The sequence below is a fragment of the Dipodomys spectabilis genome, unplaced genomic scaffold (genome assembly GCF_019054845.1).
Source record: "Dipodomys spectabilis isolate Male_0828 unplaced genomic scaffold, ASM1905484v1 ptg000079l, whole genome shotgun sequence".
Classification (NCBI taxonomy): Eukaryota; Metazoa; Chordata; class Mammalia; order Rodentia; family Heteromyidae; genus Dipodomys; species Dipodomys spectabilis.
The window spans coordinates 1,886,372-2,029,719 of NW_024870756.1; the positions used below are offsets into that span (position 1 = coordinate 1,886,372).

At 41.8% G+C, this 143,348-nt stretch overlaps 4 protein-coding genes and 1 non-coding gene across 20 annotated transcripts in view; 1 reads left to right on the forward strand and 4 right to left on the reverse strand.

Moving 5' to 3' along the window:
* Positions 1–5,290: 5,290 nt before the first annotated feature.
* On the reverse strand, positions 5,291–45,157 carry CUNH2orf42 (chromosome unknown C2orf42 homolog). Of its 3 annotated transcripts, XM_042683091.1 has the most exons (10): positions 45,073–45,153; positions 34,214–34,477; positions 30,725–31,558; positions 27,632–27,742; positions 26,200–26,304; positions 23,125–23,229; positions 19,550–19,657; positions 15,569–15,669; positions 12,858–13,020; positions 5,291–5,961 (listed from the first exon to the last, which is right to left on the reverse strand). In XM_042683091.1, the coding sequence occupies exons 3-10, from the start codon at positions 31,545–31,547 to the stop codon at positions 5,753–5,755; spliced, it is 1,725 nt and encodes a 574-aa protein (XP_042539025.1). In that variant the 5' UTR covers positions 31,548–31,558; positions 34,214–34,477; positions 45,073–45,153; the 3' UTR covers positions 5,291–5,752. The 3 variants fall into 3 exon arrangements, with proteins under 3 accessions (XP_042539025.1, XP_042539026.1, XP_042539027.1); XM_042683092.1 differs by lacking the exon at positions 34,214–34,477 and having other exon boundaries at positions 45,134–45,157; XM_042683093.1 differs by lacking the exon at positions 34,214–34,477 and having other exon boundaries at positions 45,073–45,092.
* Positions 45,158–50,024: 4,867 nt separating this feature from the next.
* Positions 50,025–93,974, reverse strand: Tia1 (TIA1 cytotoxic granule associated RNA binding protein). 14 transcript variants are annotated; one of them, XM_042683078.1, is made up of 13 exons: positions 93,696–93,959; positions 79,404–79,500; positions 74,033–74,131; positions 71,955–72,009; positions 71,753–71,785; positions 70,400–70,487; positions 66,106–66,181; positions 65,013–65,121; positions 64,519–64,614; positions 64,313–64,397; positions 62,956–63,079; positions 61,923–62,065; positions 50,025–52,158 (listed from the first exon to the last, which is right to left on the reverse strand). In XM_042683078.1, exons 1-13 carry the CDS (start codon positions 93,719–93,721, stop codon positions 52,032–52,034), a joined length of 1,158 nt encoding a protein of 385 aa, XP_042539012.1. In that variant the 5' UTR covers positions 93,722–93,959; the 3' UTR covers positions 50,025–52,031. The 14 variants fall into 14 exon arrangements, 11 of the variants coding, with proteins under 11 accessions (XP_042539012.1, XP_042539011.1, XP_042539014.1 ...); XM_042683077.1 differs by having other exon boundaries at positions 61,923–62,068; XR_006147886.1 differs by lacking the exon at positions 50,025–52,158 and adding an exon at positions 62,707–62,815 and having other exon boundaries at positions 61,984–62,068; positions 93,696–93,960.
* A 304-nt stretch (positions 93,975–94,278) lies between these two features.
* Trnag-ccc lies at positions 94,279–94,349 on the reverse strand. The gene has a single exon. It is a non-coding gene; the product is annotated as a tRNA-Gly (tRNA).
* A 13,077-nt stretch (positions 94,350–107,426) lies between these two features.
* Positions 107,427–116,361, forward strand: Pcyox1 (prenylcysteine oxidase 1). Its single transcript, XM_042683097.1, has 6 exons — positions 107,427–107,573; positions 108,523–108,729; positions 109,526–109,700; positions 114,380–114,591; positions 114,914–115,066; positions 115,472–116,361. Exons 1-6 carry the CDS (start codon positions 107,462–107,464, stop codon positions 116,128–116,130), a joined length of 1,518 nt encoding a protein of 505 aa, XP_042539031.1. The 5' UTR covers positions 107,427–107,461; the 3' UTR covers positions 116,131–116,361.
* Positions 116,362–138,053: 21,692 nt separating this feature from the next.
* Snrpg (small nuclear ribonucleoprotein polypeptide G) overlaps positions 138,054–143,348 on the reverse strand; it is a 12,407-nt gene continuing 7,112 nt past the window's right edge. Inside the window, exon 4 of the mRNA XM_042683103.1 lies at positions 138,054–138,237. Coding sequence (XP_042539037.1) covers positions 138,187–138,237 — 51 coding nt within the window. The 3' untranslated portion in view covers positions 138,054–138,186. The remainder of the gene's footprint in view (positions 138,238–143,348) is intronic.

Consider the following 143,348-nt stretch of genomic DNA (forward strand, 5'->3'; position numbering starts at 1 on the left):
ATTCCTCAGCACCACATGCACAGAAAAAGCTGGAAGTGGTTGCTGTGGCTCAAGTGGTAGAGTGCTTGCGTTAAGTAAAAGAAACACAATGCCGAGGTCCTGAGTTCAAGCCCTAGCACTGGCAAAAAAGAAAAAAAAAAGTCCTCAGAGAGGTGAGGATTGGTGCAATTCTCATTCTTTGTTTACATCATCCACATGCAGAATTGGTCCCGAGTGTTAAATAATCTACCATAACTCTTACATGAACTGGGGATGCTCCAGGGAGCAGCCAGGTCTCTAAAAGAAGGCCATGGTTTGACTGGACACGATGTTGTAAAAAAAAAAAAAATTAGTGTACATGAAAACAGAGCTAAGAGGGTTTTACTAATAAGGTAAACAAAAACAGTAAAATAGTACAGTATTCAGGCATGGTGTAGATGCATCTGATGACAGCAATGAATGTTCTAAAATCATAGGTGTTATGGTAAGACTGTAGGTTGGTCTTTGATGCTAATTTCTGCTGCAGTGAGTGCTCCCTCGGTTCTGATAGTGGGAATCACATTTGTTGCCATGTTGTCTTTTCACTTGGGACCAATAATTTCAAAGGTGCCAGTCCTGGGTCTTGAACACAGGGCCTGGGAACTATCTCTGAGCTTCTTTTGCTCAAGGCTAGCACTCTACCACTTGAGCTACAGTGCCACTTTCAGCTTTTTCTGTTTATGTGGTACTGAGAAATCAAACCCAGGGCTTCATGCATGCTAGGCAGGCACTCTACCACTAAACCACATTCCCATCCCTGAGCTATTTTTCTTTGTAAACACTTTTCAGTGGCTAGTAGAGTCATCCCCCTCCTGACTCCAGCCCTATGATGTGCCTCTAAGATATGGCTGTTCAGTTCCCAAGCTGACAAAGTCAGAGAGACCTCTACTTTTCTTTCCTTTGAATGTTGGTGTGTGTGTGTGTGTGTGTGTGTGTGTGTGTGTGTGTGCGTGTGCGTGTGTGTGTGTGTGTGTGTGTCCTGGGCCCTGTCCCTGAACTTTTCTACTACATCTCCACTTTCAGATTTTGGTGGTTAATTGGGGATAGTTTATTACAGGCATGAGCCACCAGCAGTGAGCAAACTATTCTTTTTTTGATGGTTGTGGGGCTTGAACTCTGGGCCCGGGCACTGTCTCTCAGCTCTTCAGCTCAAGGCAAGCGCTCTATACCACTTGAGCCACAGCACCACTTCCGCTTTTCTGGTGGTTTATTGGAGACAGGAGTCTCAGAGTCTTTCCTGCCTGGGCTGGCTTTGAACTGCAGTCCTCAGATCTCAGCCTCCTGAGTAGCTAGGATTACAGGCGTGAGCCACCAGCACACAGCATCTTTAATAAAGCATTAGGCTTTGAATCCCTGGCTCCTGTTTCGAGTGCCTTCTTTCCCCTGATTAATCCTGCCTCAGAACAGGGTCACACCTGTAATCCTAGCTACTCAGGAAGCTGAGATCTGAAGATGATGGTTCAAAGCCAGCCCAGGCAGGGAAGTCCCTGAAACATTTTTTTTTTGCCGGTCACAAGCCCGGAACTCTGAGCCTGGGCGCTGTCCCTCAGCTCTTCAGCTCAAGGTTAGTGCTCTACCACTTGACTCACAGCACCACTTTCAGCCTTTTCTGCTTATGTGGTACTGAGGAATGGAACCAAGGGCCTCATGCATGCAAGGCAACACTCTACTCCCGAGCCTCATTCCCAGTCCTGTGAGACTTTTTTTTTTTAATGTGGTGCTGGGGAATCCAACCCCGGGCCTCATGCATGCAAGGCAAGCCAAGCGCTCTACCACTGAGCCACATTCCCAGCCCCCCTGTGAGACTCTTATCTCCAAATAACCACCAGAAAATGAAAGTGGCGCTATGGCTCAAGTGGTAGAGTGCTGAAGAGCACAGGGACAACAGAGTTCAAGCTCCATGACCAACAACAAAAAATAAAATAAAAAGATAAGGAAAAGTAGCGCATAGAATTACACTGCCTTGGGCTGGGAAGGTGGCTCAGTGGTAAAGTACTTGCTTTGCATGCATGAGGCCCTGGGTTCCATTCCTCAGCACTACATAAGCAGAAAAAGCTGGAAGTGGCGCTGTACCTCAAGTGGTAGAGCACTAGCCTTGAGCTGAAGAGCGGAGGGACAGTGCCCAGGCCCAGAGTTCAGGCCCCACAACTGACAAAAAAATAAAAATAAAAAAATTACACTGCCTTGTAATGTCTTTTTTTTTTTTTTTGGTCGGTCTTGGGGCTTGAACTCTGGGCTTGGCCGCTGTCCCTGAGCTCTTCAGCTCAAGGTGTGAGCTTTACCACTTGAGCCACAGCTCCACTTCCAGTTTTCTAGTGGTTTATTAGAGATAAGAGTCTCATGGACTTTCCTGCTTGGGCTGGCTTTGAACCGTGATCCTCAGATCTCAGCCTCCTGAGTAGCTAGGATTGCAGGCGTGAGCCACTGGTGCCCGGCCTCCTTGTAACATCTTAAGTGCCCTCACTATGCCCTCGCCACAAGTCGCTGTCTGTCGCCCACCCCTACCCCTGGCTCCTCCCCATTAGTAGCAGTGAAAAGTGGAAAAATGGTTATAGACCAGATCAGGCACGGACCTGCTACTCAAAGCATAGTCTGCAGACTGCAGACTGGTAATTCATGCATCATCTGGAAATTTGATGAAACACACACTGTTGGACATCACCTTCAGACTTCTTAATCATCACATGCATTTAGTTTTGTGTTTGTGTGAGTGCTGGGCATGAACTCAGGGCCTGGGTGCTGTCCATGAGCTTTTTGCTCAAGGTTAGCACTCTTAACACTTGAGCCACAGCTCTACTTCCAGCTTTTTGGTGGTTAATTGGAGAAAAGAATCTCACAAACTTTCCTACCCAGTCTGGCTTTGAAGTATAATCCTCAGATCTCAGCCTCTCAGTAACTAGGATTACAGGCATGAGCCACTGGCACCAAGCATACGGATTTCTTTTTACCTTTTTCCTTCTGTCCCACCATGCAGACCCTTGTGAGTCCCAACACACAAGTTTTTTGTTTTTTTTTATCGGTTGTGGGGCTTGAACCCAGGGCTGTCCCTCAGCTCTTCAGCTCAAGGTTAGTGCTCTACCACTTGAGCCATAACACCACTTCCAGTTTTTTGGTGGTTAATTGGAAATGAGTTCATAGACTTTCCTGCCCAGGCTGGCTTTGAACCAAGATCCACCTATCTAAGTCTCCTGAGTAGCTAGGATTATAGGCATGAGCCACCAGGGCTGGCTCCAACACACAAGTTTTGACCAGTCAAAAACTAAAAAGTTGGGGCTGGGAAGTTAGCTCAGTGGTAGAGTGCTTGCCTTGCATGCATGAGGCCCTGGATATGATTCCTCAGCACCACATAAGCAGAAAAAGCTGGAAGTGGCTTTGTGGCTCAAGTGGTAGAGCACTAGCCTTGAGCTGAAGCTGAGGGACATTGCCTAGGCCCAGAGTTCAAGCCCAGGACAGGCAAAAAAAAAAGAAAAACAAAATAAAAAAAACAAAAACAAAACTAAAAAGTTGATGGGCATCGGTGGCTCATGCCTATAATCTACTCAGAAGGCTGAGATCTGAGGATTGTGGTCCAAAGCCAGCCCGGGCATGAAAGTCCTTGAGACTCTTATTTCCAATAAATCAATCAGAAAACCAGAAGTGGCACTGTGGCTCAAGTGGTAGAGCGCTAGCCTTGAGCTGAAGAGCTGAGGGACAGCACCCAGGTCCCAGAGTTCAAGCTCCACAACTGACCAAATAAAGACAAAAAACAAAAGCCAGCCTGAGCAGGAAAGTCTGTGAAACTTTTTTTTTTTTTTGGGTCCGGTCATGGGGCCTGAACTCTGGGCCTGGGCGCTGTCCCTCAGCTCTTCAGCTCAAGGCTAGTGCTCTACCACTTGAGCCACAGCGCCACTTCCGGCTTTTTTCTTATGTGGTGCTGAGGAATCGAACCCAGGGCCTCAGGCATGCAAGGCAAGCACTCTACCACTGAGCCACCTTCCCAGCCCCAAGTCCGTGAAACTCTTATCTCCAATAAACCACCAGAAAACTGGAAGCGGCGCTGTAGCTCAAGTGGTAGAGCGCTCGCCTTGAGCTTGAAGAGCGGAGGGACAGAACTCAGGCCGAGTTCAAGCCCCAGGACCGACAAAAAAAAAAAAAAAAAGCCAGCAGAAAACCAGAAGTGGCCCTGTGGCTCAAGTGGTAGAGTCCTAGCCTTAGGCTGAAGAGCTGAGGGACAAGTCCAGAGTTCAAGTCCCATGACCAAACGACAACAAACCAACAAGCAAAAAAACAAAACACTAAAAAGTTAAAAGTTCAGGGGCTGGGAGGGTGGCTCAGAGGTAGAGAGCTTGCCTTGCATGCCTGAGGCCCTGGGTTCAATTCCTCAGTACCACATAAGCAAAAAGAAAAAAGCCGGAAGTGGTGCTGTGGCTCAAGTGGTAGAGCGCTAGCCTTGAGCTGAAGAGCTGAGGGACAGCGTCCAGGCCTAGAGTTCAGGCCCCATGACTGGACCCAAAACAAAAACAAAAACAAAAACAAAAAGTTAAAGTTCACAAATAAAAAAAATTTAAATTCCTGGTTGGGGCAAAAGAAAAAAATATTGCAGTACATGCATGAAGCAGCTCAGTTGATTTGAGATGTTGTCAATCAGTCCCATGCTTCTAGTTGTGTTTAACTGGTTGTGTGATATTTCCCTGCCCTTAATTTTATCAAAATATGCCTTCCAAAAAGCAAAAAGTTAATGTGCCTAATCAAAGTGATAAAGTAAAAATTTTAGAGGTTTTAAATGGTTGCCATGTCTTTAGTGGCATATGTATGTGTGTTTATGTGTTTCAGTTGTGGGCCTGGGTACTGTTCCTGAGCTCTTCAGCTCAAGGTGAGTGCTCTACCACTTGAGCCACAGCACCACTTCTGGTTTTCTGGTTGTTCATTGGAGATAAGTGTCTCACAAACTTTCCTGATGGGGAGGGGAGAGGGAGCTGGCTTGGAACTGTGATACTCAGCCTCCTGAGTAGCTAGGATTACAGATGTGAGCCACTGGCACCCAGCTGATGTGTGGTTTTTGAGATAAATCAAACAAACATCCATAGAACAGCACTGAACTGATTCCTGAGTGTTTGTGGATCTCTTCAACAGCAGTATCTTTGGCACTATGTATCCGAGAATACTGAGGTCTACCATGATCCCTGGACATACTCAGACCTGGTTTAAAAAAAATTTTTTTTTTAACTTCCTTATCAGATTCTCTCCAATGTTTTATAATTTTACAATCAGGCCAACATGAGATATCACTTGCAAATTCGTGACACTGTGCTTTATTTGAGAATAGAATAAAAAGCATGGCTGGAACTTTGTCAGGAGGTTCTTTACATTCTGCCCTAACCCCAGGGTATTATTACTTTCTAATCCTGTTGGCATAAGGCTAGTGCTGCTAACTTCTTGGAGAATTAGAAAAAGGCTGAAATACATCTCTAAAATGAGTCCACAAGGAAGGAAAATGAGTGGGCTTTTTGTTGTTGTTCCTTTAAAAATTCTAGTAGCCAGAAATATTTTCCAATTCATCATGAAGATGGTGAACAGCAGCACCAAGGCTATTTAGAAGTTTTTCTTCCACACAACCCACTTGAATGCTCTGAGAAAGTGGATCTTAGCTAAGAGCAGTTCACTAAGGAACAGGGCCATCTAAGTGCTTAACGAGTATTTAAAGTGGTTAAGGGATGAGGATGTGCAAATACAGCAGCAGAAGGTTTGTTTTGCCTCAAGGGAAAGTGATAGTGGTCAGAGGGGCCAGTTCCAAGGGGTGTTCCAGAGAGGGCCTCTGGTCCTGATAATCTGCCACATGCCCATTCCGGTGATGACCATACTCAAACTTGATCCGAAGCTCACCAATCTTGGATTGGGGAAGAATATCTGGGATCCATTCAATGATGAAAGGTGTTGGCTCCTTTTGATCTGGAGAAGTATTACCTCAAAGAGATGAAAACAGAACACTTATTAACATACTTTACCTGACTTTAATGGCACCCCTAACGGCAAGAAGGGTCAATTAGACCATCTCCCAGACTTTCACAATCTGAGTAGAGTTTACATATTCAGTGGTGAGATTACATGACCATTATTCAATATATACTGGGTAAAAAAATGAACTATGCAACTTATGGGCAGGGATGGGAGGGGGAAAATGAAGGAAAGCAAAGAAGGGGATGACATTGTCCAAGGAACATTTTATTCATTACCTGACTTAAGAAATTTTAAGCTCTTTGTACACTCCTTAATAATAACAATGAAAAGTGCAAAAACCCTCAATAAGCAGAAAAAAATAAAAGATCACATATCATTATGAAGTTCAATTTTTTTTTTTTTTTTTGTCGGTTGTAAGACTTGAACTCTGGGCCTGGGTGCTGTCCCGCAGCTCTTCAGCTCAAGGCGAGTGCTCAACCACTTGAGCTATAGCGCCACTTCTGGTTTTCTAGTGGTTTATTGGAGGATAGGAGTCTCACGGTCTTTCCTGCCTGAGCTGGCTTTGAACCACGATCCTCAGATTTCAGCCTCCTGAGTAGCTAGGATTATAGGTGTGAGCCACCGGCGCTCCACTCAAAAAAATTTTTATAGCCAGGTGCTGGTGGTTCACACCTGTAATCAATCCTAGCTACTCAGGAAGCTGAGATCTGAGGATCATGATTTGAGGCCAGTCCAAGCAAGAAAGTCTGTAGGACTCTTATCTGCAATTAGCCATCAAAAAAGAATAAGTAACAAGGTTGTTTTTTTAACCTTTTGGGTTGTTGTTGTGTTTTGTTTCTTTGCTGGTTTTTGAGACAGGCCTCCCTATATGTTCCTGGCAGGCCTCAAAGAACACATAGCTCAGGCTGGCCTTGAACTTAAAAATCCTCCTGCCACAGCCTCCCAAATGCTGAGATTACAGGTATATACCATCACATCTGGCTAAAATAAAGGCACTGTGTAGGTCTGTAACTTTCCACTTAACATTTTCTGATTGCATTTAACCTAGAGTAACTGAAACCGCACAAAGCAAAACAAAGGTAAGACAAAGTCCTGGGGCTCTTTCTCTCTCTTTTTGGCCTGGGTAAGAACGATAAAATAGCTCCTCTACAGGTGAATTAAAAAAAAATTTTTTTTAATTTTTAATTTTTGTTGGTCATGAGGCTTGAACGCAGGGCCTGGGCGCTGTCCTGAGCTCTTTCATTCAAGGCAAGCACTCTGCCACGTTAAGCCACAGCAGCACTTTTCTGGTAGTTAATTGGAGATTTAAGAGTTTCAAAGACTTTCTGGCCCAGATGGCTTTGAACTGCAATCCAGCACCCAGTTTAGTAAATTTTTTTTTTTGCCAGTCCTGGAGCTTCAACTCAGGGCCTGGGCACTGTCCCTGAGCTTCTTTTGCTCAAGGCTAGCATTCTACCACTTGAGCCACAGCACCACTTCCAGCTTTTTCTGCTTATGTGGTACTGAGGAATCGAACCCAGGGTCTCATTCATGCTACCACTGAGCCACCTTCTCAGCCCCTCTATTTTGTTTTTTAAGATAGGGTCTCAATAAAGCTATGTAGCCTAGGCTTTCTTTCAACCTCCTTTGTATCTAAACCTAGCCTTGAACTCATGATCCTCCTGCCTCTGCCTCCCAACTGTTGGAATTATAGAACATAGATGTGTACCATCACAGCTGGAATAAATTATATAAACATTAGTTTGAGGTTTTTTTGTGTGTGTTGATTTTTTTTTGCGGGGGGGGGAGGGTCGGTCATGGGGCTTGAACTCTGGGCCTGGCGCTGTCCCTGAGTTCTTCAGCTCAAGGTGAGTGCTCAACCACTTGAGCCACAGTGCCACTTTTGTTTTTTTGGTGGGTTTTTTTTGGGTGCTGTCCCTGGGCCTTTTTTTGCCCAAGGCAAGCGCTATACCACTACAACCACATTTCCACTTCTGCCTTTTTTGGTAGTTAAATGGGGATAAGAGGGCTGGGAAGATGGCTCAGTGGTAGAGTCTCACAGACTTTCCTGTCTGGACTGTCTCTGAACCATGAGCCTCAGATCAACCTCTTGAGTAGCTAGGATTCTAGGCATGAGCCACCAGTGCCCAGCTGCATGTACATTTTTTAGGCTCTGTTTTTACCAAACTATTCTCTAAAAACAAAAACAATGCTGGGTGCTGGTGGCTTACGCCTGTAAACCTAGCTACTCAGGAGGCTGAGATCTGAGGATCCCAGTTCAAGGCCAGCCCAGGCAAGTCTGTGGGACTCTTATATCACCAGAAAACCAGTAGTGCTGTGGCTCAAGTGGTAGAGCACTTGTCTTGAACTGAAGAGCTCAAGGATAGTGCCCAGGCCCAGAATTCAAGTCCCACAACCAACCAAAAAAAAAAGTAAATGCAGCATGGAACACATTGCAAGTACTTGGGAAAACTTGTGGACTGAATCCAATATATTTCCGATTCCAGTGGCTTCTGGTCCTCCTCCAAAGATAATGACAGTTTATATTAAATTAGCCAAAACAATGTGCATAACCAGCCAGGCACTGGTGACTCATGCTGTCAATCCTAGGGCTAGATCTGAGGATTGTGGTTTAAAGCCTGCTGGGACAGGAAAGTCTATCCGACTCTTATCTCCAATTAACCAGTAAAAACCTAGAAGTGGGCTGGGAATGTGGCCTAGTGGTAAAGTTCTTGCCTAGCAGGCATGAAGCCCTGGGTTCGATTCCTCAGTACCATATACACAGAAAAACCAGAAGTAGTGCTGTGGTTCAAGTGGTAGAGTGTTAGCCTTGAGCAAAAGGAGCTCAGGGACAATGCTCAGGCCCTGAGTTCAAGCCCCAGGCAAAAAACCAAAAAACAAAAAAACTTTACTTGCCGGGCGCTGGTGGCTCACGCCTGTAATCCTAGCTACTCAGGAGGCTGAGATCTGAGGATCGCGGTTCAAAGCCAGCCCGGGCAGGAGAGACCGTGAGACTCCTATCTCCAATAAACCACCAGAAAACCGGAAGTGGCGCTGTAGCTCAAGTGGTAGAGGGCTCGCCTTGAGCTGAGGGACAGCACCCAGGCCCAGAGTTCAAGCCCCACGACCGACAAAAACAAAAAAACAAAAAAACCTAGAAGTGGAGCAGTAGTGCAAATGGTAGAACCTCCAGCCTTGAGCAGAAAAAGCTAAAGCTAAGGGACAATACCCAGGCCTTGAGTTCAAGGCCCAGTACTAGTACAAAAAGGGAGGAAGAGGAGGAGGAGGAGGAAGAAGAGGAAGAGGAGGAGAAAGAAAGAAAGAAAGAAAGAAACAAAGAAAGAAAGAAAGAAAGAAACAAAGAAAGAAACAAAGAAAGAAAGAAAGAAAGAAAGAAAGAAAAGGAAGGAAGGAAGGAAGAAGCCGGGCGCCGGTAGCTCACGCCTGTAATCCTAGCTACTCAGAAGGCTGAGATCTGAGGATCACGGTTCAAAGCCAGCCCGGGCAAGAAAGTCTGTGAGACTCTTATCTCCAATAAACCTCTAGAAAACCAGAAGTGGCGCTGTGGCTCAAGCGGTAGAGCCCTCGCCTTGAGCTGAATCACAGGGACAGTGCCCAAGCCCAGAGTTCAGGCCCACGACAGACAAAAAGAAAGAAAGAAAGGAAGGAAGGAAGGAAGGAAGGAAGGAAGGAAGGAAGGAAGGCAGGCAGGCAGGCAGGCAGGCCCAGTACTATTACAAAAAGGGAGGAGGAAGAGGAGGAGGAGGAAGAGGAAGAAGAAAGAAAGAAAGAAAGAGGAAGGAAGGAAGGAAAGAAGGAAGAAAGGAAGGAAGGAAAAGAAAAGAGGGAAAAGCAAGACGGCTGCAGAAATTACCCCACTTACATGACCTACAGAAAGTAGATGAACTCACAGAAGTAGGATGATGGATGCCAGGCCTTTGGGGAGGCAAGTGAGGAATGTTACTGTTTATTGCAGTTGAAGATGAGAACATGCTAGAGAAATGACTATGTAAATGTATTACTAGAGAACTGTACACTTAAAAATACTTAAAATTGGTCTGGGATGATAGCTCAGTGGTAAAGCACTTGCCTTGCATGCCAGAGGCCCTGAGTTCGATTCCTCAGCACCACATAAGAAAAAAGAAAAAAGCCGGAAGTGGCACTGTGGCTCAAGTGGTAGTGGTAGCCTTGAGCTGAAGAGCTGAGGGACAGCGCCCAGGTCCAGAGTTCAGGCCCCACAACTGGACCCAAAAAAACAAAAAAAAAACACCTTAAAATTTAGCTGGACACCAGTGGCTCATGACAGTAATCCTAGCTGAGATCTGAAGATTGTGGTCTGAAGCCAACACAGGCAGGGAAGTGTGAGAGACTCTTATCCTCATTTATTTATTTTTATTTTTTTTGTCAGTCATGGGGCTTGAACTCTGGGCCTGGGAGCTGTCCCTCAGCATTTCAGCTCAAGGCTAGCACTCTACCTCTTGAGCCACAGTGCCCCTTCTAGCTTTTTCTGTTTATGTGGTACTAAGGAATTGAACCCAGGGCTTCATGCATTCTAGGGAAGCACTCTCCCAGTAAGCCATATTTCCAGCCCTGATGTTTATTTTATAACAATCCAATTTTTTTTTTTTTGTCGGTCCTGGGGCTTGAACTCTGGGTCTGGGCGCTGTCCCTCAGCTCTTCAGCTCAAGGTGAGCACTCTACTACTTGAGCTACAGCGCCACTTCCGGTTTTCTGGTGGTTTATTGGAGATAGGAGTCTCACAGTCTCTCCTGCCCAGGCTGGCTTTGAACCGCGATCCTCAGATCTCAGCCTCCTGAGTAGCTAGGATTACAGGCGTGAGCTACCAGCGCCCGGCAACAATCCAAATGTTTAAAAAAATACTGTAACCCCTCTGTACATCACCTTTATAATAACAATAAAAATGTTTAAAAATAACATTGAAATATAATGACACTGAATATATTTTTGCAATAATCTAGAGATACATATTTAAAATAATCATTTAAGGATAAGATATCTAGGTTTTTCCTTTAATCTGGCAGGGAGAACTGGAGAAAGGTATGCATAAAACAAGTCTGATCAAAGTTAATATACTTGGGCTGGGAAGGTGGCTCAGTGGTAGAGCGCTTGCCTTGCATGCCTGAGGCCCTGGGTTCGATCCGCCAGCACCACATAAGCAAAAAGAAAAAAATATCCGGAAGTGGCGCTATGGCTCAAGTGGTAGAGCGCTACCCTTGAGCTGAAGAGCTGAGGGACAGCACCCAGGCCCAGAGTTCAGGCCCCACGACCGGACCCAAAAAAAAAAACAAAGTTAATATACTTAATGTTTAGTTCAATACTTTTGTGAAGTAGGGCTTTTATGGGGAGATTAGGTCAGAAAAACCTCTGTACTCTTGAGTAGCTTAATGAATGGAATAATAAACTTGGGAATGGATTAATTATGTATTAAAAATAGCATAGAAGCTGGATACAGAAAGTAGTAAGTTAAAAAAACAGCTGTGATATGATACCATGTCTTGGATAGAATTTTAACAGTGATGTTGTCTGTAGAGTGATGGATTACAGGTGGTTTTTGTCTTTTATGCTCTATAATGAAATAAATGATTTCTCTACAGTGAATATATATTAGATCTGTAATGTTACTTGGAAAGCCCTAGCTTAAATGAAACAAAACATGTTATATAGAATCCCTTTACAAAATGAATGAATTTTTGTGTGCTGAGTGCCAGCGGCTTAAGTGTGTAATTCTAGCAACTCAGAAGGTTGGGATTTGAGGCTTGAGGTTCAATACCAGCCTTTTTTGACCTTGGTAAAATAAGTGTTTTATTCCCTAAAGGGGTATTTCTCCTGAAAAAATTTTTGTATATTTTTTTATTGTAAAAATACTGTACAGAGGGCTGGGAAGGTGGCTCAGTGGTAGAGTGCTTGCCTTGCATTCCTGAGGCCCTGGGTTCGATTCCTCAGCACCACATAAGCAGAAAGGAAAAAGCCGGAAGTGGCGCTGTGGCTCAAATGGTAGAGCGCTAGCCTTGAGCTGAAGAGCTGAGGGACAGTGTCCAGGCCCAGAGTTCAGGCCCCATGACCGGACCCCCCCCCAAAAAAAAAAAAACAACAAAAAATACTGTACAGAGGGGTTACAGTTACATGAGCAAGGTAATGAGTATATTTCTTTTTTTTTTTTTGGATCCGGTCGTGGGGCCTGAACTCTGGGCCTGGGTGATGTCCCTCACCTCTTCAGCTCAAGGCTAATGCTCTACCACTTGAGCCACAGTGCCACTTTTGGCTTTTTTGCTTATGTGGTGCTGAGGAATTGAACCCAGGGCCTCATACATGCAAGGCAAGCGCTCTACCACTAAGCCACCTTCCCAGCCCAATGAGTACATTTGTTATCAAGCATTGTTGCCTCCTCCTTTGTTTTTCCTCTACGGTTCCTTCCCTTCCACCTCCTTGAGACTCTTATCTCCAATTAACCACCAAAAAGCCAGAATTGGAGCCATGGCTCAATGGTTGAGAGGTAGCCTTGAGCAGTTTAAGCCCCAGGACTGGCACACATACACACACAAAAAAGAGTAATTTGTTTAAAAAAAAAATTCAAGTCAAGATCCGAAACCTCAGAAAATGTAATGATATGGCCCTCAAAGGAAGATGGGCTGTTAAAATTTACTTGCCCAGCGAGGTACAGGGGGCTCATGCCTGTAATCCTAGTTACTTAAGAGGCTGAGAGCTGAGGATCCTGGTTCAAAGCCAACCTGGGCAAAAAAGTTCCCATGAAACTTTTATCTCTAATTAACCCTCAAAAATTGGAAGTGGCGCCCTGGTTCAACTGGTAGAGTACTAGCTTTGAGCACAAAAAGGCTCTAAGACAGCACTCAAGCCCTGAGTTCAAGCCCACAACGAACAAAAACAACAAAGAATTTACTTACCCACTTTGAGAAAAGTTTTTAGTTCCAAGGGTCTAAGCACTGGTTGCTTTTCTATGCGACCGTAGGTTTCTGCTATGCTTTCTACTTCCACTTTAGGGCATCTAAACAGCTCGTACGTTCCGTCTCGGTTCTGAATAAAGCTACGTGTGATTTCCAAGGGCATCTGGACACAAAGACAAAAAGGTGAGACAGGGAAAACTTTCAAAAAGCAAATGCTTGGATACTAAAAGATCTTTTTTTTTTGGGGGGGGAGGGGTCCGGTCGTGGGGTCTGAACTCTGGGCCTGGGTGATGTCCCTCACCTCTTCAGCTCAAGGCTAATGCTCTACCACTTGAGCCACAGCGCCACTTCTGGCTTTTTTTTTCTTTTTGCTTATGTGGTGCTGAGGAATTGAACCCAGGGCCTCAGGCATGCAAGGCAAGCGCTCTACCACTGAACCACCTTCCCAGCTCTTTTTTTTTTTTTTTTTGTCAGTCGTGGGGCTTGAACTCTGGGCCTGGGCTCTGTCCCTCAGCTTTTCAGCTCAAGGCGAGTGCTCTACCACTTGAGCTACAGCGCCACTTCCAGTTTTCTGGTGGTTTATTGGAGATAGGAGTCTCACGGTCTCTCCTGCCCGGGCTGGCTTTGAACCGCGATCCTCAGATCTCAGCCTCCTGAGTAGCTAGGATTACAGGCGTGAGCCACCAGCGCCCGGCACCTTCCCAGCTCTTAAAAGAGCTTTTATTATTCTTTCTTTCTTGTTTTCTTAAGTGCACTCAAACTAATTAAAATTTTCTTTGTATTTTCAAGTAAATCCAAATTTACCATCAACAAATCCAAATCACCATTTTTTCCTTTCCTCATTTATGGATTTCCTTAATTTGAACCTATCCAACCCAATTTTATTCCTTCCCCTACTGCACTACTGGCAGCATTCTTCTAGTACTCAGCTCCACCTACAGTTCTCCCATCTTGTGTATGTAAGTGATGAAGTTTTCAGAGCCTATTTTCTCACTTGCAAAACCCAAGTAATAGCAGTGGATGACTGGGAGGATGAATATGTCCATGTAAGTGAATACTTCCAATAGCAGAAGCTCTAATGAGCACTGTATCACTGGCTCCCTGCCTCAGTTGCCCTTGCCCTGGTTAATTGAAGAGTGTATGTCTCAGAGATTTGTATGCCCAGGCTGGCTTTGAACTTCCATTCTCAGAACTCACCTTCCTGAGTAGCTACAATTGTAGGTGTGAACCACCCACGCTTGACTACCTTTTTTTTCCCCCAGACCTGGAGCTTGAACTCAAGGCCTCGGCACTGTCCCTGTGCTTCTTTTGCTCAAGGCTAGCACTCTACCACTTGAGCCACAGCAACACTTCCTGCTTTTTCTGCTTATGTGGTACTGAGGAATTGAACCTAGGCAAGCACTCTACTAGTGAGCCACATTCCCCCTAATTCTTTTTTTTTTTTGTCAGTCATGGGGCTTGAACTCTGGGCCTGGATGCTGTTCCTCAGCTATTCAGCTCAAGGCGAGTGGTTTACCACTTGAGCCACAGTACCACTTCTGGTTTTCTGGTGGTTTATTGGAGGTAAGAGTCTCATGAACTTTTCTGCCTGGGCTGGCTTTGAACCGTGATCCTCAGATCTCAGCCTCCTGAGTAGCTAGGATTACAGGCATGAGCCACTGGTACCTGGCTTTAGTAACTCAAAAAATTTTTATTGTTATTATAAAGGGATGTAAAGGTGGTACAGTTACATAACTTAGCTAAAGAATACTTTTCTTGGGCTGAGAATATAGCTTAGTGGTAGAGTGCTTGCCTAACATGCACAAAGCCCTGGGTTCTATTCCTCAGTACCACATATACAGAAAAAGCCAGAAGTGGAGCTGTGGCTCAAGTGGTAAAACTGCTAGCCTTGAGCACAGAGAGATTCAGGCCCTGAGTTCAAGCCCCAGGACTGGCCAAAAAAGGGAATACTTTTCTTTTTAGATCATGTTACCCATTCCCTTGCCCTTTTTTTCTCTTTTTATGTACTCTTTTTTTTTTTTTCTTTTTCTTTTTTGCCAGTCCTGGGGTTTGAACTCAGGGCCTGGGAGCTGTCCCTAAGTCTTTCTATGCTTAAGGCTAGTGCTCTACCACTTGAGCCACAGCACCACTTCTGGCTTTTTCTATTCTATTCAAGTGGTACTGAGGAATCGAATCCAGGGCTTCATGCATGCAAAACAAGCTCTCTACCACTAAGCCACCTTCTTAGCCCCTTTTTTTTTCTTTTTTAATGTCAATACTGGGCTTGAACCCAGGGTCTGGGCACTATCCCTTAGCTTTTTCTTTTCAAGATGGCACTCTACAACTTAAGTCATAGCTCCACTTCCAACATTTGTGGCTTAAATGGAGATAAGAGTCTTACAGACTTTCCTGCCTTGGTTGGCTTTAAACTGTGATCCCCAGATCTTAACCTCTTGAGTAGCTAGTATTACAGATGTGAGCCACTGGCACCTGGCTTCAGTAACTTTCTTGCTTGGGTTGGCCTTCAAGCCAAACCCTTCTGATCTCAGACTCCCATGTATCCATCATTATAGGCAAGAATCATAACACCTGGTAATGATCACTTCTGAATAATCTCTTAGCATGGAAAAAGAGAAACTTTCACTGACAACTGGAACTCAGGGATCTGTAAACTTACTCCTCATACCTGCATCCCTCTTTGTGCTCCCACTATTGTAGAAATAAACTCTTACCTCTGGAGTATCTAAGATTTGTTTAACTTGCAGGATATTTGTGATGTGCCAGGTATACTTGGAAAAGGTTCCCAGGGGCAAGGCATCTTTCCGAACAAAAGCTTAATATAAAAAAGGAACAAAATTAGACTACCAAATAATAACATTTTTTATTGTATTTCTTTCTTTCTTTCTTTCCCTCCCTCCCTCCCTCCCCCCCCTCTTTCTTTCTTTTCTTTCTTTCCCTCCCTCCCCCCCCCCCCCCTCTCTTTCTTTCTTTCTTTTTGGGTCCGGTCGTAGGGCCTGAACTCTGGGCCTGGGCGCTGTCCCTCAGCTCTTCAGCTCAAGACTAGCTCTCTACCACTTGAGCCACAGCGCTACTTCCGGCTTTTTTTTTCTTTCTGCTTATGTGGTGCTGAGGAATTGAACCCAGGGCCTCATGCATGCAAGGCAAATGCTTTACCACTGAGCTACCTTCCCAGCCCTTAATTTCTTTCTTTAATGCAATATTTTCCTTATATTTCATTTGTGTGTATATGTGTGTCCCAGTCCTAGGACTTGAATTCAGGGCCTAGGCACTGTTTCTGAGCATTTTATGCTCAAGGTTAGTGCTCTACCACTTAACTCACAGCTCCACTTTCAGCCTCTTGGTCTCATGGACTTTCCAGACTGGGCTGTCTTAGAACTTTATTTTCAGATCTCAACCCTTTGAATAGCTAGGATTACAAGCATGAGCAAATAGCTCTTGTCTTTTTTTTTTTTGCCAGTCTTGGGCCTTGTACTCAGGGCCTGGGCACTGTCCCTGAGCTTCTTTTGATCCATGCTAGTGCTCTACCACTTGAGACACAGCACCACTTCCGGCCTTTTCTGTGTATTTGGTACTGAGGAATTGAACACAGGGCTTCATGTACTCTACCACTAAGCCATATTCCTAGCCCCTAGCTCTTGTCTTTATGTCACTTTTAAAAAGAATTTTTTAGGGGCAAATATATAAATAACATGGTTCAACCAATATGTGATAAGCCAAACAATATGAATTTCTGCTATATGAAATTTTTTTTTTGGTTGGTCATGGGGCTTGAACTCTGGGCCTGAGCACTATCCCCGCACTCTTCAGCTCAAGGTGAGTGCTCTACTGCTTGAGCCACAGTGCCACTTCCAGTTTTCTAGTGGTTTATTGGAGATAAGAGTCTCACAGACTTTCCTGCCCGGCTGGCTTTGAACCGCGATCCTCAGATCTCAACCTGCTGAGTAGCTAGGATTACAGGCGTGAGCCACCAGTGCCCGGCTTTGCTATATGAAATTTTTGAGGCTTCTTAGAGATGTTGTCTTTAGGATTTTGTCTGTATGGTTTTTTGTTTATTTATTTTTCGGTTCTGGGGATCAAACCTAGGATCTTATGCCTGCTACTGCTATGCACAGGACTCCATTATAAGAGATTTTTTTGTTGTTGTTGTTGATCGTGGATCTTGAACTCTAGGCCTGGGCACTGTCCCTCAGCTCTTCAGTTCAAGGCTAATGCTCTATCACTTGAGCCATAGTGCCACTTTCAGTTTTCTCAGTGGTTTTATTGGAGATAATAGTCTCAAGGACTTTCCTGCCTGAGCTGGCTTTGAACTATGATCCTCAGATCTTAGGCTCCTGAGTAGTTAGGATTATAGGCATGAGCCACCAGCGTCTGGCAAAACAGACTCTTACAACTGTAGAATTAACAGATCAAATCACAGTCCTTAAAATATTACACGGAGTTTAAGATTTGTAATGTGATTGCTAATCCATTGTTTGCATGCAGTATTATAAAGCTATTCCACCAAAGGTCCTACAAAAATAGCCAAGTGATTAATGTTTAAACTGGAAGAGATAACATTGCTTCAAAAGGTATGCTATGGAGACAGTTTTGTTTTGTTTTGGTGCTGGTCCTGGGACTTGAACTCAGAGCCTAGTGCTGTCCCTGAGCTTTTTTGTTTAAGGCTAAAGTTTTACCATGTGAGCCAAAGCTCCACTTCCAGATTTTTTTGTTTTTGTTTTTTTTTGTTTTGGTGGTTAATTGGAGATAAGAATCTCACAGAAGCTGGGCACTGATGGTTCAAGTCTGTAATCCTAGCTACTCAGGAGGCTGAGATCTGAGGATAACGGTTCAAAGCCAGCCCGGGCAGGAACATCTGTGATACTCTTGTCTCTAATTCACCACCAGAAAACCGGAAGTGGCGCTGTAGCTCAAGTGGTTGAGTGCTAGCCTTGAGCTGAAGAGCTGAGAGATAATGCCCAGGCCCAGAGTTCAAGTCCCACCATGGCTGACAAAAAAAAAAAAAAAAAAATCTCATAGACTTTCTTGCCTAGGCTGGCTTCAAACCACAATCCTCAGATCTCAGCCTTCTGGGTGGTTAGGATTATAGATATGAACTTACAATGCCCAGCCAAAGACAAAGGTTTTCGTAGTCTAAAACAATGATTTACAGCTTGCGTTATTGAGAAACAGCTAATCCTCAAAGAGTCACTATTATGAGAAATAACAATTTATTGAAGAAATAGCTTTGGTTTCTAGTTGTAATTATCCTAGGCTATTTGCCTCTGAACAATCCTCTCCTTCCTTCTCCCACCCCACTTTTAATGTTTTTGCTCTTCTGGGGCTTGAATTCAGAGCATGGGTTCTATCCCTGAGCCTCTCTGTTCTTAAGACTAGTGCTCTACCACTTGAGCCACAACACAACTTCCAGTTTGTTCTGAGTGGTTTATTGGGGATAAGAGTCTCATGGACTTTTTTGCCTGGGCTCGTTTTGAACTGCAATCCTCAGATATTAGCCTCCTGAGTAGCCAGGATTACATGTGTGAGCCACTGGTGCCTGGCTTGAATTGTTTTATTAAGGGAGAGGAGGATAAGAAAGCATGACAAAGAGAGAAGACTGATTGGAAAGTATTGCAGGGGCTGAGAAGTTGGCTCAGTGGTAGAGCTCTTGCCTTGCATGCATGAGGCTCTGGGTTTGATTCCTCAGCACCACATAAGCAGAAAAAAAAAAAATCCGGAAGTGGTGCTATGGCTCAAGTGGTAGCGTGCTAGCCTTGAGCTGAAGAGCTGAGGGACAGCGCCCTGGCCTAGAGTTCAAGCCCCACAACTTACCAAAAAAAAAAAAAAAGCATGAAAATGTCACAATGAAATCCCCCTGTATAGCTAATTATACTATTTTAAAAAATCTTCCTAAATAAAAATCTTCCTTTTCCCAAAACTTGGGAATCATTAGAAAAAAGGTTAAACACACACACACACACACACACACACACACACACACACACACACACACACACACACACACACACACACACACACACACACACACACACACACACACACTATAATATAGGTCCAAGATGCTGACTCAGTAAGTATTGGGGCCTGTAAAACTTTTGCGGAAATTTGTTCATACTTAGAAATATCAGACTTTTTGGTGGCCACCTGCATTGCTTGTCATTGTTCTTCTTTAACCAAATGTATATTAAAATTTTTTTCCCATTCATTCTTGCTGAAATAAGGAAGAATGGACCTTCTAAAAATATAGTCACTGCTGGGCGCTGGTGGCTCATGCTTGTAATCCTAGCTACTCAGGAGACTGAGATCAGAGGATCGAGGTTCAAAGCCAGCCTGGGCAAGAAAGTCCGTGAGATTCTTATCTCCGATAAAGCACTAGAAAACCAGAAGTGGCGCTGTGGCTCAAGCAGTAAAGCGCTGGCCTTGAGCTGAAGAGTACAGGGACAGTGCCCACGCCCAAGCCCAGAGTTCAAGCTCCATGACCTACAAAAAAAAATAAAAAATAAAAAAAAATATATATAGTCATTGTTCTAAGAACTAATTACTGAAATCACACTCCAACTAATCCCAACTAATCACAGTCCAAGCATGTGACTAAAATAGAAATCCTTAACCTGAGAGTCCTACACAGATCATTTTTTCCTAATAATTCACTAGGATCAAAATGTGTGTTGCTATTCCTGAAGGAAGTCTCATACCAGTGGTGGAATTGGGGAGCCGCTTTTTTGCATTGCCTATTGATATTCTCTGTTGCAGGGCATCAAAAAAAGACTGAGGAATGTGGAACACCAGTGGCTCTGGTTTGCCTGCGGAAGAAAAAATAAAGTTATTTTAGAGAAACTTCACTGATGTTTAGAGAAAAGTAAAAAGAAAAGGAGACTGTCATTGGTAGATCAAGCCTATAAAATCCTAGCTATTCAGGCTAAGATCCTGAGGATTGTAGTCCAAAGCCAGTCCAGACAGAAAAGTTTAACAGGATAGACTCCATTCCCAAAACAAACAATATAAAGCAGGGATGAGCTGGACGCCAGTGGCTCATGTCACTTAGCAATAATCAAACTATTAAGGAAAACTTTTTTTTTTTTTTGGTGCCAACACTGGATGGGGTTTGAACTCAGGGCCTGGGCACTGTCCCTTAGTTTTTGCTTAGGACAGTGCTTTGTCAAGGCTGGCACTCAACTACTTGGGTAACAGCTCTACTTCTAGCTTTTTTTGGTAGTTAACTGGAGAGAAAAATCTCATGGACTAGCCAGGAATTGGTGGCTCACGCCTGTAATCCTAGCTACTCAGGAGGCTGAGATCTGAGGATCACAGTTCAAGGTCAGCCTGGGCAGGAAACTCCATGAGACTCATCTCCAACAATCCACTCAGAAAACCAGAAGTGACAATGTGACTCAAGTGGTAGAGTGGCTTTGAGCTGAAGAGCTGAGGGACAGCGCCCAGGCCGGGAGTTTAAGCCCCATGACTGACCCCGCCCCCCTCCAAAAAAAAAATCTCATGGACTTTCCTGCCTGGGCTGGCTTTAAACCTCAATTCTGAAATGTCAGCACTTAATAAAGCCAATCAAGGCCCTCAATTTAAGCCATTGGCAAGTATCTGATAAATATCTGGTTAAATAATCTACTGTATGTGAGGGGGAAAATCCACACAAAACAATGTTAAAGAACACACACACATGCACATACACATATATACATGTGCGTGCCACAAAAGAAGGCTATTTTCCAAGAGACTAAGAGACTCCTGTCTCTTGGAACAGAGGTCCAAGTGGGGTAGTAAGCCAGTGTGTTTGCACAATGGTAGAGACAGTCTTTTGGAAAGATTATCAGACCTATTTTGTGTGGCTAGAGCTTAGAACTAGAAACAATAGGAAATATTACAAGCCAACATCTTTCCTCAGACAATGAAGACTTCCCCAAAGCTGAAACTGTTCAGCAATGTTAAGAGCTGCCTCAAAAAGCACTGAGCTCCTCCTAACTGAATAGAGCCCAACAAACCAGCATTAAGGAGGCTTCTTTTCTTGTTTGTTTTTATTTTGGGTTATCTATCTTTCTACCTTCCTTCCTTCCTCCCTCCCTTCCTTCCTCCCTCCCTCCCTCCCTCCCTCCCTCCCTTCCTTCCTTCCTTCCTTCTTCCCTCCCCTCCACCAGTTACTGGGGTTTGAACTGAGGGCTTCACCTTGGATTGGCTTTATTGTTCAAGGCTGGCACTCTACCACTTGACATGTCTCTAACCAGGCTTTTTGCTGGTTAATTGGAGATGGAGTCTAGCAGACTTTTCTGTCTGGGATTGATTCAAATCATTATCCTCCAGATCTGACATGCAGTATGGATGCTTTTTTTTTTTTTTGTCGGTCGTGGGGCTTGAACTCTGGGCCTGGGCGCTGTCCCTCAGCTCTTCAGCTCAAGGCGAGCGCTCTACCACTTGAACTACAGCGCCACTTCCGGTTTTCTGGTGGTTTATTGGAGATAGGAGTCTCACAGTCTCTCCTGCCCGGGCTGGCTTTGAACCGTGATCCTCAATCTCAGCCTCCTGAGTAGCTAGGATTACAGGCGTGAGCTACCAGCGCCCGGCAATAAGGATGCTTTTAAGCAATGGGCAAGGACCAGTTGAGACCTCAACAAATCACACCCAAATCTAGCCTATGTTCACCTATTCTTCTCAGCATGTCCTTGTCATTTGATATAATTATCTTAGTCTCACATTAAGTTTAGGCATTCTATAAGCTTTTCTCCTTGTTTTGATTTTATTTTTGTTAGAATCATCTTCTATAATTTGGTGTCTTTTTTTTTTTTTTTTTAACCAAACAGACAAATGCAAAAACACAGATAAACAAACTACACTTTTATTTTTCTGAGACAGGGTCATAATAACCTGGCCTGGGTTGGACTCAAATTTGTTGAATCTCCTGCCTCTGACTCCCAAATGACTTACACACTGACTTACTTAATATGTGTGGTGCTCTCTTCTATCTCTAAATTCATTTTGTTGGTCCCGCACTTTCCTTGATTAAATGAATGATTAAGTTGCAATTATTCTTTTCTTACAACTTTGATTTCTACTATGAGGTGTCCTCCCCCCTCCTTCCCGCTCCTTTTTTTTTTTTTTTGGTCGGTCGTGGGGCTTGAACTCTGGGCCTGGGTGCTGTCCTTTAGCTTTTCAGCTCAAGGCTAGCGCTCTACCACTTGAGCCACAGCACCACTTCCTGTTTTCTGAGCGGTTTATTGGAGGCCTGAGCCACCAGTGCTCAGCTACCTTTTCCTTTTTCTTAGAGAAGGTCTTGCTATATGGCTTAGGCTGGCCTTAAACTCATGGTCCTCTTGAATCAGCCTCTGAAGTGCTACGATTACAGACATGTGTTACCACACCCAGTTTGATTTCTACATTCTTCTGGCCAAGTACTCTCTGGAATGAGGTTCATTTACTTCTCCAATCAAAACAGTAGAACTGCGGGCACCCCGGTGGCTCACATCCATAATCCTAGCTACTCATGATTATGAGATCTGAGGATCGTGGTTCAAAGTCAACCTGGGCAGGAAAGTCTGTGAGACTCTTATCTCCAATAAACCACTAGAAAACCAGAAGTGGCGCTGTGGCTCAAGCGGTAGAACACTGGCCTTGAGCTGAAGAGATCAGGGACAGCGTCCAAGCCCAGAGTTCAAGCCCCACGACCAACATAACAAGAACAAAAACAAAAACAAACAAAAAAAAAAACAGTATAACTGGCTGGGCACCGGTAGCTCATGTTTATAATCCTAGCTATTCAGGAGGCTGATTTTTAGGATTGTGGTTGAAGCCAGCCCAGACAGGAAAGTCTGTGGAGACTCTTACCTCCACTTAGCCAACAAAAAGCCAGAAGTGGGGCTGGGAAGGTGGCTTAGTGGTAGAGTGCTTGCCTTGCATGCATGAGGCCCTGGGTTCCATTCCTCAGCACCACATAAGCAAAAAGAAAAAAGCCAGAAGTGGCGCTGTGGCTCAAGTGGTAGAGCGCTAGCCTTGAGCTGAAGAGCTGAGGGACAGCGCCCAGGCCCAGAGTTCAGGCCCCACAACCGGACCCCCCCCCCCCAAAAAAAAAAAAAAAAGCCAGAAGTGAAGATGTGGCTCAAGTAGTAGAGCACCAGCTTTGAGCAAGACAGTGAAGGGACAGGGCCCAGGCTCCCAGTTCAAGCCTCAGGACCAGCACACACACACACACACACACACAAAAAGCAAAACACAATTACTTTAATTTCTCTTACTTCAGGAATAGCCCAATTGGGTGATCTATACTTACCATCAAACTGATAGTGCATGGTTTGATGGATACGTTCTGTTACACTGGCCAACCAGTCTTGGAAGGATAAGGTTACCTGTGCCTCATCCAACAACTGACCACAAACTAGAAAAAGAAAAAACTGTTAGTAACTTTAATTTTCTTTTATAATAAATAATTGAAGTTTGAAAAAAGTTAGTGTTTGTACAGAAAATAAGAGACCAAAAAAGTGAAATCCAAAGAAACTGGATAAACTAAATGAAAAGTTAATACAAAATCACTGTACATATTTATTTATGTGTGATAATTCAATATAGTTTTTTTTTTTGTCAGTCGTGGGGCTTGAACTCTGGGCCTGGGCACCGTCCCTGAACTCTTCAGCTCAAGGCTAGCACTCTACCACTTGAGCCACAAGGCCACTTCTGGTTTTCTGGTGGTTTATTGAGGATAAGAGTCTCACAGACTTTCCTGCCCAGGCTGGCTTTGAACCATGATCCTCAGATCTCAGCCTCCTGAGTAGCTAGGATTACAGGCATGAGCCACCAAGTGCCTGGCTTAAACGTTATTATTATTTTTTAAATATTAGTAATGGGACTTGCACTCAGGGCCTAGGCACTGTCTCTTAGCTTTTTCTGCTCAAGGCCAATGCTCTACCACTAGAGCCACAGCTCCAGTTCTGGCTTTTTTGTGATTACTTGGAGATGAAGAATCTCAAAACTTTTCTGCTTCAGATGGCTTTGAGCCATAATGCTCAGATCTCAGCCTTCTGAGTAGTTAGGATTACAGGTGTAAGCCACTGGTGCTCAGCTTAAGACTTTTTTTAAAAATGCTTATCCTGGGGTTTCAACTCAGGGGCTGGATACCTTTTTTTTTTCTCTCTAGGCTAGCACTCTACCACTTGAGTCACAGCTCTATTTCCAGCTTTTTGGTAGTTCTTTCTTTCTTTCTTTCCTTCTTTCTCCCTTTCCCTCTTTCTTTCTTTCGAAAAGAATCTAGGGCTGGGAAGGTGGCTCAGTGGTAGAGCGCTTGCCTTGCATGCCTGAGGCCCTGGGTTCGATTCCCCAGCACACATAAGCAAAAAGAAAAAAGCCGGAAGTGGCGCTATGGCTCAAGTGGTAGAGCGCTCGCCTTGAGCTGAAGAGCTGAGGGACATCGCCCAGGCCCAGAGTTCAGGCCCCACGACCGGACCCAAAAAAAAAAAAAAGAAAAGAATCTAATAGACTTTCCTGCACAGGGTGGCTTTTGGACCAGGATTCTCAGATCTCAGCCTCCTGAGCAGCTAGGATTATAGGTATGAGCCACCAATGCCTGGCTTTTTTTTTTTTTTTTTTGCCAGTCCTGGAGCTTAAACTCAGGGCCTGAGCACTGTCCCTGAGCTTCTTTTTACTCAAGGCTAGCACTCTAGCACTTCAGGTACAGTGCCACATTCAGCTTTTTCTGTTTATGTGGTGCTGAGCAATCGAACCCAGGGCTTCATGCATGCTAGGCAAGTACCCTACCATTAAGCCACATTCCCAGCTTCCCCATCCACCCCCCCTTTCTTTTTTTTAAAGAATATAAGGTGCTGGTAGTTCATGCCGCATGCTGATTCCTAGCTGCTTGGGAAACTGAAAGTGGGAGGATTTAAATTCAAAGCCAACTTGGGCTATAAAGCTCAAATAACCCCTTTTGAAAAAGAACTGGGAGTAGTGGTACACGCTTGTTATTCTAGGTACATAGGAAAGCTAAATTATGCAGTTCATACTCAGAAACATGCCTAGGCAAGAATCAAAATTCTGTACCAAATTAACCAGCAAGCTGGGTACCAGTTGCTTATTCCTGTAATCCTTGCTACTCAAGAGGCTGAGATTTGAGGACTGAGGTTCACAGCAAGCCTGGGAAGATAATAATAAGAGATGTTTTGTTGTTGTTGTTGTTGGTGGTGGTCATGAGGCTTGAACTCTGGGCCTGGGTGCTATCCCTGAGCTCTTCAGCTTAAAGATAGCACTCTACCACTTGAGCCACAGTGCCACTTCTGGTTTTCTGGTGGTTTATTGGAGATAGGAGTCTCATGGACTTTCCTGCCTGGGCTGGCTTTGAATTGCGATCCTCAGATCTCAGCTTCTTGAGTAGCTAGGATTAGGAGGTGTGAGCCATGGGTGCCAAGCTCTTTTTGTTTTTATAAGATCCTGGGGCTTAAACTCAGAGCTTGGGCATTGATTCCTAGATTTTTTTTGCTCAAGGCTCTACCGCTGAAGCTACACTGCCACCTGCTTTTTTGGTGTTAACTGGTGGGTCTTTTTTGTGTGTGTGAGTGTGTGTGCATGCGTGTGTGTGTGTGTGTGTGTGTGTGTGTGTGTGTGTGTTTAATTGAAAATCTCATGGACTTTCTTGCCCTGGCTGGCTTCTAACCAAAATCTCAGCTTCCTGAGTAAGTAGGATGAATAGCTGGTGAGATACCAGCACCAGACAAGATATAGTCTTATTGCAATTAACTGGAAAAAAACAGAAGTGGAGGTGTGACTCAAGTGGTAAAGCACCAGCATTGATTTAAAAAGTTAAGGAAGTATGGGAAGCTCAGAGTTCAAGCCTCAGTAGCAATGGGCACACACACATACACACATACCACCTGAAACCCAAAATCAAACAAAAACCCCCTTCACCAAGTAGTAACATTTTATAAAATGACAGTACAATATTCAATCAGGAAAATGAAATGGACAGAATCCAGTGACCTGATTCATATCTCACCAGTTTCTACATGCACATGTGTAGTATGTGTGCATATGCCCTATGCAACTTGTCACATGTAGATTGTGTGACCAATATAGTCAAAACACAAAAGCATTCTATCACACAACTCTTTTCTATTAATCCCTAGCAACCAATAATCTGTTCTCTGTCTCCATAATTATAGATGGTATTTTATTTTGACCATGATTTGAAAATTGGTGAGATGGGAGACTCAGCTCATATAAATCTATATGCTGCTAATGTTTATACTGATGTTTAGCACTCTTTGGGAGACAATATGCAATTATTCCTTTTGCTTACTGCTTCTGACTTTTTCAGGAACATTTTCTACTGCTGTATACTATTCTACAGAGGGAGACTTACCCTGCCTTTTTAATGAAGAAGCAACAACAGGCTTTTTTAGGCCACTCTTCCTTAGACTGCTGCTCACTGCATCTTGAGGAATTAGTGACCTATTCATTTGTGCACCTAAATCACAGATTATTAAAGTGATTAAAAATGTTTGTGGAATATATAAACTGATTTGACATTTAATTCTAAAGAGTCTGAAACAAGCTGAGTAAGATGGCTCAACCCTGTAATCTCAGTTATATGGGAGGAACAGATGGGGGATTGTGGTTCGAAGCCAACCTGGGCAAAAGGAAGTTGTAGAGATTCCATCTGAACCAATGGCCAAGTGGGGTGGCACACATCTGTTATCCCAGCTATGGGGGAAGTACACTGGCTGGACAAAGTGACCTGTTCCTTAGCCCTAGTCACACAGGGAGGCACAAGTAGGAGGATCACAACCCTCCAGCCTGGACATAAGTCCCTACCTTGAAAATAACCACTGTAAAAAGGGGTTCAAGTGGTAAAGCACTTGCCCAGCAAGCACTAATCCCCGAATTCAATTTCCATTATTTAAAAAAAAAAAAAAAGGCTTGGAAGAGTCTAAAACACAGTGTTTGCTAATTTCTAGGTTAGCATCACACTTCTAAGAGGAAATAAACATTATCTTTTATACATAAAATGTTAACTTTTTATGCTGTTTATAGAATATTAATGGTGAAAATAGAAATGAAAGGAAGAAAAGAATTCACCCATTGTTCTTACCTGTCAGAATAATAATTAACTCTCTGATGAGCCATCTTCCTAGCTTGTTTTGCTGCCCCCTTTTTTTTAATCAGCTGTGGGGATTGAACTCAGGGCCTAAGCACTGTCCCTGAGCTCTTTTGCTCAAGGCTAGCACTCTACAACTTTGAGCCACAGCACCACTTCTAGTTTTTGAGTGGTTAATTGGAGAGTCTCACAGGGTCTTTTATGTGTGGGCTGGCTTTGAACTGCCATCCCCAAATCTCAGTCTCCTGAGTAACTAGGATTACAGGCATGAGTCACCAGTGCTGGATGCTTTTTTTATTTTAGTAGCTATAATTATACTAAGGTTGCCAGATTAGAAAGAAAAAGAATAAAAAAATTCTTTTGAATGTAGATAATTTTTTAGGCTAAGCATATTTCAAATATTACATTGGAAATATTATACTAAATGATTAGTTATTTAAAATTCAAGGTCTATTGAGCATTCTATGCTTCATAAGACTTCCTAAGTGACCTAAACATTTCTCTCCAAGAAGGGTTGGGGGAGTAGGTCAGTGGCAGACTGCTTGGCTAGTATGCACAAGGTCTTGAGTTCAATCCCTAGCACTGGAAACTTAAAATGAGCAAAGATTACACATAATTGCTGGGGTTCAGTGAAAGACAGAGCTTAGTAGAATAATGTAAAGAGACAATATCACCAAACAATAAAACAGGCTCTCACCAGTCACTTCATCCTTCTTCCTCTTCTTTGGCTTAGAGGCAGCAGCCTCACATGCTGATACAGTTGATTCTGAATGGCAACCTAATTGGGGCACAATAGTCTCTTTAAGACCTAAAAAGAAAAGGTTTCTAAATTACTAACTGTTCAAGAGTAACGATGGGCCTCAATCTAGAGAAAATATTAATTTATAAGAAATCAAAATCCTCAAAACAAAGAATGCAGTCTTTGCTTTAAAATAAATTTCTTGAAAGAACTGTGAAAAACATGTGTTTTTGCTTATAGTTTATTAAATTGGTAAAGAGGCTCTACCAGGCTGGGGCTATCACTCAGTGATAGAGTGCTTGCCTAGAATGAGGCCCTAGGTTTGACTCTCTATCACAGGAAAAACAAACCATCAAAAAAAACCAACTAGCCAGGAGCTGGTGACTCATGCCTGTAATCTTAGATACTCAGGAGGCTGAGATCTGAGGATCTTGGTTCAAAGCCAGACCAGGCAGAAAAGTTAATGAATTCTTTTTTTTTTTCTTGTCGGTCGTGAGGCTTGAACTCTGGGCCTGGGCGCTGTCCCTCAGCTCTTCAGCTCAAGGTGAGCGCTCTACCACTTGAACTACAGCGCCACTTCCAGTTTTCTGGTGGTTTGTTGGAGATAGGAGTCTCACGGTCTCTCCTGCCCGGGCTGGCTTTGAACCGCGATCCTCAGATCTCAGCCTCCTGAGTAGCTAGGATTACAGGCGTGAGCCACCAGCGCCCGGCCCAAGTTAATGAATTCTTATCTCCAATAATCTACCAAAAAGCCAGAAATGGAGCTGTGGTTCAAGTGGTAGAGTTCTAACCCTGAGCCAAACAAGCTCAAGGACAGTGCCCAGGCACTGAGTTCAAACTCCACTAGCACGTATGCACGCACACGTGCACACACACACACACACACACACACACACACACACACACACACAACAAAGTTGGGAGCTACTACCAGCTAAAAATTAAGATAAATTAGATGCTGGTGGCTCATGCCTGTAATCCCACCTACTAAGATGAAGATGGAATTCAGTCAGCCTGGGCAGGAAAATCTGACTTAAATCTTAATTAAACCAGAAAAAAGCCAGAAGAAAGTGGCTAGGAGAAAATGAGAGAAGGGGTGACATTATCCAAACAGAAATGTACTTATTACCTGACTTAAATAACAACTGCCACCACTTTGTACATCATCATCTTAACAATTGAAAATAAGCCAGAAGTGGATCTTAAGCTCAAGTTGTAGAGTACCAGCCTTCAGTGCAAAAGTTAAGCGAGCTTATAAGGCCCTGAATTCAAAACCTACTATTGGCATGGCACCCAACTAAAAAGATCATTAGGGCTGAGAATGTAGCTTAGTGGTAGAGTGCTTGCCAAGCACGCATGAGGCCCTGGTTAGTTTCCTCAGTACCACATAAACAGAAAAAGCTGGAAGTGGCACTGTGGTTCACGTTGGCAGAGCTCCAGCCTTGAGCAAAGAAGCTCAAGGACAGTGCCCAGGCTCTTAGTTCAAGCCCCAGGCCTGGCAAAAAACAAAAACAAAACAAAACAAAAAGATCACTAAGTTGGGCACTGGTAGCTGATGCATGTAACTGAGGCAATTGAGAGGCTAAGATCCAGCACCACTATTAGGGAGGTGGAGGCAGGATTACAAGTTCAAGGCCACCTTATCTCAAATGCAGAATAAAAACAAAAGGAATGGAGCACTGGGTGGCTTACACCTATAATCCTAGCTATTCATAGGAAGCTGAGATCTGAGGATTGAGGTTTGAAACCAGACTGGGAAGGCAAAGTCCATGAGAGTCTCATCACCAATTAACCATCAGAATTGGAGCTGTGGAGCTGGGTGCCAGTGGCTCATGCCTGTAACCTAGCTACTCAGGAGGCTGAGATCTGAGGATCTTGGTTCAAAGTCAGCCCGGGCAGGAAAGTCCGTGAGACTCTTATCTCCAGTAAAATCACTAGAAAACCGGAAGTGGTGCTATGGCTCAAGTGGTAGAGTGCTTGCCTTGAGCTGAAGAGTGCACGGACAGCGGACAGTGCCCAAGCCCAGAGGTCAAGCCCCACAACTGGCCAAAAAAAGAATTGGAGCTGTGGTTCAAGTAGCAGAACATAAGACCTGAGTGAAAAAGCTCTGGGACAGCAAACACCCAGGCCCTGAGTTCAAGCCCCAGGATGCACACATGCACACATACACACAAAAGGCTGAGTCCACAGGTCAAGTGGTAGAACCCTCAACCAAGCATGAGGCCCAAGCAACTACTGCTGCTTGGGAAAAATGTATTTTATTTTATTTATTTTTTGTCGGTCGTGGGGGCTGAACTCTGGGCCTGGGCACTGTCCCTCAGCTCTTCAGCTCAAGGCTAGCGCTCTACCACTTGAGCCACAGAGCCACTTCTGGTTTTTTCTGCTTCTGTGGTGCTGAGGAATTGAACCCAGGGCCTCATGCATGCGAGGTAAGCACTCTACCACTGAGCCACCTTCTCAGCCCCCCAAAATGTTTTTTATTTGAATTAAATAGCAATTGTGAAGCCAGGTACAGGTGGATCATGCATGTAATCCTAGCTACTCAGGAAGCTGAGATCTGAGGATTGTGGTTCAAAGCCAGCCTAGGCAGGAAAGTCCACGAGACTCTTATCTCCAATAAATCACTCAGAAAACTGGAAGTGGCACTGTGGCTCAAGTGGTAGAGCACTCGCCTTGAGCTAAAGAGTTGAGGACAGCACCCAGGCCCAGAGTTCAAGCTCACAACTGACCAAAAAATTATGTCCGATGTTGCTAGAACAATGTATAGTACATCAGTGGAATACTTTGTCATTTATTTATTTTTTGGTGTGGTCGTGGGGCCTGAACTCTGGGCCTGGGCGAGTCCCTCAGCTCTTTAGCTCAAGGCTAGCACTCTACCATTTGAGCCACAGCGCCACTTCCAGGTTTTTTTAAATTCTGCTTATGTGGTGCTGAGGAATCGAACCCAGGGCCTCATGCATACAAGGCAAGCACTCTACCACTGAGCCACCTTCCCAGCCCCACTTTGTCATTTTAGAATAACATAGTAGTGGTGTCAATTATACCACTTACCACTAGAATCAAAATTTAGGAAGTCTGAGAATTCCTGAGCCAATGTCTCATCACTGGCAAAGGCACAGATGCAGGCAAAGAAATGAATGCATCTCTGGGCTGCCTCATCCTTAGAGGCACTTGACTTGTGTGATTTCAGAGTCTGGCAAGAGCAGAAGAAGCGGCGCTCTGGCAAACTTCTGGCACTGATTTTCTGCACAAAAGATGTATGCAAATATCCCAAGCTATGCTTCTGGCTTGCCTTGCATTTTACTACCAAGATGTTCTTAGTAATCCTCTGTACCAGGGGACCTGTGGGTTCTGTGGCCAACTGCCAGATGGTCTGTTTGGTTTCTGGAGAGGCCTGCATAGCGTTGAGGACTGAACTCTTCAGGGTCAGAGGGGTGGCCTCTGCCTGGCAGTTCACTGCCAGCTTGATGTGCTGGCACTGGTTTTCCACAACACCCTGAGTGGCAGCTTTTAAACATGAGGGGACATAACACCGTCCAGAGCTCAGCTGAGTGATGATTGTCCCATCCACTGTTTGGATTGTTGTCTCTGAAACACCTAGCTCCACAAAACATCGGTAATCAGGGCCTCGGTCCCTTTGCCGCACAGAGTAGACCTGCAGATCAGAGCCTGTGATGATTTTGACAGCTTCCACACTTGGCTGCTTTCGTGCACCATAGCGAAATATAGTTCCACATGTCTTGTTCTTACAGCTCAGGCCTCGGGTCCCATTGTATGTTCCACATCGGGGACACTTTCTGATTCCCCTCAATGTGGCCTTCCCCAAGTCAGATAAGAAAGCTGGGACTTTAGTTCTCACAGAGTTTGGTTCCATTTTTCACAGGCCTAGAAAGACAAGGTCATTGGCATGAGTAAACATTCACATATACAAAAAGCAAAAACTTCTCATGGTATTTACAAAGCAAAATGAAAGAGGCAAATCATACCACAAAGCAATATAAATCATTGAATACAATAAAATGGAAGAAATTTTGCTCTTCATATCGTGTGTGTGTGTGTGTGTGTGTGCGCGCGTGTGTGTGTTGGTCCTGGGGCTTGAACTCAGTATCTAGGCACACTCACAGAGCGTTTGTGCTTAAGTCTATTGCTCTACCACTTTGAGCCACAGCATCATTTCCAGTTTTTTTGTAGTTTAGTTAAGTGGAGATAAGAGTCTCACAGCCGGGCACTGGTGGCTCATGCCTGTAATCCTAGCTACTCAGGAGGCTGAGATCTGAGGATCACAGTTCAAAGCCAGCCCGGGCAGGAGAGACCAGACCGTGAGACTTCTATCTCCAATAAACCACCACAAAACCGGAAGTGGCACTGAAGCTCAAGTGGTAGAGCGCTCGCTTTGAGCTGAAGAGCTGAGGGACAGCGCCCAGGCCCAGAGTTCAAGCCCCACGACCGACAAAAAAAAAAAAAAAAAAAAAAAGTCTCACAGACTTTTCTGCCTGGGCTGGCTCTGAACTGCAATCTTCAGATTTCAGCCTTCTGAATAGTTAGGGTTACAGGCATCAGTCACCTCTGTACATTAAAAAAAAAAATACTATTTTAGGAATCAAAGTACTTCCAAGTATTTCTCTATACTCAATCTGTTCTATATAATGATCAAAGTTACTTAATCAAATATATATATTTTTATTATTTTATTTTATTTTATTTTTTGCTGGTCATGGAGCTTGAACTCTGGGCCTGGGCTCTGTTCTGAGCTCTTCAGCTCACAGCTAGTGCTCTACCACTTGAGCCATAGCACCCACTTCCAGCTTTTTCTGTGTACGTGGTGTTGAGAAATCGAACTCAGGGCCTCATGCATGCAAGGCCCTGAGCCACCTTCCCAGATCTATATTTTTATTTTTTGCCAGTCCTGAGGCTTGAACTCTGGGCCTGGGGCATGGTCCTTGAGCTCCTTTTGCTCATGGCTAACTCTACCACTTGAGCCACAGTACCACTTCTAGCTTTTTCTGTGATTAATTGGAGCTAAGAGTCTCACAGACTTTCCTGACCAGGCTGGTTTGGAACTCTGTGATCCTCAGATCCCAGCCTCCTAAGTAGCTAGGATTACAGGCATGAGCCACTGGCACCTGGTGAATCTTTTGTTTTGTTTTGTTTTTGGAAAGTTTTTGTAAGGATTTTAGTATAACAAGGTTAAAGTAGGGAGAAATATGAAAAAGAGAAACCTTATCTGCTCCTCATGCAAGAATGGGAGTTAAAGCTTCAAAGTGGTCAGCCAGGCCTAATTACTCAGAAAGCTGAGATCTGAGAGTCATGGTTCAAAGCTAGCCTGGGCAGGAAAGTCCATGAGACTCATCTCCAAGTAACCACCAAAAAGCTGAAATGTTGTTTGGGTTAAGTGGCAGAAGGCCAGCCTTGAGCAAAAAAGCCAAATGAGGGCTAGGGAATGTGGCTTAGTGGTAGGGTACTTGCCTAGCATGCATGAAGCCCTGGGTTCGATTCCTCAGCACCACATAACAGAGAAAGCTGGAAGTAGTGCTGTGGCTCTAGTGGTAGAGTGCTAACCTTGGGCAAAAGAATCTCAAGGGCAGTGCTCAGGCTCTGAGTTCAAGCACCAGGCCTCCCACCCCCCCCCCCCCCGAAAAAAAAAAAAGCCAAATGAGAGCTTGAGGCTATGAGTTCAAGTACCATTACCATCACAAAAAACAAAGGAGTTAGAATGTTGTTTTTTTTCTTTTTTGGTCGGTCATGGGACCTGAACTCTGGGCCTGGGCACTGTCTCTCAGCTCTTCAGCTCAAGGCTAGTGCTCTACCACTTAAGCCACAGCGCTACTTCCAGCTTTTTCTGCTTATGTGGTTCTGAGGAATCGAACCCATGGCCTCATGCAATGCAAGGCAAACACTCTACCACTGAGCCACCTTCCCAGCCCAGAATGGTGGTTTTTATATGCAGTTTTTATACTTTCTGAACTGGGGGAATATATGAGGTCATGTCATCTAGAAACTCCTAATCCTCAGACAATGGTTTTGGGTAGGTAAGATGTATGAGGCCACCCAAAACACAATTTTCAGGACTTCCTTTTTGTTGTTGTTGTTGTTGGTCGCGGGGCTTGAACTCTGGGCCTGGGCGCTGTCCCTGTGCTCTTCAGCTCAAGGCTAGCGCTCTACCACTTGAACTACAGCTCACTTCCAGTTTTCTGGTGGTTAATTGGAGATAAGAGTCTCACGGTCTCTCCTGCCCAGTCTGGCTTTGAACCGAGATCCTCAGATCTCAGCTTCCTGAGTAGCTAGGATTACAGGTGTGAGCCACCAGCGCCCAGCTAGGACTTCCTTCATCCAGACATTCCTTTCCTTCTTTCAGTCTCTACCTACTCATAAAGAGTTCTCAGATTTTTACCATTTCAAAAAAAGTAGATTTAGAAAGCGCCTATGTCTCTAATCGTACATGTTAACAAGATACACAGATATCTTAATTTCATTAAAGACTGATGAGGAGGGAAGGTGGGTTCTTTTCCTTTCACCATTTCCCACAAAACCCAGATCCTACCTGTACCAGCTGCCAGGGCATCTGGAGAACAGTATAACCTGAATTTGTAAGACCTAAATATGACGATCAGAAAGGATAGGTAAAGGCATGATCACTTGCAGAGTAAATGGTATTACTTAGCCCAAAGGCTTCAGAAGATTGAACTCTATGGTGTAACAATGTAGACATTCTGTCTCCTCCTTCTTGACCAGCCAATGGCAAAGCTCCTGACCAATGTTCCACAATCTAGGATTCCCACTCCCCTAAATGGAGATCTTGGCAGTCTATAAGTAAATAAGAAAATAATATTAAAGTTATATATAGATGGGATGATTCTTTCTGAGTAATCAGATAGAACAGGGCCTGGGATACACCATACATAGTATATATGAGGTCCTGAGTTCAAGTCCTCAGCACCAAACAAAAACAACAACCACAAACCAACAAAAAACAAAACTCCACAGACTAACACATAAAATCTTATTCATTTTTTTTTTTTGGGGGGGGGGTCCGGTCATGGGGCTGGGCGCTGTCCCTCAGCACTTCAGCTCAAGGCTAGCGCTCTACCACTTGAGCCACAGCGCCACTTCCTGCTTTTTTCTTTTTGCTTATGTGATGCTGAGGAATTGAACCCAGGGCTTCATGCATGCAAGACAAGCGCTCTACCACTAAGCCACCTTCCCAGCCCCAAAATCTTACTCTTTAAGGCTTAAATTGCAAACCTTCAGATCTCAGCCTCCTGGTATTTAGTATTACAGGTGTGAGCCACTGGCTCCCAGCTATTTGTTTTTGAGTCAAGGTGTTGCTATGTAGTTCAGGCTGACCTTGAACTCATGATTTTTCTGCCTCAGCCTTCTAAGTGCTATGATTACAGGCGTGCACCCTCACATACATGTCAGTTTATAAACATACAAATGTAGGTTTCTGTTTTCATCAAATGGAGTTACATTGCATACATCATTCAGTTTGCTTTTTCCTCTTACTATTTAATACTACATTTCTATGTAAGCATATACAGCCTGAATCCATCCTTTTATGGCTGTTGAGTACTTTGTAGAGTTACTATTACAGTTTAGCCAGCTCCAGCAATATTTTTGTAGGGTTTTTCTTTTTGGCCTTGAACACAGGCCCTGGATGCTGTCCATGGGGTATTTTCTCTCAAGACTGGTGCACTACTGCTTGAGCCACAGTTCTATTTCTGGCTTTTTGCTGGTTAACTGGAGATAGTCTCAGGCTTTTCCTGCCCTGGCTTGTCTTTGAACCAGATCTAAGCCTCCTGAGTAGTTAGGATTACAGCATGAGTCACAGATGACTAGCTGGAATTCAAATAATTTTTAATTAATTAACCAAAGTATCTTAAGATTACGTAACATAACAAGAAATTTGTGGGCAAAGATGATCATTTAATATATAATCGTTACCAATCTTGTCTCACTTCCTAGAAGAATAAACTCAAGACAGATAAAACACAAGCTCAAAACAAGTTATTTTTCCTTTTTCTTTTTTTTGCTGGTCCAGGGGTTTGAACTCTGGGCCTGTGTATAGTCCCTGGGCTTTTGTGCACAAAACTAGCACTATACTACTAAAGTCACAACTCCACTTCCAGCTTTTTGTGGCTAACTGGAGATAAGTTTCATGATTTTTCTTGCCCAGGCTGGCTTGGAATTGCAATCCTCAGATCTCAGCCTCCTGAACAGTTAGGTGTTAACTGGCTTCATTTTTTTTTTCTTTTGCGGGGGGTTGGCGGGGGGGGGGGGGGGGCAGTCTGGTCAAGGGCCTGAACTCTGGGCCTGGGCGCTGTCCCTCAGCTCTTCAGCTCAAGGCTAGAGCTCTACTACTTGTGCCACAGCACCACTTCCAGCTTTTTTCTGCTTGTGGTGCTGGGGAATCGAACCCAGGGCCTCATGCATGCAAGGCAAGCGCTCTACCACTGAGCCACCTTCCCAGCCCCTCTTTGTTTTTTTTTTGTTTGTTTGTTTTTGTGAAAATACTGTACAGAGGTGTTACAATTACATGGGCAAGATAATGAGTACATTTCTTTTTTTTTTTTTTTTTTTGGGTCCGGTCGTGAGGCTTGAACTCTGGGCCTGGGTGCTGTCCCTCAGCTCTTCAGCTCAAGGCTAGCGCTCTACCACTTGAGCCACAGCACCTCTTCCGGCTTTTTTCTTATGTGGTGCTGAGGAATCGAACCCAGGGCCTCAGGCATGCAAGGCAAGTGCTCTACCACTGAGCCAACTTCCCAGCCCAATGAGTACATTTCTTATCAAGTATTGTAGCCTCCTCCTTTGTTTCCCCTTCCCATCCATTCCTATCCTCCCTCCTTTCACCCCCCCACCCCCTTCATTTGTTTTTAAGATAGAGTCTCACTATATTGCCAAGGCTGACCTTGAACTCCTGGGTGTAAGTGATTCTTTTCTGTCTCCCAAGTAGCTTGAACAACAGGCATATACCACCAAGCCAATGTCAAGTGGCAGAGGTCCTGCCTAACAAGGTGGTAGCCTGAGTTCTAACCCCAGTAGCAAAAAATATGTGTGTAGGACTGGGAATGTGGCTCAGTGGTAGAGTGCTTGCCTAGCATGCATGAAGCCCTGGGTTTAATTCCTTAGTACTGCATAAACAGAAAAAGCCGGAAGTGGCATTGTGGTTCAAGTGGTAGAATGCTAGCTTTGAGCAAAAGAAGCTTAGGGACAGTGCTCAGGCCTTGAGTTCAAGCCTCAGGACTGACAAAAAAAAAAAAAAAAGTGTGCATAGCTATCTGTATTTATATATTCTCAGAATGAGGATGGCCTAAATGATGTGAAACCCAAGTATATAAAATACTAAATCTTGCTGGGCACTAGTGGCTCACGCCTGTAATCCTAGTTACTCAGGAGGCTGAGATCTGAGGATTATGGTTCAGAGCCAGTCCGGGCAGGAAATGAGACTGATCTCCAATTAACCATCAGAAAACTGGAAGTGGTGCTGTGGCTCAAATGGTAGAGCGCTCACCTTGAGCTAAAGAGCTGAGCAACAGAGCCCAGGCCCAGAGTTCAAGTCCCATCACTGACAAAATAAACAAATAAAATAAAATAAATAAATAAATAAAAATACTAAATCTTCCCAGGAAATGGCCAGTGTTCTGTACTGTCTTTTTAGCAATTTTATGAGGCATTCTTTGCACACTATAAAATTTACGCATTTTAAGTGTTTGATTCACTAGTATTTATTAAATTGACATAATTGGGCACCCATCATTATAATCCAGTTTTAGCATGCTTCCATCACCCAAAAAAGAAATCATTTGTCATTTGTAGTCATTCACCATTCCCAGCCTTAGACCCAGGCAATCACTACTGTGCTTTCAGTCTCTACAGATTATCTTTTCTGGACATTTCATATAAATGGATGACTTTTTTTCCCTGAACATGTTTTCAAGGCTCTGCAATATTGCAGCATGCACTAGTTTCCTTTTTCTTTTCCTTTAGAGGCAGAGTTTCATTACATAGCCCAGAATGACGATGAACTCCTGCTATAGCCCAGACTGGCCCTAAGTTCCCAATTCTCCTATCTTAGCCCAATGTTGGGATTATACTTCTTTTAGGTATATGAAAAAATCATATTATGTTCAGTCTCCAGTCAATAAATATTGTATTGTCTATTACAAACAGTGCTGCTCAGAATATTAATGTCCAGGTATCTCCATGGACAGATGTCGCCATTTCTCTTGGACACACACACACACACACACACACACGGAACTGTTGGATGCTAGTGTTTAACTTAATTTTTGTACATTTTTTTATTGTAAAAATGCTGTACAGAAGGGTTACAGTTACATGAATAAGGTAATGAGTACATTTCCTATTGAGTGTTGTTGCCTCCTCCTTTAACTTTTTTTTTTTTTGGGGGGGGGGTCTGGTCATGGGGCCTGAACTCTGGGCCTGGGCGCTGTCCCTCAGCTCTTCAGCTCAAGGCTAGCACTCTACCACTTGAGCCACAGCGCCACCTCCAGCTTTTTTCTTTTTGCTTATGTGGTGCTGAGGAATCGAACCCAGGGCCTCAGGCATGCAAGGCAAGCACTCTACCACTGAGCCATCTTCCCAGCCACTCCTTTAACTTATTTTTAATTGTCACATAAAATATTACTGGGATGGGCTATCTGCCAGTGCCTCAAACTATAATTCTAGCTCCATAGGACTTAACTAGCAAAGAGAAGCTATCAATAGGCTCAGAGTTCAAGTCCCAGTAATGACATGAAAAAAAAAATTTACATATATATGTTTGTGGGGCTTGAAGTCTGGGCCTGGCACTGTCCTTCAGCTCTTCAGCTCAAGGCAATGTTCTACCACTTGAGCCATAGCACCACTTCTGGTTTTCTGGTATTTAATTGGACATAAGAGACACATGGACTTTCCTGCCTGGACTGGCTTTGAACCATGATCCTCAGATCTCAACCTCCTGAGTAGCTAGGATTACAGGTATGAGCCACCAGCACTGGGCATGCATATATATATATATATATATATATGTATATATATATATATATGTATGTATGTATGTATATTTTTGGTCGGTTGTGGGCTTGAACTCTGGGCTTGGGCGCTATCCCTCAGCTCTTCAGCTCAAGGCGAGCGCTCTACCACTTGAGCCACAGCACCACTTCTGGTTTTCTAGTGGTTTATTGGAGATAAGTTTCTCATGGACTTCCCTTGCCCGGGCTGGCTTTGAACCGTGATCCTTAGATCTCAGCCTCCTGAGTAGCTAGGATTACAGGAGTGAGCCACCAGTGCCCAGCTTATAAATATATTTAACACAGTGTGAATGAAACTCAATGGTACAGTACCTTCATAAATGTATGAAGTCCTGGGTTCAATCCCCAGCACCACACACAAGTTTACATAACTGGGTGTAGATGGCTCGTGCCTGTAATCTTTGCAACTCAGAAGGCTGAGATCTGAAGAATGCTGTTCCTAATCAGCCTGGGCAAACAAATCTGTGAGTCTCTTATCTCCAATTAGCCAGCAAAAAGTTGAAGTAGAGCTGTGGCTCAAGTGGTAGAGAATCAGCCTTGGGTGAAAAAGCCAAGCAAGAGCAAGAAGCTTCTGTTCAAGCTTCAGTTCCAGCACACAAAAAAAGTTCATATACATATATATACATATATGGCAACAATGTGATGTTTCAATACATGTAAATATTGTTTTATGTTCAAGTTGGGGTAAAAATATCTCTTCTATATCCTTCTTAGTTTAAGCAACTGCTAAACTATTTCCAAAAGTGGCTGTGTATTTTATATTCCCACCAGCAATGTAAGTGGGTTTCTACTTCTCTATTTCTTAGCCTCCATCACTAGCCATTTGGGTAAAGTGGGCATATACTCATTGTGCTTATATTTGTAAATCTCTAATAAGTAATTTTTTTGGCTGGTTCTGCTTGAACTCAAGGCCTAGGTGCCATCTTTGAGCTTATTTACTCAAGCATAGCGCTCTACCACTTGGGCTACAGCATCACTTCTGGCTTTTTCTGAGTAGTTTTTTTTTTTTTTTTTTGAGATAATGTCTCCAAGGCTTTTCTGGCTGAGCTGGCTTCAAACTGTAATTCTCAGATCTCAGCCTCCTGGGTAGCTAGAATTACAGGCTAGAGCCACCAGTTCCTGGCAAATAATGATGTATTTTTATTTATTTATCTTTGGTGTGTGTAACTAGGGCTTGAACTCTGGACCAGGACACTGTCCTTTAACTCTTTTGCTCAATGCTGGTGCTCTATAACATGAATAATGCCTCCATTTCTGGCTTTTTGGTGGTTAACTAGAGATAAGAATGTCACATGGACTTGGGGTTAAAGACATGGCTCAGGTGGTAGGGCCCCTGACAATGAGCATCAAGTGTAAGATACCAAGGCCAACCTCTGGTTTCTCACCACAAAAAAAAAAAAAAAAAGGCCAGAAAACATATGGACTTTCCTGCCCAGGTTGGCTTTGAAGTTTGATTCTCAGACCTCAGCCTTCTAAGAAGCTAGGATTAAAGGATTAGAGCTAGGATTAAAGCCACTGATGCTTGGTGTAAATAATAATATTGAGCATTTCTCATCTTAATTTAGCCATTTAAAATTATTATATGAAAAAAGCCACATATGATTCCATTGAAATGAACTATCCAGAATGGGAATACATGTAGAAGTAGATTAAGAAGTTGCCAGGACTGGATAGAAGAGTTGACAGTTGACTGCTGTCTGGTATGAGGTTTCTTTTTGGGGTGGTAAAAGCTTGTATAATTTCATGGATATATTAAAACCTCTAATCTATATCAATTTTTAAAAAGGTAAACTTTATGCTAAATGAATAGTATTTGTTTTTAGTGTTTTCCTTTCTTTCTTTCTTTCTTTTTTTTTTTTAATTTTTTTTTGGGGGGGGTCCAGTCGTGGGGCCTGAACTCTGGGCCTGGGCGCTGTCCCTCAGCTCTTCAGCTCAAGGCTAGCGCTCTACCACTTGAGCCACAGCGCCACTTCCGGTTTTTTCTTTTTGCTTATGTGGTGCTGAGGAATCGAACCCACGGCCTCAGGCATGCAAGGCAAGCGCTCCACCACTGAGCCACCTTCCCAGCCCTCTTTCTTTCTTTCTTTTTTTTTTGTGGTCATGGGGCTTGAACTCGACCTGGGCAAGATTTATATATTGCAACTCTAGGCTGAGATCTGAAGAATGCTGCTCCTAGTCAGCCTTTGCAGGTAAATCTGTGAGCCTCTAATCTCCAGTTACCTGGCAAAAAGCTGAAGTAGAGCTATGGTTCAAGTGGTAGAGAGCTAGCCTTGGGTAAAAAAGCCAACCAAGAGAAAGAAGGCTTTTTACTTTTGCTCAAGGTTAGTGCTCTAGACTTTGAGACACAGAACCATTTCTGGTTTTCTGGTAGTTAATTGGAGATGAGTCACACGGAGACTCTAGCTTGGAACTGTAATCTTCAGATCTTCCTGAGGAGCTAGGATTACAGATGTAAACCACACCTGGCTGATGTGTGGTTTTTGAAATAAATCAAGCATCCATAGAACAGCACTGAACTGATTCTTGAGTGTTTGTGGGTCTCTTCAATGGCAGTCTCTTTGGAACCATATATTGGAGGATATTAAGGTCTACCGTGATCCCTGGACACATTCAGTGTATTTAAGACAGGGTTTTGTTATGTAGTTTAATCAGTGAACAGTATTTCAATAAAGCTGTTACTATTCTCAAATGCAAAAGGACTGATTTCGTTTCTTTTTTGTCAGTCCTGGGGCTTGAACTCAGATCTTGGACACTGTCCCTGAGCTTCTTTTGCTCAAGGCTAGCACTTTACCATTTGAGTCACAGCTCAAGCCTTTTCTGTTTATGTGATATTGAGGAACTGAACCTAGCGCTTCATGCATGCTGGGTAAGCACTCTACAACTAAGCCACATTCCCAGCCTCAAAAGGACTAATTTCTTGCGTGAGGTGGAGCTGCCAGTGTCTGGAAATGAAGCTGTGGAACTTTAGCTTTGAGCAAAAAAAAGCCCAGGAATAGCACCCAGGTCCTGAATTCAAGCTCCAGGACCAGCACACAAAAGAAAAAAGAAAAATATTGCACTACAATTAAGGGGAAAGGACATAAAAAGATTGCAATAAGGGCTGGAGTTGCATATTACTTGCTAGGACATGAAAGGTCTAAACTTGATCTCCGACAACACACACACTGTCAACACACAAAGGCCATTAAAAAAAAGAATTTAAATGTGTGAAAAGATACTCAACCATACTGTAACAACAGTATTTTCTTTTCTGGGGGGTCTGGTCGAGGGCCTGAACACTGGGCCTGGGTGCTGTCCCTTAGCTCTTCAGATCAAGGCTAGTGCTCTAACACTTGAGCCATAGCGTCACTTCCAGTTTTTTTTTTTTCTGCTTATGTGGTGCTGAGGAATCGAACCCAGGGCCTCATGCATGCAAGGCAAGTGCTCTACCACTGAGCCACCTTCCCAGTCCCAACAACAGTATTTTCTGTTGTTGGTCATGGGGCTTGAACTCCAGGCTTGGGTGCTTGCTGTCCCTAAGCTTTTCTGCTCAATACTAGTATTCTATCACTTTAAGCCACAGCTCCACTTCCAGTTTTCTGGTGGTTAACTCGAGATAAGAGTCTCATGGAGTGGCTGGGAAGGTGCCTCAGTGGTAGAGCGCTTGCCTTGCATGCCTGAGGCCCTGGGTTCGATTCCCCAGCACCACATAAGCAAAAAGAAAAAAGCCAGAAGTGGCGCTATGGCTCAAGTAGTAGAGCGCTAGCCTTGAGCTGAAGAGCTGAGGGACAGCGCCCAGGCCCAGAGTTCAAGCCCCACGACTGGACCCCCCCCCCCCCCAAAAAAAAAATACAAATAGAGTCTCATGGATTTTCCTGCCTGGGCTGGCTTTGAACTGTGATTCTCAGAGCCACCAGCACCGGCTCAGTATTTTTTTTTTTTAAGTGTCAGGAGCAGGGGTGCAACTTAGGCATAGAGAACTTACTAGTATGCTCAAAGGTCTGGTTTTGATCTCCAGCATTGAAAACACAAGATTAACACTTGTGCAAAGTGACAGAAAAAAGATGAATTATCACTGAAGTAATGAGGATGTATAAAGAAATGATCTCCATTATTGGTGTGAGTAAAAACTGCAAAACCCTTGAAAGGAACATAAATTAAATGGAATACACATACTTTGCCACAGCAATTCCATGAGCCATATGGAATTTAGGTTCCCTAAGATTTTATGAACTATACTGGCACATGTACAAAAAGTCCATAAAGGAGCTGAATGCCAGTGCCTCGTGCCTATAATACTATCTATTCGGGATATTTCTGAAGCCAGCTTGGGCAAGAAAGTCTGAGACTCTTATCTTTGATCAAATACTAAAAAGTTGGAAATGGAGCTGTGGCTCAAGAAGCAGAGCATGGGGCTGGGAAGGTGGCTCAGTGGTAGAGTGCTTGCCTTGCATGCGTAAGGCCCTCGGTTCCATTCCTCAGCAGCACATAAGTAGAAAAAAACCGGAAGTGGCGTTATGGCTCAAGTGGTAGAGCACTAGCCTTGAGCTGAAGAGCTGAGGGGCAGCGCCCAGGCCTCATGACCAACAACAAAAAGAAAAGCAGAGCATTAGCTTCCAGTACAAAAGCTCAAGGAGAGTACCTAGGCCCTGATTTAAAGCTCCAGGACCAACACACACGCGCACACGCACACACACACACACACACACACACACACACTCTCTCTCTCTCTCTCTCTCTCTCTCTCTCTCTCTCTCTCTCTCTCTCTCCATAAAGGGACACTCACTGCAAGATTACCAGCAATTAGCTGGGTGGCTCACACCCGTAATCCTAGCTAGCTACTCAGGAGGCTGAAGTCTGAGGATCACAGTTTGAAGCCAGTCCAGACAGTAAAGTCTCTGAGACTCTTATCTCTAATTAACCACTCAAAAACTGGAAGTGGAGGGCTGGGAAGGTGGCTCAGTGGTAGAGTGCTTGCCTTGCATGCATGAGGCCCTAGGTTCATTTCCTCGGCACCACATAAGTAGAAAAAGCTGTAAGTGGCGCTGTGGCTTAAGTGGTAGAGTGTTAGCCTTGAGCTGAAGAGCTGAGGGACAGCGCCCAGGCCCAGAGCTCAGGCCCCATGACTGGCAAAAAAACCCAAACAAACAAAAAACAAAACAAAAAAACTGGAAGTGGAGTTGTGGCTCAAACTCATAGAGCCCTAGCCTTGAGCAGAAAAACTCTCAGACTGTACCCTGAGTTCAAGCCCCACAAGGGGACCAAACAAACAAACAAACAAAAAAGGCGGACTGATAGGTAACAAGTGTCAAGGTATATTATGGAGTGACAAAAAGTGTAGTGCTTTGTGTATAATATGCTACCCAGTTTTGAAAGATGTGTCTATTGCCTCAGAAGTGACTTGGGACTTGGGAAAACAAGAGGGTGGGAAGCATATTTACTTTTCACTGTTTTGTACTGCTTGCATTTCAACACATGTACTAGTAAGTTATTATACACTTTCTTTTCAAGATATGGCAGGGTCTCACTAGGTAGCCCAGGCTGGCTTCAAACTCTTGGTCTTCCCACTTTCAGTCTCCAGTGCTGGGATTACAAGCATATTTACCACACCAACATTGATTACAGATTCTATATTACATTTAACGCAACTTGTAAACAGGACAAGAAAAAAAAAAAAAAAGCCCAGGACTCGAAATCCAAAAAGCCTCCTGCTAGTAGTTGCCTCTCACCAAGTTTACAACTAATGATGGTTTTCTCCTAAAGAGAGGACGGGGGAGCAGAGGGGGGGGGGGGGGGGCCAACAACGCCCTTCTAAGCTTCCTTGAAGCAGTGTTTTCTTCCAGGCACTACTGACTGTATCGTAGGTAGTTTGGTGGATGTTTAATGCTTTGGAAATACACTTTGGTGAAGATAAGAATGAGTACCATGCATTTTAAGCACAGGCGTGCTTGTTAAGAAAGGTTCTTGGCAGTTATGTACTGCTCCCACAATCTTGCTTAAATACAATTTTTCTAGTTCATTTAGAGATGAAACTATGGCTCAGACTCGACGAGTGTCCGCCACAGGCCGCAAGAGTTTGGAATCTAATGGATTCCTGTCAAACCACAAGTTAGATCCCAATCTGACCACGCGCAGAGTCAGCGCGGAGGGGGAAAGGCACGCGTGGGACCCCCCTCCGCGTTCCCTCCCGCCGGCTTCCGGGACACGCATCCTTGCAACCTTCTTCCCAGCATCCTCCCCGCGCGACCGCTCACTTCCGGTGCCAAGCAGGCCCGAGAATTGCCACTCCAGCACCCAGCATTTGGTACGCACTTTCCGCCTTGACCCCCCCTCCCCTGCCCTACACCCCGCTTCCACACCACCCAGGCCTCTCTTATCACGATCCCTTACCTGCCCTGCGGTCCCCCCCTCCCCCGCGGGCCGAGGGCCCGTCGCTGACGACCGCCCTCACCTCTTCTCTCTTCGCCTGCCGCGGCCTTTTACAAACCGGGCCAAACTACTCTCTGTAACGATGGTCCTCATTGGTTAGAGCCGCTCACGCGCGGCAAGTGCCCGCCCACCTGACCTCGCATGATTTGATGGGAGTTGTAGTTTTCTCCTGGCCTGAGGAGGAGTGGGGCGGGGGAAGTGTGGGCACTGAGAATTTCGGGTGGAATCCAGGGGTAGAAGTTTTGGGGACACGGCTAGTGCTAAACTCAAGGCTCTACTTTTATGGGGCCAAAATGCTTCTTGTTTTCCTTATAGTAGGCACTTGACGAAGCCTCTCGGCAGGTCCTACCTTCAGGCTGAAGAATGATGTGAAAATCCCATGAGATTTTCTACCTTAACAGATGTCAATTGCGGTTTGGTTTTCGAAAGTCCTATCCACCAATGTTCCTTCTAGCTTTCACTTGAAGGTTCCCCCGCTTCCTTTTTGTTTTTTGTCGGTCATGGGGCTTGAACTCGGCCTGGGTGCTGTCCCTGTGCTCTTCAACTCAAGGCTAGTGCTCTACCACTTGATCCTTAGCGCCACTTCCGATTTTCTAGTGGTTTATTGAAGTCTCATGCAGTTTCCTGCCCGGGCTGGCTTTGAACTGCCAGCCTCCTGAGTAGCGAGGATTATAGGTGTGAGCCACCGGCGCCCGGCCCCCACTTCCTTAACTATACTTTCTTTGCTTTCTTTTGGCCGGTCCTGGGGCTTGAACTCAGAGCCTGGACTCGTCCCTGAACCTCTGTGCTCAAGGCTAGCTAGCGCCCCACCACTTGAGCCACATCTCCACTTCCAGGTTTTGGGGTTAATTTATTTACTTAAGTGGTTTATTTAAGTCTTACAGACTTCCCTGCCCCGGCTAGCTCTGAACCTCGATCCTCAGACCTCAGCCTCGAGTAGCTGAATTGCAGGTGTGTGTGTCACCAGCACACGGGTCCTTAAATAGGCTTCCTATATATCCTATCTGGCTCCTTGGAAGCACACAGAATAAACCTAATGTTCTAGCAGGATACTGTTGGCTCACGCCTGTAATCCTAGCTACTCAGGAGATATGAGGAGCCAGCCTAGGCAGAAAAGTCCGTGAGACTCTTATCTTCAAAATAATGATTACACAATTATCAAGATCAGCACTTTTGTGTATCTAATAAATTGTGTAGGCTTGGTTTTTGTCACTAATTTACCTTCTACTTAAAGTAGAAAAGGTAGTATTAGTGAAAAGTTAAAATTCCAAGTAGGACTTAAGGTATAAAGAAAAAACTTGATCCCATATATTCAGTGCTAGCCCTGAATACAAAAGCTCAGGGACTGTGCCCAAGCCCTGAGTTCAAGCCCAAGGATGGCAGGCCCTCACCTCACCTCCCAAAAAGCACTTAATGTAGATATCAGCTTCCTAGTATGGTTAGGATTTTAACTTATACACCCCCTTTAGTCAATAGAATACATCTTTTTTTTTTTTTAATGGCATCTCATTTCAAATTTTTTTTTTAGTGAAAATACTGTACAGAGGGGTTACAATTACATGGGCAAGATAATGAGTACATTTCTTATCAAGCATTGTAGCCTCCTCCTCAATGTTTTATCTTTTCTAATTATCTTCCATAGCTCTGTAAAAAGTTCCATTACCAAACTATATAGTTCATCCTCTCAGATAACCAGGATAGTTCTGGCCACCAATCTAGATTGGCTGCCAATGGATTTCACAACCCACATCTCAGAATTTATGTATGTATGTATACATGTATGTAGTGCTGGGGAAAGAACCCAAAGCTTTGTAAATGCTAGGCAAGTGTTTCACTTGAGTTACATCCTCAGCTATACTTACTTTTCTTTTTCTTTTGGTCCAGTGGTGGGTCCTGAACTCTGGGTCTGGGAACTGTCCCTCAGCTCTTCAGCTCAAGGCTAGTGCTCTACCACTTGAGCCACAGCTCCTCTTCTGGCTTTTTTTCTTTTTTCTTATGTGGTGCTGAGGAATCGAACCCAGGGCTTCATGTATGCAAGGCAAGCGCTCTACCACTGAGCCATCTTCCCAGCCCTACTTACTTTTCTTAAGACCAGATCTTACTTTGTTGCCCAGACCAGTCTTGAACCCTTGGCTTCAAGGAACCTTCCCAGATCAGCTTTCTAGCCAGCTGGCACCACAAGGCACCCACCACCAGACTGTTTATAGATTTTTTCCCCCCTTCTAATCTTAGGGAATGAACCCATGTCACACATCACAAATATTCTGTCATTCAGCTACATCCCTATCCTTAAATTGCTGTTTTTGTTTGTTTTCTAGCATGGGGCTTGACCTGGGCGCTGTCCCTTAGCTATTCAGCTCAAGGCAAGCACTCTACCACTTAAGCCACAGCGCCACTTCCAGTTTTCTGGTGGTTTATTGGAGATAAGAGTTTCATGGACTTAGCTGCCCGAGCTGGCTTTGAACCATGATCCTCAGATCTTAGCCTCCTTAGTAGCTGGGATTACAGGGCGTGAGCCACCAGCACCTGGCCTTGAATTTCTGGGTTTTTTTTTTTTTTTTGTCTGGTCATGGGGCCTGAACTCTGGGCCTGGGCACTGTCCCTCAGCTCTTCAGCTCAAAGTTAGCGCTCTACCACTTGAGCCCCAGAGCCACTTCCGGCTTTTTTCTTATGTGGTGCTGAGGAATCAAACCCAGGGCCTCTTAACATGCAAGGCAAGCACTCTACCACTGAGCCACCTTCCCAGCCCCATGAATTACTGTTTTTATGGTGTATATCCAGTAGCTTTCTGAATCTGAAACGTAACTTTGTTGTTTATCTCAAAGTGCCCAAGACAATATAATTGGACATATAATTCACCCAAACCTTAGAAAGCAGTATGGTTTCCAACATTGCTGCACTGCTGAGAATCTAACACTAGTATTATTTACAATCCTTTTGCCACTTAACAACTTTTAGGATTTGCTGTGTCTGGTGAAAACATCATGGTGGTATGGGTATTTATTATTGTGTTAATTCAATACTGCCCCTTTAATAATCTCAAAACATATTTTATCAGGGAAACTTTTTCTTGTCAGTAGGGGCTTGAACTCAGGGCCTGGACACTGTCCCTGAGCTTCTTTTGCTCAAAGCTAGCACTCTACCACGTGAACCACAGTGCCACTCCTGGCTTTTTCTGTTTGTGGTACTGAGGAATTGAACCCAGGGCTTCATGCATACTAGGCAAACACTCTACTACTAAACCACCTTCCCAGCCCCTCCCCTCCATTTTTTACTTTTAAAATAAAAGGCAGGCAGGGCACTGGTGGCTTGCCTGTAAATCCTAGCTACTCAAGAGGCTGAGATCTGAGGATTGAAGTTTGAATCCACCTGGGCAGAAAAGTCCCTGTGAGACTCTTATCTCCATTTAACCACTCAAAAGTGACTGGAAATGACATTGTGGCTCAAGTGGTAGAGTGCTAGCCTTGATGAGCACAGAGGCCCAGGGCCAGAGCTCAGGTTCTGAGTTCAAGCCCCATGACTGACAAAATAAAACTAAAAGTAATAGCCCCTATAAGGAAATAATGGTTTTTAGAAATCATCACTCATTTAAAAGGTTTTTTTTTTTTTATTTCCTACAAACACATTTTGTTTTCCTAGTTGAACTGTAACTTCAGGAACATCCTACAATATTTAGTAAATATAACTACTCCCTTTGTAAATGAAATCTGTCCTTTAAACATGGAACAGAATTCCAACACACATATAAAAGATGAGCAAACACAGGTTAAAACAGAATGAAAACTCGAATGAGTCTCAGAGATTTTTAACAGGGAGTTATCAACAAGGAAAATGGAAACCTTGGTTTTATAATTAGTTCAATCTGTAGAATACAGATTCTTTGTGGTATTAAACCAAACCCAATGCAAACCACAGAGTCTGGAATAAGATTAAAAAATATTTACAAATATCTGACTGAGTATATACAATATGGCTTGGCCAAAAACAAAATTCTCACACACAATAATCACTGCAAGAAATCCCACAGGTTATAGAAAACATAAAGGAACTTTAATATCCCAACAGTCAGGGTAAAGAATACTGGATTAATGACCCATTAAGAGTGAGTGAATCACTTCAGGTTCTGTACAGTACCAGAGTAAAATCTGAATGCATATTGCAGAGAATGAAATCATTTTAGAAACGTTAATTTTCTTACCTGATACTAATACCAGTGCAGTATTTTTTTGGATTGAAAAATTATTAAATGATTTAACACTAAGATTTAAACCAAAGTTAGCATTGTTCCTGAAACGTGAAGCTGTTCAGCAGTAACCTTTTCACTATGAAAACTGGCACTACTTTCTTCTCAAAGAGAAGTTAATGTACATTTTAAGACTTGTGCAATAACACAATGTACTGGCTAACAAAAAAATTATATTTCTTGAAATTTGAAGTAGAGCTGTGGCTCAAGTGGTAGAGCACCAGCCTTCAGCCATAAAGCTCAGGGCCAGAGCCAAGGCCCTGAGTTCAAGTCCCAGGACCTGTATTAAAAAAAAAAATTATGGGCTGGGAATGTGGCTTAGTGGTAAGAGTACTTGCCTTGCATGCATGAAGCCCTGGGTTTTATTCCTCAGTACCACATAAACAGAAAAAGCCGAAGTGGTGCTATGGCTCAAGTGGTAAAACACTAACCGTAAGCACAAAAGCTCAGGGATTGCGCTCAGGTCCAGAGAAAATTACATTACTTGAAATAGCGAAAATGAAAGGAAAACTATACTTTCATTCAGATTTAATTACTATTATGCCCAAATAAATTGCCCTGCAGTCATGAGTTACACAGGAAATAAAATTGGTTTTTAATAAGAGAAAATGAGTCCTTAAAATAGAAATATAAGCCAAAATAAAAGTTGCTTCCTGATTTATTTTTCAGCATTTAAGCTGTGTATGGTTATATGCCCTGATCTGTAGAAGTTATCAAGGAAATAACATTTCCAAAGTTTCTAAATATTTAAAAATTTTACTCATCTTTCATAAAGCAAATTTTAATGTATCAATACTTAAAAATACACAGTGACTTAGGAAACATCAGTATGACTGCATAGAATTGAGCTCCAGAGAATTATACGCTTAGCGCTGTCTTTCCTGGGCTTTGGGTACTGGGATATATTGGCTTTAGAGACCAGCTTAGAGTCATCTGCTCCAACCAGGAAGACATAGACCAGGAAACTCTCAGACCTTTTTTTTCTGTTTCTAAGTAAAATGCTAGGAGCTCTCTAACCAGCCATTAAAATTCATATACAAGGGATCTTTCCTCTCTGAGTCAAGGAGGAGAGAAAGGTGAAAGAGGTTTATGACCTTTTCTGAAAACAAAACAAACTAAAACTCCCACAATTCTTCTAAGAGACTCTGAAATGTACTAGAAATTTTAAAACGAGAACAATGCCATCAAAGATTCAACTTCTTAATGCTTGGAGCCACTCCAAAATAATAAAGTTGGAAACTCCAAGATAGGTAACAAAAGAATCAAAATAATGATTGCACTGAAGATTCGCTTCTTTGAAGACTATTTAAGGAGGTAGGATTTTAAGGTTTGGTGTTTTTTGTTGTTGTTTTGTTGTTGTTGTTGTTTTATCTTTTGGCCTCTGAACATTAAAAAAAAAAAAAAAACTTTGCCTGGCTGGTCCTTTAAGCTGATTTTGGAGTTCATAATGAATTCCAAGCCTGACATACGAATATTTTAGTTTCACAGCTATCGTTTGTACACATTAAAATTAAGTTGATTTACTCTTAAGTAAATCTAACTAGAAAACAGAAAATTAATATACTCCTTTACATATGACTTCGTGTCTCAAAATTCTTGAAAAACAAGAGCAAATGACTTTGTATTCAAAGACTATCAAAGTATGTATTTGATATTCACATGCATACAACTTAAAACCTTCTAAATCTCATGTCAACTCTGAATGATGCCTTTAAGAAGAAAATGACATACAAAGTTTGCTAACTGTGCAAAAATATTAACTTGCTAAAACATTTTACATTAAGGAAATAATACATGTAAATGTAAAAGATGACACATGAAATTGACATGGCATAAGAACATCACATTTCAGAGATTTTCCTTAGTAACAAGCTTTTGTTCTTATAGTTCCTGGTACACACAAAGTTTGTTATAGAAGAAAAGTCCTTTAAACATATCTGACAGGGAACTCTTGAGGCACCTTCTCATATAAAACACAAAATGAATTACAATTATCAATCCATCTGAGAAAAGTTTCAATCTAAGTGAGCATCATTCCTTTCCATTTGTATATTTTACAGAACTTTAGTAAGGCAGGACAAATTTGTGAAAAAAAGTAGAATATAAAAATGATGTAAACTAATAATTTATATTTTAAAAAAACCCCTAAGGGATAATAAAGAAGACAGAATAGCTCAAACAATGCCTTTTTTTTTAACCTAAAAGAGAATTGTGCACAAGCTGAAGATTACGAAGAACTTCTAGACTTTGCACAGGTTTGGTTTTTCTCTTTTTCTTTTCTTTTTAAAAATCTTTATATTATGTTTTAAATCATACCAGGAATGCAAACTAGAACTGCACACTACTTTAGTGGAAAAAAAGTTTAAAATTGTGCAATTTTCTGCCTCTTAATTTTTAAAAAGTGGCAGCAATCCCTGCATTTCTACTTGAAACAAGGATCTGAGAAACTTTATCAAAAAAGTTAATGAAGGCAAAAATTGGCAGACATCCAGCATCTTGTTTCTTTTTTAAACAGTGTGGATGATAAGTATTTTCATGATTAAAAAATGAATTTTAAAATAAATACATTGTATCTGACATTTGCACTGACTGATTTGATAAATCTTTAAGTAAACAACTGGCTTTACTATACTTTCTGTAGCCTCAAGCCACTGGCTTTAGATTCTGGAGTCCTTTTTCACTGGGTTTCATACCCTGCCACTCGGTACCCAGCAGGCTGACTAGGCAACATGCTGCCATTTTGCCCTTGAGGTGGCTGCACTCCGTAATTTGGTCCCATCCAAGGTGCGGAAGATGGTGTCTGACTAGTAGGAGAATAGGAAAAAAGCAGAGAAATAACCGGTTAAAACAATGTTATGCCGAGAACAAATAACAAATACATGGGAGAGAGAAATATTCTTTTTCTTAGACCCAAATATGAAAATACCTGTTACATCAGAAAAAGCAAGGGCAAAAGTAAAAGTTCTTGCTTTCAAAAGCAGGCATCACCTACATTTAATTTGAGCAGCTTAATTTCCTAAGAAATTATAGCTAAGAAAATAGCCTTAATCTATAAGTATTTATTTAACTCAGAAAAACCCATCCTCCATTTCAGAAAGGCAAACTCTATCATTTGATATATGACTTAACCAAAAAAAAAAAAAAAAGGAGGGAGGGTAGGAGGGGTGGAGAGTAATTCAAATGGTAGAGTGCATGCTGAACAAACATAAGGCAACCACTTAAAACCTCAGGTTAAGGGCTGGGAAGGTGGCTCAGTGGTGGAGTGCTTGTCTTGCATGCATGAGGCCTTGGGTTCGATTCCTCAGCACCACATAAGAAGAAAAAGCTAGAAGTGGCGCTGTGGCTCAAGTGGTAGAGTGCTAGCCTTGAGCTGAAGAGCTCAGGGACAGTGCCCAGGCCCAGAGTTCAGGCTCCACGACTGACAAAAAAAACCTCAGGTTAAAAAAAAATAAGGAGGTGGGACCAAGATGGCGACGGGGCAGTAGGGAAATGCCACAGCTCTCTCCAACCAAAAAGAGAGTTCGAGTTCCAACGTTTAATCTCCCCAAGAGACCGACAACAACAAAAAGACGAACACTCAGAGAAAAACCAGAGGTGGAAAATAACAAAAAAAGAAAGAGAGGAAAAGAAGAAATTCAGAACAGAGAAGAGCGAAGACCCCTCCCCCCGGCCAGCCGGCCCGGCGGGGGCTGCCGGAGCCACAGAGACACAGGGGGCTGCTTGCAGATCACCAGGTACCGGATTGCAGAACAGCGGATCGCCAGGAACAGAGAAACCTACCAGCCGGGAGTCTCCACGAGGATCCCACCCCCACCCCTCACTCTCCACCGGAGCGGAGAGGCTCCATCCCGCCAAAGCCGCCCGGCACCAGCAGCGCGACAAAGGGACCTATCGGCAGACCACCCGCCCAATCGCGATCGCAACTACCCGGCGGGGGGCCACCCAACCCAGCCCGCAACCACCCCAACTGAACTCGGATTGCAACAACAACTGACGACCTACAGGGTGAGTACCCAACAGGGGACAGTGAATCCATCAAGGGAGACCAGAGCTGGAGGGAATCCCCAGACCCTGACCTAGACTCTCTACCCCAACACCCGGACCACAGGACCCACTAAAACTGGGAACTGTTCGAGAGCTCCACCAGCTGGTGGAGCACACTCTGCTGGCCAGGCCAGAGCAAGAGCGCCCCTGGAAGGGAGCTTAAATGCCCAAGCCAGGAACAGCGCCCCTGGGTCAAGACTACCAACAGTAGAAGAAATTTGAACTGTGTCCTCCAGGCTGCATAACCTAGGTGGTATACACATTAGCACAGGCCTAACGAGCGCGCTCCAGGCTGGGGCCGGAACCAGGCCCGGGGACCGGCGCCTGAACAAAGCAAAAAGGGTCAGAAGTGGGGCTGTGGCTCAAATGGTAGGGTGCCAGCCTTGAGCTGAAGAGCTGAGGGACAGCACCCAAACCTAGAGTTCAAGCCCACAACCAGCCCAAAACAAACAAAAACACATCAGGAGCCCATAGCAGACTCCAGTATTTGGGAGAGTGCATCCAGAGCATCTGATCTTCCCAAGAGCACCCACAGGAGCAAACACAAGCAGTCTAGGCTGCTCAACCCTTCCAAAGGCGGGAATTGCTACAGCAGAGAGCTGAGAATCCTAAGTAAGTCAGAATAGCAGCTGGAAATAGGCTCCCAACAGAATCCAGATCAGGCACAGACTCTCTCTACCAATACAGAATCAGCAACCAAGCAAAGACAGACACACCAAAACAAGATTGAAGAGCAGTCTCCTGAACCCCCATGCGAAAATCACAGAGAAAAATCACAAGGTTTACCACTACCCAGGACAGCAAGCTCACCTCAAAAGCCAGCAGCCACGCAGGGGAGAGCCCCAGTGGGAGCAAAGCAGGAATGGAAGACAAAAACTACATCCAAGGGTTGCTGGAGGCAATGACTCAAGAAATAAAGTGAGAAATGGATCAGAAATTGAAAGAGCACAAGGATGAACTATCAAAAGATATACAGGATATCAAACAAAAGTTGGATGCAAAAATAGAAGCTGCACAAACCTCAGTAAGAAGTGAGATAAACGCCAAATTAGAGGTAATGCATACTGATCTCACCTCATTGAGAGGTGAGATCAGTACTCTGAGAACCAACATTGAATCCATAAAGGGATCCATTTCCACCATGCAAACCACAATAGAAGCCACGGTCAACAGAGTGAATGAAATGGAAGGTAGAGTGTCAGATACAGAAGACAGAATACACCAACTGGACCAAAAAGTGACAGATATGGAAAAATCACTCAAATTAAACCAAAGGGAAATTCAAGAGCAAGCAGATAATGCTAAAAAATTTAACCTTCGCATAATCGGAGTGGACGAAGGTGAGGAATTCCAGAGCAAGGGAATGCAACACCTATTTAACAAGATAGTCAATGAAAATTTTCCCCACCTCAAAAACGACCATCTTAACTACATCACAAAAGCTTATCGAACACCCAACAAGCAAGATCCCAGGAGAAACACTTCTAGGCACATTATAGTAAAAATGATGGATCTGAATAATAAGGAAACAATCCTGCATGCAGCAAAAATGAAGAAGGAGCTATACTACAACGGGAAAAAAATTAGAATCACTGCAGATCTCTCCACACAAACAATGAATGCAAGAAAAGCCTGGGAAAGCACCATACGAGCCCTGAGAGCCAATAACTGCCAACCCAGACTGATATACCCAGCAAAGCTAGCATTCACATTCGATGGAGAACTGAAAACTTTTAATAGCAAAGAAAAACTAAATGAATACATAAACAGTAAGCCAGCATTACAAAGAATTCTAAGAGGGGGGACACAACCTGAAGAAAGCAACCAGGAACTGGGACCTGCCCCAAACAGGCATTACTCAAAGTCTAACTGAGCAAGCACAGGAGGAAAGGAAAGAAGAAAAACTTAGGAAAACGGAATGGCAGGGACAACAATGCATCTCTCTATACTTTCTCTTAATATAAATGGGCTGAATTCGCCAATTAAAAGAAAACGAACTGAGGACTGGATCAGAAAACAAGACCCATCCATCTGTTGCCTTCAGGAGACCCACCTCTCAGCCAAACATACAAACAAACTCAGAGTGAAGGGGTGGAAAAGGATCTACCAATCAAATTCCCCCAATAAGAAAGCAGGTGTAGCTATCCTGATATCTGACAAAATAAACTTTTCATTAAAATCAGTACAGAAAGACAAGGACGGACACTACATATTAATAAAGGGAACAATCCAAGAGGAGGATATAACCATCATCAACTTATATGCCCCAAATATCGGTGCACCCAGATATGTTAAACAAATGCTCTCAAACTTACAGAATAAAATAGATCCCAATACGATAATACTAGGAGACTTTAACACGCCACTCTCACCAAAGGACAGGTCTACCAACCAGAGGATTGGCAAAGAAGCTACCGAATTAAGTGAGGCCATACTTCAAGCGGAATTAACTGACATCTACCGAGTATTTCACCCTAAAACAACACAGTACACATTCTTCTCAGCAGCTCATGGAACTTTCTCCAAAATAGACCATATCATAGTTCATGCAAGGAACTTAAGCAAATACAAAGGGATCGACATAATCCCCTGTATCCTATCTGACCACAGTGGAATCAAGCTAGCTCTCAATAACAAAGCATACCGCAGAAATTTCTCTAATACATGGAAATTGAACAGCACACTCCTTAACAAGGCCTGGGTAACAGAAGAGATCAGAGAAGAAATAAAGCATTTCCTACAACTCAATGAAAATGAAAACACCTCACAAAGAAACTTGTGGGACACAGCAAAAGCAGTCCTGAGGGGCAAATTTATTGCCCTCAGTGCCCACATCAAGAGAATGGAGACAGACCAAGTAAATAATCTCATGTTGCAACTAAAACAGCTAGAAAAACAAGAAAAAATGGGACCTAAAGCTACTAGACGAAGCCAGATAACCAAATTAAGAGCAGAGATTAACCAATTAGAAAATCAGAAAACCATAACCAAAATAAACCAAACAAAAAGCTGGTTCTTTGAAAAAATAAACAAAATTGATGGCCCGTTGGCAAGATTAATTAAAAAAAGAAGAGAGGAAACCCATATTAATAGGATTAGGGATGCCACGGGAAACATCACAACACGTACCCAAGATATCCAAACAATTCTAACAGACTACTTTCAAAAGCTATACTCTCTAAAGGAAGAAAATCTGGCGGAAATGGATGCATTTTTAGAGAAATACAAGTTACCCAAACTGAGCAAAGAAGAAGTTAGCCAATTAAATAAGCCAGTATCCTATAATGAGATACAGGAAGCTATCAAAAGTCTTCCAACAAAAAAAAGCCCAGGACCAGATGGATTCACAGCAGAATTCTATAAGACCTTTAAAGAAGAACTAATACCCATACACCTCAAGCTCTTCAGAGAAACAGAGAAGGAGGGAGCTATCCCAAACTCATTCTACGAAGCCAATATCACACTCATCCCCAAACCAGGCAAAGACCCAACCAAAAAGGAGAATTACAGGCCAATCTCCTTGATGAACACAGATGCAAAGATCCTTAACAAGATTCTAGCTAACAGAATCCAGAAACACATAAAAAAAAATAATACACTATGATCAGGTAGGCTTCATCCCAGAGACACAGGGATGGTTTAACATACGTAAGTCAATAAATGTAATCCAGCATATCAACAGAGCCAAGGTCAAGAATCACATGATTATCGCCACAGATGCAGAAAAGGCCTTTGATAAAATTCAACATTCATTCATGCTAAAAGCTCTGGAGAAAATAGGAATAGAAGGAACATTTCTAAAAACAATAAAAGCCATTTATGGCAGACCAATAGCCAATATTATACTTAATGGGGAAAAGCTACAATCAATCCTCCTAAAAACAGGAACAAGGCAAGGATGTCCACTGTCTCCACTCCTCCTCAACATAGTCCTAGAACCCTTAGCCAGGGCAATAAGGCAAGAAAAAGACATTAAAGGGATCCGCATAGGGAAAGAAGAAGTGAAACTATCCCTTTTTGCAGACGACATGATACTATACCTCCACGATCCCAAAAACTCCATCCCCAAACTTTTAGAAATCATAAGTCACTTCGGCAAAATAGCAGGATACAAAATAAACCCACAAAAATCAGTTGCCTTCCTATACACTGATAACGCACAGGAAGAGAGGGAAATAAAGGGAGCAACCCCATTCACAATAACCTCCCAAAAAATAAAATATTTAGGAATTAACCTAACCAAAGATGTAAAAGAACTATTTAATGAGAACTATAAAAAGTTAAAGAAAGAAATTGCAGAAGACACTAGGAAATGGAAAGACCTCCCATGCTCCTGGATAGGCCGACTTAATATAGTAAAGATGGTGATACTTCCAAAACTAATATACAAATTCAATGCAATTCCTATTAAAATCCCAATGACGTACATCACTGAAATACAGAAAACAGTCCAAAAATTTATATGGAACAACAAAAGACCTAGAATAGCCAAAACAATTCTAGGGGATAAAGACAATATGGGAGGGCTATCCATGCCGAACTTCAAACTCTACTACAGAGCTATAATCACAAAGACAGCATGGTACTGGCACAAAAACAGACCCGAAGACCAATGGAACAGAATAGAAGATCCAGATATAAATCCACAGGCCTACAGCCAGCTGATATTCGATAAAGGAGCCAAAGACATACAATGGAAGAAACATAGCCTCTTCAACCGCTGGTGCTGGGAAAACTGGGCAGCCACATGCAGAAAACTAAAAGTGGACCCCAGCCTATCACCATGCACCAACATCAACTCAAAATGGATTAAAGACCTTAACATTAAACCTGAATCTCTGAAACTACTACAGGACAGAGTAGGAGAGACACTTGAACTAATAGGCACAGGAAGGAACTTCCTGAACAGAGTCCCAGGGTCACAACGAGTTGGAGAGAGACTCGACAAATGGGACTACCTTAAAATAAAAAGCTTCTGCACAGCTAAATCTATCGCAACTAAGCTAGAAAGACAACCAACTAATTGGGAAAAAATATTTACCAGCAATATATCAGACAAGGGGTTAACATCCTGTATATACAGGGAACTCAAGAAACTAATCCCTCCCAAACCTAACAAACCAATTACTAAATGGGCAAGGGAACTAAAGAGGGACTTCTCAAATGAAGAAATAAAAATGGCAAAGAAACACATGAGGAAATGTTCATCATCCCTGGTGGTGAAGGAAATGCAAATAAAGACAACCCTGAGATACCACCTTACCCCAGTCAGAATGTCCCACATCCACAAATCAGCCAACAACAAATGCTGGAGGGGATGTGGAGAAAGAGGAACCCTATTACACTGCTGGTGGGAATGTACACTTATACAACCACTTTGGAAAGCAGTCTGGAGGGTCCTTAGAAAGCTAAAGATTGACCTCCCTTACGACCCAGTCATACCACTTCTAGGCATCTACCCTGAACAACAGGAACCAATATACAAGGACACGTGCACCTCCATGTTTATTGCAGCACTGTTCGCAATAGCTAGGATATGGAAACAACCTAGGTGCCCCACCACAGATGAATGGATCCAAAAATTGTGGTATCTATACACAATGGAATATTATGCAGCCATTAGAAATGACAAAATAATGGCATTTGCAGGGAAATGGATGGAGCTAGAAGGAATCATGTTGAGCGAGGTAAGCCAAGAACGAAGAGACAAACGGTACATGGTCTCCCTGATAAGTGGATGCTAAATCCAAAAGGTTAGGTGATACGACAAAACTAACAGGACTTAAGAAACAAAGAACTCCCGCTCATCTGGTTGAACCACTACTAAATATCCCCATGCTGCTGATCACAAATATGGTATATAACATGTGAACACTGTTATATATTACAGACTGTGGTAGACAATTTGCTCCAGAGAAGTTAGAATGAACTTGTGACTTTGAAATTATGTAATCACAATCAAAAAAAAAAAAAAAAAAAAGAACCTCGGGGAAGGGAGGGGATGGTAGGGGGAAAACAATGGAGGGGGTAACAATGTTCAAGAGGAAGTGTACTCATAACCTCACTCATGTAACTGTAATCCTCTGTATAGTAGCTTTACAATAAAAAAAAATAAAATAAAAAACAAAAACAAACAAAAAAAAAAGACTAGAGCTCTACCACAGCTTTTTCTGAGTAGTTTATTAAAGATAAAAGTCTTATGGAGTTTTCTGAATGGGATGGCTCTGAACTCCTGAGTAGCTAAGATTACAAGCCTGAGCCACCAGTGTCTGGCCCATTAAGCTTTTTGAATGAGAGATGTCTCTTTTCTTTCACTTGAAAAATTAGTGGGTACTTCAGAGTTATTATCTGTCCTATTTTAAAAACAAGGAGTACAAAAAGTATGACTTTTGTACTTGTTTTTAGTGTAGTCTGGTGTACAGTTAAGAAAAAAAAAATAAGAACTACGGTTTAAATTATTAAAAAGGGGTTGGGAAAGTGGCACTGTGGCTCAAGTGGTAGAGCACTAGCCCTGAGTGAAAAAGCGCAGGGACAGCACCCAGGCCCTGAGTTCAAGCCCTATGACTACCAACAACAACCAAAAAGTTAACTTATTACTGAATATTACCAAAATTTGTATGAACAATTGTAACTCAGAGCAAAATTTTAGTTTTTATTTTTTAAACATAAAGCTAGTTAAGAAGTGCTATTCCTTATGGAAAATGTCATCTCTTTTTTTTTTTGCTTTCCCCTAGTTTCTATTTCAGAAAGGTAAACGCTATCATTTGATATATGACTTAACCAAAAAGCAAGAACTTTTCCCCTTTCCATATAATGTATACTGAATACCATGACTGCATTTGTTCACCTTTCCTCTCTCCTTTTTTTTTTTTTTTTTGGTCCGGTTGTGGGGCCTGAATTCTGGGCCTGGGCATTGTCCCTCAGCACTTCAGCTCAAGGCTAGTGCTATACCACTTGAGTCACAGCGCCACTTCCAGGTTTTTTCTTTTTGCTTATGTGGTGCTGGGAATCGAACCCAGGGCCTCAGGCATGCAAGGCAAGCGTTCTACCACTGAGCCAACTTCCCAGCCCCCGTTCTCCATTTTTGCATCTCCCCTTTGTACCCCTAAAACAAAAACAAAAACAAAACAAAACAAAAAACAGCCGGGTGCCAGTGGGTGCCAGTAGCTTACGACTGTAATCCTAGCTACTAAAGAGGCTGAGATGGGGCTGGGAAGGTGGCTCAGTGGTAGAGCGCTTGCCCTGCATGCCTGAGGCCGTGGGTTCGATTCCTCAGCACCACATAAGCAAAAAGAAAAAAGCCGGAAGTGGCGCTGTGGCTCAAGTGGTAGAGTGCTAGCCTTGAGCTGAAGAGCTGAGGGACAGCGCCCAGGCCCAGAGTTCAGGCCCCACCACCGGACCCAAAAAAAAAAAAAAAGAGGCTGAGATCTGAGGATCATAGTTCAACTCCACCCAGGCAGGAAAGTCCATGAGATTCTTATCTCTAATAAACTACCAGAAAACTGGAAGTGGCACTGTGGCTAGAGCGCTAGTCTTGAGCTGAAGAGCTGGGACAGCACCCAGATCCAGAGTTCAAGCCCCATAACTGACGAAAGAAAGAAAGAGGGAGGGAGGGAAGGAGGGAAGGAAAGAAGGAAGAAGGGAAGGAAGGAAGGAAACCCCAAACACCCCCCAAAAACAAAGACCCCTAGTACCACCACTAAAAAACAAAACAAAACAACTTGTTTCCATTTCCTGGAATTCATTTTGATAAACAGCATTTTATATTTTTATTTTTGTTTTGGGAGAGTCTGATCTTAAGCCTAGGCACTGTCCCTGAGCTATTTTACTCCAGGATAGTGCTCTACCACTTTGAGCCATGGTACCACTTCCAGTTTTCTGGTGATTAACTGGAGCTAAGAATCTCACAAACTTTCCTGCATAGGCTGGCTTTGAACAGTGATCCTCTGATTTCAGCCTTCCGAGTAGCTAGAATTATAGGTCTGAGCCACTGGCACTTAGTGATAAGTAGCATTTATCACTAATGTTTGGAGCAATCAGCTGCACTGGACATAGATTAAAATTGAACTAAGCAACTCAAAGACTGTGATTCGAGGGAAGGAATGAGAGAGAAAGAGGAACAGCTTACACTAAGTAAAAGGAAAGAAATGTAAATATCACTGATGTGGAAGAAATAGGTGTAATGTCACAAACTTTATAGACCATGATAATGACAATTTGCTTTGTGAAGGTTAAAATGTGTTTGTGATTTTAAGTACCACTATTCCACAATACTGTGAAACATGTGAAATTTATACAATCATCTAATCTCAGTTAAAAAAAAAAATGTGGAGCAGTTATGCCTTTGGGTTCTTCACAAGGTAAAATTTTAAAGAGAAATATATAAAAGTATAAATTAAAAATCATTCTAAAGTCCTTTAAAGGTTATAATTATGTATTACAGTCATAATTATACCATATTACCTGTCCATTATTTAAATTTTCTTTTTGATATTTTCTACAGGAAAAGTTTGATTGTACTTACTTAAAGCCTTGCTGGTTCCATGCCTGGCCATACATTCCATATGCAGGTACTTGCCAACCATTAGGCATGTACTGGCCAATCTGTTGTGCATTTCCATACCATTGGCCCCACTGGCCATAAGGTTGTGGATATCCAATTTGATTCTGCTATTAAGTAAAATTATAACAGATAACTTAGTATTAGTTGAAGTTACCTGTATATCCCCTTATTCCTAATATACCACCCTTGGGCAAGACACAAGAGGTCATCATGACAATTAGTATATACTTAAAAAAAAGAAGAAGAAATTATAGGGGTAGATTTGTGGCTCAGTGGCAGAGAATTTGCCTAGAATGTTAAAGAGCCTTGATTAAATTCTCAGTGCCATGCAAAAAAAAGAAGAAAAAAAGAAAGCTAATTGCTTAAACTCTACAAAATGCTCTAAATGGCATAGTTTTTATAAGGCAGCATGTGATGCTCTAATAATAAATAATAAACTAACTATAATGTTTTAAGCGTTTGGTAAATTATCCACATGATTACTTCCTTTAGATTGGGAAAATAAAAAAGTTACTTATTCCTACATTAAGCTTACTTAAGAATTCTATGTTTAGGATTTTTGTCCTCCCACCTCTATGCTCCATTTACAACTTCCTCATAGAAGTGATTGAGGGATCAAGGTTGAACCACTTCAAGTTGACTAGATAAACAAAAACAGCAAATCTGGAAGAAAATGCTAAGGTCCTAAATACACTTATAGCTTTGTGAATAAATATCTACTAAGTATTAAAAAAAGATTTAATACCCTGTTAGGTTTGTCGGAGTATTTTAAAATCCACTGTGTGAGCATGAGTCAATTGAGGCGGTTACACTCATCATGTCACCACTGCAATCCATGAAACACCACTCTGGAACTATAATACACGTAGGAAGAGCCCTTATATACTATGAATTGAGCTTGAAACTTATTAACAAGGATTATCAACAATCTTAACTTTTAAATTAACTAAAAGCTAGCCTAGCAATTACTTCCCATAGTCAAGGACCCTCTCACCTGTTGCACAGGATTAATCATATCAAGAGTCTCTTTGCCCCAATAGCATTTCACAACATGACCTTCAATGGTAGTACCATTAACAGAAACAATTGCATGTGCTGCACTTTCATGGGAATTGAACCTATTGAAAACAATATTAAGAATCACCAATATAAATTATTTTAAATGTTTATGAGTAAAACCTATTTTTTTTAAATTAAGCTAAAAGCTGGGTGTCAGTGATTCACATCTATAATCTTAGCTACTAAGGCGGCTGAATCTGAGGATTACAGTTCAAAGTTAGCCAAGGCAGGAGAGTCAGAGAGACTTTTATTTCTTTCATTCTTTCTTTTTTTCTTTTGGGTCTGGTCATGGGGCCTGAACTCTGGGCCTGGGTGCTGTCCCTCAACTCTTCAGCTCAAGGCTAGCACTCTACCACTTGAGCCACAGCACCACTTCTAGCTTTTTTTTTCTGCTTATGTGGTGCCGAGGAATCGAACCCAGGCCCAGGACCTCATGCATGCAAGGCAAGAGCTCTACCACTGAGCCACCTTCCCAGCCCGAGACTTTTATTTCTAACCACCAAAAATCTGGAAGTGGAGCTGTGACTCAAGTGGTAAAGTGGAAGCCTTGAGCACAAAAGCTCAAGGACAGCACTCAGGCTCTGAGTTCAAGGCCCAGGATTGGCATTTAAAAAAAAAAAAAAAAATCAAGATGAATAAACTCAATAACCATTTGGAGAAAAGAGAGCCAATGGAGAAACAGGCAGATCACAAAAAACAATGGCATATTTCCTTTTTTCAAAGATTTTGTAATTCTGAGGAAATCTGTTTTAATGGAGGATGTGTTTTGTGGGTTTTGCTTGGTTATTTTTTGTCAGTTCTGGGCTTGAACTCAGGGCCTGGCGTGAGCCACTTTGTACTCAAGACTAGCCCTCTACTACTTGAGCCATAGCACCACTTCTGGCTTTTTCTGAGTAGTTTATTGGACTTTTCTGCCCAGACAGGTTTTGAACTGTGATCCTCAGACCTCAGCCTCCTGAATAGCTAGGATTACAGGTGTAAGCCAAGAGTGGGCCTGGCTAGAGGATGTGTTTTATTGGCCCTGGAAGGCAAAATAAAATTACAAACTATCTTGATAAATATGCTGCATACTAAAGAAATATCCATTTCTTTATAATCATGATAGAAAAATTTTCAAAAATTATGTTGTCTAGGTCAATCTTAAACTAGTAGGCTCAAGTATTCTTCCACCTCAGCCTCCCAAGCAGTTGGACTACATGCAAACTATGGTAAATTCTTAAGGAAGATCACTATATTAAATACCCAAACAATTATTTGGGGAGGAAAGAGGCTTTGAAAGGAACTATCCCTACCGAACAAATGAATATCCTTTATCTGGAAAGACTCGAATTTCCATTATTTGTCCAAATGGTGAGAAAGTCTGACGCATCAGTTGTTCTGTTAAACAAAAAACAAAACCAGAAGAAACCACACTAAGTTGTGTTAAAAACCTACCAATATTAAGATTCTCAGTTTAAAAGTCAGTATCAAGATGTCACACAATTAAAAGTTTCTATACCTGTTAGTCCAGAAGTAACACCTCCACAGTACACAGTACAGTTGTTTGGACTAGACTGACTGACAACCTCATCATATGATAGCTGTTTTGTATTTGCTGGGGACAAAAAAAGTTTTATATCTTCAATTCATTAAATAAAATGTTCAGGAGAAAGGTAGCATTAACTACACTACTGTAATGGCAATATTTACCTTGATCAAAATACTCATAAAATATAAAAATACATATATACATTACATGAGTTTAGGATTAAACCTCCCCCAAGAATATCTAAAAAAATAAGTACCCAGTATTCTTTATTTAGCAGGAGACTTGATAATAAAGATAATTACTTAAAGTTACAAAAATGAAAACCAAGTACATTTTTGAATAGTAGTCTTGATTTGCTTCTCATCTATTTCTGCAATAAGTCTCCGGGGACAGCGCTAACATTTAAAATCTAGTGTATTTTTCTCCAAAATTCCACATTTCCTTTTCTTCTCCAATACACCTACACTCATATGTACTCTTTGGAGCTGGAGGTTTTCGAGTTGCCCAGTTAGTTCTGATTTGTCTTCCACCAAGCCATTGACCACCCATCTGTTGAATGGCGTTTTCAGCATCCTGTACCATACATTGAAAATGATAAAGAAGCCACAATTAGGTGACATTACCAGAAACATTTAGTAGGAAAAACTTGGTGCTTTTTATAAAAGCTTTTGTTAATGAAAATACTTTATAAAAATACACAATATATGATCTGAAAATGCAACAGTGCCTTTTTATTTGTGCTTCTTTATCTGATAATAGGCTTTGGAAATGTTAATCATCTGAAAGAGTCCTGAGCACAAAGGTCTTAATGACATAGCTATCACAGAGTTCATGCAACAACTCAGTTTATTACAAATGAAAATTCTTACTTTATATAATCCAACAAGCTTGTTAATAACACTAGTTTTAGGAGATCAGAATAAAAGAAAGATATTTATTTTAAGACCTGTGTGTGGGAGCAGTAGATATATTCTAAAGGAAAAGCCAACAGATGGAGTAAGGAAAAACAAAATAAGCACAAAAGACTAACCAACCTTCAGACTTCTGCTTAAGAACTTTCAAGAACTGTGCTAGCTTTTACTGAAAAATGAAGATTAGGAAGGAGAAGGGAAGCAGCACCACTTCGGGCTTTTTCTTTGTTCTTGGTACTGAGGTATCTAACTCAGGGCTTCATGCATGCTAGGCAAGCACTCTACCACTAAGCCACCTTTTGAGTCCCTGCTTCCTTTTTATATAATGCATATAGAACTCTAGCTATAATAAAAACTATACCATGTTTCCTTTTCTCTGAAAAAAACAAGAAATTGCAAGCTCATGCAAATGGACATTCACTAAGTATTTGTAGAATGAAAGGACAATTTAAGTGTTTATGTTCTTTTTTCTTTTTTTCCACAGTACTGGAGTTTAAATTCAAAGGCTTGAAAATTCTGCTTTACTTGGCTGGAGCTGAAATTGCTAATTATCAGTAAAATTAAACCATGGCAGATAAAGAAAAACAAAACAGTTTTTCTTCTTCACTCTTAAAAGTATCATACATACACTTCTGATTGAGCTCACCCATTTATTGAAAAAGGAGACAAAGCCATATCCTTTAGACTTTCCTGTTGCCATGTCTTTTACCACTCGGGCATCTCTGGAAACATAAACAATAGAAACTATGATTTGTAAACTTTTCTGTGGATATAAAATGAAAATTTCATGTACAACTAATTTTCATGTTTCATCATCATTAAAAATGGACCTTTAATCTAAAGTCACCTTCTATTCTATGAAACTTAAGTACTGACAAATGAGGCTTAATTCTGAAGATACGCAAATCAGTAGCTTTTAAAAATACAAGCATGTATTATATATATTTGCCTCTGACTTCAAATTGTTTTTTCTTTAACTTTTAACTACTAAGCATGGTGAAAATCCCTATACACATAAATTACTTAACCACTATAAGGTTCTTATGTACATTAAGAGAATGGATTTAACCATGCAATTTATAATTTGGTATTTGACATATTTTACCTAATCATTAAAAATTTAAAATAGGAAACTGGAAACTAAAAGAAAAAGTTGTACTGTCCATAAATGATTTAATTTTCTCAGGTCAGTTTGTATCACCTTTTTGGGCTAGAGTAAATTTTAAGAAATTGACATTTCATTTCAGAAATGTTAAGTCATTAAAAAAAACACTAGACACACACGTTAAGTTTAAAAGAATAGAAAAGATTTTACATTAAATTTTATAACAACATTCATATTAAGATTGATTGGAAACCAAAAGATATAACAGCAAAATTTTTAAAAGTCAGAAAGTAAAAAAGCACGCCAACATTTATCCACTGTGAACCGTAGCTTGTAGTTAGCCAGGGCAATTCTGTCCATTCTTCAGAGATACTCTGCAAAATAACCAGAGCCCTATTATTTGAGATTGAGTAAAAACCCAGCCATGATAGCTAAACTCCATACCTAAAAAATTGGACGTAAAGTGTGCTTTACAGACAATCTGCTTTTAAGTTTAGCCAGGTATGTCACAATGCTTAATCTTTTAGGACACATGAATAAAACAGGCACTTTTTACAACAAGAAACCAAGTCAGAAAACCATGCAATGAAATGCTATATTAATGAAAGTATACATAAGCATATTTTAGATCAATTTAGGAATGATTTATTAAACAGTCAAAATGATTGAGATGCTGAGGAAAAGCAAAAATTAATGTCACTTTTGAGTATGTAAAAATATTTGTTATGTGTATGATACACATGCATTTAACTTCGTAACTGACTCACTAGTATATTACAACTTGCTAAATTACCCTAAACTCAACAAAAACAAAGTGCTTGATCTATTATTTCAATAGGTTACTATTTATTAAACTTCTTCCATAAATCAATCATTATTGTGGGCACCCTACAGAGAACATCTTCTGATTATCATGAGAACCCTTTGACATATACTTATCAACTTATCTCCTTTGACAACCCAAAACAAGTAGACAAACAAAACTAGAAAAGCATGCTATTAATATTTATTCCTTGTATATGATCTCAAAGAAAGGCCTTACTAAAAAAGAGAATGTACATTCAACAATGTAGAATCCTAAGGGAATCAACAAGTTAATAATATGATGCCAACATATCTATCAAAAAGAAACTGATTCAAATGGGGGCATGGCAAGGCAAGTGCAGAATCCTGAGTTCAAACCTCAATACTGCCAAAAAAGAAACAAAGGAAAAAAGAGGGGAGGGGATCTGGGAGGGAGAGTAGGATGGGAAGAAAAAAAGGATAGAAAGTAGAGAAGAAAATGACTGGTTCATAGTAAAAGTTATAAAATTGCTTTTTTTTTTTTTTTTTTTAAAGTTTTTGGTCAGTTGTGGGGCTTGAACTCGGCCTGGGCGCTGTCCCTCAGCTCTTCAGCTCAAGGCTAACATTCTACCACTTGAACTACAGATCCACTTCCAGTTTTCTGGTGATTAATTGGAGATAAGAGTCTCATGGCCTTTCCAGCTGGTCGGCTTTGAACAGAGATCCTCAGATCTCAGCCTCCTTGAGTAGCTAAGCTTACAGGCGTGAGCCACCGGTGCCCGGCAAAATTGCTAAAATTTAAAGGTCACAATCTGTCTAATCTAAAACTAAAATTCCTATTTTCAGAAAAGCTACTTTGAGCAAGTAAAAGTTTACCAAATCAGTGACTTCAGTTTTTCAAACTGTTAGAAAAAGTTTTTTGGGGGGTCAGTTGTGGGGCTTGAACACTGGGCTTGGGCGCTGTCCCTTAGCTATTCAGCTCAAGGGAGTACTCCACCACTGATGCCCCAATGTTACTTCTGGTATTCTGGTGGTTCATTGGAGATAAGATTCTCATAGATATTCCTGCCCGGGCTGGCTTTGAACCCTGACCCTTAGGTCTCAGCCTCCTGAGTAGCTAGGATTACAGGTGTGAGCCACTCGTACCCAGCTGAAAAAGTGTTTGTCATTTTAAAGCTTCATGAAATGTCTGCTTGCAAAAATATTTAACTTTTACTTATTTCTCTTTGAAAAGATTCTATGAAAAAGAATCAGCAAAGATCTAGATTCTTAAACCTTTAATGGTTCTGTGACTACTGAGGGTAAGATGCAAGTTATAGATTATCTGAAAAATAAGCATTACTGAAATTTTAAAACAGATTAAGAGGAATAATAACAAAAAATAAAACTATTTTCTTGAGCTGGGTGCTGGTGGCTCACACCTGTGATTCTAGCTAATCTGAAGGCTGAGATCTGAGGATGGCAGTTCAAAACCAGCCTAGGCAGAAAAGTCCATGACTCTTATCTTAATAAACTACTCAGAGAAAGCCAGAAGTAGGGTTATGGCTTAAGTGGTACAGCACTAGCATTTAGCAAAAGAAGGTCAGGGACAGAACCAAAGCTCTGAGTTCAAGCCCTAGAACTGATAGGAAAACAAACAAACAAAAAACAATTAAAACAACACTTATTTTCTTTTATTAGTGCTCAAGGAAAAATGTCATTTATAAGCCCTAATCCTGTTAAACTTAAAGTTGGTCACTCTCTTATCACTACACATTGCTATTTTCTTTTCAACAAACTGCAACTCTTCAAATAAAAACTCCAAAAACTCATCACCACTATTCCATTTACTTTCCAATCCCCTTATTTCTACTGCTCATCTGTTTAAACCAAACCATAGCTAGCATTTCCTTTCTATTATTCCCTTAGTTGAAATAATAACGCAACCAGAAACTCTAAAACAAATTTCTAAATTCAACAATCACTTCTAAAAAAGTATTATAAACACTTGTTATTATTACTCTAATATGTTTTTCATATTGTTAAAGCTAAGTTATTAAACTATTGAAAGTTCTTCTATAAGTAACTAGAGTAAGACCTTTACAAAGGACCTAAAATGTATGATTGACATCAAATGCAAGAAAAGTCAGTGCTTTATTAAATGTCATATGGGGCTCAGAATGTAGCTTAGTGGTAGAATGCTTGCCTAGCACTGAAGCCTGGGTTCGATTCCTCAGTACCACATAAACAGAAAACGCTGGAAGTGGTCCTGTGGCTCTAGTGGTAGAGAGCTAGCCTTGAGCAAAAGAAGCTCAGGGACAGTGCCCAGGCCAAGTTCAAACCCCAGGACTGGCAAAAATAAACAAAACACCATATGGCACTGTTAATGATAATAATTCTTTCTTTTTTAAAAAAAGGCAAATGGCGGGGCTGGGAAGGTGGCTTAGTGGTAGAGCACTTGCCTTGCATGCATGAGGCCCTGGGTTTGATTCCTTAGCACCACATAAGCAAAAAGAAAAAAGACAGAAGTGGCGCTGTGACTCAAATAGTAGAGCGCTAGCCTTGAGCTGAAGAGCTGAGGGACAGTGCCCAGGCCCAGAGTTCAGGCTCCAGGACCGGACCACCCCCCACCCCCAAAAAGGCAAATGGCAAGAAATAACATTTAGCAACTGTTTTTTAGATTGGGATTGTTAGTTGTTGTTTGTTTTGGTTGAACTGTATTAAAACAGAATGCATGATATAAAAAGTACTAGAATAATTCCTTAGTTCAATTATAACACCATTGCTAAAGATTATTATTGAGCTAACAAGAGATATGTAAGACACTGGAATATGTACAATAGCAAATTAATCTCAAAAACTACTAGTAAACAGGATGTTAAGACAATTAAAGATCCAAGATTTATTCATTAAAGGGAAAGCAACTTTTACTATTAACCTCTTGGATGACTGCTAAACAAAGTAATATATCAAATGTTAAAACTACTGTTCCAAAATCACAATAGGTTTTCAGATTACTTCTATATAAAATTATTTTTAATTGAAAATATTGTATTTATCTTCTGTTACTTACGATATTCTTCCAAATGGTGCAAAAGCTGCTTTTATATCTTCAGTTGTAATTTCAGGACTGAGATCACCAACGAACACATGGAAATGATCTTATAAAGGGAAGGAAGGGGAAGTGAAAAGAAAAATAGAACTTTAGAATTCAAAAAATACTAAAACTGATCAAGTAAAGTACTCAAAATAATGTATTGATTATAATAACACACTAACCTCTCTATAAAAATCTATCAATTTCAAACATAACAAATCATGTAACAATACAGAAAATATGCTTCTAAATAACAATGATACAGCTAACTTGCAACTAATTGATAGTTACATTTCTATTTACACTTAATTGTTATACTGGTCTAAAAAATAAACTAATACTATATAAACAAGTTTCAGTTCTGCAATAATTTAAGTATTTAGTTTTTGTTCTAATAGTATTTCTTTTGCATTTTACCACTATATTCAGGTTTTATAAATTACAATAGGATAGTGGTACTGTGATCTATGTAGACTAGATTTACCTCAGCTAAGGCAACTCACTGAAGCTAGCTATGTGATATACTTGGCTTAACCATAGTTTGTGAAGAACAATCAAAGAAATACCTTGCATTGCAACAGTTTGATGTTAAAGTATTTGACAGTTTTCTCAAAAGCCAACAGTTTTGGTTGCCCAGACATTACACCATTCAGTTTATGTGAATCCATGTGCAAGTGAACTAAGACTGAAGGCAACAGAATGAAAACAGTAATCCCTTCACTTTATATCAGAACCATTAAAAAAGCATCGGAGAAAAGTATCATCCCATATGTGAAGTTTTTTTTTTAAAAGACAGTTCTCAAAAAAAGAAACATTTAAGAAATGCAAGTCTTTTGATGACTACTTAAAAACAGACACACACACACACACACACACACACACATACACACACGCTCATACATACACACATCAAATTTGACAAAGTACATTTGGAAAGAAAAGTTACCCCTATTTGGCAGGCCTTAAGCAACATATTGGGTTGCTCTTCGGAAAACACTGTTTCAGGAGCAACTCGAGCACTTGGAAGATGTGGGTATGAAGCCCAGGTGACCTCAGGGAAGTAAGGTATCTTGCCCTTTAGATGGTGAAAGTATTTCTAAGACACCAGCTGCTATCAAGGGGGACAGAGAGCTTGAACTAGCAACAAAATAGTGGATAAGCCACACTTGGTCAACACTGGGAAGAAGGGGGAAAAATATTGCCAAAGAGACAAATAGAAATACTACCTCCTCCCACCCGCCGCCCCCCACAGTATCAAACAAAAACTTCAGGTGGTTAGTGAATACCCTTTGAAGAGATTTCATTTTATGTTTAAGAAGATACAATTACCTTGTGAACGCTGTGTGCTGACAACGGTACTACCTGATGACAAAGATTAGATTTGTTCTTAAATTTATTAACACAAACACATTAAATCATATCTTAGGATAATGATCAAAACATTACTGCAAACATGTATGTTTATATGCTTTATAATAAAACTATTGGGTATAATAAAAAAATAAGTTCAGAGAGTTTAAAATATACTTACTGCTTGTGTCTTTCTTTTGACTGCTGGGGGTAGTTGCCCAATTCACTTTGACTTCCTAAAAAATGTTTTTGCATTTATATTCCACAAAATAAAAAGCTCAAAATCAGATTTTCATTTATAAACACACAGAATTTCAGGGGATACTAGCTCTTTCCAAAGTTTCAATGCTTATCTTTTAATTTACATTTATGCAAATAACTTTAACAAATCCTAATCTTTATACATTTTAGTTAATGTTCAAATAACCTAGTTTACAGGTACTACTACATTTCCCCCCTTCATCCTTCCTCATTGGCATCCAATGTTACTAGATCCAAAGTTGAATAACTCAAGAAATATTGTAGTATTTACCATGTGTAAAGTATCATGGAAAATACCAACATAAGCATGGGTTTTCTGGTCTCTAAAAGCTTTATCTCACTGTTTCAATGTTAAATATGACTGACCATTTGCTTTATATAAAGTTGTTCCTGGCCCCCAGTGGCTCATGCCTGTAATCTTAGTTACTCAGAAGACTGAGATCTGAGGATCGCACGCAGTTCAAAGCTAGTCCAGGCAGGAAAGTCGGTGAGACTTTTTTAATTTAAATTTTATTGTAAAGGTGATATATACAGGGGCCAAGTTACATAAGTGAGGTAATGAGCACATTTCTCCTTGAACAGTGTTACCCCCTCTCCCTCCCAAGTTGTAAAGTTCATTTTCAGTGAGTATTACTGCTGAATTGGTTCACTCTCTTCTTTGTCCCACTGTTTCTGTGATTCTCCTTCCCTTCCCCAAATGAGATAAACATATATACAAGATAAAGGGTATAGAATTAAAAAAAAAAATGACATCAGGGAATAAACCAAAGGAAAAAAAAATAAGGAAAAAAAAGAAATAACTACAAACAGTACAATAAAAAAACCCCAAAAACCTCTTGTTTCCACTTCTTGGAGTTCATTTTGATAAGCATTATTTTATATGGTCATATGCAAACAGCTATTGAGCCACTGTGATCCTCTCCCAATAATACTCTAGACATTCTAGTTATTACAAATGAGGGAAACCACACAGCCTATGCTTCTTTGGGTCTGGCTTGTCTTTCCATTTACTTACAAATGGAGCAACATCATTCTTTCTGATGGAAGCATAGAATTCCATTGTTTGGGGCTGGGAAGGTGGCTCAGTGGTAGAGTGCTTGTCTTGCATGCATGAGGCTCTGGGTTCGATTCCTCAGCACCACATAAGCAGAAAAGGCCGGAAGTGGCGCTGTGGCTCAAGTGGTAGAGCGCTAGCCTTGAGCTGAAGAGCTGAGGGACAGCACCCAGGCCCAGAGTTCAGGCCCCACGGCCAAAAAAATAAATAAAATAAAAATAAAAATTCCATTGTGCATATATACCACACAACCCTATTAATAAGTGGGCTAAAGACTTAAAGAGACTTCTCTGAAGAAGAGTAAGAATGGCCAATAGACACTTGCAGAAATGTTTAACATCTTTGGCCATAAAAGAAATGCAAATAAAAAGCACTGAGCTTCCATCTGAAACCACTATCAAGAAAACTAACAATAACAGATGCTTGTGGGGATGTGGCCAAAAGGGAATGCTACTACACTGTTGGTAGGAATGTAAACTTGTTCAACCACTCTGGAAAGCAGTATGGAGGTTCCTCAAAAGATTAAACTTAGAGCTTCCCTATGACTCAGCAATCTTACTCCTAACATTTACTCAAATGACCACAAACAAGGCCACACTAAAGCCTCCAGCACAACTATGTTCATTGCAGCATTACATTCCATAGTTAAGATATGGAATCAATCCATATACTCCTAAGTGGATGAATGAATCTCTATATATATATCCATGTGACACTTATCTTCAATTAACCACCAGAAAATAGGATGTGGCACTGTGGCTCAAAGTGGTAGAGTACTAGCCTTCAGTGAAAAAGCTCAGGGACAGTGCCAAGGCCCTGATTACAAGCACCTCACCACAACCAAAAAAAAAAAAAAGTAAATTGTAATGCTTCTAAAAGGAAACAAAACCCATGTACTTAATGTTTCCTAATACCAGTCACCTTTTTTATCTAAGACAGCTTACCTTACCCATTATCTTCCTCCCATTCATAGCAGCTAGTGCTGCAGCTGCATGACGATGCTCATGAAACTCCACAAAACAATATGGATCATTTCCAGCTGTCTATTGGAGAAGAAATACAAAAGTCAGTTTTAAACTTGAAATCATTTAGTTCTAGCACAGGCTGTAGACTGTGGACTCTCTGCCAAGTGTTTTACCTGCGCAGAAGCCTTTTAAAAATTCTTCTAATGGTATACTTAGGGGAGGAATCCAATAGTGGAAATCCTCTAACAAACCATTTAGCAAAATGAATACTAGAAAGCTGAAACGTGGGGAGGGGATGGGCACTGAGAGGAAGGACATATGAACAGAGGGAGAAAAGGTGAGCAAATACAGTCATTATATTCAATGTCCATTATGTAAAACTGAACTACATAACTTAGGGGTAGAGATGGGATGGGGAAAGATGAGGAAGAACAATGGAAGAAGTGACATCAATCAAGATACACTACTCAAAATCTGACCTGCACCTTTGTACAACCACTTACTTAAAAAATAATTCTTCTGGGCTTGGCATAATGGTACACGCCTATAATCCTAGCAGTTGGGAGGTTGAGGAGAGGATGAGTTTGAGGCCAATCTGGCCTACACAGTGAGACTCTTATTTCAAAACAAACAAACAAACAAACGCACAAAACAAGAAGCCAGGGCCTGACAGCTCATCCTTACTTTAGAGTCTGAGATCAGAGGATCTCCATTTGGAGCCAGCCCGACAAGAAAATCCTTAAGATTCTCATCTCCAACTAACCACTAAAAAGCCAGAAGTGGATCTGTGGCTCAGCTGGTAGAGTACTAGCCTTGAGCAAAAGAGTTCAGGGATGGGCTGGGAAGGTGGCTCAGTGGTAGAGCACTTGCCTTGCATGCATGAGGCCCTGGGTTCAATTCCTCAGCACCACATAAGCAAAAAGAAAAAAGCCAGAAGTGGCACTGTGGTTCAAGTGGTAGAGCGCTAGCCTTGAGCTGAAGAGCTGAGGGACAGTGCCCAGGCCCAGAGTTCAGGCCCCACGACCGGACCCCCCCCAAAAAAAAAAAGGGTTCGGTGACAGTGCCCAAGCCCTAAATTCAAGCACACGTGTGCATGAACACACACACACACTCTCTCTCTCTCTCTCTCTCTCTCTCTCTCTCGGTGATTCAAGCCTCTTATCCTAGATACTTGTGAGGCAGAGCTCTTTCCTGTATATGTGTGTATTGTGTTCTTGCTTGTTGTTTTTGTTTTTTGGTTGCTTGTGGGGCTTGAACTGAGGGCCTGGGCACTGTCTGAGCTTTTTTTTTTCTACTCAAGGCTAGTGCACTAACACTTTGGGCTATAGCACCACTTCCGGTTTTTTCTGAGTTATTGGAGATAAGTCTCATGGACTTTTCTTTCTGGGCTGGCTTCAAACCCTGGTCTTCAAAGCTCAGCTTCCTGAGTAGCTAAGATTACACGCATGAACGGCTTGCTTAGCTTTTTTTTTGGGTCCGGTCATGGGGCCTGAACTCTGGGCCTGGGCGCTGTCCCTCAGCTCTTCAGCTCAAGGCTAGCGCTCTACCACTTGAACCACAGCGCCACTTCCGGTTTTTTTCTTTTTGCTTATGTAGTGCTGAGGAATGGAACCTATGCATGCAAGGCAAGCACTCTTGCACTGAGCCACCTTCCCAGCCCTGCTTGGCTTTTTTGATCAAAGCTGCAACTCTACTACTTGAGTCATACTCGCATTTTCAATGGGGTGTGCTTCATAAGGCAGCTACAGGGGAAGAACAACAATGGCTGGGTTAAGTGGTATGAGCTTATTGTCCCCAGCAACACAAGAAGAATAAAAAGGACTGACCTCTACATGGGCTTTTTAAAAGCAAGACCCGACCACAAAAATCAGCAAGGTAATAAAGAGCTAGAGGATCCTTCAGGTAGTAAGAGGGCCTGCTTAGCAAGACTGAGGCCCTGAGTAAAATCCCTAGTACTGCCAAAAAAAAATAAAATTAAAGAGATAAGGGCTGGGCATGCTAGCCTTGAGCGGAAAAAGCTCAAAGGCAGTACCCAGAACCTGAGTTCAAGCCCTAGGATGTTAGAGAGAGAGAGAGAGAGAGAGAGAGAGAGGGAGAATGTGTCTAGTAAGTACCATACCCAGAGTTCAAATCAAAAGAAAACAAACAACTAAGTTGGGTGTCGATGGCTCATGCTTTTTGTTTTTTTCTGTTTTTGTCTTTTTTTCAGTCTCAAAACTAGGACCCAAACTTGGTATCTGATGCTTTCCTTCATTGGTTGGCTTGGTTGGCACTCTACCACATGAGCCACACCTCCAACCCCAAGGCTCATGCCTTATATGCTATTTAGGAGGCTGAAAATGGGAGGACTGCAGTTCACGGTCAGTCCAAACAGGAATGTTTTTGAGACCCTTTCTCAATCTAACGTGTCAGGTGCTTACTATCCTAAGCTATAGTGGAGGCAGAGACCAGAAGGATGAACGTTTCCAGATATTTTGGGCAGAAAAAGTCCATGAGGGGGGCTGGGAAGGTGGCTCAGTGGTGGAGTGCTTGCCTTACATGCATGAGGCCCTGAGTTCGATTCCTCAGCACCACATAAGCAGAAAAAGCCGGAAGTGGCGCTGACGCTCAAGTGGTAGAGTGCTAGCCTTCAGCTGAAGAGCTGAGGGACAGCGCCCAGGCCCAGCTTTCAGGCCCCACAACCGACAAAAGAAAAAAAAAAGAAAAAGAAAAAGTCCATGAGGGCTGGAGGCTGATAGCAAGTGACAGGTTATTAGTCCAAATAGTAAAGTCAGGGGGAAAAAAAAAAAAAGAAGACAAAACTAACAAAAAAACTCCCCCTCTCCACCAAGAAAACCCCCAACTCCTCTCTTTTCTGCTGGTAGTTGGGATTAATGGTAATGAAGTTTTTATGGTGCTAGGGATCATCCCTGGAACCTGGTGCATGCTATGGAAACACTACTACTGAACTACAACTCTAATCAAATTAAGGTATTTTTGGTTATACATTAAGACATAAAGATACCCAGTATTTTACACCTATCAGTGCAGTGTGTGTGTGTAGGTCTGTGTGTGCATGCGTGTGCGCGTGTGCAGGCACGCACACGCTCATGCCAGTCCTGGGCTTGAACTAAGAGCTAGGTGCTGTCCCTGAGCTTTTTTGTGCTCAAGGATAGTATTCTACCACTGAGCCACAGCTCTACTTCAGCTTTTTGGTATTAAATTGGAGATGAAGAGTCTCATGGACTTTCCTGCCACGCTGGCTTTGAACCACAATGCTCAGATTTTAGCCTCCTGAGTAGCTAGGATTACAGGCTTGAGCCACTGGTGTCTGACTTTTTTTTTTTGGGTGTAGTTAACAGAGGCTTGAACCCAGGGCCTTGCAGTTGTACTTGGCCTTTTCTGCTGTTGTTTATTAGTCCCACCCTTTCAAGGCTGATGGCTCTACCACTTGAACCACACTTCTACTTCTGGGTTTTGCTGGTAATTGGAAATAAGTCTCTCGATAGCCTCCAGAATAAGCAGGATTATAGACATAAGCCCCAAACACCTAGCTCTAATACAAAATTTTATAGCAAAGAGTCAAGTATGAAATTCAATAAACTAGGACTGCCACAGTATTTTGTTTAAAAAATTAGGTAACCTGTGCACAGTGGTTCATGCTTATAATCCTAGCATTAGGAGGCAGAGGCAAGATTATGAGTTTCAGGCCAGCCTGAGTTACAAAACAAGATCCTATGTAAGTAACATGGCTGGCTCATCCTAGCTACTCAAGAGACAGATCTGAGAAAGGTGGTTTAAAGCCAGCCCAGGTGCTGGGTGCTGGTGGCTCACACCTAGAATCCTAGCTACTCAGGAGGCTGAGATATGAGGATCTCTGTTCAAAGCCATCCCAAGCAGGGAAGTCCATGAGACTCTTATCTCCTATTAACAACCAGAAAAGCAGAAGTGGTGCTGTGGTGCAAAGTGGTAGAGAACTATCCTTGAGCTGAAGAGCTCAGGGACAGTGCCCAGGCCAAGAGCCCCCCCCCCCCCAAAAAAAAGGGAAGAGGATGCTGCTAGCCCAGGCAGGAAAGTCTGTGAGACTCTTAACTCCAATTATAACCACTAAAAAGCCAGAAGTTAAACTGCTGTTCAAGAGGTTAGTATGTTAGTCTTGAGCAAAAAAGCTCAGGACCCAGGCCCTGCGTTCAAGTTCTAGCACCGGTGTGACACATATACACATAAATAATATAAAAATAATACAATTCACCGGGCACTGGTGGCTCACACCTGTAATCCTAGCTACCAAGAAGGCTGAGATCTGAGGATTGCAGTACAAAGCCAGCTCAGGCAAAGTCTGGGAGACTCCTATCTCCAATTAACCACCAGAAAACAGGAAGCAGCACTATGGCTCAAGTGGTAGAGTGCTCACCTTGAGCTAAAGAGCTCAGGGACAGCACCCAGGCCCAGAGTTCAAGCCCCACGACGGACAAAAAGAAAAAACAAAAACAATTCATACTAATAATATCTTTAATGGGAATTCTATTACAAAGACCAAGATTCACAAGCATTAGCATTAGAAGGTAGAGCAAACAAAAGTGGAATGTGGTGGCCCAAGCCTGCCATCCCAGCTAAGTAGGGGGGCAGAATCTCTCTCACCCAGGCCAAAAAATAAAATGAAATAAAATTGAGAACCTATCTGAAAAATAACTGAAAGCCAAATGGTTTTTTGTGAGGCTGAAGTGCTATGGGACTCGCTAAGCAAGGGCAAGACCCTAAATTTAAATCAGTTCCTCCAAAATAAAAATACCTTCATTTTCCAGCACTGGAAGCTCATGCCTACTCAGGAGGCTGAGCTATAAGGAGCACGGTTCAGAGCCAGCTTAGGCAGGAAAGTCCATGAGACTCTTATCTCCAATAAACCACCAGAAAACCAGAAATGGCGCTGTGACTCAAGTGGTAGAGCTCTAACCTTGAGCTGAAAAGCTCAGGGACAGTGCCCAGACCCAGAGTTTAAACCCCACAACCAACAAAACAAAAAATCCTTCATCTGTTACCAAATTTTTTTTTTTACCCATTTCCCAATCTAATTGTAGATTATTTTACCAGTTAATGTAAGTAATTTTGATGCTTCAATGTATCCTCAAATAAGGACCATCACGATACATATAGAGATAGAGAGGATGAGATGGAGGAGAGATACCATTTGATCTAGAAATGACTGGTTCTATTATCTTCCCTTATTTAGTAGAAGAAATTAAATTTAGTTACCAAGGCAGATTAATAAAAAAATTCACTAAAATCCCTATTAATTTAAATATTAAGAAGTTCTGGAAGCAATGGCTTTAGTAACATAAAAAAGAAAGTTAACTGAGCAAAATACCCTTACATCCATAATCATTTTGCAGTTTTTACAAGGTCCAATCTGGCTAAAGAGCTGGAGAATTAGAGCTTCAGTCACATCTCTGGAAAGGTTACCAACGTATCTGAAACACACACACAAAAAAAGAAATTTCAATTTTAGACTTCCTTTTTTAAAAAATTAATTTACTTTATTGTTTTATTGATTACAAGTCAGGTAATGAGTATATTTCCTTTCATACAGTGTCTTCTGTTCCCTCCCTCTCTCCTAGTCCTTCCTTCCTGTTTCCAACCATGAGTTATATAGTTCATTTTCATAAGTGTCCAGTAAGTTCCACTGCTGTACTTTTTCACCCTTTTTCCCTTGAGTTCTGTACCCCCCAACACCCTTCTGAAGATATATACTTGGATACATTATACATAAAGATGAATCCTCAAAAAATAAAATAAACTGCTTGTTTCTCTATCTTGGAGTTCATTTACGTACATATATATGTCTATATCAATATGAAGAGGCATGCAGACATTGCATCTTTTTGTTTCTCTCCTAAGACTATCTACTTTTGGTCTCACTGTGTGTGACTGTGAGTAACTAGAGTCCTGCATAATTTACCATACCCCAGTGTCTTTTAAGTCTAATTTCCATATTTCAGAAAGAACATATGCTGTTTCTCTCTCTGAGCTTGGCTTATCTCCCTTAACATGATTTGCTAGACTTGCTTCTTTTGCATCGGTTTTTGAGGTCACTGACTGAAAAATGAATTCTGGGAGTAGGCATATTTTTGTCTAAAACTATACTATTTGGGAGTAACTTAAAAAGTTTAGTAACACTTCAAAATCTCTTTCAAAATCGATGGCAAAATATACTATTTGCAAATATATTAGTCAGTGGGTGAAGGCGTAGTTAAAATTTTCAAATCAGCCAGGCTCTGGTGGCTCATGCCTGTAATCCTATTACTCAGCCTGTAATCCTATTACTCAGGAGGCTGAGATCTGAGGATTGTGAGGTTCAAGGCCAGCCTTGCCCTGTCAGAAAACGCTGTAAAACTCTTATCTCTAGGGCTGGGAATGTGGCTCAGTGGTAGAGGGCTTGCCTATCATGCATGAAGTTATGGGTTGGATTCCTCAGTACCCATATAAACAGAAAAAGCTGACAGTGGTGCTATGGTTCAAATGGTAGAGCGTTAGCCTTGAGCAAAAGAAGCTCAGGGACAGTGTCCAGGAAGAGTTCAAGCCCGGTGTCTGGCAAAAAACAAAACAAAACAAAACAAAAACTCTTATCTCTATTAAACCACCAGAAAACTGGAAGTGGTACTGTGGCTCCAGTGGTAGAGTGCTATCCTGGAGCTGAAGAGCTGAGGGACAGCGCCCAGGCCCAGAGTTCAAGCCCCACGACCCACCAAAAAAAAATTTTTTTTTCTTTCAAATCAAACCTGTTACTTAAGGTTTTTGTTTTTTATACCAGTGCTCTACCGCTTGAGCCACAGCTCCATTTCTGGCTCTTTGGTGGTTACTTGGAGATAACAGTCTCATGGACTTCACTGTCCAGACTGACTTTTAACTGATTCTTAGATCTCAGGCTTCTGAGTAGCTATATACTAGCACCCAGTATTGTTTCTAAGTATCTAGGAGTACTTTATTAGGAAAACAGGCTTTTAAAGGCTACTTTTTTTTTTTTTCCCAATTCTGAGGACTGAATCTAAGACCATATACTTGCTAGCAAGCACTCTACAACTTGAATTATATCTCCAGTTGAGGGTTGTTCTTTTCTATGATGCTTGAACTCAGGACCTACCAGTTGCTAAATAGGCACTCTCTCTAGAGCCATGCCCTTTTTGCTTTAGTTATTGTTAAGATAGGGTTTCAAGTATTTCCCCAGGGCCACAATCCTCCCCATAGCTGGAATTACAGGAACACACCACTATAATCAGCTTTTTGTTGTTAGAATAGAATCTCAATAACTTCTTGTCTGGGCTGGCCTTGAATCCTGATTCTCTTGACCTCTAATTCCTGAATAGCTGAAGTTATAGGCATGCATGCTCCACATCAGTTGCTTTTAAAACTCTTTAATCTTTGTTAAGCTATTATACAATTAATGCTAGAAAGCACTGCAAATGCTTCTATTTCTATACTGAAAACTATTTTCTAACAATTTTTAAATTCATAATTTTGTTCAATTATGTAGACTGGTTACGCAGTGAACAAACTTTTGACAAATTATAAGCAAACTACTTCTCAGGCATTCTAGTATTTACAAATGGGTATAAAATCTTGTAATGAACACTACTGATCAGTGGAAGAATGGTGAAACTACAGATAATTCCTTATTATTAGAGTTGGTAAAATGAAGTTAAAGTAAATAGTGCATTACAAGTTATTATTATGACTTAATAAACATACATTAAATTTTAATTCAATTTTTTCTTTCTATTGTTCAACAGTCACATACTGAGTGATCAGTACAAGACCACTGAAAAAGGTTAAGATAGCAAAGGGAGAACACTGTTGAGTCCTAAAGAACAAACACTATATAAATACCCTTGGAATAATTGTACATTGAAAAAGAGAAAGTAATAGGAACATTTACTCAATAGCAATTTGTCAATATTATTATAAGTCAATATTATTACAAGTCAGTAATTAAAGGGAAAGAATTATGTACTTATCCTGTTTTTTGAATAGGAACTCCAGAACAGTGGGATCCATGGCTTTAATGAAGGGAGGTTCCCATGAAGAATGTTAATAAATACGTAAGGACAATATTAACAATGCAGGAAAGTGATCCAGAAAATAATTATAACAATGTACAAGCCTTAAGGAACAATGGGTTACTTTATACTAAAACCACTGGATGAAGTAACATGGAAATGGACATTCACAGGCTGTTAAAGTTATCACATACACTATATAGTATACTGCAAAGAGAAAAACACACCTTAAAATTAAGACCTATGGCTTTAACTGTGACCCAGCAATCAAACTCATAGATGGAAAATGAGAAGTTGTATTTTTATAAATGGTACCACCTATAAAGTATTCACATCAGGAAAATCTAACATAATAAATCTAAGCAAGTTTAATTTTCTTTCTTTTTTTGGCCAGGGGAGTGGGGGGAGAGAAAAGGGGGAGAGGGCCTGCCAGTACTGGGAACTTAGGGCCTGGGTGTTGTGCCTTAGCTTTTTGCTCATGGCTGGTGCCTCTGAGACACAGCTTGACTTCTGGCTTTTTACTGGTTAATTGGAGATAAAAGTCTTATGGACTTTTCTGCCCCGTCTGGCTTTGAACTGTGATCCTTAGATCTTAGCCTTCTGAGTAGCTGGGATTACATGTATGAGCCACCTGCACCTGCCTTCATTATTTTTTTCTTTGAGACAAGTTATCACTATGTAACTCAGCCTAGCCTTGAATTTGTTATCCTTCTCATTCTGCCTCCTCAATGCTGAGACTACAGGTGTGTACCACCATGCCTCCAGCTAGTTTATATGTAGAGGATACTGGACATGAAAACATTTAGAACCAGTCATTGATGGCTCACACCTGTAATCCTTGGAGACTTAGATCTGAGCACTAGGGTTCCAATGCACCCCAGGGCAGAAAATTGGAGAGATTAATTAACCAGCAAAAAAGCCAGAAGTGGAGGTGTGATTCAAGTGCCAGAGTGCCAGCCTTAAGTGAAAAATCTAAGGGTGAGAGACCATGAGTTCAAACCTCTGTACTGGGAAACATACATGTGCACACACATGCACAAATAGATAAATTCAGATGGAAGCTATTTTATAAGACCACTTGCTCTTCAAGAAATTGTCTGTAGTATAACTCTGGTAAAGTGATATGAAAGCTATATGCTTAACATGTGTGAGGTCCTTGGTTTAATCCACAGCACCAAAGAACAAACAAACAAAAAATCCAAATTGCTACTGTCTTTTAGAAATTTGTTTTTTTCTTGGGTCTGGTCGTGGGGCCTGAACTCTGGGCCTGGGCACTGTCCCTCAGCTCTTCAGCTCAAGGCTAGCCTCTACCACTTGAGCCACAGCGTCACTTCCGGCTTTTTTCTTTTTGCTTATGTGGTGCTGAGAATCGAATCCAGGGCCTCATGCATGCAAGGCAAGCACTCTACCACTGAGCTACCTTCCCAGCCCAGAAATTTTTTTTTTAATTGAAAGAGAATTAAAATTCTCACTGATAGCCAATGAATAATCTTTGACTGGATACTACACATGGAAAAAACTTTGTTCTGGTCAAATATTAATAAATGGGGAAGGAATGAAATAAAGAAAAAACATTAAAATGCTGTTTTGGGTGACAGTGATCAAGATACATTGTATTTATAAATTGCTTTGTTAAAACAGCAACTTCTTTGTACAACTACTTAAAGATAAATTTTTTTTTATATTTTAGTTTTAATTGCTACAGGTTAAGACATACCATAGAAGCTGAAATTCGTTGATGAAATTTAAGAATATGCCTAGCATGCATGAAGCCCTGGGTTCAATTCCTCAGTACCTCATAAATAGAAAAAGCCACAAGTGGCGCTGGAGGCTCAAGTGCTAGCCTTGAGCAAAAGAAGCTTGGGACAGTGCCTAGGCCTCAAGTTCAAGCCCTATGATTGTGGGGGGGGGGGGGTGAGTGGGGGGGAGAGGGTAGAGAAGGGGAGGGGAAGGAAAGAAAATTTATGAGTATTTTCATAACTTGTAACTATCATTTTTAAAAAACTTAATTCCTGGTTTTAATCAATGAACTGATTTTAACCTAAGACCAAATTATTTTAATCTAGGAAGCAGACCTTAATTATTATTCTCTTCAGCTAGCTTTAGTGACTCATTTCTAAACTCATTTCTAAATTATCTATAAAAAGCACTGGAACTTGAACTTAGGACCTCAAGATCTTACTTCACTTTTTTTCTCAGATGGGGGTCTTACCAGTTAAGCACTGGGGGCTCACACCTGTAATCCTAGCTACTCAGGAGGCTGAGACCTGAGGAACAGGGTTCAAAGCCACCCTAGCCACCCTGGGCAGGAAAATCCATGAGACTCTTATCTCCAATTAGCCACCAGAAAACCAGAAGTGGCACTGTGGTTCAAGTAGTAAAGCGCACAGCACCCAGGCCCAGAGTTCAAACCCCACGACAGGGGGAAAAAAAAATGTACAAAAACAAAACAAATCAAGCCAGGCACTGGTGGCTCATGCCTGTAATCCTAGCTACTCAGGAGGCTGAGATCTGAGGATTGTGGTTCAAAGCCAGCTGAGGCAGGAAAATCCATGAGGCTCTCATGTCCTATTAACCACCAGAAAACCCAGAAGTGGCGCTGTGGCTCCAGTGGTACTCACCTTGAGCTGAAGACCTGAGGGGCAGTGCCCAGGCCCAGAATTCAAGCCCAAAAAAGAAAAATAAAATGAAACAAAACAAAGAGTAGTCATTATAAAGTGGAGAAAGAGTAACCCTCAAAACTTGACATGGTTGTAGCTCATAATTGTAATCCTAGCTACTCAGGAAGCTGAGATCTGAAAACTGAAGTTCAAAGTTAGGCTGGGCATAAAAGACTGCAAGACTCTATCTTCAATTAAGCAATAAAAAAGATGGACTGAACTATGCACTACTGGCCTGCAATCCTAGCTACTCAGGAGACTAAGTCTCATGCTTAAGCAAAAAGGAACAAGGAATGTGCCCAGGCCCTGAATTCAATCCTCAGAACTGCCATGAAGTAAGATCTTGAGGTCCTAAGTTCAAGTTCCAGTACCTGCACTAAACAAAACTGTTATGTTTAATCTTTCCACAGATTAAAAGAATGTAAGATACTAACCACTAAATATCTTGATCCTGGATTAGAAAGAAGATATTAGTGGAAATACAGAGGAAGATAGCAAAAGTCTGCAGTTAGCAGTAAGGTATACCATTGTCAATTTCTTCTTTCTTTCTTTCTTTTTGTCAGTCATTGGGCTTAAACTCAGGGTTTGGGTGCTGTCCCTGAGCTCTTTTGCTCAAGGCTAGTGTTCTACAACTTTTGAGCCACAGTGCTACTTCTATACTTCTGGCTTTTTGATAATGGTTAAAAAGCTTCATAGACTTTCCTGCCTGGGCTGGCTTTGAACCTCAATCCTCTGATCTCAGCCTCCTGGGTAGCTAGGATTTTAGCTTGAGCCACCAGTGCCTGGTTTCTACTAAACTATTAAAACAAAAATGCAAAGTTTCATTTATAGTTCTTACTTTTAAAAATACTTTCCTGTCTGTTACTTAAAAAAAAAAAAAGGTCTAGGAATGTAGCTTAGTGGTAGTGCTTGCCTGGCATACATGAGGCCCTGTGTTCAATTCCTCAGTACCACATAAATAGAAAAGGCCAAAGTAGCACTGTGGCTCAAGTGGTAGAATGCTAGCCTTGAGCAAAAAAAAAAAAAAAAAGCTCAGGGACAGTGCTCAGGCCCTGAATTTAACCCCCAGGACTGGCAAAAAAACAAAAGAACACAAAAGCAAAAATAAGGGCTGGGAAGGTGGCTCAGTGTTAAAGCGCTTGCCTTGCATGCTCGAGGCCCTGGGTTCGATTCCTCAGCACCCATAAGCAAAAAAACAAGCTGGAAGTGGTGCTGTGGCTCAAGTGGTAGAGTGCTAGCCTTGAGCTGAAGAGCTGAGGGGCAGCGCCCAGGCTCAGAGTTCAGGCCCATGACCGGACCCAAAATAAAAACCAAAAAAAGAAAAAAAATAGTTCTGGAGGATCAAACCAGTGCCTTGCATATGCTAGGCAACACTGCCACTCAGCTACACTCCAGATCTATTTTATCAAATGATATTAAAATATATTCTTTCAGCTATTCTGAGTTTGTTAATAGCATTTAAGCATCCCTAAAATTGAAATCTACTGTAACACCTTTGAGATCATGTATAAATCTTGTGCAGAACTAGAAAGAGTAGAAAAGTAACTGCTAACTCAAAATGCTCTGTCTCTCAAGTGTTTTGTGTTGCTGTAACAAAGTGTGTAAGGCTGGGGAACTTATAAAGAGGTTTAGGGGCTGGAGGCATGAATCAGTGATGGGTACCTGTCTAGCAGGTACAGTTAAGACCCTAAGTTCAAAACTCCAGCTTGGCCTACCCTAACCCCCACAAAAGCCAGGCAGGCATAGGTGTCCCAAACCTCAAATTTTAGCTTCCTAAAAGAGAGCTGGAGAACTGAAAATAACCACAAAAAGCTAGGCTAGAGGCATGGCTCAAATATTAGAGCACCAACTAAGCAAGCACAAGGCCCCAAAGCCTGAGGGATATGAAGAGAAGGAGAAGGAGAAGGAGTGAAGAGAGGGGGAAGGAGGGAGGGAGGAAGGGAGGGAACATGTGGAGATTTATTTATTTGGTCCACAACTCTGGTGACTTTGAAAAGGACAGCATGACACTGCTATCTGATCAGAGCAAGTCATGAAGTGAAAAGGAACTGGCCACATGCAAAAATGGTTTGGATTTACTGTGTGTGCGCGTGTGAGCGCGAGCACTGGTCCTGGAGCTTGAACTCAGATCAAGGATAGCACTCTTACCACTTGAGCCACAGCTCCACTTCTAGCTTTTTGGTGGTTAACTGAAGATAGAGTATCACAGGGGCTGGGAAGGTAGTAATAAGACAATACACTTGTTCTTAGAAAATATATCATAAAGTATTTAAGCCTAAGGTATCCCAGGGCTATTATGTTTTCAGTGAACTCATATGCTTCAATAAAAAAATAAAAACACAAATAATATAAATCTGGCTATTAAATATTAGTAAGTGGTAATTCCACATGAAAAGCATCTGTCTTCAATTTACTGTTTGTTACTTTTTTTTTTTTGGGTCCGGTCGTGGGGCCTGAACTCTGGGCCTGGGCGCTGTCCCTCAGCTCTTCAGCTCAAGGCTAGCGCTCTACCACTTGAGCCACAGCACCACTTCCAGCTTTTTTTCTTTTTGCTTATGTGGTGCTGAGGAATCGAACCCAGGGCCTCAGGCATGCAAGGCAAGCACTCTACCACTGAGTCACCTTCCCAGCCCCTACTGTTTGTTACTTTTATATTGGTTTTTAATTTTTTTCAAAATAAATACCTGCAAAGTGACATATGATGAAAAAAAATCATCAATACTTCTAGTGAAAATATGATAGCTATCAATGATAATTTATATCAACTTAATATGCTGAAGCTCCTAAGAATACTGAAATCCAAAATACTTAAAATACACTTTTATTAACACAGCTCTTGATAATCTACAAAGAAAATTCACGAATGCTAGGTTTGTTTACAGACACAATCATATTAAAATGCAGAATCTGATAATGAAGTCTCTGAAAATTTGAGTGAAAAGCATAAGATTTTTAAACTAAGATAAATTCCTTAAGAGCAGAGATTATTAAAATTCATATCTACTGTCTAGAATACTGCTTGGAATATTGTAAGAGCAAGTACTCTATGAGTATTTGCTAGCAAGATCAGGTATAGTCTCAGAATTATTTGAACATCTGCAATTTGCTAGAAAATTATCTTATTTTGTCTAAGTTACTAAATTCAGGGAGAAAATATTTGCTATTCATTTTCATGTTACGATACTGCATTGGGAACAGGGAATGTGGCTTAGTGGTAGAGAGCTTGCCTAGTATGCATGAAGCCCTGGGTTTTATTCCTCAGTACCACATACACAGAAAATGACAGATGTGGCACTGTGGCTCAAGTGGTAGAGTGCTAATCTTGAGCAAAGAAAAGCTCAGGGACAGTGCCCAGGCCCTGAGTTCAAGCTCCAGGACTGGCCCCTCCACCCCCAAAAAAAGGAAACTGCATAGGAGGGCACCTCTCTGGCTCATGCCTATAATCATAATCAGGAGACGGATATCTGAGCATGGCAGTTTGAAGCCAGTGTAAGAGGAAAGCCCATGAGATTCTTATCTCCAATTAACCAAAAAATAAAAAAGCCAGAAGTGGAGATGGGGCCCAAGCGGTAGACTAGCCTTGAGCAAAAATGGCTTCGGGTCAGCATGCAGGCTCTCAGTTCAAGTCCCAGGACCAGCAAAGGAAAAAAACAAGACTTATTTCAGAGAGGAAAAAAAGGCTGGGCACTGGTGGCTAGCTACTTTAGGGGCTGAAACCTAAGGACCTTGGTTCAAGGTGAGCAAGATCAGGGAAAATCCAGAACTCTCGTGGCAAAATTCCAGAAGTGGAAGTATAGTTCAAGTGGTTGAGCATCAGTCTTGAGTGAGAAAAGGCTGAGTTCAAGGCCATGAATTCAAGCCCCAGTACACACATACATATGTGTACACACACACACATCAAATTCAATCCAACATAGAAGAAATATTTCATACAAATTACAAGGCCAAAAGTGGGGCAAATAATAATTAAAAATACACAGAGGGGCTGCAAAGTTGGCTCAGTGGTAGAGCACTTGCCTTGCATGCATGAGGCCCTGGGTTCAATTCCTCAGTACCACATAAGCAGAAAAAAGCTGGAAGTGGCGCTGTGGCTCAAGTGGTAGAGCACTAGCCTTGAGCTGAAGAGCCGAGGGACAGCGCCCAGGCCCAGAGTTCAGGCCCCCACAACCAACCTCCCCAAAGAAACCAAAAACGCAGAGTGCTAGAATGACAAGGCCCACATTAGAATGCAGCAATTTTTCTGCTGCAGGTTATTAAGGTTGCTTTATAAACATAATTTCAAGAAAAGTGAGCCGGGTGACAGTGGCTCACACCTGTATTCTAGCTACTCAGAAGGCTGAGATCTGAGGATCATGGTTCAAGGCCAGCTGGGGCAGAGGTCCGTGAGACTCTGATCTCCAATTAACCACCAGAAAACCAAAGTGGTGCCTTGCCTCAAGTGCTAGAGCTCTTGCCTTGAGCTGAAGGCTCAAGGGACAGGGCCCAGGCTGAGTTCAAGAGCCCTATGACCAATCAAAAAAAGAAAAAGAAAAGTGAAAGCTATATAGTAAGAGCATAAGCTATCTCAAAAGCATTGCACTTGAGAGCAAATCAATGACTAATGTTAAGGAGCTCGGAAGCTAACTTCCATCAACTAACAGTGATATTTTCTTTTCGACCAGGGCTGGGGCTTGAACTTAGGGCCTGGACTTTGTCACTGAACTTTTTTGCTCAAGGCTAGCACTCTACCACTCCAGCCACAGCACCACTTCCGGCTTTTTCTTTGTTCATGGTACTGAGAACTCGAACCCAGGGCTTCATGCATGCTAGGCAAGCACTCTACCACTAAGACACATTCCCAGCCCAGTATTTTCTAATTTGGTGCAAAGATTTTCTGAGATTTTTTTTTTTTTTTTTTTTTGTCGGTCGTGGGGCTTGAACTCTGGGCCTGGGCCCTGTCCCTCAGCTCTTCAGCTCAAGGCGAGTACTCTACCACTTGAGCTACAGCACCACTTCTGGTTTTCTGGTGGTTTATTGGAGATAGGAGTCTCACGGTCTCTCCTGCCCGGGCTGGCTTTGAACCCCGATCCTCAGATCTCAGCCTCCTGAGTAGCTAGGATTACAGGCGTGAGCCACCAGCACCCTGCTGAGATTTTTTTTTGGGGGGGGGGGGCCCCTAGAACTCAGGACTTTGAGCTTGCTCAGCTTTTTTGATAACTTGACTGGTATACCACCATTTGAACCACATTTCCAGTCCAGTTTTTTGCTGGTCATTATGCAGATGGAGTATCTTGGACTTTTCTGCCCAAACTTTTCATTTTTCTGCTGGATTTGAACTTTGATTCTTGGTACTCAGCTTCCTATGTAGCTAGAATTACAGTCATGCACCATGGATGTGTAATTTTTTTTTGGGGGGGGGGGGGTCCAGTCGTGGGGCCTGAACTCTGTGCCTTGGCACTGTCCCTCAGCTCTTCAGCTCAAGGCGAGCGCTCTACCACTTGAGCCACAGCGCCACGTCCAGCTTTTTTCTTTTTGCTTATCTGGTGCTGAGGAATCATGCATGCAAGGCAAGCGCTCTACCACTGAGCCACCTTCCCAGCCCCGAATGTGTAGTTTTTAATTCACAAATTGAATGTTCTTAAAGTGACCAAGACCAATTCAGATTTACTACATATGTTTTATTTTTTCATTATAGATAATTCCCAATTCATATAGAATAAATAGTATGTACACCTCCCCCCACTTGCTAGAATGTTTGAATTTATTAATTTTGTACCTGAACATTCCTCAAAATAATCTTGCAGTGTAATTTTTGGGGAGGGTTGGTCATGGGCCTTGAACCCAGGGACTGGGCACTGTATAGTCTCTGAGCACTTCTGTTCAAGCACTTTGAGCCACAGTGCCACTTCCGATTTGGTGCAGGTTAATTGGAGGAAAGAGACTCCTGCCAGGATTGCCCTCAGATCTCAGCCTCCTGAGTAGCCAGGATTACAGGCATGATCCACCAGTGCCCGACTTGCAGCATAAACTATGAGAGTTCTTTTACAATGTTTCTAATGTATTGCTGACAAGAAGATGAATACTGACATTCTTTAACTTAAGATGCTGCTGAAAATAGATGTGGCAACAGACGGTGTTTCCTCTGAGCCATTTAAGAAAACATAGAATACTAAAATTTGAGTTATTTTATTTTCAATGAGTAAAATCTTGATTCACTTCTTGAATTGTACTAGATTGTAAAGCAAATTTATTTATCATTTACCATGGACCAAGCACTAGCTAGACTATATTTAAACTCCCATGGCTCCCAGAATTATTAAGGCAAATATTTTAAAAGTACAATATTGTTGAAAAAATTTAGGGATTAGTCCTTACCTATATTTAATCAAGATTGGCCTGGAAAGAATGAGTTTGGTTGAATAAAGCAAGGGAGGTAATAAGAGTAATTCTAGATCATAGACTAGGTGAAAAATTTCTTAGATAGGCTATTCTAAAGAAGGATATTAGACAAAAATTCTAAATTTCATTTTTTTCTTATCCTCAAAATGCAGTAATTTACCTTCTAGAATTCTAATGGGGAGTGAATGAGCACTTAAAGCATTTAAGACAGAGCCTGACAGACTTATCATCCAGTAACTTTGTGAATGAATAAGGGTCCATTAGTTATCCTGCAATGGCTAGTTCCCTCCCTCCAATCTAGTATTATTTAACTACCTGCTTTTGTACAGCCTGAGAATGATGAAGCTGCCTTCATTATTTGATATTATTTGATATAACTAAAAAGGCTAAGTTCCCAGATAATACTGACAGTGTCTGAAATAAAAACATTTCAAAATAATCTAAAAATTATAAACAATGAACAGTACTTAGTTCAATATGCTACCATATTTCTACTAAGAGCCTAGGGCTTGCTAGGCAGGAGCTCTACAGTTTGAGCCACACCCCCAGCCCTGAAAATTTGTTTTAAAAAACAAAAACCGGGATTGGGAAGGTGGCTCAGTGGTAGCGTACTTGCCTTGCATGCGTAAGGTCCTGAGTTCAATTCCTCAGCACCACTTTTAAGCAGAAAAAGCTGGAAGTGGTGCTGTGTGGCTCAAATGGTAGAGTACTAGCTTTGAGCTGAAGAGCTCAAGGACAGTGCCCAGGCCCAAAGTTCAGGTCCATGACCAACCAAAAACAAAAACAAACTGGGCTCCGGAGCCACTAGTAATCCTATCTACTCAGGAAGCTGAGATCTGAGGATCATGGATCAAAGCCAGTCCAGGCAAGAAAGTCTCTGAGACTCTTATCTCCAATAAACTACTTAGAAAAAGCTGGAAGTGCCCTGTAGTGCTAGCCTTGAGCACAAAGAGGCTCATAGACAGTGCCCAGACCCTGGTTCAAGCCCCAGGACTGGCAAAAACAAAAACAAAAAAACTGTTCACTAAATTGCTTTTTAAAGAATTCATTTATATATCTTTCTAAAAACAAAGGGAATGCCCTAATGATTACTTCAAAAACATATTTCAAGTGGGGCACCAGTGGATCATGCCTGTAATCCTAGCTACTCAGGAGGCTGAGATCTGAGGATCTAAGTTTGAAGCCAGCTGGGGCAGGAAAATCTGTCAGACTCTTATCTCCAATTAATCACCAAAAAAGCCAGAAGTGGAGCTGTGGCTCAAGTGTTTGAGTGCTTTAGAGTGCTAAGCAAAAGAAGCTCAGGGACAGTGTGTAGACCCTGAATTCAAGCTCCAGATCTAGCACAAAAAAGTAAGTAAGTTTTATATATGCAAGTAATTATTAAATAAATTAGAAAAATGCTTAAACCATGAAGAAACCAAGTGCAACTGTGGTTCCCCATATATATTAAAAATTATTTGAAATTCAAAGAAATTTGACCATGAAAAAGTTACATGCAATTTCAAAACTTCAGTAGCTACTAAACAGCAAATCTAAAATTGCATTTTTAAATGCACAGAGCCTTCAAACTGCCAGTATTCCAAGAATAACGAGCAAAAAAGCTGTCAATGGAACTCACGAAAAAGTTAACTATGTGAGGCAGATGTTAAGTCTGCTTCACTTACAGTAAGTAACCAATTTATCTCCTATATGCATCCTGAAAAAGCGTTGTAATATACAAACAAAACACGCCAAAACACCCACATTACTCAGTGAGCTTTCCCCTTATTTTTCGAGAAATACAACAAAGGCAGATTACACCTCATCCAATGTTACTCTGAAAAACAAAGAAAGCAAATGGGGGAAGCTATGGCACAAAGAAAATATCTCAGGCTCGGATCATTCAATATTAACTAAAACTCCTCAGACTTGACTATATAACTGCAACTGTTGCTTCACTTAAAAAAAAAAAAAAAAAAAAGGCCTGGAAGATACATTTCTCCGTGTGAATCTCCACTTTAAAAAGGCAGTTTGCAAGTCCTTGGGGTGTCCAATCAGGCTTTCAGATCGAGGATTGGGGGAGTGCAACCGAAGGAAAGCCAAAGGTTAAAGACAGATGGCTTCTCCCCACCCCCCCACCTCCCCCCCGCCAAGGTGGCAACTCTCTGCCTCCAGAAGGGGAATAAAAATCCTGCCAACAGGGAAATGACAGCGATGCGGGAGGACATCGGGCTGAAATTTTTAAAAAGGTTCACCGCAAAGGGGGTGGGGGGACGGGGAAGGGGGGGAGGGGAGTCAGCCTAGGACAAAGGGCAGGTGCGCGGGGCCGCGGGGCGGCTGGCACGCCAAGTCTTCCCCCCGGTCCGAGGACCGCGGAGGGCCACGCGGCGCTCAAGCGGGGTGCAGGGCTACACTCTGGGCGCGGAGCCCCGCTCCCTCCACTTGGTCCTCTCCCAGCCCGGCTCTCGGCTCTCAGCATCCGGGGGTGCGCTCCCGAGAGCGGCGCAGAACCAGAGGCCGCGGGGCGGCGCGGCGCCGAGGCCTCCCTCCGGGACGGCCACCATCCCGCCTCCCTCATCGCTGCTCCAGACTCACAGAGTCTTGGGCATCTCGTCCTCCATGGCTGTGGTGGTCGCGGCGGCGGCGGCGGCGCCTCTGGGTCCAGCTCCCTGCCCTTCACTACCTCCCAGATCGTTTGAGCAGCTCTCGCTGCGGAATAGCGGGGTTTCTCGGCCGGCCGCGGGTGACTTCGTCTTCTTCCACGGCAATGACACTAAATCGCTCGGCCCAGCGTGAACAATGAAGCTCCGATCCAAGATGGCGGCGAGCCGGGAACCCAAGAGCCGCCGGCGGAGTGACCGGGACCGCGCAGGCGCAGAAGAACCTTGCACTCTCCACCTCGCGTGGCCGCTGGTCTATCATTCAATCCATAGGTTCACTTGTTGCGCAGCCGCTCTTCCAACTCCAGGCTGGGGCGGGGAAATGGCTTAGCGCAGGCGCAAAATTGACTAATTCAGGCTTGGCGTAAACTTTTTCAGTTTCAGATACGGGTGTTTGGCTAGTGAATTAGAATGAAATAGAAATTTTCAGGAAAAAATGTTTTTAAAAAAACTTAGTAGAAGGATTATATTATTACTATGTTTCAAAATGTTTAGCGTGCGGGAGAGTAAAACGCAGCTGCGCCGCCCGGGAATCGAACCCGGGTCGCAAGAATGGGAATCTTGCATGATACCACTACACCAGCGGCGCTGACGGTCAGCAGCCTTGCCAGAGTTCCCTAGGAGCAAATGCAAACACATGTTCCTATGGTTGATTTTCCTATGTGAAGATGGGTCTCACATAACATTTGTTTTCTTAAAAATAAGAATGGAAATGTTAACCCCTCTGAACACCTTTATAATAAGTTTTTAAAGTTCTAAAGAAATGTATTGATAATTTAAAATCCATTTTTGTTGTTAGGAGAAAAGATTTGTCACTCCTCATCCCAATGTAGTTTTACTTTAAAAAAGAAGGGTAGGTACAGAATTCAAACTTGAGTTCTCCCCCCCCCCCAAAAAAAAAAAAAAAAACCAAACCTTGCTTTCTTGGTGCTAAAGAATATTTTAAGACGCTGAATTTTTTTTCATGTTTCGTATACTCTTTAGACAATTGAAAAGCATTTATTGTAAACAGGCCTCAAGAATTTTAAAACTAAATAAATCAGAAGGTTATTTATGGAGCAGAGAATTAAGGTCTCCCAAACGTGGTTTAGTGTTCTCTATATGCAATTTTTAGATTGCATTTTATATGAAATATTTTTTAAAGATAGAATTTATGTATACAGTAGTGTGGTGTCCTCTTTAAAGTAGTTCCTTTAGACTATATCACATTTTAGAATTGTCATTTAGAGTCTGTGGCACATTTTTTTCCTAATTGTATTTTTTCTAATTATAAGCCAGGCCGCAGTGACTCATACCTGTAATCCTAGCCACTCAGGAGGCTGAGATCTGAGGACTAAGGTTCAAAGCCAGCCTGGGCAGGAAAGTCTGTGACTCTAATCTCCAATTAACCTCCAGAAAGCCAGAAGTGGTGCTGTGGCTCAAGTGGTAGAGTTATTGCCTTGAGCTGAAGAGCCCAGGTACAGCACCCAAGCCCTGAGTTCAAGCCTTTTGACAGACCAAAAAAAAACCTAACTATTGGGCTGAAGACTGTGCTTCACCAGTAGAGCACTTGCATAAATATTGTGGCCCACTCTGTAACCTCAGTTCTCTCAAAGCAAGAAATTGAGAATTTCTGAGGTTACTTTGTGAAATAACAGTAACAAACAAATAGTATTAAACTTTGGGGAGGGGCATTTTTTTTTTTTGGTGGGTGGTAGGCGCTGTCCCTCAGCTCCTCAGCTCACGGCTAGTGCTTTACCACTTAAGCCACAGCCCACAGTGCCACTTCTGGTTTTCTGGTGGTTTATTGGAGATAAAGTCTCATGGGGGGGGGGGAGGCTGGGAAGGGATGGGAAGGGGAAACAAAGGAGGAAGCTACAATGCTTGATAAGAAATGTACTCATTATCTTGCCCATGTAATTGTAACCCCTCTGTACAGTATTTTCACAATAAAAAAAAAAGTCTCATAGACTTTCCTGCCCAGGCTGGCTTTGAAGCTCGATCCTCAGATCTCAGCCTCCTGAGTAGCTAGGATAATAAGTGTGAGCCACGGGCATCCGGCTGGGGGACATTTTTTAAAATTATGTTTTAAAAAATTTTTAATTGATGCTATAAAGGTGATGAACAAAGGAGTTACAGTTACATAAATCAGCTAAAGAGTACATTTCTTTTTAGATGTCACCTCTTCCCTAGCAGGAAGCATTAATCTTTTGAGGAAGACTAAGGCAAATGTTAACAGAACATAGTTCACTCTTTCTTTCATTCCTTCCTCTCTTCCCCCGCCTCTCTCTCTCTCTTTCTTGCGCCAAATATGGGGCTTTGAGCCACAGTGCCACTTACAGTTTTCTGGTGGTTAACTGGAGATAAGAATCTCTTGGGGGCTGGGAAGGTGGCTCAGTGGTAGAGGGCTTGCCTTGCATGCCTGAGGCCCTTGGTTTGATTCCTCAGTACCACATAAGCAAAAAGAAAAAAGCCAGAAGTGGCACTGTGGCTCAAGTGGTAGAGTGCTAGCCTTGAGCTGAAGAGCTGAAGGACCACGTCCAGGCCCAGAGTTCAGGCCCCACGACTGGACCCCCTCCCAAAAAAAAAAAAAGGCAAATGGCAAAGAAATAACATTTAGCAACTGTTTTTTAGATTGGAATTGTTGTTTGTTGTGGTTGAACTTTATTAAAACAATGCATGATATCAAAAGTACTAGAATAATTCCTTAGTTTAATTATAACACCGTTACTAAAGATTATTATTGAGCTAACAAGAGACCTATGTAAGACACTGGAATATGTACAATAGCAAATTAATCTTAAAAACTACTAGCAAACAGGATGTTAAAAAAAAAAGAGTCTCTTGGGCTTTCCTGCCCGGGCTGGCTTTGAACCATGATCCTCAGATCTCAGCCTCCTGAGTAGCTAGGATTACAGGCATGAGCCTCCAGCACCCATTTTTGTTTTGTTTTGTTTTGTTTTTATGCCAGGTCTGGGGCTTGAATTTAGCATGTGGACACTGTCCCTAAGGTATTTTATTTTATTTTTATTTTTGCCAGTTTTGTGGCTTGAACTCAGGGCCTGGGCACTGTTCCTTAGCTTCTTTTGCTCAAGGCTAGCATTCTACCATTTGAGCTATGGCACCACTTATGTTTTTTTCTGTTTATGTGGTACTGAGGAATTGAACAGGCTTCATGCATGCAAGCACTCTACCACTAAGCCACATTCCCAGCCCCCTGAGCTTTGTGTTAAAGGCTGGTGTTCTCCTACTTGAACAGCAGCTCCCTTTTTGACCTTTTGGAAGTTCATAGAGATAAAGAGTCTCACAGAATTTCCTGCCTGGGCGGCTTTGAACCACAGTCCTCAGATCTCAGACTCAAGAGTAGCTAGGATTTTAAGCATGAGTCACTAGCACCCAGCTTAACAGCTTTTGATTCACCCATTAAGAGTGGTATTCACAGAGGTACTACAATATGCATCTCATTCTTCTCCCCAACCCATGGATCTTCCTCATCCTATAGATTTGCCTATTGCTGACATTTCATAGAAATGGAGTCATGCAGGCTAATATAATGACCTCAAATTTAATTACCTCAAGAAGGGAAGGATGGAGGCACTTTTAGTCTTTTCCCTATTTATCTGTGTTCCACTGTGCCACGTCCTCAGCCCTCTGCTTTTTTTCTACTCCAAATGATGCTGCAATACTGGTGGATATGTCTTTATAGTGTTTTGTTTGTTTTGTTTAGAGAAATAGGATCACAATATGTAGCTCAGATTGGCCTTGAACTACAGATTCTCCTACCTCAAACTCCAGAGTGTTTGGGATTATGGGTATGCATCATCACCCCTGGGCCAAACCTGCATTTGAGGTTTGTATTTTGTTTTGGCAGGACACATTTCCCACTAAGGAGTTACAGGAAATATATACATATGTACCCATACAATTATACAATCATATATACATGATTACATTTACATAATCATAGTAATAAGGGTTGTGGTCATTCACATTTACATGAACAATGTCTAAAAGCCAGTCCCTGAGTCCTCTGACCTCATTCATATTTCTCTTGCATTAAAATATTTTAGTTTTATTAAACCTTGCCAATATAATAGGGTCTCTGCTTGTTTTAGTTTGTACTTATGTAAACTACTACTAGATTGAATATCTTGAGCAAGAATGCAAGTGCAGTGGCAAAGCCCTTGCCTACCAAGTGTCAATGTCCTGGGTTCTACCCCCAGTGCCAAAAAAGAAAAGACAAAAAAAAAATACAGTTAAAAAATAACCACGAGGAGTAGGGGGAGGGAGGAAGGAGTTGAGGGAGGTGGTGGGGAGAGGAGGGAAGGGATGGTAGAGAGAAAAAAGGAGGAGGTAATAATGCTCAATAGGAAATGTACTCATGACCTTACTCATGTAATTGTAACCCTCTGTACAGTATTTTTACAATAAAAAACATAAAAATAAACTAAACAAAGATTATCTCTTTATATATCTGTATGATTTTACCATTGGTACTTGTACATTCATGAATTGCCTATTCACAGTGTGTATATGGAATTGTTTACCCGATCAATTGGGAACACTCTTTGTACACATGTAATAGTAACCACATCATTTTCCCTATACTGACAAGTACTTTTCTTTTATTCTCCTCCCTCCCCCCCCAAAAAAAGAAGCAATCTTTAACAAAATTTAAATTCTTGGTGAAAATGATGCATTTTAAATGCTTTGAGGCAGCTATTTATAGACAAACATCTCTAATCTTTCATGGCACTCAATGTTGAAGGGATCTGGGAAGGCTTGTGCTTTTTTTTTTTATGAGACAATTGTATCTGTGCTTCCCCCACCTCTTACCTTTTCTCATACATTCAACACCCGCGGACTAAGGAAGCCGGAGCTGCTGGAGCTGCATGTTAACCTGCAGGTGGCACTGCAGGTCCTCAAACTGCACCAATGCAAGGAACTCCACTTGGGTTAGAAATCCTCTGAGAGATGGAGTACTGAATGGGAAGAGGGATGGAGAAAGGGACCAAGTAGCTTCAGTGGTTTCTTCAGTCTCACTCCTGTTCTATCTCAGCTTGTTCCCTGTTCTATTCCTGCCTGGTGGCCACCAACTTCCTGCCAGCAAACATTAAAATCAATACCAAAAGGATTTTTCTGCAGAAGATCTCAGAAGAATATACACAAAAGAAAGCGTTTAATAAAACATACAACATAGTTCTCCATTTTGAGTTACTTAGGGTATGGACTTTTAGTTTTTAGAATGAAACGTTTTTCCACAGGATGTATTTGCAGCAAGGCAGAGCCTACACATACTCGTACCTGGTAGCTCTAACTGATTTGGTAGCCAACTTGATATTTAGTTGTAGTGTTTTAACAAGAAGAACATATGGAAGTGGGAGATAGGAAATAGTTTAACTCTTCTTGCCAATCTGTAGAGCTCTTTGTTTTTGTTTTTGTTTTGTAGGTTATGGGGCTTGAACTCTGAGCCTGGGCACTGTCCCTCTGCTCTTCAGCTCAAGGGTAGCGCTCTATCACTTGAGCCACTTCACCACTTCCGGTTTCTGAGTGGTTTATTAGAGATAAGAGTCTCACAGACTTTCCTGCCTAGGCTGGTTTTGAGTCATGATCCTCAGATCTGAGCCCTCTGAGTAGCTAGGATTACAGGTGTGAGACACTGGTGCCCGGCTTCTAGGTATTTTTGTAACACTGACCACCCGGCCATTGTCCTATCCATGACAATTACTTTTCATTTGCTTTGTCATCTGAAAATTATATATATATATATATATATATATATATATATATATATATATATTCTCCTCCTCTTCTCCTTCTCCTTCTCTTTCTTCATCATCTTTTTTGTGCCTGTCACAGGATTGAACTCAGGGCCTAGGTGCTGTCCCTGAGCTTTTGTGTTCAAGGCTAGTTCTCTACCTCTTTAACCACAGCTCTACTTCCAGTTTTTTTTTTTAATTTAATTTTATTGTAAAGATGCTGTACAGAGGAGTTACAGTTACGTAAGGTAATGAATACATTTCTTGTGGAACATTGTTACCCCCTCCTTTGTTTTTCTCCTACTATCCCTTCCCTCCCCCACTTCCTGTTTTTTGAGGTTCATTGAAGATAAGAGTCTCCTGGGCTTTAGAGACTTGGCTGTTCCCAGATGGGATTATTCTTCGTATGAATGGCTCTATATTAAAACTCTAGTGGTTAAAAAAAAAAAAAAGGTTTAGACTACTTAAGAAAGAAATGGCTAGGTGCTAATGGCTTACACCTATAATCCTAGCTACTCTAGAGGCTCAGATCTGAGGACCGAGGTTTGAAGCTAGCCTGGGGCAGGAAAGTCCTTATCTCTACTTAATCACAGAAAACAAAACAAAACAGAAGTGGCACTGAGGCTTAAAGTGGTAGAGTGCTAGCCTCAAGCAAAAAGAGTTCAGGGAAGGCACCCAGGACCAGAGTTCAAAGACCAGGACTGAGAAAAAAGTAGGGAAAAGGGGAAAGAAATGAGGTGTGAGAAGATATGAAGGTAAGAGAAAATTTTTCTTGCAGGAGGATTGAAAGTTCAAGGCTATCCTGGACTGCAGTAGAGTGGTTCTGTCTCAGCAACAACAGCAACAAAATTCATCTATATGGTAACATATTCTTTTTCTTTTTCTTCCTTTTTTTTTTTTTTGTCAGTCATGGGGCTTTAATTCAGGGCACTGTCCCTGTGCTCTTGTGCTTCAAGGCTAGCTCTCTACCACTTAGAGCCACAGTGTCATTTCTGGTTTCCTGGTGGTTAATTGGAGAGAAATGTCACAGGAACTTTGCTGACTAGCTAGCTTTGAACGGTGTTCAAAGAACCACGTTCTTAGCCTCCTAGGTAGCCAAGATAACAGGCATGAGCAACCAGCACCCAGATGTAGTGATGCCTGACCAAAATACAGCAATTTTAGGTTTGGATTCCATTTTGTCTGGGAAATGTGTCAGCAACTCCCCTTGATCCCTTGAGCCCAAATTCCAGGAACAATCCTCCTTTTTTTTTTTTTTTTTTTGGGTCCGGTCATGGGGCCTGAACTCTGGGCCTGGGCACTTCAGCTCACTTGAGCTCTTCAGCTCAAGGCTAGCACTCTACCACTTGTGCCACAGCGCCACTCCTGGCTTTTTTCTTTTTGCTTATGTGGTGATGAGGAATCGAACCCAGGGCCTCAGGCATGCAAAGCAAGCGCTCTACCACTGAGCCACCTTCCCAGACCAAAATAGTTTGCTTTGTTTTTATTTTTTATTTTTGTGCTGGTCTTAGCACTTGAACTCAAGACCTGTTGCTGTCCCTGAGCTTTTGTGCTCAAGGATAGCGCTACCACTTGAGCTACAGCTCCTTGCTGGAACAATTCTCTTTATGGTAAATTCTACTAACTACAGCGAATCAGCAGATAACAGGAAAAACCCGAAGTTCCAAATGTTCCTGCAAAAACCCAATGTTCCTGCAAAAACCCAATGTTCCAGATGTTCTGTGCTTTAGCCAATCATTTTGAAGAGCATCAACCCCATGAACCAGTCAATCCCCAGTACCTGATCAGTTCCAGCCACTGGTTATGCAAATCATCTTGTAGAATTATTTTATGATTTTCCCGCAGTGTGATATGATTTGTTAAGTGCTGCAATGACCCATAGAAGTCCCTAAAAACCTATAAAAACCCTGCTAGAGGAAGGGTCGGGGCTCTCAACTCTGACCTGCTGCATCGGTGATGGTTGTGAGTCCAGGCTCAAGTTGCAATAAATGACTCTACTTATGTACTTGCATCAGAATTGGCTCCTTGGTGGTCTTTGGGGATCCTTATCTGGGCACAAGAATGTGATAACATTTTCTCTTCTTCTTCTTCCTCTTCCTCTTCCTCTTCTTCTTTTTGTTGGTCATGGGGTTTGAACTTTGGACTTGGGCGCTGCCCCTCAGCTCTTCAGCTCAAGGCTAGTGCTTTACCACTTGAGCTACTTGTGGTTTTCTGGTGGTTTATTGGAGATAAGAGTCTTATGAATGGGGCTGGGAAGGTGGCTCAGTGGTAGAACGCCTGCCTTGCATGCATGAGGCCCTGGGTTCGATTCCTCAGCACCCCATAAGCAAAAAGAAAAAAGCCGTAGGTGGCGCTGTGGCTCAAGTGCTAGAGCACTAGCCTTGAGCTAAAGAGTTGAGGGACAGTGCCCAGGCCCAGAGTTCAGGCCCCATGACCGACCGGACCAAAAAAAAAAAAGAGTCTTATGAACTTTCTTGCCAGGGCTGGCTTTGAGCCTGAATCCTCAGATCTCAGCCTCCTGAGGAGCTAGGATTACAAGTGTGAGCCACTGGTACCTGGCTGTGATAACATTTTCTATCATGATTATTACCATAAGTTTCATTGGTACTATTACTTTGAAAGTGTAATACTATTATGGTAAAAAGCTTCTGTCTCCTATTTGAAAAGCTTCTAAGCTATTTCTTCATAGAGATACCTGCTTGGTAAATTTCTTCACAAGGTTTCAGGATCAGTTGCCAGACATGATACAAGGATTAAGATAACTAATGTGTGGGGTTGGAAGGGATGGTAGGGGAAAAACAAAGTAGGAGGTAACAATGCTGCATAGGAAATGGTACTCATTACCTTACTCATGTAACTGTGACTCCTCTTACAGTTTTTTTTTTACAATAAAAACATATATATAAAGATCACTAATGTGACCATTTATAATTAACAAATATTTATTGAAGGCCTCTTGTATTTAGTATATATTAAGTACTTTTATTTAGTATATATTTAGTATTGTGAGCAGAATGTAGTTTGGAAAATGGAAATTTCTTTGTAATTTCTTACTATACTCAAAAGCAGATTTAATCTTTATATTTCCTGTTTTAAAGTAGAAGTGTTGGGCTGGGAAGGTGGCTCAGTGGTAGAGCGCTTGCCTTGCATGCCTGAGGCCCTGGGTTCGATTCCTCAGCACCACATAAGCAAAAAAGAAAAAAGCCGGAAGTGGCGCTGTGGCTCAAGTGGTAGAGCGCTAGCCTTGAGCTGAAGAGCTGAGGGGCAGTGCCCAGGCCCAGAGTTCAGGCCCCATGACAAGACCCAAAAAATAAATAAATAAATAAAGTAGAAGTGTTTATTTCCAATAGCAGTTGAATCTTTGTGCACTGTCCTTGAGCATCTTTTGCTCAAGGCTAGTGTTCTACCACATGAGCCACAGTGCCACTTCTGGCTTTTCTGTTTATGTGGTACTAAAGAATGGAACCCAAAGCACTCTACCACTAAGCCACATTCCCAGCCCTACCAATTGCATCTTGATCTCTAACACCTCCACTCCATATTCATTCTGTTACATTGACCTCACAAATATGCCAAGCATTCTTTTTGCTCTTTTTACCCCAACATTTACATAGCCACTTCCTTGCTTCTTAGAAGCATTTTATTTTATTTTATTTTTAGTAAGACCTACTCAATGAAGCCTACCCTGGCTCAGCCTACTTTAAAATGCCCCTTCCCAGAACTATGAACCAAACATTTACCTTTGACAGACAATGGATTCTTCCTTTCTTTGGGAGGTCCCCTCCCCAGGTTCTGGGGGAGTCTACTAATTATTTTCTCTTTTTTTGCACTTTCACTTTCAAATAAACAAAATTCAAGTAAAAAATGCCCCAGGGGTGGGGTGGGGTGTCTGGGAATGTGGCCTAGCCTGCATGAAGCCCTGGGTTCAATTCCTCAGTACCACATAAACAGAAAAAGCTACAAGTGGTGTTGTAGCTCAAGTGGTAGAATGCTAGCTTTGAGAAAAAGAATCTCAGTACAGTGTCCTGGCCCTGAGTTCAAGCCCCAGAGTTGCCCCCCCACCAAAAAAAATGCTCCTACCTTTTTTGATGATGGGGGTGGGGGTGGGTCTCATGTACTAGGCAAGAGGTACAGCCTCTGAACATCCTATGTAAAATTGTAAGTCATTTGCTCTATCTTACTTTGTCAAGGAGCCCAGCCTGGCTAATACTAGGTCCGGAAACCTGAAATAAGCCAGGACCTCCTCACCTAAGGGGAACTGTTTTGATGATAAGCAAAATAACTTGACAAGAATGAGCTTAGTTTTTAGCTTCTGTAACCACACTTATAACAATACTTGCTTTCTGTGCTGTTTCCTACACACACTGCAATTCATCTAATTCACTGAGATTGTTCACTTTCCATCTGTTCCTTGCAAAAATTGCTTCTGGAAACTTGATCCATGTTAGGATTTTACAAAGAGATAGCCGAGTAAGAACAGCAGCACGTATGTGGGATTCAGGTAAGGGGTAGGTTTATTCATGGTTCCCGCTGGCACCAGGCCATCTTGGTCCTCCACGCGGTGGGGAAAGGCCTGGGAAAGAGCTGAGAGAGCTGGGAAAAAGAGAGAAAAGAGCTAGAAAAGAAAGCGTCTGGGAAAGGTGGGAAAGAGAGAGTTAGGAAAAAGAAGGGAGCTGGGAAAGACAGAAGGAAAGAGCTGAGAAAGAGCTAGAAAAGAGCAGAGAGAGGGCATCAGGGCCTGGGCTAGGCCTTATCTAGGGTAAGGCCGGAGAAAGGTGTGGCCACATCAAATTCAGATGTGACCTCAGCAGATGCAGATGTGACCTCTTCCAGGTGTCCCAGTTGCCTAGGTAACGCAGGTACTGGGTGGAGACTTTGCTGCGAGGAGGGTGGAGTCTGCTAGCCATCCAAGAGTGGACCTTACAATCCATACCTGCATCCCCCTCCCCATCTAAACTTGCTTCCAAACACCCTATACTTGGGATAGCCAAGGGTAGGCTTCATTGGGTAGGTCTTACTTGAAAAAAAAGTAAAACACTTCTAAGAAATGAGGAAGTGGCCATATAGATGTCTCGGTAAAGAGCAAAGAGAATGCTTGGCGGGGCTGGGAAGGTGGCTCAGTGGTAGAGCGCTTGCCTTGCACACATGAGGCCCTGGGTTCGATTCCTCAGTACCACATAAGCAAAAAGAAAAAAGCTGGAAGTGGCGCTGTGGCTCAAGTGGTAGAGCACTAGCCTTGAGCTGAAGAGCTGAGGGACAGCACCCAGCCCCAGAGTTCAGGCCCCATGACCGGACCAAAAAAAAAAAGAAGTGAGGAAGTTGGCCATGTAGATGTCTGGGTAAAGAGCAAAGAGAATGCTTGGCAGGGCTGGGAAGGTGGCTCAGTGGTAGAGTGCTTGCCTTGCACGCATGAGGCCCTGGGTTCGATTCTTCAGCACCACATTAACAAAAAAGAAAAAAACCAGAAGTGATGCTGTGGCTCAAGTGGTAGAGTGCTAGCCTTGAGCTGAAGAGCTGAGGGACAGCGCCCAGGCCCAGAGTTCAGGCCCCACAACCGGACCCCCCCCAACAAAAAAAAGACAATGCTTGGCATATTTGCCAAGTTAGTGTTAAAACTTTTGAGAGAGATAAACTTGAGTTTCTCCAGCCTCCGAGTGTTTTGCTTGGTCTCTTGACACTTTACTCATGTCTCTATATTATATCATTTACTTATCTGTTCTAATTATCATGCATTTGTGGTCACTTTATTAGAGTAAGAATTTATTATTCTTAAATTTTTTTTATTGTAAAGGTGATGTACAGAGGGATTACAGTTACATAAATCAGGTAAAGAGCACACTTCTTTTTGGACGATGTCACCCCTTACTTCATCTTTTCCTCCTGTATTCACCCATAAGCTGTATAGCTCATTTTCTAGTGAGTCTAATGAGTACCGTTGCTGCATTTGTTTACCCTTTGTCCCTCTATTTCTGCAGTGTAAGAGTATTTTTTAATTAATTTACTTATTGTTATTGTAGAGGTGATGTACAGAGAGATTATAATTACTTGAGTCAAGTAATGAGTACATTTCCTTTTGTACAGTGTCTGCTGTTCCCTCATTGTTTCCCAGTCCCTCCCTCCCATCTACCCCAAGTTGTATAGTTCACTTTCATCAATGTCTAGTAGCTCCACTGCTACACATTTGACCGTTTTTCCCTCCCCCTTCTTGAAGATATACATGTGAAAGAGTTTTTTTGTTTTTTGTTTTGGCAAGTCCTGGGGCTTGAACTCAGGGCTTGGGCACTGTCCCTAAGATTCTTTTGCTCAAGGCTAGCACTTCACTTGAGCCACAGTACCACTTCTGGCTTTTTCTGTGTGTGTACTGAGGAATCAGTTCCAGGGCTTCATGCATTCTGGGCAAGCATTCCACCACTAAGCCACATTCCCAGTCCTGAAAAAGTGTTTCTTAAAGTTAATTCTTCACAAACATTTAGACCATGGCCTGCTGTTTAGAAGGCACTCTTATAGTTGTTTAATTATGTAATTTTTTGTATATATTTTTATTGTAAAAATACTGTACAGAGGGGTTACAGTTACATGAGTAAGGTAATGAGTACATTTCCTATCAAGCATTGCTACCTCCTCCTTTGTAATTATATAATTTTTTTTGCTGTTGATTTTTCTGTTTTTTTTTTAAATCAATCTCAATTTCTCCATTCACATAGTTGTTCCTGTTGTTCTTTTTTTTTTTTTTCTCACATGTTGGCATTGAACTCAGGGTCTGTGTGTGCTAAGCAAGTGCTCTACCAGAGAATTATACCTCCAGCAATTTATAATATTCTATACTTGTTATTTTTTGTTTGTTTTTAAATGAGAGTAGTGTAATTACAGAAACAGGATCAGCTTATATTCAGTATTCAGCCACCAGGTTTTCTCAATCGTATTAGGACCATAGTTTTAGACCAAACATTCTTTTTAGTGTGTACAATTTTCTATATTATGGCATCAGTATGTATGAGAGGAATTTTTTTTCTTTTTTCCTTTGGAGTTCTTGGTTGGGACAGACCTTACTAATAAAAAAAACATAGTAACTAGATAAAAATAAACAAAAATATAAGTAAATAAATAAAATTTAACAATGTAGACAAGGAAAATACTCAGAAAAATGAGTAAATCTCTAAGAGATTTGATTTTGAATTCAGGCTTATAGAGCATCTTCAGCAAAGAATTGTTGATTTTTAGAGATGTGGCAAGACAAAGGAAAAAGATTTTGAGTCTCTAGGAGTAGCAAATGGTGGGAAGACAGATAAATGTTAGAGGAAGTCTCCTTGGTAAAAGTTCCTCATGTAGATTTGAGGTACTGGCTGGTAAAAGTCTGTCAAGAAACAAAATTAGGTAGAGCGCTCGCCTTGAGCTGAAGAGCTGAGGGACAGCGCTCAGGCCCAGAGTTCAAGCCCCACGACTGACAAAGAAAAAAGAAAAAAGAGAAAGAAAAAAAATTAGCTAGATACTGGTGGTTCACGCCTTTAATTCTGGCCATTCAGGAGGCTGGGTTCTAACAGATTAAAGCCAGCCTGGTTAGGAAAGTCTGTGAGACTCTGATCTCCAAATAACCACCAAAATAAAGGCCAGATGTACAACTGTGACTCAAGTGGTAGGTACAGTGCTAGCAGAGAGACAGAGAGACAGAGAGACAGAGAGAGGAGTGGCGCAGAGTAGGGAGCGTCCGCAGGACTGGATGGACCTGGCCTGGGGTCTGCCGGGCAGGGGCAGGGACGGGGGGGGGGGGGGGGGGGGGGGGGGGGGGAGGCGGGGCGTGTGGCTTGTGCCTAACCTGGGCGGGGTCCGGGCGTACCGGATCGGAAACGGGGCGGAGCACGGGCGGAGCTACGGGCTCGGGGCGGGGCTAGCGAGCGCACGGAAGCTCTAGTGGGCGAGGACTGCGGGGACCTGGAGGCAGTCTGTCCGCAGCGCTCGGGGAGCCATGGTGCGCTTTGCTCCCGAGCTCGCCTCGTCCTCGCTGGGGCTGGGGCTGCTTCTGTGCAGCTGGGGGTGCCTTGCGAGCGCCGAGTCGCGGGCCCCGCCGGAGAAGATCGGTAGGCCAGAAGGGGATGGCGCGGGCGGGCGCTGGTCTCAGAGCCGAGACCCAAATCGGGACTAATGGGCGCACCGGGCTCGCCGCGGAGGATCCCATTCGGGGTGGCTTTCCATCTTCTTACGGGCAGGATCGTACTTTCCCTGCGGTGGATTGATGCCTGCTTTGGGGCCTGATGGGAGTGAGGACCAAGTGTCCCTACAGCCCCAGGCCTTTGTGAGGCCAATTCTAGCTGGTCCAGGAGCACCAGGCCGCTCCCACTGGGCAGGGATATCTAATGCCCGCACACCCTGCACGCCCAGCAAGCGCAAACAAGCCCACCCGGGCTGGTCCCTTGACTGGTTGGAACCACCTCTCCTATCTCGGCTGTACCGGGATCGGTTCACAGAGGCCTCAGGCGTGCAGGGTTTTTTTTTTTTTTTCCTCCCCCAGGGCTGCTGTAACTACCACAACCATCTCTGAGCTTTCTCCATTCTCTCGCCTTGCATTGTGGCTTCCTGCTCCCCCTTCTTTCCAATTAAAGCTGTGCCCTTAGGGATCATTAATTCCACCTTGGGTCCATACTGAGACAAAGAACAAAGCTAGGCGAACATGGCGGCCACTTTATTTAAAATGCGTACCAGAACCGTCCAGCAAGAAGGGTGTGCAGGTACCTTTGGTGCCTCCACAAAGACCCGTGAGAATCTTGGACATCTGAGTAAAAAAAATGATAATGAACGTCCGTTTGTAATTTAAATCTACTACCTCTTTTGACTGGGAAGAGGGACTGTCCACATTCAGAGAGTTCTGTCTTCAGCCCAGAAGTCTTCCTTCCCCCAGGGTTGCCTAATTGTGGGTTGTAGTCTTGAGTAACCTCTATTATTAGTTAATGATCTTTCAAAAACAAACCTCACACTGGAGAGAGGGAAAAAAAAAAAAAGAAAACTTCCTTTTTCCCTCTCCTCTTTCAGCAATTGTTGGAGCTGGAATTGGAGGCACTTCAGCAGCCTATTATCTTCGGCAAAAATTTGGGAAAGATGTGAAGATTGATGTGTTTGAAAGAGAAGTGGTTGGAGGTCGTCTGGCCACTTTGTCGGTTCAAGGACATGACTATGAGGCTGGAGGGTCAGTCATCCATCCTTTAAATCTGCACATGAAGCGTTTTGTCAAAGACCTGGGTATGTAATTTTGGTTAGAGTTAAGCAGATTTCTGTGTGACAGTTACCATAGTTTTCCCATTCAGAGAACGGAAGCTTTTCTGTTTCATTAATTGTATTTTTATGGAGAAGTTGTTCAAAAGTGTTGTCTTTACTGTTCAGTTAGCAGTTGTACTGGCTTCCTTGGAAGCCATTCTTCTGTAATGGGACACTAGGTATCTGGCTCTTCAGTTATCTGGAATTACAGACATGGGGGAGGGGTTGGGGATGGTTGCTGTTGGGTTTGTACTGAAGAATCAGAGTTTTGAGCAGAAACCTTCGAGTGCTTGTTTTAGGGCTGAGAAAATGAGATGCTAGGAGAGACTAGTTTAAAGTCATTCACACAGCTATGCCTACAAACGTGTGCCCAGCACTGGGGAGGTCTGACTGTTGCCCTGCCAGCAGAGGAGCTGGACAGGTTACAAAGGAAGTATAGCAGGCCTCGGCAGGCCCTTTCCTCTGGGAATAATGTGTAATTTTGGCCTCCTTCCAGTAGCCTGAAATGTCCAGTTTTGCAAAGCAAGGTATAAAATTGGAAAGGGAGTGCCTCTTTCTCCCTCATCTGCCTTCTACATTGCTTGTGGATGTTTCCATGTTCTCCATGGCTAAGAATAGGAGGTCTAATTTGATACATCTGTGTGATCTTCTGACCCATCTTGTAGACATCTGCTTTTGGATAGTGCAGTGAGTGTAAGTGTATCACTGTTCTAAAGATAGAGTGTCTTCTGAGGTCTGAGAGCCCCAAATCCACTTACCTACCCTTGCTCTGTTTTTGCAGGTCTTTCTACTATTCCAGCTTCTGGGGGCTTAATGGGAGTGTACAATGGAGAGAATCTGGTATTTGAAGAGAGCAGCTGGTTTATAATCAACATGATTAAACTCGTTTGGCGTTATGGATTTCAGTCCCTTCGAATGCATATGTGGGTAGAAGATGTGTTAGACAAATTTATGAGGTAATTTTTTTCCTTTCATTTAACCTATGATTTTTTTTTTTTGGTGAAGTTTTGGAATTTTCTTGGAGCAGTTCTCTACCTAACTGCCAGCCCTTTTCATAAGATAATAAACAAAATGCCTTGTAGAAAACATGCAGACCAGGGCTGGCATAGTGGCTCGTGACTGTAATTTCCCAAGAATTTAAACTTAATTTGCTACCACTACTATCCTAGGTAGGAATAATTCAGGTGGCTGTTTTTCATATTTTTCCCTTTTCTCTTTCCTTTTTCTTTTGTTTTGGTCCCAGGGATTGAACTCGGGGGGAGGGAGGGAGCCTTGGGTGCTGTCCCTTAGCTTCTTTTGCTCAAGGTTAGTGCTGTACTTCCTGTGCCACAGCCCCACTTCCAGGTTTTGTTTTGTTTTTAGTGGAAATAAGAATCTGGCAGATTTTCCTGCTTAAGGCTAGCTTTGAACTGTGATCATCAGCTCTCAGCCTCCTGATTAGATAGGATAACAGGCACGAGCCACCAGCCCCTAGCTTTCTCTTTCCTTTTTGAAGTGCTGAATATTAAACTCAGGGTCTTGTACATAGTAGGCAAATGCTCCACCTCTGAGCTATGTCTTCATTCTAATGCTGACAATTTTTGCCAATGTTCTCATTGCTTTCATGGAGCAAAAGATGATTAGCGGTCCTCACCCACCATTCTGGATAAATTCCAAGGTTCTCTTATTATTTTACTTTTCTGGATGTCTGCTTTAATTGCACTGGCCTGACTTTCTTGAAGATGCCAGGCAGGTTTCTTCTGTATAGTCTTTACCCTCTCACTCTTAGATGTTTGTGTGACCTCAATCTTTATATCCTTACATTCTTCACCTTTATCAGATGTGACCTTCTTTTCTCAGGTCAATTTTTTTTTTTAAACCATCTTCTTGAACATTGTAACCTTCCAACTTCATGCATTGCTAGACTTGAACTCAGGGTCCAGGCACTGTCCTAAGAAAATGCTCAAGGCTAGCACTCAACCACTTGAGCCATAGCTCCACTTCTAGCTTTTTGGTGGTTAATTGGAGTCTCACAAATTTTCTTGCCCAGGCCGGCTTCAAACCACAATCCTCAGATCTTAGCCTGCTGAGTTAGGATTACAAGCATGAGCCACTGGTGCCCAGGTTAATTTATTTTTATTAATACTACCTGCAGTATAGCTTATTTGCACTTAATTAATTTTTTATTGCTTCTTTCCTCAGTTACAACACAAACTTTCTGTGGTTAGTGATTGTTTTTATCTCTGTGGTGTTGACTTCTCTATCCTTACTAGACCATTGCCTGACTCAAAGACATTGTTCCATAAATGTTTCTTAAATAGATTAAATGAATAAATGTTGAGAGTTATACAAATGTCATCTGAGAAGAAAAAGACTGTATAGGCAATCTAACTAGCAGAAAGTACTGGCTAATTATATGTTTTATTTTGGTAATATTTATTCTAGTTCATCTGGTCTTTTTTTTTTTTTGGTCGTGGGGCTTGAACTCTGGGCCAGGGTACTGTCCTTGAGCTTTTCAGCTAGCACTCTACCACTTGAGCCATAGTGCCTCTTCTGGCTTTTTCTGTGTATCTGATACTGAGGAATCAAACCTGGGGCTTAATTCATGTTAGGCAAGCACTCTAACTAGGCCACATTCCTACTCCCTGCATCTGGTCTTATGCAACAGTTAAAACACTGTTTATACGGGGTTTGTGTCTGGTCTTGTCTCCTCCAGCAGACCTTTTTTTAAGTGACTTGATTAAATGAGGCTGCAGCTGAGTCAGGAGGAGATAGGGAATATGTGTCTTTTTTTGTTTGTTTTTATAGGTTATTTAATGGGCTGCTATCATTGTCAGTTATTGAGTTGGCTATTATAGGTAGTATTGAAATGGTTATGGCATTGTCCCTTATTTTTTTTTTAAAGACAGTTTTCTTTAGAAAGAGCCTCCATATAAACACTTCTCCTGTGATTCCCTTTACACGTATTCCTTCCTTTGTTTCACTTAGTTGCCTGTTGGGCATAACTGTTAGCTTCTTTATTGTATTTTATTTTATTATTTGGGTCTGGTCGTGGGGCCTGAACTCTGGGCCAGGGTGCTGTCCCTCAGCTCTTCAGCTCAAGGCTAGCACTTTACCACTTGAGCCACAGCGCCACTTCCGGCTTTTTTCTTTTTGCTTATGTGGTGCTGAGGAATCGAACTCAGTACCTCATGCATGCAAGGCAAGCACTCTACCACTGAGCCACTTTCTCAGCCCATCTGTTAGCTTCTTGTTCTACTACTTGCAACCTGAAAAGTTATGTATTGAACCACTACCTGCACTAATTTTTCTAACTGTTGTTGTTGTTTGTTTTTTTCTTTCCTGCTCTTGGGGCTTGAACTCTGGTAGGCCTTGGCGCTGTCCCTGAGCTTCTTTTGCTTAAGACTAGTGCTCTACACCACCACTTCCGGCTTTTTATGAGTAGTTTATTGGAGATAGGACTCTCATGGACTTTCTTGCCTGTCTGCCTTCGAACCACAATCCTTGATTAATCTCAGCCTCCTGAGTAGCTAGGATTACAGGTGTGAGCCACTGGCGCCCAGCTACATCAAAATGTTTTTATCAAATCCAAAAGTGCAGAGAAATAGGGATGTTTTCTGAAAAGCCCATATGAAGTGATATACAAGTACTGAGCAAATGCCATTGATGCTAAGTTTTGTAGACTTTTGGAGATATTGCCATTCCTGTGACCAGGAAGTTAGGACTTTACAGTGCAGATGAGACTCAGGTTTCCTCAAAGAAGGGTTGTTCCAAGCTTGCAGTGGGAAATGTATTTCAAAGGTAAGGAAGAACTCCTACAGAGCTGGGAGACTATATGTAAAGCATATATAGATCAGGTTGAGCATGTATTGGATCAGGTGTGAGTGTGTGTGTGTGTGCGCGCGCGTGTGCGTACGCACGTATGCCTTCTAATTGTCATGTTACCTTTACACAAACCCTTTTACTTGTACTGTGTTTCTTTGCAATTAGGATAAAGGTTTTTTTTTTTTTTTTTTGGGTCTGGTCGTGGGGCCTGAACTCTGGGCCTGGGCGCTGTCCCTCAGCTCTTCAGCTCAAGGCTAGTGCTCTACCACTTGAGCCACAGCGCCACTTCCGGCTTTTTTCTTTTTGCTTATGTGGTGCTGGGAATCGAACCCAGGGCCTCAGGCATGCAAGGCAAGCGCTCTACCACTGAGCCACCTTCCCAGCCCATAGCATAAAGGTTTTTTTTTTATACTTTATATGCTTCACTTTAACACCCACAATTATTCTTTTTTTCCTCCCAAAATTTTCTTTCTCTTCTCTTTTTACTGTCAGACTAGATGCTCCAGACTTTAAATATTTAGTTGTGAAAACTAGTTGGATAAATAGATGACAAAGTAGAAGTATTTTCGAGCTTTTGGGAGAATCATAAATACTTCAAAGAAAAGTAACCAGAATCAAGTAATCAGTTACTCATTTTACTTGTATGAGACTCAATCCTGACACAATCAAATGAGTAGAATGGAGAAACGAGATTGGTAAGGTTTCTTACTTGAGAGAGAAGCAGAATGGAGAAATGAAAAATCTTTAACTTTGGGACTAATTGAACTGAGATAACACATTCAGTATTTGGAATGGCCAATTATTTTTTGTTATATTTCAGATAGAGAAAACCTGGTGGAAACATAAATGTAATTTTAGACATGACCTAAGGTTATTCGAAGATAGAAAGAATAAGAACAGGACATACCCATTGCTGTTTTTTTTTTCTTGGTTGTGGGGCTTGAACTCTGGGCTTGGGCACTGTCCCTCAGCTCTTCAGCTCAAGGCGAGCGCTCTATCGTTTGAGCCACAGCACCATTTCTGGTTTTCGAGTGGTTTATTGGAGATAAGAGTCTCACGGACTTTCTTGCCCGGGCTGGCTTTGAACCGTGATCCTCAGATCTCAGCCTCCTTGGTAACTAGGATTGCAGGTGTGAGCCACCAGCGCTTGGCATACCCATTGCTTTGAAGGTGCTCCTAGGGACTGTATTAATACAAAAAAAAAAGAACACTGCATATAGAGAACAGGAGACTTCTAAACAAGTGGAAGGAAAGGGTGAGCCAGGAGCTTCTGCGAGATCTAGGAAGGTGGTGATTGAGCTGTGTCTCACACCATAGGTAAAAACGCATGCTAAAGAAACATGAGATTCAGTTTGATTCTTTTTATCAGACAAAGTCTTTCAGTACAGCCCAGCTAGACCCAGAACTTGAAATCTTCCTGCCTCATCCTTTCAGTGTGGGAATTGCAGGTGATTGCCCCCATATCTGACATCAGTATGATTTTATTTATTTAGTTTTTTTTGTTGTTGTTGGTTGTGGGGCTTAACTCAGGTCCTGGGCACTGTCTTTGAGTTCTTTTGTTCAAGTCTTATTCCCTACCACTTTGAGCCATAGTGCCACTTCTGGTTTTTGAGTGGTTAATTGGAGATAAGAGTCTCACAAGGACTTTTCTGCCCAGGCTGGCTTTGAAGGGTGATCCTCACATCTCAGCTTCCTAAGTAACTTGGATTATAAGTGTGAGCCACTGGCACCTAGCTTAGTTTGATCTTAAGATATTGTGTATCCTCTTTACATGTCTTCTTTCCATTTATCTAACCTGATATTTTATGGCCATTTCTTTTCTTTTCAAAAGGATTTACCGCTACCAGTCTCATGACTATGCCTTCAGTAGTGTAGAAAAGCTACTACATGCCATAGGAGGAGATGACTACCTTGTACTGGTTAATCAAACGCTTCAAGAAAACTTGCAGAAAGCCGGCTTCTCTGAGAAATTCCTCAGTGAAATGATTGCTCCTATTATGAGGATTAATTTTGGCCAAAGCACAGATCTCAATGCCTTTGTGGGTAAGCCTAGGCTTGGAAAACTATTGAACATTATACATAGAGGGACTTAGTTAACATTATGGTGACTTCTGACTTTAGGCAATAGGTTGAAAAATTTCTTTCTCGTAATCTCATATACTTTTAGACAAGTATTTTTTCAGGGAAGGGGGTCTTTTAGTAGTTTTTACTAGCTCAGTGCTGTAATCTGGGCAAGATTTTTACCTCTAAAAGTCATTTGGGCAGTGTCTCGAGCATTTGGAGTAGAACATTTAATTGAGAAGGGAGAGTGGGTAGAGGGTTATATATAAAGACAGAATTAAAACATTTTTCCTCCTGCCAACAGGAGCAGTATCAATGACCGCTGCTGATTCGAACCTTTGGGCTGTGGAAGGTGGCAATAAAGTTGTTTGTTCACGGCTCATTCAGGCATCCAAAGCCAATCTTATATCTGGCTCAGTATTATCTGTAGAGGATAAAACAAAGACCAAGCAGAGAGGTGAGTTTGAAGTTGTATGGTTCCTAGTTGCATCTGCAGAAAAGATTGCTTAGGGAGAAAAACTTGTCTTCTGGCATCTAGGATTCAGTTCTAGATGATTGAACTTTAAATTGTTTATGTTCTGCCTTGTAAAAATATTCCCAAATGTGCTCAAGTGCAGTGGCATGACTCTTTGGATATAAACTATAAACTATTTTCATCCTCAAAAGAAAACATGTACTTACTAACATTAGGCACTTACCTTCAGTGTTGTAAAAGTGGATGATGCAGTATCTTAAGGTATAAATCTCCCATTTTAGAATTGTAGAGAAATATTAGAAGTTATAGAATTATTTTTAGAACTTGTAAAAATGTAGTTTCTGTAGTTAGAAACACTAAGAAATGTATGCTTCTTTATTTCTGTAGGAAATCCCACAAAAATGTATGAAGTGGTCTATAAAATTGGATCTGAGACCAAATCAGATTTTTATGACATTGTCTTGGTGGCCACTCCATTGAGTCAAAAGATAGCCAATATAGCTTTCCTCAACTTTGATCCTCCAATTGAAGAATTCCACCAGAATTACCAACAAATAGTGACAACTTTTGTTAAAGGTGAATTGAATTCAACTCTATTCAGCTCCAGAGCCAAAGATCAGTTTGGTCTTTCTACTGTTTTAGTCACCGATAATTCAGGTATGTTCATCAACAGTCTTGGAATTGTGAACTCTGTCAAAGGAAAAGAACATCCTCCACCATCAACAGATGGAACACAAGTTTGGAAGACCTTTTCCCGAGAAATTCTTACTAAAGAACAAATTACAACGCTCTTCTTGTCCTATGATTATGCGGTGAGGAAGCCATGGCTTGCCTATCCTTACTACACACCCCCGGAGAAGTGCCCTCCCATCATCCTCCACGATCAGCTCTATTACCTCAATGGCATAGAGAGTGCAGCAAGTGCCATGGAAATGAGTGCCATTGCAGGCTACAATGCTGCTCTGCTTGCCTATCACCGTTGGAATGGCCACACGCACATGATTGACCAAGACAACTTGTATGAGAAACTAAAATCGGAGCTGTGAATGACACTCTCTTTTCCCCCTCTGCTTCCCACTGAGTATCACTGGCAAGAAGAGCAAAATTTGGGCAAAGGTTTTGCAATCAGTTATTCTGCCATTATAATTGTTCAACTAAGCAATGCCTATGGATCCTAAGATGATACAAGTTTCAAAGGATAACTCTTCGCCCATCTCCACAACTGAACTGTTCTTTTAATTTTTTTTTTTTTTTTTCTTTGGGTCCGGTCGTGGGGCCTGAACTCTGGACTTGGGCACTGTCCCTCAGCTCTTCAGCTCAAGGCGAGCGCTCTACCACTTGAGCCACAGCGCCACTTCTGGCTTTTTTCTTTTTGCTTATGTGGTGCTGAGGAATTGAACCCCGGGCCTCAGGCATGCAAGGCAAGCATTCTACCACTGAGCCACCTTCCCAGCCCCTGAACTGTTCTTTTAATATCCATGGGTAGTGATTTCCAAGATTGTCTCATCATAAAAATCACCTGGAGTTGATAAAAATGGACTTTCAGGCTTACTGTTGGAGATTCTGATTGAGTAGGTTGGATATGGGGCTCTGGTTTTGTTTAAAACTAGAGTAGTTTAAGATGAACACTTGAGTAACTTAAAATACCTTAGGATGGGACCAATTAGTTTATAGCTGGAATGATCTTTAATTAGGTAAAATGACTCTTAACACTTGATTTTTTTTTAAAGCCTGGCTATCAGTAATTTATAACTTTTTTTTTTTTTTTTTGCCAGTCCTGAACTCAGAGACTGGGCACTGTCCCTGAGCTTCTTTAGCTCAAAGCTAGTACTCTACCACTTGAGCCACAGCGCTACTTCTGGCTTTTTCTGTTTATGTGGTAATGAGGAGTTGAACCCAGGGCTTCATGCATGCTAGGCAAGCACTCTACCACTAGGCCACATTCCCAGCTTATACCTCTTTAATGGAACTGTGCCTGTGCCTAAAGCCTTGACTTTCAGAATGTGATCTTTTGATTGCTTCTGTCTTTATTTTAGTAGGTGTAACATTCAAGTCTTAGGAGTATAATCTTTAAAATTTCATATAGAAATCTCCAGTGAAATGGAAAGTAAACATGGTCCATTGAATTAAGAAATTGTCATTCTAGTGCTAAGTCATGTAATAATTCTTTTTTTTTTTTTTTGTCCCCTTCATGTTCTAGGTACTCCATACCTTACTTTTGTTGGGTAATTACTATACCATATTAACTTTACCCCCATCCCCAAGGAGTTTTACAATTGCTTTTAGGCCTCCACAACCAGGAATTGGGGTTTAGTGGATTGAGGATAGGATCTTGGTATTATAGCTTTGATGAATTCCCAATATGCAGCTAGAATTGTGAGAATCTTGTATATGGGTTTAAAATGTTTACAGTGGGTTTTTAGTGACCTCCCCTCAAAGTTCTGAGAACCCAAAGAATTATCACAGTAAATCCATTTCACAAGGAATGACTTAGTGAAGTTCTCATTAGATAGTAAGAAGTATTGACAGTGTTAATAGGTGCAGCAACATTGATAATCCCCAATTAGTTGAATCAGAGCAGAGTATTGGCAGTGACACCAAGCATGTCCAAATGTAGCTTGTGTCCCTAGAAAGACTACTTCAGTTGATGTAGTATGAGAAGTTGGTTACTAAAATTACAGCATATCCAAGTCAGCTTTGGGGCTCACACCTTTTCTTACGTAGCCAACCTTAAGGAACACAGTTCTACATCTAGCATACAAAGATCGTGTCTGATGTCACAGCCACTAGCAGAACAGAACACATGGAGCTTCTGAATAACAGGCTGTGATCACATACTATTACAAAAAATGACTTCACCATTGTGACAATAACTACTTTAGCAAAATGGTGTTAAGAGAACATTGATTCTTGGTAAAAATTATTTCTTCCCCATTATAATTGTGAATGTTAATATACTGATAAAGCTGCCAAAATATATTTGATACAGAGGCAGGAAATCACAGTTTATCAAAAAGTTATCTTTTTGTTAAATTTATTCTTTTTTTTTTTTGCTGGCCTTGGGGCTTGAACTCTGGGCCTAAGTGCTGTCCTTGAGCTTCTTTTGCTTAAGGCTAGCACTCTATCACTTGAGCGACAGCGCCACTTCTGGCTTTTTTGAGTAGTTTTTTGGAGATAAGAATCTCATGGAGTTTCCTGCCGGAGTTGGCTTCAAACCCCGATCCTCAGATCTCAGCCTCCTGAGTAGCTAGGATTAAAGGTGTGAGCCACTGGTGCCCACCTTGAAATTCCTTTTTGTAAACTAAAATAGGTTATGAGTACATCAAACATATTAAATACTTTCAATGTTTTTTTTTTTAATTTTACTTTAGAAGCTTTTATTTCTAGACTTGTTGCTTCTAGTAGGTTAATCTAAATCTTTTTGGTGGTTTGTAATGGATTATCATGGGGGGAAACTTTCAATGTTAAGTGCAGTAGTAAAGAGAATATTTTCTTTTTTTTATTTTTATTTTTTTTATTTTTTGGGTCCGGTCGTGGGGCCTGACCTCTGGGCCTGGGTGCTGTCCCTCAGCTCTTCAGCTCAAGGCTAGCGCTCTACCACTTGAGCCACAGTGCCACTTCCGGCTTTTCTCCTTTTGCTTATGTGGTGCTGAGGAATCGAACCCAGGGCCTCATGCATGCAAGGCAAGTGCTCTACCACTGAGCCACCTTCCCAGCCCCTAAAGAGAATATTTTCTTGTGGAAGATAAATACTATTGAGTCTGCAGTTCCAGGAATAGATAGGTTGTTTGTTCTTTGTTTGTTTACAATTTCATATGAGATTTATTTTCCCTTAGAAAAACTAGAATGATTTTTCCCCCCCATTTGAAACCTCAGTAAATCAGTGTGTGTGATCCATACTGGTTGAGATTGCCAATTCTACAGAGAAAGGACCATTGAGAGAATTTGACTTGGGCAGTCTTTAGCGTCTACTGGTAATGGGGTTTAGTGAGGGCAATGCTTGCCCTTCATTCCTTTACAGCGCTGAAAGAGCATCACGTCCCCAGTGTGTAGGAAAGAGGATTAAATTGTCTAGTTCCAAGTTCAGGTTCAGTTATTAGGTAGTTTTAGTAATTACACTACCACCAATAATCTTACTAAAGAATCACACTATCAGGGTTTGCTAAGTCCAGGAGATCACTTTTATCTTTGTGCTGAAGAGTGGTAAAAATAATGCAGGGTAGAAATGGAAGCCAGTTCTACCCCAGTGCTTTTCCAACTGAGTTGAGTATGCGTCAGAATTACCTAGACTGGTAAATAAAACATTACTGGACACCAGTCTCCGAATTTGCTACTTAACAAGTATATAGTAAAATACAAAAGATGATATTTTCATGAAATCCCCAGGTGATACTGCTGTTCTAGGGGCCATATGTAAGAGAATTACTTCTACGATTCAACATCTGTCCTTCATTGCAAACACTCAATATCAGTTAAGATTTAGAGATGATGAAAAATTGAAGAATGAAAATACTGGACCTTATATCTACACTGCTTATTATGATTAAACTAGTGTGATTCCTTTCACTGATCTTTTGTAAACATTTCTATAGCTAGAAACTACTGTATGTATGCACCATTTGTTGTGTTGCTTTAAATAAGCCTTCCTATTCACTTGTGTATACACCATTCTCCATTGTTTTAAACTGATTGGAGATTTGTAGGCTTTTTACCAGATCTTAAAAAGAATGGGCCTTAGCCTTGGTTTGGAATGGTTAGGCTTAGACCATAACCACCTGTCATGCATCTCTCATGTGAGCTTGTGAGTCATAACAAAAAAGTCATGGACTAGATGACTCAATTATAGATAGCATTCTCACTGCTCTTCTGTGCTCACCAAGAGCCACAATACACTGGAATGTTTTTCTCTGAATTCTATTTCTAATATTCAAAAGTTTTCCCCACTCAATGATTATGTTAAAAATAAACAATGATGTGGTTATTCCAGTGTGTTAATTCTTTTGTACTAGACTTGTTGTGTGAATGTGCAAGGTGAATAACCCTATCCAAAGTACTCCAAAATCTGAAGCTTTCCGAGCACCAGCATGGCACAGGGGAAAATTACAACTGTGATTTCACGTGATTGGTCACATTTATAATGCAAGCACACTGAAAATAATTACAAAATAACCTTCAGGTTACATGTACAAGTGAAGCATGAATGGATTTGATGATTTGTCTTCTAGTTCAAGACATGTTATAATATATATTTATATGTATATAATATGAAATCCGAAATTTGTGCTTTTGAAACAATTTTGCTTAAGGAAACAATCAGTACAGAGAAAAGTTATAGTAGATGGAAGTTAGTAGAGTTCATATTCCAGAAGAAACTCATTCATGTTTTCAGATTCTCTGTTCAGTGTTGAACATGAAGAAATCCTTGCCATATTTCCACTTTGTAACATTGTTCCATTTTAATTCAGAAAACTTGAGTCATGTGAGATAGAAAAATTCATGTGAGATAGAAAAACAGCTAATTATTTCTGTATCCAGAATATTGGAAGAAGCATTTTGGCTTATAAAAGTTTATTTCCAAAAACAATAGGAAAATGTACATGGCCCAATTTTTACATTATGGTAAAAGGGGTCTTTTGCAGAAGATGTGAGTTTTTCTGCTGAATGGTCATTATTAAGCTGCTTCAAGACTTCTAACATATTTCTTCATATTTCTTAGGAAAGAGAAGTAAAATAGAAAAGAACAATACATTTGAGAGACCAATCATTAAGTCATATTATACCAAATCATTAATGATTTTTTAAAATTACATGTTAGTATGTGAGACTTTTTTAAAAAGCCATTATGGAAACTCAGTCCTTTTTTTTTTTTTTAACCAATGAAATAAGCCACTAAACCTATTGGGAGGTTGACAATGAGATCACAGGCCAATTAAGTGCCAGGTCACAGTGACTGCAGATCACAAACCAACATGTACATTCCTGTTAATAGCTCCAAAACTGAATGGGAAATACAGGTATAGTAGGATATGTATGTGAATACAGGGCTGTCAGATCGTTAGGAAATAAATCATGATAAAAGTTCCTTGTGATGGGCTGGGAAGGTGGCTCAGTGGTACAGCGCTTGCCTTGCATGCCTGAGGCCCTGGGTTCTATTCCTCAGCACCACATAAGCAAAAAGAAAAAAGCCGGAAGTGGCGCTGTGGCTCAAGTAGTAGAGAGCTAGCCTTGAGCTGAAGAGCTGAGGGACAGCGCCCAGGCCCAGAGTTCAGGCCCCTCCCCCCACCCCCCAAAAAAAAGTTCCTTGTGAAAAGCAAACTGGTGGAGACATTCTAGCTGGTCCTAGTCAATTGGGCAGAATCATGTCAAGAAGATGGGAAACTCTAGATGAAGCTGAAATGAAGACAGTATAATAAAATAAGGAGAGAATCAAGGGAAGTAGTAAACACCTAACTGGCATCCAGTCCTAGAAAGCCCCAAAAGCCAATCTTAAAAGCCAGGGACATCATGAAACCAACAATTGCCAATTCAGATTTATTCACTAATGAGATCATGTCCTCTATCTGAGTTAGGGATACTCCTTAACCATCAACAGACATGTCAATGGAAAACCGCTTTCTCCAAAGGAATAGTTTATTCTGAACCCTAGTAGTCAAGGCCTAGGTATTTGTTTTTGGGTAATCCCTTTAAAGAATGAATTCAGCTGGAAACTGGTGGCTTATTCCTATAATCCTACTCAGGAGGCTAAGATCTGAGGATCACCATTTAAAGCTAATGCAGGCAGGAAAGTCTGAGTCTTTTATCTCCAATTAACCACCAGAAAACTAGAAGTGGCGCTGGGCCTCAAAATGGTAGAGGACTAGCCTTGAACAAAAGAACTCAAGAGATAGTGCCCAGGCCCAGAGTTCCAGCCCCATGAATGACATAAACAAACAAATAAATAAATTCTAGCGGGGGAAAGGGGGTGTCAGTGGCTCATGCCTGTAAATCTTAGCTACTCAGGAGGCTGAGGTCTGAGGATCGCAGTTCAACGCCAGCCCAGGCAGGAAAGTCCGTGAGACTCTTCACCTAACCGCCAGAAAACCTGAAGTGGCGTTGTGGCTCAAAGTGGTATAGCACTAGTGTTAGAGTATATTAGACTTTGCCAGAAAACCACATAGACATCCAGATACAAAGAACAAAGAAAAGGTTTATTGCCAGTTAAGGGGCTGGCAAGATCTCTTCTCACAAGAGGGAAAGGAGAAGAAGTGCTGGATATTGTCTGAGGCGACCTATATAAACTCCTGAGGCTAGGAGGGGCTAGAAGGAGCTAGGAGGTAGAGACTCTGGTGTGGACATGTGGGCCAGGGGCTTTATCATGGTAGACTAGGATTTATGGCTACTGCCCAAGTAGTAGGTAAGGGGCCCTGCAGCTGCCCAGACCTGAAGGTCACTCTAAGGGGCTCTTGCTGCCTTATTTGGTGGTAGCTGCCTCAGAGAAGTGCCATCTCAAGGTAAAGGGGGTTGGAGGCTGATTATTTACTGCCTTTACTACATGGGCCTAGTGTTACCTAGGAAGGGAGCATGCTAAGCTGTGGAAGGGGGAAGGAGCATGCTAAGTAAGCTATGAGAAGGGAGCTCATTAGGCTAACAACTAGCCTTGAGCTGAAGAGCTCAGGGACAGTGCCCAGGTCCACAGTTCAAGCTCCATGTCCGACAAAAAAAGAAAAAGAAAAAGGAAAAAGAATTTCAGATAATTTACTGGAAAATTTAATCAGAGTAGGTTGAATGAAAAACCTGCAGCATTTTTTTTTTTTTTGGGTCCGGTCGTGGGGCCTGAACTCTGGCCTGGATGCTGTCCCTCAGCTCTTCAGCTCAAGGCTAGCGCTCTACCACTTGAGCCACAGCGCCACTTCCGGCTTTTGTTCTTTTTTGCTTATGTGGTGCTGAGGAATCGAACCCAGGGCCTCACGCATGCAAGGCAAGCGCACTACCACTGAGCTACCTTCCCAGCCCTCCTGCAGCATTTAAAATTGATATTCTTTTTTTTTTTTTTGGAGGGGGGGTTCCGGTTGTGGGGCCTGAACTCTGGGGTCTGGGTGCTGTCCCTCAGCTCTTCAGGTCAAGGCTAGTGCTCTACCACTTGGGTCACAGCGCCACTTCTGGCTTTTTTCTTTTTGTTTATGTGGTGCTGAGGAATCGAATCCAGGGCCTCATGCATGCAAGGCATGCGCTCTACCACTGAGCCACCTTCCCAGCCCTAAGTTGGTATTCTTATAAGTCAAAATATATCCCAAAAGAAGTCTACAATAGTAAAAACTAATTCATTTAATTAGAATTTACTGATACTTAGAGTTGTCTTCCCTTCTGTGGTTTCAGTTTCTCTGGAGAATTAGTTTGAACCCAGCAGGAAAGTCTGTGAGACTCTGGTCTCCAGTTACTCACCAGAAAATCGGATGTGGTGCTGTGGCTCAAAGTGGTTAGCCTTGAGTGAAAGAAGTTCAGGGACAGTACCCAGGCCCTGAGTTCAAGCCCCAGGACCAACACACACACACACACACACACACACACACACACACACACACACACACACACACACACACACACACACACAAATGTATTCTATTGTAGAGAGGTTACATGAACTTTTAGAAAAAAAGAAAATCATAATGCATTTGCCAAATATGTTGGTGGGGACATCAGGTAAAGCAAATGTCCTTGAATCTGAACAATGTTATTAGCCATCATAATCTGCTTCTGTGTTTTCCTCTTTTCTACCCTTTAACATGTGACATATAAAAGAAGTATTATTCCTAAAGTTAAAATAATAAAGAACATAGCAACTGTAAGAATTTCCTTTCTCTCTTGTTCTCTCTCTCTTTCTCCTTCCTTACCACCATCTGTGCTACTCTGCTCCACCACTCTCTACAATGATGGAAGCTGCCATGATGGATTAAAATATGTGCAACCAATCTCAGATTTCGACAGTTCCTTCAAAATTTGGATATATTGATTCATGAAACAGACTATCGTGGGGCTTGAACTCTGGGCCTGGGCGCTGTCCCTCAGCTCTTCAGCTCAAGGCTAGTGCTGTACCACTCGAGCCACAGCACCACTTCTGGTTTTTCTGGTAGTAAATTAGAGATAAGAGTCTCACGGACTTTCCTGCCCTGGCTGGCTTTTAACCGTGATCTTGAGATCTTAGCCTCATGAGATCTAGCTACTCCTGTCTAGCTAGGATTACAGGTGTGAGCCACCAGCACCTGGCATTTTATTCATTTTTTTAATGCATAATATTTATTATTTATTTATATATTTATTTATTGTAAGTGTGGGGCTTGAACTCTGGGCTTTGGCGCTGTCCCTGCACTCTTCAGCTCAAGGTGAGCATTCTACTGCTTGAGCCACAGCACCACTTTCGGTTTGCTACTGGTTTATTGGAGATAAGAGTCTCACAGACTTTTCTGCTTGGGCCAGATCCTCAGATCTCAGCCTCCTGAGTAGGTAGAACTGCAGGCTTGAGCCACCAGCACTGGGCTTTTTTTTTTTTTTTTGTCTGTCATGGGGCCTGAACCCTGGGCCTGTGCGCTGTCCCTCAGCTCTTCAGCTCAAGGCTAGTGCTCTACCATTTTATCCACAGTGCCATTTCCAGCTTTTTCTGCTTATGTGGTGCTGAGGAATCGAACCCAGGGCCTCATGCATGCAAGGCAAGCTCTCTACCACTGAGCCACCTTCCCAGCCCTAATATATAATTAAAAAAAAAAGTTTCGCCACTTTTTCTCTTTCTGAAATAACATAATCTCTCTATGTTCTATGTTTGAAAGTGAGTCCTTTTCTAAGGATGACTTGTTTTAATAACATGAAATTTCATTTTTCCTAAAATTTCCAGTCCAGAATCTCTATCTCCAGCGAAGTCTCCTTTGGATGTAACATTTGGTCAATTTTGATTAAATATATTATTAAATATTAGTGTTGGTACTAATATTGTTACCACTATCATCTTTGTGCAATTTCTACAGAAAGAATCAACCCAAAACATCTGTGTATCTCATACGAGAATCAACATTAGTTACTCTGAGGTATGAATATATACATCATATAGCTTTCCTGACCTTCTAGACCTTCTAGCCTAGGACCTTCAGGCCAAATTGAGTCTACAAAGCTATTCATATTAATGCTTATAGTTCAAGTGGTGGATAAATATTGCTAAGTCCTGCTGGGAGCCAGTGGCTCACACCTCTAGTCCCAGCTACTCAGGAGGCTGAGACCTGAGGATTGAGGTTCAAAGCCAGCCTGGGCAGGAAAGTCCATGAGACTCTTACCTGCAGTTTCCACCAGAAAACTGGAAGTGGTGCTGTGGCTCAAGGGGTAGAGCGCTCGCCTTGAGCTGAAGAGCTGAGGGGCAGCAACCAGGCCCGGAGTTCAAGTCTCATGACTGACAAAAAAAAAAAACTGTGTGTGTGTGTGTGTGTGTGTGTGTGTGTGTGTTGTTAAGTCACCTACTGTGGGGAATGCAGCCACATTTGCAGGAAAGTTTGTTGTTAGGCAGATTGTGCTGGAGCAGGAAACACAGGCAGCTGCAATAAACTGGCCACTCGATTCAGAAATGTATCCTATTTTATTGTCTCCAATATTAATAGTAACACAACAATCCAATTGCTTGGACTCAGTTAATCTTCTCTACTCCTTAGTAGGAAGAGATCCTGTTGTTTTGATTTTAGGGGGTTTGGATCTAAAATAGATGTGTCCCCCAAAGAGAATTCCTTTTAGTAGGTTTAAAGTGGGCTCTAAAACTTGGAATTTTTGTTTTATTGTGCCAGTACTGGGGCTTGAGCTCAGGGTTCAGGTGCTGTTCCTGAGTTTTTTCACTCAAAGATGGCACTGATCTAGAGCTCCACTTCTGGCATATTTTTGGAGAAAAGATTCTCTTATTTTATCTTAGAAGCCCATGCTGGATTCTAATCACAATCCTCAGTTCTTAGCCTCCTGAGTAGCTAGGATTATAGTTGTGATCCACCATTGCTTCCTAATTTTGTCATTTGTGACAAAATGGATGGTTCTGTAGATCATAATGTTAAGGGAGGGGCTGGGAAGTTGGCTCAGTGGTAGAGTGCTTGCCTTGCATGCCTGAGGCCCTGGGTTCGATTCTCCAGCACCACATAAGAAAAAAGAAAAAAGCCGGAAGTGGCGCTATGGCTCAAGTGGTAGAGCGCTTGCCTTGAGCTGAAGAGCTGAGGGACATTGCCCAGGCCCAGAGTTCAGGCCCCACGACCGGACCCCCCCGCAAAAAAAATAATGTTAAGGGAAATAAGCCAGACTGAGAAAGACAAATTCACATGTTTTCTCTCATATGCAGAATCTAGACCTAAGGGGAAAAATATGACACGATTCTAAAAGAGTGACTACTGAGTGGAGGAACCAAGGAAAGAGGAATGTGAAAGGGGCGTGTGATGAGATGTGAGTATGATTGAAGTACATTATACACATATATGAAAATAAATTAATGACACCATTCTAATTACAAAAGGGAGATATGGAAGAGTAATAGAGGGGGTGAATTTGATACATAATATGCCTATATGGCAATATCACAACGAAAACCCTCGTACAATTAATATACACGAATACCAAAGAGACAAACAAAAATCAAAATGAGGTCTGGGCCCCAGTAAGTCTCACCAACATCCATCTGCCCAAGGGGATGACATGGTCCCTAGGCACAAAGAATGCATGCTGCTACTCAGGGATGGTCTGAGTAACCTATGAAAACAGACCATCTCTGGGGCCCCAAATTACGTATCAACGTTATAAAATTAATATATAGTCTTGCCTCGAAGGACATGGAGGAAATGTTTATTCTTAGAAAATAAAAGTGAACAGACTTGGGAACACAAATTCAGATTACCCTAAATAATGTGCTCCTCTGGGAGATAGGGTACATGAACTTTTATAGCTGCAGAACAAAACAAAGTCATCAGTCACTGCATTTACCAAATACATTAGTTGGGAACATCAGGTTGGTTGTATTTAACACAGTGATGAAGTTTATTCTATAGGTTTCACATGTTCTTCTTAACTTTAGGGCTGGTGGAAGCTACAAGGTCTGCTAATCTGACAATACATGCTAAAACTTCCATTAGTAGTCAAAAGCATGTTAGGTAATATAGAGAAGTTGGTAGTAAATGGCATTCAAAAAGGACTAAGAAGCTCAGGTTGGGCTGGGAAGGTGGCTCAGTGGTAGAGCGCTTGCCTTGCAAGCATGAAGCCCTGGGTTCAATTCCTCGGCACCACATAAGCAAAAAGAAAAAAAGCTGGAAGTGGTGCTGTGGCTCAAGTGGTAGAGCGCTAGCCTTGAGCTGAAGAGCTGAGGGACAGTATCCAGGCCCAGAGTTCAGGCTCCACGACTGGACCCCCCCTCCCAAAAAAAAAAAAAGAAGCTCAGGTTAATTTTGGCTTCCAATCTACAACATTCCATCTGTACAGAATCACCATGCAGTAGTCAGCAAAGTATGTGCAGACTCTTTAAGACAGATGAGACCTCTTTGCAGAACTTCATATCACAATCTGAAACCTGAAACTTATGATCTCAAACACTTTGGTTTGGGAACACAACCGGTACAATGAAAAGTCACAGTAGATGGAAGTTACTAAAGTCTCAGAAGAAACACAGTCATGTTTGTAGCTTCTCTATCTCTGTTCTGTGCTGAACATGGAAAAATGAAAGGTTTGCCATGTTTCCACATTCTGTTACATCCTGCAACATTCCTTCATCCTCATGCAAAAAAAAAAATCTCTTGAAACCAGAGTCAACCAAGAAAATCCATGTGAGATAATTAGAAAATGGCTATACCCTATTTCTATATTCAGAACAATTGAGGAACTTTGTTTTGTTTTATTGCTGGTATTCAGGTTTGGACTCAGGGCTTCAAGGCTGTACAGCTTGTGTGCTCATAGCTGGAGCACTACTTGAGCCACATCAACAGCTCCATTTTTTTTTTTTTTTTTTTTTGCTGGTTGTTTTGATGGTGAATTATCACAGACTTCCCCTGCCTCCCCCCAGGCTGGCCTTGAACTGAATTGCTCTCACCTCAACCACCTGAAACACTAGAATTAAAAGCCACTTGCACCTTGCTGAGGAAGAACTTTTGGCAATTACAAAAGTTTACTTAAAAAGTCAAATATGATCATATATGTGACCCAGTTTTTACTTCATAGTATGTCAGGCCCTTTGGAAAGGAGATGGATTTCTTTCTCTGCTGAGCAGAGAAAGTCTCACTCCAAGTCTTCAAATGTAGTATTTACCTAGGAAAGAGAAAAGCAAATTAGAAAACATTTCATTTAACAGACATACCAGTGATTAGCTAAAAGATTCTACAAAATTATTAATGATTTTTCAACATCACATGTCAGTTTGTGAGATTATTTTTTTCAAGACAGCAAGAAAAAAGTTTTTAACCTGCCCAGAAAGGACTTCACCCCATTAGGAGTAATCTAATCCAGAATAAAAATTAACTTTATAAGACTCCACATCACTATATTCCTGTTCTTAAATGACCTAAAAATTAACAATATGTATGTGAGTTAAAGGAGTAAGGTCATTAGGGAACCAATCAGGATGGAAATTCTTTCTGAAAAGCAGACTGTGTATAGGTGACATTTTAGCTGAGTCTAGGAAATGGGACAGAATTGTGTCAAGAAGATAGAACATTTCCAGATTTGGCCACTTCCGGCTTTTTTCTTTTTGCTTATGTGGTGCTGAGGAATCGAACCCAGGGCCTCATGCATGCAAGGCAAGCGCTCTGCCACTGAGCCACCTTTCCAGCTTTTTTTTTTTTTGTCAATTGTGGGGCTTGAACTCTGGGCCTGGGTACTGTCCTTCAGCTCTTCAGCTCAAGGCTAGCGTTCTACCACTTGAGCCATAGCACCACTTCTGGATTTGTCTGCTTATGTGGTGCTGAGGAATCAAATCCAGGGCCTCATGCATGCAAGGCAAGCACTCTTCCACTGAGCCACCTTCCCAGCCCCTGGAGCTGATCTTTTAGACAAAACTACCCTAGAAGTTCTCTGAAAGCCTAGCCTTGCTCTTAATAATTTATATTTCTATGCTATAAATGAGCCCAAACTTACAGTTTGACTTTCAGAATGTGATCTTTTGGTTTCTGTCTTAATTTTATTAGGAGTAAAATTCAGAATCTTAGGAGTTTAAGATTTTATACTATAGATTCTAGCAAAATGGAAAGCAAATATATAGGCCAGCGAGTTATGAAATTAGTGTTCTAATATTCTAATACTAAATTCTGACCGGGGGAGCCTTTAAAATAATTATAGGGTTAACAACCAGAGATTGAGGATAGGAACTTGGCATTGTAGCATTGTGAAGTTCCTAATGTAAGGGAAAGTTGGTCTCAGATATGGGAATAAAATGACTACAGGCACTGGTAGCTCGCTGAGTGGCTGTAATCCCAGCTACTCAGGGACTGAGAGGTTCATAGCCAGCGGGGAAGAAAAGTTTGCTAGACTGTTACATTCACCTAAAAGTTGAAAGTGGAGCTATGGCTCAATTAGTAGAGTACTTGTCTTGAGTAAAAAACTAAGGGACAGTACCCAGACCCTGAGGTCAAGTCCCTGTACTAATGTGTATGGGTGCAAGTGCGCACACGTGCACAAACACACACACAGACTCCTACCAGAACAATAGCTACACTTCTGTTTTTTCCATGGCTCATAGGAGATAAGTCTCATGGATTTCCTGCCTGGGCTAGCTTTGAACAGTAATCCTCAGCCTCCTGAATAGCTAGGATTACAGGTGTGAGCTTCTGGCCCCCAGCTGCAATTTTGTTCTTAATATGTATGCTAAAAGATACTTACATGTCTTTCCTTTGTATGTGTAACAAAGACAGTTTGTTAGTACAGTGTTACATTCCATGCTTCCGTGGTCCTGCTGGGAGGGCTATGTTCAAAAGCCACAGTGGATTCCTCACCATGGATATTTATTTTCATCTACTGCATTCATTCATATACACATACATACACACAAATGACATAGTTTAAACAAGTTAGACAAAACAGTAATTTTATAATTGGTTGTAAAGTAAAAAGAAGTATAAAGATATTCTACTCTATATGGCATTGAAAACATATGATTATTTCTGGCATTTTTCATTGAATAACTTGAGACAGACTGTAGGTACTGAAATCAGGGAAGATATATGAAATAAGGGAGGACTATTGTACATTTTCGGAAATAACAACAGGGAGGCCTACTATAACTGCTGTCAAACACTCTGAAATATCCCTATTGGACTGGTTTTGCAATAGGGTATATTTGACTTTGAATACCAATTCACAATGTTGCTGGTATTATATCAAATCTAGTCTATTTTTCAATAGAGTATCTATTTTTTTTTTCTCAAAACCAAAAAGGTTGAGCCAGGTGCCAGTGGCTCATATATGTAATCTAGCTACTCAGAAAACAGGTCTGAGGATAGCTATTTAAAGCCAGCCCAGGCAGAAAAGTTTATGAGACTCTTATCTCCAATTAACCACTGAAAAAGGCTAAAAGTAGAGCTGTAGCTCAAGTGGTAGAACGCTAGCTAGCCTTGAGCACAGAAGCTTAGGGACAGCTGCTCAGTTCCAGAGTTCAAGCTCCAGGACCGGTATAAAAGAGAGAGAGAGGGAGAGAGAGAGAGAGAGAGAGAGAGAGAGAGAGAGAGAACAAGAACAATAACAAAGAACCAATCAAGTTGAGTACATGAGGAATACTAGGTATTTTCAATTTAACTGTAAGATTAGAAACAAATTTCTTTCTTTCTTTTTTTTTTTTGTGGGTCGTGGGGCCTGAACTCTGGGCCTGGGCGCTGTCCCTCAGCTCTTCACCTCAAGGCTAGCGCTCTACCACTTGAGCCATAGCACCACTTCCGGCTTTTTTCATTTTGCTTATGTGGTGCTGAGGAATTGAACCCAGGACCTCATGCATGCAAGGCAAGCACTCTACCATTGAGCCACCTTCCCAGCCCAGAAACAACTTTCTTGTAGTTAGAAATATTCTACTAAAGCCTGATATTCTAGGTCTTTGTAGGCTTTCTTATGATTATAGTATTACAGAATAATTTTATTAAAGAAAAATAATTAGGGCTTCTTGTTCCAAACACCATTCTTTTAACAAAAGCAGGGGCTAAATGGAAGCCAGCTTGTCTAATGCTGCTTTTTTTTTTTCTTCCTGTGTTGAGCATACACCAGAATTCCTGAATTCCTAATTGAAATAACCTGGGCCTCACCCTTCAAATTTTCCTTTAACAGGTGTGTAGTGAGATAGAAAAATTAGCATTTCTGTGAAATTCCAAGCTGCTGCTGAGAAAATCTAACAAGCATGTTTGAAGTACTAGTTCTACAATTCGGTCTTCTTGGCTACAAAATTCAACAGCCATATGGATTTAAAGGGACATTGTGGATTCAAGAATAGAAATATGCCAGGCGCCGGTGACTCACACCTGTAATCCTAGCTACTCAGAAGGCTGAGATCTGAGGATCACGGTTCAAAGCCAGCCCGGGCAAGAAAGTCTGTGAGACTCTTATCTCCAATAAACCACTAGAAAACCGGAAGTGGTGCTGTGGCTCAAGCAATAGAGCGCTTGCCTTGAGCACAAAGAGGCTCAAGGTCAGCACCCAAGCCCAGAGTTCAAGCCCCAGGACTGACAAGAAAAAAGAAAGAAAGAAAGAGAGGGAAAAAAAGAAAGAAAATGGTTTAGTGGCATCATATAATTCCAGATTCTTTGGGCAACTGAACTACTGTCCTACTTCACAAATTTTCATCAGCCCAAACTCAAATTCTGTTAAAGGATTATTCCCTGTTCTCCTCTGCTCCAGCCTCTGGTAACCAATATTCTACTTTCTGTGTTTGAATTTCACTGTTCTAGGTTAACTATTCTTGATATAAGTAGAATCAGACAATATTTGTCGTTTAGTATTTTTCTTATTCTATTTAATCTAGTGCTTTCAAAGCTTATTCATGTCAGTACTTTATTCCTTTTATTACCATATAGTATCTTTTTTTGGTGTGTGTGTGTGTGTGTGTGTGTGTGTGCGTGTGCGTGCGTGTGCGTGCGCGGTGGAGTCCTGGGGCTTGAACTCAGGGCCTGGGCACCGTCCCTGAACTTCTTTTGCTCAACACTAGCACTCTTCCACTTGAGCCACAGCACTACTTCTTGCTTTTTTTTTTCTTTTCTTTTCTGTTTATGTGGAATTGAGGAATTGAACTCAGGGCTTCATGCATGCTAGGCCAGCACTCTACCACTAAGGCACACACTCCCAGTCCTGGGTTTTTACTTTTTAAGTATGATGAACAATGCTGCTAGGGAGACTGTTGTACAGAGATACCTGCTAGAATCACTGCTTTTTGCTTTATAGGGTATATATGTGAAGTGGAACTTCTGGATCATATGGTAATTCTAGACAGTGTTTTAAGGAAAATGTGATGCTATTTTCTATTGTGGATGTACCTTTTTATGTTTCCACCTGCTGTGCACAAGAGTTCCTATGTTTACTTCCTTGCTGACATCCTAATGTACACAGGAAAAAGTATGTGTTTACACCGTCCAGTGTGTTGTTGCAGAAATGCCTTATGTATTTACTTGCATCAATCTAAATAGTTTTCACCAAATTGGAGATATTTACTAAATCACAAAATAAATGTTAAAGCAGGCAGGAGGTATAAGCCAGCAGTGGAGCACCGACCTGTTTACCAAACCCAAGGCCAAATTCAAACTTGAGTACTGGGTTGTATAAAATATATGTACATGAACTACGTATCAATTCTATGTTTAATTCTGGGTCCCATCCCTAAGACAAGTCATGAAATATAAACCAATATTCCCAAGGGTCCAAAACATAGTGGATCAAAAAACACAACCTGTACCTGCAAATATCATCGTAGGTCAAAGTTATTAAAGTTAATATTCTAGAAGAAAAACACTCATGCTGTCTTGTCTAGAGTTGAAAGATGGTAAAAATAAGTCATTGGGAAGTAGATCTGTGGCTCAAAGTGGTAGAGCGCTAGCCTTGAGTGAAAGAGCTCAGGTAGCACCCAGACTCTGAGTTCAAGCTCTACAACCCACAAAACAAACAAACAAACAAACAAATCACTAAGAAAATATTTAGCTGGGCACCAGTGGCTCATGTCTGTAATCCTAGCTACTCAGGAGGCTAAGATCTTAGGATCTTGGTTCAAAGCTAGCCTAGGCAGGAAAGTCAGTGGGACTCTATCTCCAATTAACCAACAGAAAACTGGATGTGGTACTGTGGGTTGAAGTGGTAAAGTGCTAGTTTTGAGCAAACTAAGACCACAGGGACAAGTTCAAGTCCCATGAACAACAGAAAAAAAAGTCCTTGTTATATTTCACATGTACTAATATGCTTCCATTTTAGTATAGAAAACCCTAAGTCAGTGTCAACCAAGGAAACTCATGAGTTATATAGTTAGAAAAACCGCTAATAGTTCTTTTTTTTTTTTTTTTTGCCAGTCTTAGGGCTTGAACTCAAGGCCTACGCACTGTCCCTTAGCTCATTTTTTTGCTCAAGGTGATGGCGCTGCCATTTGAGCCACAGTGCCACATCCATCTTTTTCTGAGTAGTTCATTGAAAATAAGAGTCTCATGGACTTTTCTACTGGGCTGCCCTTCAAACTATGATCTTTAGATCTCATGGCATTCACAGGGAAATGGATGGAACTAGAGCAAGTCATTTTTTTGGAGGGTCCGGTCGTGGGTCCTGAACTTGGGGCCTGGGCGCTGTCCCTCAGCTCTTCAGCTCAAGGCTAGCGCTCTACCACTTGAGCCACTGTGCCACTTCTGGCTTTTTTTTTCCTTTCTTGCATATGTGGTGCTGAGGAATCGAACCCAGGGCCTCAGGCATGCAAGGCAAGCACTCTACCACTGAGCCATCTTCCCAGCCCCTAGAGCAAGTCATTTTGAGTGAGGTAAGCCAAGATCAGAGAGACAAATGGCACATGGTCTCTCTGATACCTGGATGTTAAATGCAAAATGCAAGGAAATATGACAAAGTAAACAGGACTCAAGAAACAAAGGACATCTACTTAATTTGTCATATAATTTCTAAATGACTCCACGTTCTTGATCTCATATATGGTGTATATATATATATATGTGCACATCTGAGGGAAGCTAGGAGGAGGGCACAGAATCAGATCTCAGTCTGCTGAGTAGCTTGGATTACAGGCATGAGCCACCAGTGCTTGGCTCTAATTTTCTATTTCTATATTGAGTATTTGAAAAAGCATCTTTGACTATTACAAACATTTATTTTAAAAAAGTTGAGTATGAAAATATAATGACTCCCCCCCTTTTTTTTTTGCCAGTCTTGGGGCTTGAACTCAGGGCCTGGGCACCATTCCTGAGTTTCTTTTTGCTCAAGGATAGCACTCTATCACTTCAGCCACAGCACCACTTCCGGCTTTTTCTGTTTATGTGATACTAAATAATTGAACCCAGGGCTTCATACATGATAGGCAAGCACTCTACCACTAAGCCACATTCCCAGCCCCTATGACCCAATTTTTACTTCTTAGGAGAACAGGGTTATGAAGAGATGGGAGGTAGATTTCTCTGCTATGTAGTGATTGTTTAAACTTGTTTCAATGATTAGTGACTCAACCAAATCATTAACGGTTTTCCAGTATCACAAGTTAGTTTGTGAGTTCTTTTTCTCAAGATATAAGGATATCAAATAAGCCTTTGTATAGCCAACAGGAACCCAATAAGCCCATTAGGAGATACACACCCATTATTAAAGATTAATAATTAACTTTGTAAGATGCCACATCATGGTGACCCATTGCTCCCTTTAAAGTGCAGAGTGCAAATGGATGTATATATTCTTGTCTTTAACAGATCTAAAAAGTAATGGGAAAATGGATACAGTCAGATGTAGGGGTATAAGGTCACCATGGAATAAACCAGGATGACAGTATGAAGACATTTAGCAGGGTGTAGGAAATTGGATGGAATTATGAAAAAAAGATGGGAAACACAGGTAAAGACAGTGTAAGAAGAGCGGGGCACTGGTGGCTCACCCTGTAACCTTACCTATTTAGGAAGCTGAGATCTGAAGATGATGGTTGGAAGTCAGTCCAGGCAGGTAAGACCATGAGACTCCAATTAACTACTAAAAAGCTGGAAGTGGACCTGTGGCTGAAATAGTAGAATACTAGCCTTGAGCAAAAAAATTCAGGGGCAGTGTCCAGGACTTGAGTTCAAGCCTCAGAATTAACGTGCATGCACACATGCATGCACGCACACACACACACACACACACACACACACACACACACACACACACACACACACACACACAGTGTAAGGAGATAAATACAGTAGAAAGGGGAGAGAGAAGTAGAAAACACACAGTAGCCGGGTACCAGTGGCTCACACGAGTTAAGTGATCCTAGCTACTCGGAAGGCTGACATCTGAGGATTGTGGTACAAAGCCAGCCAGCTCCGGCAAGCAAAGTCTGTGAGACTTTTTTTTTTTTTGGGTCTGGTCGTAGGGCCTGAACTCGGCCTGGGCACTGTCCCTCAGCTCTTCAGCTAAGGCTAGTGCTCTACCACTTGAGCCACAGCGCCACTTCCGGCTTTTTTCTTTTTGCTTATGTGGTGCTGAGGAATCGAACCCAGGGCCTCAAGCATGCAAGGCAATCACTCTACCACTGAGCCACCTTCCCAGCCCCAGTCTGTGAGACTTTTATCTCCCAATTCACCACCAGAAAACCGGAAGTGGTGGTGTGGCTCAAGTAGCAGAGTGCTAGCCTTGAGCTGAAGCGCACAGGGACAGCGCCCAAGACCAGAGTTCAAGCCCCATACCTGACAAAAACAAACAAAACCCTCCAAAAAACAAAAACCACACACTTAGCAGGTATCCAATCCTAGGAAGCCTCAAGTACCAGTTTTAGAGGGTACCACGAAAACAATGTATTTGAAATTCTGAATTTGTGGTCAAGGAGTGTTTTCCTGACAACAAAATAATAGGTTTATTTTTACTTATTTTTTTGGGGTCTGGTCATGGGGCCTGAACTCTGGGCCTGGGCGCTGTCTCTCAGCTCTTCAGCTCAAGGCTAGCGCTCTACCACTTGAGCCACAGTGCCACTTCCGGCTTTTTTCTTTTTGTTTATGTGGTGCTGGGGAATCGAACCCAGGGCCTCAGGCATGCAAGGCAAGCGCTCTACCACTGAGCCACCTTCCCAGCCCCAAAATAATAGGTTTAATGAGAGAACTTTAAGAAGACAACGTAGTTGGTTTTTGTCTGTGTTCTTTTGGTCCCAGGGCTTGAACTCAGGACTTTTTTCCTTTTTTTCTTGTCGATCGTGGGGCTTGAACTCTGGGCCTGGGCACTGTCACTCAGCTCTTCAGCTCAAGGCTAGCGCTCTTAGTGGATAACTCTTGTACTTGAATCTCATTACTACAACTGTTCTTTCAGTATCTGTGAGTATCTAAGTAGTGATTGCCAAATTTGTCTGATCATAAACCTGGAGTTTGGTCATTTACATATAGGATTTATATATATAAGTATATAAAAATATATATATACACAAATATATATAGGCTGTGGGGCTTGAACTCAGAAACTGGGTGCTGTCCTTGAGCTCTTTTGTTCGAGGCTAGCATTACCACTTTGTAGCTAGGATTACAAGTAAGAGCCACCAGTGCCAGGCATTATACTTTTAGGCTGAGATCTGAGGATCCTAGTTTGAAGTCAGCCAGGGTAAGAAAGTCTAAGGCACTATTTCCAATTAACCACTAAAAAGCCAGAAGTGGAGCTGTGGTAGAGCCCAATCAGCCATGAGTCAAAAAAGCTAAGGGAGAGGCTGGAAATACGTCTTGGTGGTAGAGTGCTTGCCTAGCCTTGGGTTCAATTCCTCAGTACCACATATACAGAAAAAGCTGGAAGTGACTCTGTGGCTCAAGTGGTACAGTGCTAGCCTTGAGCAAAAGCAGCTCAGACAATGCCCAGGCCTTGAGTTCAAGCCCCATGACTGGCATGAGAAAAGCACTCTGAACTTGGAGCATCACATGGCAAAATGGGAAAATTCTACCAGCAATCTTATATGACCAATCAATCAAAATACAAATACTGTGTAAATTATCTTCAGGCAATATACAAAACATGTATATATAAATATGCATCAATTCCATTTATAATTCTGGGTCCCACTGCCAAGACAGTTCAGGAAACAGGTACAAATATTACCAAATCTTAACTTTGAACTTGTGGCTCCAAATATTACAGATAAGGGAATATAACCTGAACCTGGAACCATAATAGTTGAACAAAGTTACCAAGTAATCATATCATCTATTCAGTGTTTCTTTTGTCAGTCATGGGGGCCTTGAACTCAGGGCCTGAGTGTTGTCCCTGAGCTCTTTTGCTTAAGGTTAGTGCTTTGCCACTTTAAGCTAGTGTCACTTCTGGTTTTCTGGTGGTTAACTGGAGATACGTCTCATGGGGGAAGTAGCATTGTGGCACAAGTGGTAGATCACTAGCCTTGAGCTAAAGAGCTGAGGGACAACACCCAGGCTCAGAGTTCAAGCCTCTCATAATTGAGAGCCAGGAAAGTGGTTCAGTGGTAGTGCTTGCCTCACATGCATGAGGCCCTGGGTTCGATTCCTCAGCACCACATAAGCAGAAAAAGCCAGAAGTGGCGCTGTGGCTCAAGTGGTAGAGCACTAGCCTTGAGGTGAAAGCTGAGGGACAGCGCCCAGACCCACAGTTCAGGCCCTACAACCAACTGGAAAAAAAAAAAAAAAAAAGAAGAAAGAAAAAAAGAAAAAGAAAGACTCATGGGCTTTCCTGCCTGGGCTGGCTTTAAGCTGCAATCTTCAAATTTCAGTCACTGGCATCCAACTCTATTAGTGTTGAAAGATGACAGAAAACCCATGTGAGATAAAAGTTTGGAAAACAATATTGTTTCTTTTCACAATATCCAAGGAAACATCTTTGATTATTGTAAAAGTTTATTGAAAAAAAAGTTAACTATAAAAAGGTATATGACCAAATTTTATACAATAAAGAAGTCCCTTTGGAGAAGAGATGCAGATTTCTCTGATGAGCCATCATTATTAAACTCGTTCCAAGGCTTCTAACATGATGATACTATTTCCTCGTATAACCTAGGAAAGAGAAAAATCAAGTCAGAAAGAACAATTTACTTAACACATGAACAACCATTAAATAACAGATTTTTCCCAATCATTAATGGTTTTTCAATACATGTCAGTTTTTTTAGGCCTTTTCTCAATTGATAGTCTTTTTGTGGTGACAAGAAATAATTAAGCCTATCAGGAAATACACATTAAGACTGTAGGATAATAACTTTTTAAGATGTCAAGTCATCATGACACTTTTTTTTAAAAACCCTTTCAACTCTAGGATGCAAATAATATACAACACACTCATTCCTGTTAACGTTCCAATGTAGTAATGTTAGTTTAAGATAATTAGCGGGGGCTGGGAATGTGGCTTAGTGGTAGAGTGCTTGCCTAGCATGAATTAAACCCTAGGTTCGATTCCTCAGTATCACATAAACAGAAAAAGCCAGAAGTGTGCTGTGACTCAAGTGGCAGAGTTCTAGCCTTGAGCAAAAAAAGCTCAGGAACAGTGCTCAGGCCCTAAGTCCAAGCCTCAGGACCGGCAAAAATAAATAAATAAATTAATTTAAAAAATCAGGGAATAAACCAGAATGGAAGTTCTGAGGTAAATATAGTATAATGGCCTAAGGAAATACATGCAGAACAAGGGTCAGAAAGGGAAGCAGGAAACATATTTATCTGGCATGGAATTCTAGAAGGCCTCAAATGCCATTCTTAAAATGGAGGACACGATGAAAATAATGCCATTTAAAATTCTGCATTTGGTAAGGTAGCACTATTCTAGTATCCATACAGGTTGTAACTTGAAAGAGTGCTTCTTGACAGGAAGAGAAGTTACACATGTGAAACTGGTCGTAAGTGAATTTTAAAAATGGTAGAAGCTGGGCGCCAGTGGCTCATGCCTGTAATCCTAGCTACTCAGGAGGCTGAGATCTGAGGATCACGGTTCAAAGTCAGCCCAGGCAGGAAAGTCCAGGAAAGTTCGTGAGACTCTTATCTCCAATAAACCACTAGAAAACCGGAAGTGGCGCTGTGGCTCAAGCGGTAGAGCGCTTACCTTGAGCTGAAGAGCACAGGGACAGTGCCCAAGCCCAGAGTTCAAGCCCCACGACCGACCAAAAAAAAAAAAATCTAATAATTTGGAAGTATTACTAGAAGTCCTCTGAATAATATTCAAAGCAGAGTTACACTTATGGTTACAGTAAAAACTACATTATTTTCTCCCCTAATTCAGATAGCTTTATACATATATTATTATTTATTGTCTCTTCCACTCAAGTATAAATTTGATGAGTACAGGGACCTGCCTAAACATAGCAGGCTCAATACTTGTACACTAAACAAATGGAATCCCAAGAGATATATAACAGACAGACTACAAGGCAGCATGAGGGCTTGAAAACTTTCTCAAAGTCTGTCAGGCAATAAAACAATGAATTGGTGAATGGTGACAAAAAGGATGGAGGCCTGGCTCATAGAGCACTAGCAAATGAATTTGGTCTTGGACCTAAAAAAATATGTAAATAAAAAATTTTAAGAAGAAAAAAAAAAGAAATGGTAAAAAGGAAATGGCAAAACATGAAAGGAGAATAACACCTTGAAAACGAAAGTGTGGATGAAGGAGCCTGTAAGGTTCTTATTATTCCTATAAGTTAGAAATAAAAAAAAAAATGTGGACAATAATATGCTTACTTAGTTGTTCTAATTTTTTGTTTTGCTTTGCTTCTTGTCAGTCATGGGGCTTGAACTCTAGGCCTGACACTGTTCCCTCACCTCTTCAGCTCAAAGCTAGTACTCTACCACCTGAGCTACAGGGCCACTTCCAGTTTTCTGGTGGTTTATTGGAGATTTAGTTTCATGGCCTTTCCTGCCCTAGCTGGCTTTGAACTGTGATTCTCAGATCTCAGTCTCCTGAGCAGCTAGGATTACAGGCATGAGCCACCTGCACCTGGCTGTTCTAATTTAAAAAAAGAAAAGAAAATGTGAACACTGAGGTATAATCCTTGCCTGGTGTGTTTTGTTTTCTTGTTTGTATGTGTCTACCAGATAAGGAAGAAACATGGTATCTCATTAGTCAAAGAATAAAATGTAAGATTTCTTCCTTCTTGAAATGCAAATAAAGACAACCCTGAGATACCACCTTACCCCAGTCAGAATATCCCACATCCACAAATCAGCCAACAACAAATGCTGGAGGGGATGTGGAGAAAGAGGAACCCTATTACACTGCTGGTGGGAAATGTACACTTATACAACCACTTTGGAAAGCAGTCTGGAGGGTCCTTAGCAAGCTAAAGATTGACCTCCCTTATGACCCAGTCATACCACTTCTAGGCATCTACCCTGAACAACAGGAACCAATATACAAGGACACGTGCACCTCCATGTTTATTGCAGCACTGTTCACAATAGCTAGGATATAGAAACAACCCAGATGCCCCACCACAGATGAATGGATCCAAAAATTGTGGTATCTATACACAATGGAATATTATGCAGCCATTAGAAATGACAAAATAATGGCATTTGCAGGGAAATGGATGGAGCTAGAAGGAATCATGTTGAGCGAGGTAAGCCAAGAGCAAAGAGACAAACAGTACATGGTCTCCCTGATAAGTGGATGCTAAATCCAAAATGTTAGGTGATACAACAAAACTAACAGGACTTAAGAAACAAAGAACTCCCACTCATCTGGTCAAACCACTACTAAATATCCCCATGCTGCTGATCACACGTATGGTGTATAACATGTGTACACCGTTATATGTTATAGACTGTGATAGACAACTTGCTCCAGGAAAGTTAGAATGAACTTGTGACTTTAAATGAGCATCACTATTCCACAATACTGTGAAATTTGGGAAATTATGTAATCACTTAATCACAATAAAAAAAAAAAAAAAGAATCTCGGGGAAGGTAGGGAGAGCAGGGATGGTAGGGGGAAAACAATGGAGGGGGTAACAATGCTCAATAGGAAGTGTACTCATTACCTTACTCATGTAACTGTAACCCTCTGTATAGTATCTTTACCAAAAAAAAAAAAAAAAAAACAATGTAAGAGAAAATACCAGCTTCAAAAAAAAAAAAAATCCTAAAAAAAAAAATTTCTTCCTTCTTAATTCCCTCCTGATACTATCTGATACTATCACTAGAAATAGAGAGTGATAGAATTTATCTTGAGACAATGAAGAATTTCTCATATGAAGTCTTAAAAAAAACCCATCATTAAACATCAAAATAAAACTACCACCTTTACTTTTTTTTTGTTGGTTGTGGGGCTTGAACTTTGGGCCTGGGTGCTGTCCCTTAGCTCCTCAGCTCAAGGCTAGCGCTCTACCACTTGAGCCATAGCACCACTTCCGGTTTTCTGAGTGGTTTATTGGAGATAAGAATTCTCATGGACTTTCTTGCTCCAACTAGCTTTGAATTGCGATCCTCAGATCTCAGCCTTCTGAGTAGCTAGGATTACAGGCATGAGCCACCAGCACCTGGCTCTTTTTTTTTTTGTTGGTTGTGGGGCTTGAACTCTGGGCTGGGGCGCTGTTCCTCAGTTCTTCAGCTCAAGACTCTACCACTTGAGCCACAGCACCACTTCTGGCCTTTTCTGCTTACGTGGTACTGAGGAATCAAACCCAGGGGCTCATGCATGCAAGGCAAGCAGCATTCTACCACTAAGCCACCTTCCCAGCCCCTCTTTTTTTTTTATTTAATAATTTTTTTATTGCGATTAAGTGATTATATATATTTCACAGTATTGTGTGATAGTGATAGTTTATCACAAACACATCTGAACCTTCACAATGCAAATTGTCATTATCTTGGTCTATAAAGTTTGTGAATTCTACAAGCTTTGATAATACAACTATTTCTTCCTCATTGGGTGATATGTACATTTCTTTTCTTTTGGTTGGTGTTAAACTACAACTTTTAAAAATGACATTATAACCTAGTATTTAAGAAACACAACTGGGGGGCTGGGAAGGTGGCTCAGTGGTAGAGTGCTTGCCTTGCATGTCTGAGGCCCTGGGTTCCATTCCTCAGCACCACATAAGCAGAAAGAAAAAAGCCGGAAGTGGCCCTGTGGCTCAAGTGGTAGAGTGCTAGCCTTGAGCTGAAGAGCTGAGGGATAGCACCTAGGCCCAGAGTTCAGGCCCCACAACCACAACCAGACCCCCTCCACCCCCCCAAAAAAGAAACACAACTGGTTGGTGAATAACTTTGTATTGTTCTTCCTAATTTGCCATTCTATTTGAGAATCAATTCTCCAAATCAGACCCAGAATCATCAAGTCCAGAATTTAATATTGCTATTTACCTAGTGGGTCAGCTTTTTGTGTCTTGAAAGGGCATAACTGTCCATTTAACAAAGGATCCTGGGGAGACAGAGAATCTGCCTACAAAGGGCAAGGCTGAGTTTAGACCTTGGTTAAAAAAAAAAAAAAAATCTAGCTGGGTGCCAGTGGCTCATGCCTATAATCCTAGTTACTCAGGAGGCTGAGATCTGAGGATTGTGGTCAAAGTCAGCCCTGGCAGGAAAGTCTGTCAGACTGTCTCCAATTTACTACCAAGAAGCCAGAAGTAGGGCTGTGGCTCAAATGGTAGAGTGCCAGTCTTGATTAAAACAGCTTAGGGACAGTACACAGTCTTAAACTCAAGCTCTAAGACTAGCACTCAAAATAAATAACAAACATATCCATATCTAAAACTTAACTACAGAAGCACAGTTCTAACAAGACCCCTTAAGCCATGAAAATAAAGGCACTAATATTTCTGAATATGGATTACGACAGTGGAGATCTTGAGCTTGAGTCTAGTTCAGATGAAGCTAGTCAGGCAGAAGAAAAGTAAAAGACTCTAGTGGTAGAGCATCAGCTATAAGCCAAAAAAGCTGAGCAAGAGTTCCAGTCCCAGCACTCCCTACCTCCTATCTAACCTGTATTAGAAGGAAGATTTCCTAATATTTTTTGTTGCTCTTGTTTTGGTTTTATACAGGTTCTTACTATTTAGCCCCAGACTCTCTTTGAATTCAAAGTCTAGGTGGGATTGGAATTCACAATCCTCCTGCCTCAGCCTCCTGTGGACTATGATTATAGACATAAACCATTATGTTCAACCAAGTATTTCCTAATTAA

Bases quoted from the DNA above. Each gene is read 5' to 3' on its own strand.
- CUNH2orf42 (XM_042683092.1), bottom strand. From the start codon at position 31,547: ATGGAACCAAACTCTGTGAGAACTAAAGTCCCAGCTTTCTTATCTGAC. The intron at 23,230-26,199 runs GTAAGTCTCCCT...TTCTTTTTCTAG, and splicing joins TTCTTCATTAAAAAGGCAGG to TTTGTGGTCAGTTGTTGGAT. The intron at 15,670-19,549 runs GTATGAGACTTC...TTTTATATTAAG, and splicing joins GCTCCCCAATTCCACCACTG to CTTTTGTTCGGAAAGATGCC.
- Tia1 (XM_042683077.1), bottom strand. From the start codon at position 93,721: ATGGAGGACGAGATGCCCAAGACTCT. The intron at 71,786-71,954 runs GTAAGTATATTT...CTTTGTCATCAG, and splicing joins TCAAAAGAAAGACACAAGCA to GTAGTACCGTTGTCAGCACA. The intron at 62,069-62,955 runs GTGAGAGGGTCC...TTTACTTAATAG, and splicing joins TGATTAATCCTGTGCAACAG to CAGAATCAAATTGGATATCC.
- Pcyox1 (XM_042683097.1), top strand. From the start codon at position 107,462: ATGGTGCGCTTTGCTCCCGAGCTCGCCTCGTCCTCGCTGGGGCTGGGG. The intron at 107,574-108,522 runs GTAGGCCAGAAG...CTCCTCTTTCAG, and splicing joins GGCCCCGCCGGAGAAGATCG to CAATTGTTGGAGCTGGAATT. The intron at 115,067-115,471 runs GTGAGTTTGAAG...TTATTTCTGTAG, and splicing joins AACAAAGACCAAGCAGAGAG to GAAATCCCACAAAAATGTAT.